Raw genomic sequence first — 132,824 nt, forward strand, 5'->3', positions numbered from 1 at the left:
CAATCACACAGACTAGGCATCCTGTCACACCAACAGAAGGGCTCCGGTGCAATCCCAGTGGCCTATGGAAGACTATACTGCAAGCCCTCTCTTTCCCAGAACTGCATAAGGCTCATGCATGGCGCAGTGGGGTTGCACAGGAGAGAAGTCAACAGTGCAATGTTCATTCTCTTTGCTTTTGCACCAGTGCCACCAGTCTTCTCGTTAATACATAGCAGCCGTGCCACATGACTGTTGGTGACAGGGGAAGGGGAAATGGACAGCAAGCCACTTGGATGCTCTAAGTGGTGTGTGTGTCCTTGTGACCTTGACTCTCCTATCAGGCCATCTCTCACTCACATTATGGCTGAAGATGCAGCTGGGTAGCCCAACAATAACTGGGGCACTTGGAGAGGATACCTAGGAGCACTCGTCAACAGCAGGCGGCTTGAGGACAAGAGTGGTCGAGGGGTGGAGGTGAAGAGGTAGCCTAGTGAGCACAAGGGCATAAAGAGGCCCAGGGAGGTGAGAGAGCTATCCAGCCTTGCAACCAAAGAGGTATAGTTTGGGCAGGGCCTGAGGAGGAAAGAGGTTAGTCTTATAGGCAGAGGTGGTCTGCTGCCTGCGAAGCTTGAGCCAGTGGCTTCACTTGAAGATGTCTGGCAGGCAGGCAGCCCTCCTCCTAGAGCCTGAGCAGGGGCTCAGTAGATGAGAGGAGGAAAGGGAGTTTTGTGAAATGACAGAACTCAGTCTAAATCGCAGAAGGGAGCTCTGAAGGAACAGGACCATTGGACAATATGCTGGGTCCTGATGGAAGGTGGATTGCTCCCCATTTCCAGATGACGTGGTTCCCCTCTGGGCCCCAGGAACAGTATCTGGCCCTGTATTTGATTTTAAAAATAATCATACTTTGCTTGTCTGTCTTGTTTGTGACTATGGACTTCTCTGGGTTTTTCAATGCAGAACTGGCCCTTCTCTGGGAACAGACAGCAGTCTATTTAAAAATCCTCAAAACTCAGGGGATTGAGAAGAAGTTTTGACACACAAAAGAGATGAAGAGGCTTGTTTGCTTTTTCATACTTATTAAAATATATAACAGAAACCATGAGAACATACCAGCACATGCCTCCTCAAGGTGGACATATCTGTGAAGGTTCTCTCGCAAGCCCTGCATTTATATGGTTTTTCTCCAGTGTGAATACGCTGGTGGCGCCTGAGGGCTCCTTGCTGAGTAAATGTCTTTCCACACTGCTCACAGAAATAAGGAGGTGTCTCTAATACAAAAACAAAAACCCACCGACTCACAAATGTTGGAGAGTACATCCAGAACCTCCAACTTCTGAAGCTCTATAATTAGCACTGCAAACATAGGGTTTTTTATTTAATATTTTTATAATGAAGATGAACAATTTAAACAGGTTATGCTTACTGTATATATTTAATATGCATACTTGATTTATTTTCATGCTTCTGAGATATTTATTTGTATAAATGTATTAGTTTTGTTTCTTTTCATCATGGAAATAAACCATCCCCTTTTACAACTTAACATATCTAAGAATAAATTACTAAAACCTGAACTGCTTTTACACCGGTGTGCTGAGTTTACTTCTAATCCACCCTGGGAAATGTAGTTTTGTGAGAGTCCTCAGAAGGCCATGCCACTTAAGCCAGTTTAAGCCTCTAGCATACATGTGGCTGAATTCTCAGATTCTTTGTTAACAGGGACTACACAAGTCAATGAAAGTGTGGGCAGTTATTTATGTTCCATGCGATGACCCCATGATATCCACTTCCAAGACAAAATACATAAAGAAGTAACTAAGTATGTTCCCCACAGTAAGTTTCTAGAGTCTACATTATGTGGGATTCTGCAGCCGTAGGAGCAGCACAGCACCACCAGGGTGAGGTAAACAGGGTGGGAAGGATGCAGGATACATCAGCAGCTCCAACCCTAGGAAAAGGAGATGGAGCCAAAGAGATGGGAAGATTGGACAGAATAGAGGTGGGAGTGGAGGCATCAGGAACCACAGCAGCCAGGAACAATTCCCTCCCAGTTCCAGCCTCAGCTGCAGTCGAAGCAGCACACTAAACAGTCCTAGCATCTGACTGGATGCACAGCAGCACCCATGGCAACCGGGAGAGCTTCATTACTCAGCCAGCCATCCTGTCTTTATTCCACATGGCTTGAAGGCACAGCTTGTTAAGGTAGGGCATTTCTATTTCCTCGTGTAAGGACCACACTATACGTTATGCAAGTGTTCTTCATTGCAAGGCCCAGGCGCCAGTGGTGGCTCCCATTGGCCCTAAGTGACCCTCTCTGACTGTTTATTAGGCCTGTGAAAAGCTTCAGCTGAAGCCAAATATTCTGCATAGTTGAGATCATACACACTGCACCATAGTGGTGGGGCTCCTTTAAAGGAAACAGAGCCATCTCAAGCCCCGGTACCATCTTGGAAGGTGTGCATCGATTACTGGGAAGTATAGTTCTTCCTAGTGCTTTCCCCCCAGAGAGATCTGTGGGGAAAACTCTGGAAAGACTATACTTCTTAGTGCTCCATGCACACTTTCTAAGATGATGCTGGGGCTTGACAGAGCTCCATTTCCCTTAAACGACACCACCACTGGGAAAGCGTAGCACTCACAGAGGTCAGCCCAGTGGGAAACGGCTCTCACACTGAGTTGTTTTGGGGTGTGTGTTTTTTGGCCAAAGTGACTGCTGCTTGAAAATAGTGAAGATCACTGTGTTGTAACAGACTTTTCTTTCAAAAATGCAGCCATCGAGGGGATCCAGGTCAAGACAGGGGTGGTGGGTGGGCAGCAGTGCTCTAATTTTTCTCATCTATGTGCGGAATGTGTTTTGTTCTGGGCAGCAGTATCAAGGCAGTGTGCGCGCACATGCATTCTGAATGAGGCATTCCTGATTCAACCTGAGCAGGATCTGAAATTAACTGAGTGGACATCAAAAAAACTTGTGAGTGTGAGCACACCTTAGAGAGAACACTGGAGGGGGTGGGGTGGGGGCTTTACCCCGTCACTGTCCTAATCCCTGATCCTCCCTGTGGCTGCTACTCGACAAGGTAAAAGCTCCTGCTGACACCAAGATTTTGGTGAAAGAGGGGCATGGGCTTGGAAACTAAGGTTAGTCAAAATTTGTGGAATCTTAGAAATAAGGTTCAACATTCAGGCTGGAGCACACTTGCATGTGTATCTATGCATTATACTTGTATAGGTCTTATGCATATAAGTGAAAATTATTTTGAGTGTATTTAACTAATGCAAACTTCTCAGTAGCCATTTTTGTTTCATATTTAAATATGCACACTAGCTATATTGCTTCTTTATTTTAAGAAAAGATTGGATATGAGCTTAAAATTAATGCAGAGCATCTGCACGCTAGTACTTGATTGTTCCCTTCACCCCCTGCCACAGCCCCCTTTACCTCAGAGGTCTCTCCACCCTCACCTGAGTTGCACTCCTGCTGCTCCTCCTCCATCCCATTGCTTCCATCTCCCTCACCCCTCTTGGTCGCAGCTGCAGCATTGTGGTGCCTATTGGCCAAGCTGCAGCCCCTTATCCCCAGAGACCTCCCCATTCTCACCCGAGTCCCACTCCTACCCCTTCCCACAGGAGCAGCAGCAGTGGTTGACCAGGCCCTTCCTCACTGTCACCACCACCACGGCCTCTCGGTCCCTTCAGGCTGCTGACAGGCCCGGGCCCGTCCCTTTCCTGCTTGTCTCCCTCCACCAATGGCCTCAGTAGACCCAAACAGCAGCAGTGGTTGACTGGGCTATTCCTTGCTGCTGCCACTGCCACCATGGCCACTCATTCCCCTCTGGCTGCTTATAGGCTCAAGCCCATCCCTTGCCCTTCCTTCTTTCTCCCCCTCCCCGCTTCTCTCTCTTCCACTCGCTCTTCCCATCTTTCTTCCCCTCCCTTCTTTTTTCTTTAACAGATCTTGTTCATCTTGATTCCTCATCTAATTCACACAACAGCAGCCTCCTTTTCCTGAAGGGGCTCTTTCCTCTCTCACGACCCCTCTCTTCACAGACCCCTGCCTACTATCCATATATATATATCAGTTGCATTCCAACTGACCTTAACCAACACAGGCTCCCCCTCCCTATCTGCATATGGAATCCCCACTGCCCAATCACCACGGTGTTTCTGCTTGTGAACTCTCGTGAGAGCTGCCACACATGGGATTAGCCACAGGTATGCCTTCGAGAATTATAGATAGATAGATTTCCCCTTATAGCAGGGCTAGGCAAACTTGAAAGCAGGGGGCGGGGGCGCAGCACCAGAAAGCCAGAAAAACATGGAGGGAAGGAAAGCCCATAAGATGCTGAATAAGTTGATGATAACTTTATTCTATAAGGCCTGAGGCATTTCAAGTGTATGCTCTTCTTCAGAGGCAAATATGTTCTTATTGTCTTACTGGAAATTATATCCTGCACCATCCAGTGCCCATCCAGGCACTGCAAGACCTAGATTTGCTTAGCTAAGCAAAGTGGTTGGGTCATATACCCTCAACATCATGCCCTAGATCTTTATTCGGCTAACACACTGCTTTGCCTGGACCCAACTGCCCATGCCCCCCATCCCACTCTCTGCCAAAATGGAAGGTAAAAGTATTTATTACCTGCATGGACATTACTGTGTTGGGCTAATGAGGCTCTCAGTCCAAATGTTTTCCCACACACATCACACTTATATGGTTTAGCTCCCATGTGGCAGCGTTTGTGGCATTTTAAGTATTCATTGGTAGCAAAATGTTTCTCACACACATCACATTTAAAGAGACGCTCTCCTGTAAAGGAAACAAATGAACAATGTTTCATGACCCATCACAGATTGCCTCTCAAAATCTAGGGTTTTTCTCCATTCTTGGGCTTCAAAATAAATAATGGTCAGCATAACAGGCATCAATGTGCATTGCCCTTGGAATGGATTTAAACACCTACCTGTATGTGTCCTCTTGTGACCGTTAAGTTTGCCTTTATCTGCAAAACACGCCCCACAGTCCTCACAAATATATGGCTTCTCGCCTGTATGGGACCTGCATTCAGAGGCATATGAGAATACTGAGAAAGCATGTGGCCACCAACAATTTACACCGTTTCCTACTAAGTGAATGTCATCAGCTGGTTTTCTAAGACTATGTTCCCCGGGCAAGAGACAGGCCTAGTTCATACCTTGTTCAAATCTAGGTTTAATTTAGATTGCAAGCATTAGTGCAATTGTGTGAACCCATGCCACAGTGGTTTATGGCCAGTGATTAATTTAAGATTCCTGCCTTGGCATGAGTTTACACAATCACATTAATGTCAGTAACCTATATTAAATCTAGATTCAAATGATTGTGTGAACCAGGCCATTGAGTTTGCAGGAATGCAAAGATTCACATTTACGTTCCTGCCTTAGCCTGAGGATTTGGATTAGAATAAATTATCTTCAGGCTCTTTCAGACTATGATTCTGTGGAGGAAGAATTCATTAAAGCAGAGTGCAAGAAACACACAAGCCCAAACAAGTAGTTCTCCATACACACACAAAAAACCATTTCCGTTTCTGTATTCTTGTGAAGTGGAACTATTTATTTTATTATTTATTATTTTATTTAAAATATTTCTATATACCATCCAAAACTTGTATCTCTGGGCGGTTTACAATTAAAATCATTTAAAACATTAAATCAATTAATTAAAATCATTTAAAAGATTAAAAATATTTAAAATCCAATATTAAAATTATTTAAAACTATAAACCTAATTAAAGCCTAATAAATGTGTCTTCAGTGCCTTTTTAACTGCTTTGGAAACTTCTACTGAAAAGCGGTATATAAGTAATAGTAGTAGTTGTTTAACTGCTCTTGGCAACAGCCAACAGTGGCAACAGAGAACCAGGAGAAGTGCTGCCCCAATATAGGTAATATTCGTAGTAGGTATGCAAGTGTTCTGAACACTTTGAAACTTCCAGAAACACCCAACCTATCTTTCCCCAGGGTTCCACATACACACCCCATCCCAACTCAAAGTATTCTGGGGCAAAATGAAATATGAACTTTTTTCTCATCAGACCTAGCTTACCTCACTACTTTTAGTACATGACAAGTATCATCCTCTATAATAAAGAGCTAAAGTGTGATCCCGTGTCCCTGCCCGTGTCTTTCTTGGCTGTTCTGGGCATGCGCGGAGCGCATGCCCAGAACGTCCGAGAAAGATACGGCCGCAGGCACCAGGCAGCCATGTTGGCTCCCAAAGCGAAAGGAGGAGAAGCGGGGACTGGGGAGGGCGGAGGCGGCAGCACTGGGACCGGCCCTGCCGCTGAAGCGGCCGTATGGAGCCTGGCGGCCATGAGGGAGAAGGGAGGAGGAGAAACGGGGACCGGGGAGGGCGGAGGCGGCAGCGGCGGGACCGTTGGACGGACGGGGTGAGGAGGCGGTGGGGGAAACAGGAAAGCTTCGCTTTGGCCTAAAGCGTTCTCAAGTGGGCTGCATTCAAGAAAGTATTGGGCGGGGCGGGAGGGGATGAACATATATATCTATGTACTTTGCAAACCACCCTGAAGACCCGACAAGCCAGGATTTGGGAACAGCGTCTAGGCGGGTGGCGTGGGAAGCACCAGCTGCTCTTCTCGAGCAACAACATTCGCCCCTCCCTTATTGGCCCCGTTCCTTTACTGTTTTACCCACAAGTCCCGCCCGCTTTCTTGAGCCCTCCCCATCTTGGGCCGGCTGCCTAGCCTGTCTTCTTCCGCGTTCGCTTTTTCGCTAGGGTAGAGCCTTGGTGGCCGCCGTACTGAAGCCGGGGCTGGGTGGGGCCACTGTAGACCCGGGCCGCCGCACGGGCGGGGCCGTGGCAATGGGGAATCTGTTCGGGCGAAAGGGGCGGAGCCAAGTCACCGAGCAGGACAAGGCTGTGCTGGTGAGAGCCACGGGTGGGCCGGTAAGAAGAAAATTAAAAAATGCAGGGGGGGGCAAGGGCAGGGGGAGGGGCAAGAGGGAGGGGGACAGGGAGGAGGGAAAGGGCAAGAGGGAGTGGGGCGGGGGGAGGGGGAAGAGAGAGTGGGGGAGGGGTAAGGGCAAGAGGGAGTGGGTCAGGGGGGAGGGCAAGGGCAAGAGGGAGTGGGGCAGGGGGAGGGGCAAGGGCAAGAGGGAGTGGGGCAGGGGGAGGGGCAAGGGCAAGAGGGAGTGGGGCAGGGGGAGGGGCAAGGGCAAGAGGGAGTGGGGCAGGGGGGAGGGGCAAGTGGGACTGGGACAGGAGGGTGAGAGGGAGGGGAGGGTGAGAGAGGGGGGTGGGAGGGGGAGGGAGGGCAAGAGATTGGGGTGGGAGGGAGGGGAAGAGAGGCAAGAGTGTGGGGCCAGAGGTGGTGGTGGGCCCAGCCGGGTGGAGGAGAGGGGAAAAACATAACCCAACTAGCGCCCGTTATTTTAACGGGCTTAAAAATACTAGTGTATAACATAAACTTATACTTTTTGGTATATCTGAACAGAAATGCCTTCTTTTTGAGAAGATAGTGGCTGACATCTAGACTAATCCTGTGCTGATCTGCCAGGGTTTTTTCTATTGCATGAAGAGTGATTTTGGACTGTCCTCCCCTTCCTCAGCAGTTGCCTGTTCCTCCCAAAACGATGTCTCTACGGGTCCCCGGGGGCTAGTTTTAGGAGACCCAGGTGGCTGGAGGGGGGCAGGGGGAGGATAACTGACAATTGCCCCTCCCTTCTTGCACAGTAGAAAACCCTGTTTGACAAGCTGCTGCATGCTAAAATGCCTTGCTTTTTGCCCATTGGCAAACCAGGAGAATTTTATAAACATGAAATGAAATTTGAAATCAAAATAATTGTTTTTGTTATCTGGACAAACTGTAGACATCAGCATCATCACAGAAATAGAAGAAACTCATTTTTTAGAGAAAAGGCTCAGGAAGTGGAGATCTCTATAATGTAATTAAAGAGAAGCAATAGATCTGGGCATTTAACAGTTATAACAACACTGAACTTCTTCAAGAGTACATAATCGTTTTACAAAGATAGACTGCTCTAAGAGTATTGTTTGCTTCTTGAAGTTCATGGAGTGTTATTGTCTCACTAAATTTAGATACTCCTTCCTTCCCTGAAGTCCCTTGTGCAGCAAAATTTCATCAGCAGAACTATGGAGAATTTATGCCGATGTGGAAGAACCACCATCCTTATTTTGTTGAATTTCTTCCCATTTTTAGTGATCGAGTTCAAGGAGAAGAAAGCCAAACAAACTACACTGTACAGCACATGTTTAGAGCCTTGGTTCAATCAAGGTAATCTAAAGCTCAGCCATTTCTCAGCCAAGAGATCCAGGAGTCTGTGCCTCTCCATGTAAGGGCCCTTGAATTCCAGTTTACACCATGAGCAAGATGCAGCTTGGGGATTCTAGAAATTGCACCATGTGAAATCAGCACAAAATGCCTAGCACAGTAGATTTTGAGGGCTAACAGCTCTCCAGCTGGTTGTCATTTAGATTTACAGTTCACTTAAGGCTGAAAGATGAATAAATAATAATAATGAACTTTGTTAGCTGCCCCATAACAAATTGTTCTCTAGGAGGCTCACAACACAACATTAAAACATCCAATAAGATGTGAATGAAGTTGTGCAATTGTTTGCTGCCACCCAGGAAGAACTGGAACCCAGCTACAAGGCCAACCCTATTCATTGTAGCTCAAGGCTCAGTATATGTATCCGTTTAGGCCTGCTGGGCATGATCTTATTCAGATCTTAACTGGCCCTCTCCACCCCCAGCACAGTACCTCCAGCGACTGTTGCTGGTGTCTGTCTTATGTTTCTTTTTAGATTGTGAGCCCTTTGGGGACAGGGATCCATCTTATTTATTTATTATTTCTCTGTGTAAACCGCCCTGAGCCATTTTTGGAAGGGCGGTGTAGAAATCGAATAAATAATAATAATAATAAATAATAATAATTTAGTGAGGGCTAGTGAGAGATCATGGGTGGGGATATTTGAATGCTTTCCCCCTGAAGTTGTCATGGTGCCAAAGTACATTAGCAGTGTCTAACAATTTAAAAATAAAATACTAGAACAAAATAAACCCTAACCCTGTTATGACTCCAATTCTGCTGAGAATTGGTGGCTACACCCCTCAGAAAAGTGCAGTTTCACACAAACAGATGGTTGCACACATTTTTTCCTTCATTTTTGCCATGCGGTTACTCAGTATGCACGGCCAGTATCCACCACATAGGAGTACCCCAAATAGTAGATGATGCCTGCAGAACTTGTTAAGAAGGAGAGGTTTAAAAAAAGACGATGCAGGCTGACCTGGTGTGAATCTTGAGCTGCGATGGCTGAGCAAATCGGGAGCAGCAAATGCCACACTGGTAGGGCTTCTCTCCCGTGTGTGTCCTCATGTGAAAGACAAGCGCTGTTCTAGAACTCAGTATCTTCCCGCAGACAGAACACAGGGGGCGCTTCACTCGTCCTTCGTGTTTCCGCAAGTAGTGCGTCCTCACATCCCTCTTTCGTTTAAAGGTGGCATTACAGAGGGTGCAGGCAAACTGCCGATCTTCTGTATGCACACAGGACCTGTGCTCTTTCCAGCTGTTGTAACTAGCAAAAGACTTGCTGCAAACGTCACACTGATAAACTTTACCAGGCAAGGAGTGATGGATATCTTTGCAGTGATCAACATATTTTTTCCGTGATGTGAACTTCTCAGCACATGTGTTACATGATATAACATAGGCCAATTTCTTAGTGATCTTGTTTTTGTTTACTTCTCTTACTCTGTAGTCTACTTCGGATTCATTTTCTTCTGCATTTTGATCATTTGAATAATTTTCATTGTCATCAGAAGAGAGCACCTCATTATCTTTGCTGCCATCTTCACAATCCCTTTCCTTTTCTCCTTTAATACTGCCTTCTGCTTTTCTCCTCGTAATACCAGTTTCATCACACTGTTCCTGCCTTTCTTCTTTGTTGTCAGGCTCTGCTTCCATAGCAGAACTCCTGGATTCCCTCTCAAGCTCCCTTGTTTTTTCACCCACCATTTCTTTTTTCAAGTCAGTATTTGGTTCTTCATAACATGTATTATTATTCACGTCACTTTCCCTGTCCGTAATATCTGCTCTTTCTGCTGGTGGCACTATCATCCAGTAACCTGACATGAGTTTCCCATCTTGTTTGGATTCATGCATTTTTCTGTTGGGAAAGAGCACCACCACATATAGATCAGTGTGAATAAACTTAGGGCCAAATTCTGATGCCACTACATCTAAAAACACTTAAAAACTACAGAGATCAAGGATCTGATCTTTCAACCAGAGGGAACACTGCTTTCAACTAAGACCTGGGAAGGCTTCTGATGATGATCTAATCCCCCTGAGCTAATAAAGAATAACTTCGCATGGTGGACTCCCATTCTGGCCTCGCTGTTTACCTTTATTGATAAGCATGGGAAAGACTGAGGGTTAGAACTTATTGTTCCCATCTTCAAAAAAAAGTAGGAGGGATGATCCAGCAAATGATACATGACCCATCAGCCTGCTCAACTCAATCAGCAAGCTCTACGCAAAACACCTGTATTGGAAACTAAGAGACTGGCTGGAACTAGAAAGCCTTTTAGCGGAGGAGCAGGCCGGATTCAGGGAGGGACGATCCACCACTGACCAGTGCCTAGTACCCAGCACCTAGCTGAGAAATACTCCCATAACACATTCTCCCTGTATGCTGCCTTCATAGCCCTCAAGTCTGCATTTGACTCCATCTTGTGAGCCAAATTGTGGGAAAAACTGGAAACCTCTTTGTTCAACTGGAGCCTGCTATCTCTCATCCATATCCTTCATGATGACACATCCCTGAAAGTCAGATGCAACCTCCAATGCAGATTTATGCAGATGATGTGGCAGGTCTCATGCTTCAAATACCTGGGGGTGGTTTTCATGCCTCTGGCACCAGGAAAGCCTACGGCAACTATGTTGCCCAAAACACCCAGAGGAGCACTGCTACCGTCATCTTAAAATTCTTCCGGTCAAAAGGAGGCTAATACATGCCAGCAGCCTTCAAACTATCTATCTATATAATTCTCCTGGGTGTGCCTTGGAATGTGCATCCTAACGCCCAGCTGACTGGCTGGGCAATGGACACGCCTGATTGGCTGAGGAGCACCCAGAAGGATTGGTTGCCACGGTAGCAGCCCAGCTGTGGAGGCCAGAGGTGGCGGACTGTGGAGGCAAGTTCCAGGAGGACTTGCTCTGGAGGCAAGTCCCAGGAGGGGGGGCAGAAAGGGGGGGCAGAAGTGGCGGTGGGGGGGAGAGGCAGCTGGGCCCAGAAGCAGAGACTGGGGCAGAAGGGGGGGAGAGGTAACCGCTGCCCCCAAATAACGCACAGATGCTCTGTGTGGGGTCGGCTAGTTTGAAGCTAAGTTGCTGGTGCAACTTCTCTATGGAGCCCAGTTGGGCCCCTTCTCCAACATCGCCCCTCTGGAGCTCGACCAGTCCAAATTCCTAAGAATTCAGGAATTCTTACTCAATTTTTGGCTAAGACTATCCTTCTTCCCAATGGACCTGGCCGCCCCCCGCCCACCACCACCAACGTTGGGGGATAGATACCAATCCACCTGGAAATGAACCCTGCTGGTGAAACTATCACCACTTGGGCTCTTCCCCTCCCACCAACTACTTTCCCTGGGTTATAAGCAGGCCAGGGGACTTCTTAAACAATGCATAAGGGACACAGAGCACCAAACTGACCTAGGCAGGGTCCCAAACCTCCCTATCTCTGAAAGCCTAAAGTACATAGTGGCACCTGATGCCTATCTAACACAGCTAGAGGCCCCTAACTAAGAAGAGCTTCACCTTAGCTCACTGCAGTGCCATCCCTTTGGCTGAGTTAGATGGAAAATAAAAGAAGATCCCCTTCCTGGAACATCTGTGCCCCTGTGACGCCTGACACAGCTCATACCTGCACTGTTGTCCCTGCTACCCAGTTATACAATTTTCATTTTATCATATTTTAATCAAATTTTAATTCTAATCTTAACTACTTTAAAATTTTTCATATATTTCACTTTTATGCTCACAGTCTCTTTCTTAACCTCTATGTATTTACTTTATCATATTTTAATTAATTTTATAACATTCCATAGATTTTAGTTCAGCAATAAGATTTTAGCTTTTACAGTGACTGTCTCACAAGCATAGACTATTTTTAACACTAAAGTTGTAATGTTTTATTTTATGCTGGTCAGAGACCAAAACAAGATTTTAATTTGAAGAAATCACACTATTAGGACTAACTGAAAGACTGGTGTGTGTGTGTGTGTGTGTGTGTGTAAATAAAAAGAAGACACTGCTAAATAATCAAGTTCTATTTGGATAAGCTGAGATGGATTGATACAGTACCAAGCACACCCCAGAAGAGTGGATTGTGCATCTATGAATCCTAGTCCTGACTGTGTATGAACACAGTAGCCAATACCAGCCTCACTGCAGTGAGGGGTGGAACCAAAATGGAAGCCACTGAATAAGCCCTATTCGTATGGAGAGAATATTAGTACTAGCTATTGGAGTGAATCTGCCTCCCAGTGCTCTGAAATGCGTAAATAAAGACTGTACCTCACATGAGTATTGAAGGCAGACCTCTGAGCAAAACTTGCTGGGCAACATTCACACTTATAAGGCTTCTCTCCTGTGTGTGTTCGAATGTGAACTGTCAGGCCACATTTGGAGCTGATCACCTTGTCACAGTAGGGACACCTTTGAGGATTCCGTTTCTTTTCATGCACCCTCCGGATGTGATCATTGATGTCCTTCTGGCGCTTAAACTTTTTGTCACACAGCACACAAGGGAAGCGCCGCTCATTGTTGTGAACAGTGAGCCTGTGCTGTCTTAGATTTTGGCCATTGGAAAAGAGCTGGTCACATATACTGCAACTATATTTAATGACCAAATTTATGCCATGCCCTAGTTCCATGTGTGACTGGTACTGCTTTGCAAAATGGAAGGAAAGATTACACTTCTCACATGCGTATATCTGTGGCAAAACTTTGGATATGCTGCGTGGTGATTTTCTAAGTTTGACTTCACCAAGCACCAAACTATTTTCATCCTCTTTCTGGCCAGGAAGTACCTTACTTATTACAATGTCAGCTTCTTTTGTGTCCACCTGATTTAATAAAGCAGCACTGGTCTTATTTTCTTCCTGGCAGACCATGTCTGTATCGTGAGTGTCATATATGTTCACATTATTATGTCTGGCTGATGTTACCTTCTCATCTATAGAATTAGCAGGAACAAGTTCATGTTTATAATGATGTCCAGAATTATCCTCATCATCATCATAGGTAGCTGACAGTTTGGGATGTTTCTTTCTGTCCCAAAGCTTTCTCTTCATAGGTGTTGCCAAAATTTGGGACAAATCACTCTGCTCCATTTCTTCTATTTGCTCTGCTTGATTCCATGGGGACTTACCACTTTCATGTCTTGTCAAGTGGACACTTAAATCCATGGCTTTCATTTCTTTAAACACATCAAGCAGATCCCTACATTCAAGTCTTTCAGCTACCTCCTCCATCCGGTGCAGTTTGTCCACTTCAATTTCTACTTCTGTTGTGTAGATAAACTTTAGGAAGGAGACAAATTCTTCAGTGTGAACATCTGGGAGAGTCACCTTGCAATTCTTGGCATTCAGCATCTCGTCTTCAAGGAACAGGCTTCTAAAGTAATTGCTGGAAGCTGCTAATACAGCTTTATGAACAAAAAAATTTGCCTGGATTCCTAGCTGGTCTGTATGTATTGTCACATCACAGAAGTGACCAAACTGATAGAGAGAATGTAATGCTCTCAGAAGGTTAGAAGCAGCAACGTTAGATTTCATTAAAATTTTCTTTTTCTCCATCCTATCAGACAGAAGAAAGTACATTAGAGAACTCCCATCAACCAGCATGTTACCTACATTCAAATCAATTGTAATGCAGAAAACCACATATATGCTAATAACTGGGGACTTATATTGTTGAGTTTCCTAAATCTAAAAATAACTTGCTTACAATCAGCAATCCCACAGACAGATGTAGAGCAGGATTTTGACAGATCTGACTTCATTTTCCAGCTTAGTTGGAAGATCAGAAAGTTAATCCCTGGGGCTGCTAGTTTTTATTTTTAAACTTGTGCAAAATTTAGAAGGCACCTAACAACCATGAGAAACATGGAAACAGGAAAAGGCAGACATAAACATAACTAAAATCCACACAGTTAATGGGGTGGGGAAGAGAAATTGAATGATTGAAACTTAACAGAATTCTTTATTTTATCATTTGTGAACTTTTTATGTGAAAGTGTCATGTGAGAACAGCCAGTGTCAACATACTGCTTGGGAGTTAACAGGATCAGAGTTTATCCTTTTACTTAGCTAAAAATGACTAAACTGACAGGCTAAAATAGCATCAGTTGCCCAGTTTATCCATTCAGTAGGATGATACTAAGTCACCTTAAGTGGCACAGCAGGGAAATGCTTGACTAACAAGCAGAAAGTTGCCGGTTCAAATCCCTTTTGGCACTATATCGGGCAGCAGCAATATAGGAAGATGCTGAAAGGCATCATCTCATACTGCATGGGAGAAGGCAATGGTAAACCCCTCCTGTATTCTACCAAAGAAAACCACATCTGTGGGCGCCAGGAGTTGAAATCAACTTGACGGCACACTTAGGATGTTACTGCTTTATCTGGCCAGTACCACTTAGGTAGGAGTTTGTACAATTCAGTGCTGCTCCATGAAAAAACTCTACTCACCTATAAAAAAACCCAGTATGCTAGGGAGAAGGCTAGGCTAGAATCTCACTCTCTGATATGCTAGCTTTCTATATGCAACAAGTACTGGAGGGCATGGAAGCATCCAAACATGCTACGTGTGGTGTGAAGTGATACAACCCTGAAAAAACCCAATTGCAGATTCTGCTGCAGGTATAAACCGACCCAGACCTTCATGATCCGAGCAGGCCGGACCCTGTATAAACTGGATCAATTGCAAGTATTCTTCATTCCTTCCTGGAGAGAGTACCTGGAAAGTATCCTCCCTGCAAGGAAAAGCTAAAAGTGTTTGGAGCTTTTTAATTGGTGGGAGGGAGTAGGGCTAAGAAGAGATATGAGGGAAGTCTATAAAGTAAGTCTTAAATGAGAGGAAAAAAGTTATCCCTATCTCATAACGTTAGAACTAAAACTCAGAGTCACTCAGTGAAATTTATCACACACAGACAAAAACAATCTGCACCTCCACATGACGAAAAGTTACTTTATAGAACTCACTTTGCCATAAGATGCAGTGACGGTCTCTGGCTTAGAAGGCTTTAAAGGGGAAATGAGACCAATGTATGGTGATGTCTACCAACTGCCTCAATGGAGCCTCCCTATGCAGGAGCAGGGTACTTCTGAAAGGCTCTCTGTTCAGAGGCTGAGTACCCCTAAACGCCAATTCCTGGGAGGGGCGAGTGAGTGAGTGCCTCTCTCTCTGTCTCCAGTCTCCTGCCTGGTTGGCCCTTATGGGGTGGGGAGGGGTGGGGTGGACGGGGGAGACAAGGATGCTAGACTAGATGCACCCACCTTGGTTTGATCCGACAGGACTACCCCAAGAGGTTCCCGTGGCTGGCAACGGAGCGAGGAAAGGCGCAGAGGAGCAAGAGAAGAGAGCCGCGCTGCGGAGCGGGGGCGGGAGGGGCAGCGGATCCCGGTCTCGGCACTCGCCGGGCACCGCAGGCTTGCAGGCCTCTCTCTCCCTTCAGGCCAGGTCCTTCTCCGGGCTCACCTGCTCCCGCCCCTCCCCTCCCCTCGCATCTTACCCCCCCCCCCCCGCCACACAAACACGCACACAAACGAAAGGGCTAAAATGATCCGTAGCGGCCGCCGGCTGCAAGCAAGGCAGACTCCTAGGTGGTCTGTGCGATATTCAGAAGCGCAGACATGAGCGGCGGGGGTGCGAGGAAACGGAAGAGGCTGGGAGGGCATGTGACCCAATAGCCGCCTGCTGGGACCCCGTAGCTGTAGAGCTAGAAAGGCCGTTTCTTATGTCTATGGTGCTGGGGGTTGATGGCGCTTTCCTGGTCTAGGGTACCTAAGGTGCCTGAGCGGCCCGCCATCTTTCTTGAGGGAAAGGACGCCGGAGACTGCAGTCGGGAAAGGATTTAGGAGCCGTTTTTAACGCAGGCGTGAAAGCCTCCCCCCCCCCGCCCCGCCTGTTTCGTGTACTGTCGCCATCTGCTGGGCGGAGAACTTGTGTGGTGTGGATTATTCTGCATGCTGGTGTTAAGGGCTTCAGGGAAATCTTGGATTCTGAGGAAGAGACGGTGGACACTAAATATTAAATATATTAAAACAAACTGTCTATTGTTGATTTGAAACACACTACAATTAGTGCACAAAGCAGTTTAGAGCAAAAATCCATGGTGCGCTGACTACATGAGTTTATTTGCTGCTGTTGCAACGCGTTTTACTCTTTGGGGTTTTTTTGCCAATACTAAAAACAGTAAACATTTTGAAACAGGTAATAAAACAGCGCTAGATCAACATATGCCACTAAACCACTGTAGTGACAAGCCAGGCAGATGTTAAGAGGATTCACCATGTTTTCTCCAAAAGTCTGGCAGAAAAGAGGAAGGGCACGATCTAGTCACAACAAAATACGGAAGTCCCATTGATTTCAATAGGTGTTATTTAAGCACGTACTTAAGTTGCTTCAAGTAGCCATTTCATAGGGCAAGAAGAAGCTTTGTGGAAATTTTTACCAGGAAAACTGTGTGTGTGGAAAGTTGACCTCCCCTTCCCCACGTATTGTGGTCTGAGCCAGAATTGAAGGCCTGTAGCATTTTGGCGGGGCGGGGGGGGGGAGTGATGTCAGCTGGAAATGCACATCTCAAAAGCACATTGAGTGTTCAAATTATGAGGAACATGAAAGGGGGGCTTTAATGAAATGCTCAAGCCCCACACTTTGATTCCCACCTATTTTTAGTCTAATTATAACTCTCCACAGCCTTCTAAAAACTAGTTAAACTATCTGTTGGGGAAGAAGCTTTGTTGAAGAATTAAATTCTCTAGTGCTTGTAGTGCCTTGCAATTGATGTCCCTGCCTCACCTCAATGGCAGAGCACTGGTTTGGGTGGAATACTGGCCTAGCTGACTCAATAAAAGGCAGCTCCTCCCTGTGTGGCTTATATAAACTGCATTCTGCAGCCGATGAAAGGGCTGAGGTTCATCTTGTGCTCCTCCTCAATGCCTGGAGTTTTTTCTTGTCAGTTCTGCCCCACCAATTAATTAGAGAAGATATTTAATCATCTCAGCTACAAACTTTAATTGATTAATCACACCAGTTACAGGTTGCAGCCCAGTTAAAGAGTGAGGAAATGCAGATTTTCCACATTTCATTAATTAATTCATTCTTTTGTTTCAGAGTCATTTATTCTACTTTTTTATTCATAACTCTCACAGTGTCACTTCTGGCATCTGAGGAAGCAAGCTATAACCGACAAAAGTTGATGCTGTATTAAACTAGATAGTCTCAAAGCTACTACTGGACTGAGAATTTAAATAAATACTAGCTGACCTGATGCAGAGCATCTGCACCCCTAGTTCTTCCTATCTCCCCCCCTCTTTATTTTGTGTCCCCTCCCCCTTCAGCCCCATTTTGTGCTCCCTCGGTGGCTGGCTGGGCCTCTGCTTCTCCTCCCTCGCTGCTCGGTCGTTCTCCTGGCCAGCAGTTTCTTTCTGCCCGTCCCCATCGTGAATCGGCAGCTTGCTTGTAAACTCTCGCGAGAGCTGCGATGCATGGGATTAGCGATGGGTACGTTTAGGAGAATTATATATATGTAGATAACCTAGGACTAACCTGTCTGTTCTATCATTCTGAACTGGATTGGCAATAGGTAACTAATAATAATAACGTAAAATATATCTACCTATTGTAATTTGGAAGATGTTGTTATGATAATGAATTGTTTAATCCAGGCCTACAAATAAGTATATAAAAGTGTGTATCAAAGTATAACTCAAAAGTTTAATGGAATATAATGGAATATAAAGCTAGCAGGTTATTCAGAGTTGAGAAGCCTCTCAGTAACAGAGGCCAAAGTCAAGAGCGGGAGGCCCCCTCTCAAGAATGTGGGTTGAGAGGCCCACCAGAGATAACAGGTACCAGAAGTGGTCAAACATACTGCACTAGCTAAATTCCTCAGTCAGCAGAAAGAGGGTCTTGCTGGTACGAAGAGATACCATAGGGATTAAAGTTGTCATAAAAGCCAGGTAGTACAGTAACTCATCTTCTCAGGCTCTATATGACACCTCTGAAATATGTAAGTTTGATAACTAATAACATGTATTAATCGCTTTATTGATATGCTTGTATGTTTGAGACCTATAAAAACTACCCAATTGTATAGCTCGGCGTGCAGTATCATCCAGATGCTCTCTGATGATACTCGTGCCTTTCATGACATGAAACAAAAGCTTTTTTGAGCAATGCACCCTTGTTGTTTGACTCCATTCAGTTTGGACAGCAAGTATATTGGTGAGAATTGAGCCTAATCCTCTTTGGTTCTGGCAAGACGCCCCATTCTCTATCCAGGCGATAGAAGGATGAAAGCCAGTGGCTGAATCAAACAGGAAGGCTAGATTCTAGAGGGTTTTTCCCCGCAACAGTTACACATTGATATGGAAAAATACAAAAGATTTTTACTATAGTGCAAAATTCAAGAAACATTTTTTGTAGCTCAACAGTAGTTCCTACATCAGGAAATTCGTCAACAAAAGACTGCTCATTTTCTATCACATAATATCTATTTGTCATGGAGACTGGACATTAAAATCCCTGTACAAGTCTTTGAAAACTTCTGGGGAGGAGTGTCTCTGAAAACTACATGAATAGAGCTCACTTCTCAGAGACTGAGAGTTCCCAGGGAATTGTCTAAGGGCCCATGACATAGCTACCTTGCTGAAGTTAAGTAGGCCTAGATTTGGTCAGTGCCTGGATGGGTGATTACCTGCAAAACCCTTACATAGTATAATATTCCTTTGTTTAGTGGGTTCCAAGGGAGTACTGCATGTTTTGTTATCCTTGGTCAGCATCAGCCAGAGAGGGGGACTCTTAAAACAATATCTCTTTATTGAAACTAAACACAGACATGTAGGTACTACATACTACTAAAGGTAAAGTGTGCCATCAAGTCAATATCGACCCCTGGTGCCCACAGAGCCCTGTGGTTTTCTTTGGTGGAATCCAGGAGGGGTTTACCATTGCCTCCTCCCACACAGAATGAGATGATGCCTTTTAGCATCTTCCTGTATCGCTGCTGCCCAATATAGGTGTTTCCCATAGTCTAGGAAACATACCAGTAGGGATTTGAACTGGTAACCTTCTGCTTGTTAGTCAAGCATTTCCCTGCTGCGCCACTTAAGATGACTACTTACAGTTATATAACTTACAGTTATATAAAACAGAAAGGAGGCTACTTCTAACCATTCCCACAGCATAGCAAGAGGGAACCTGGGTAACTGTGTTCTAGTCCTCTTAAAGGTACATAACACCTATGCCACATATACCATCGTGAATTCCATAGTAGACGAAAGATGGGGGTTATTCTGCTGGTTTTCTCACCCTGGTTTTTATGATGGATAAAAATGATCACATATCCTTCTTGCATATTATATGCCAGATAGTACAGTGTCTTCCACACTGTCTTCCACACTGTCTCTAACATCTATCATGTTATTGTCAACTTTATGTGTAAAAGTAAATGCATCCTCCCAACAGCCAAACTATCCAGATCTTAGCATGTGACCAGAATAATTCTGGCCTCTGTATTTTCCCTTGTATAGTAGTCTGTGGACCAATGGCTATCATGATGTTGTATCATTTGGCACACATATCCTTGGCTGCTGGAATATATGTAATGCTTCACTAAACTTTTCATTCTTTTGGATGCAGTCTTCATACTAAGAAGAACATAATAGACCCTTGCTGGATCAGACCAAAGGTCCACCGACCTGCATCCTGCAGTGGCACAGCTTTAGGGGTGTTCACAGACCATTTGGCACAGTTCGGTCTGAATTCAGACCAAACCAGGAGTATGCAAACTGGTTCAATCAAACCGATTGGCTGGGTTGGTCAGTTTGATGAACCAGCTCAAACTGGTTCAAAGCAGTTCATGATCGAACCAGCTCGAACCATCTCGGTTTGTGATTGAACTGGTTTTTCACAACTGTACACAGCATCTGCTTTGTGTGCAGAAGGTCCCAGGTTCAATCCCTGGCATCTCCAGGTAAGGCTGGGAAAGACTGTTGCCTGAAACTTTGGAGAACTACTGGCAGTCAGAGTAGATAGTACTGAGCTAGATGGACCAGTGGTCTGACTTGGTATAAGGCAGCTTCCTATATTTCTCACAGTGGTCAGCTAGGCACTCCTAGGAAGCCCAAAGGCAGGACGTGAAGGCAGTAGGCCTCTCTTCCTGTTTGCTCTTCAAGATCTGTCAGTGCTTAAATAACTGGGGCGGGGGGAGGCAGAGTGGGACCAGCCCCCTTATTTATTGTGATTGCCCTTTTAGCTACTGTTTTTAGAAGGCTACTGGGGCTTGATTTGGTTAAAATTGGAGAGGCTTCTGGATTTCATGCAAGGCCCTGTACCTTTCCCCCATAATTCAAGCACTGCTGGTATTTAGTGGCATACCATCTCTGAATACAGAGGCTCCATACAGCCATAAGAGTCATTGATAGACCTAGTAATTGATATATCTCCACATCTTCATCCAATATATTGCAGTCCTATGGGAGTCCCCGAGCAATGTGGAAGGAATTAGACCCCTTGGAAGTATTGTTAACCCTCTCCCATCTCTTCACATATGCACATATGAAATTAGTGGGATTTGCTTCTAAATAAATGTATTGAGAAGCAGGGGTTGTGCCAGTCAGTAGGAAAGAATAAACTGTCTGAAGAAAAATGCACTGAGAAGATGACAGACTTCAGCATTTCATTTTAATGGGCTGGAATGCAAGTGATCCTTGCTTCCACTGTATGTGAAATACAAGGCTAAGAAACACATCTGGAGATAAATGGCATAATAAATTATGTATATTTTTATTATGCGACATCAGTACTGTTCAATTTTATTTGGTTTCTTCTAGGATTGGTATATTTCCAAAGGGTACTTTCTCTTGTTCAACATGCAGGATGTGCAGTGGGTCTATTTTAGATGCAATAACAAAAGAAAACGCATAGGCTATGCTATCACTTGCAGCGCAGAATGAGGCTTTATAGTACCTGACATCAACTGGTTGCATTCCATAGGGTCAGAAGCAATTGCTCCCAGAGAAGAGGAAGGTAGGAGAAAGGGTTCCCTTCCTGAAAATTGCTCCTTGCACCTACTGAGGTGCTCATTGGAGAGGAGGGGGGGAAATGAACTCCTTATCCCTGAGCTTAACCGGATAATAGCTCTTCAGTCCTGTAGTACTTTACTTAAAAGTATTTACCTACCCAAGAAGCCCAGCCTTTCATCCCCACGGAGCGGGAAAGGAGCTTGCCTAGGGAGCAAGAGGCTGCTGGTTCGAATCCCCACTGGTATGTTTCCCAGACTATGGCAGCAGTGCTACAGGAAGATGCTGAAAGGCATCATCTCATACTGCACAGGAGAGGGCAATGGTAAACCCCTCCTGGATTCTACCAAAGAAAACCACATGGTTCTGTGGTTGCCAGGAGTCGACACCGACTTGATGGGCACAGCTTTCAACTGAGCAAAGATTCACCTTTCAAAGTCATGATTCTTTTATATTTATCAGGGGGAGAACAACTGACCCTCTCCAACCCCAACACAGCATCCTTCCAGTGGCTGTCACTGCTGTCTACGTTTCTTTTTAGATTGTGAGCCATTTGGGACAGGGAAACATCTTTATTATTTTTCTATGTAAACCACTTTGCAAACTTTTGTTGAAAAATGGTTTATAATTAGTAGTGCATGGGCAATGGGGGCCAGCTTGAGGCAACAGTATATTGGGACAACCCTCTCCCTGTTGGAAGTGAAGGATTATGCGCTGTCTCTTGTCTCAAAGACAGTGGAGGACAGACTAGTGAGTCAGAGGGCTAGAGTGTCAAGACATTGGTCATCCCTTCTCTACTGCTCTGAGACTATCCCTTTGGAATGTAGATTGCTAATCTCAGGGACACTTCCTCCTTCCTCTCTCTCTCTTCTCTTCCTGTTCCTTCTACCTTGCAACATGCAAGCTCCTCTCCCCTGCACCATGTGTGCAGAGATGCAGAATCCATCTGGATCCAGCTAGCTAGCTAGATTAGCAATCCTAACTCCTCACTTTCCTGTCTAGAATGGAGTTCCTTAATAAATGCCTTTTATATTGATTTGAAACTATGAACTGGCTCCAAGTTGCTTTACTCTCAGCATACACGCATGCCAAACTAAATTCCGCTGTGTTGTGCCTCTGTGCACTCTGCTATAATGAAAAAGGGTTTCTCTACCAGAGAGAATTCCCAACACTCCCCACCACCACCCCACACACATCATCCCTGACTAGGGGAACATTGTGACTCTTCTAGATAATGCAGCTGTACTCTAAAGAGGGAAGCAGTCCAGAGTCAAACATGTCTGTCCTTTACCATTCTCAGAACTGAGCAAAAGTACTACTTGTATTAGCTTCTTCATGCATATACCCAGGACAAAAAAGATACTAGCACCACCATCTATGTCTGTGTGTGTGTGTATGTGTGTGTGTGTGTGTATGTGTAGGGAGAGAGAGAGAGAGAGAGAGAGAGAGAGAGAGAGAGAGAGGGTGCACCATCCATGTACATGGCGCTTGTGAGAGGGCAAGTTCTTCCTGCCCCAAGGGATTTACAGTCTAGATAATGACACGTGGGAAACAGAGGAAAGGGAAGGAAATAAAGGCAGGAATAAACCTGGGAAGAATATCCCAATGTGCCAGTTACTCATACTTCACCTTAGTTAGAGTAAGGAATGATCTGAGGATTATGCCAAAGGCTTCATGGAAAACTTGGGTTTTGAGGAGGGATTTGTAGGAAGAAAGAGAGGAGGCAGAGAGGTGTTTTGGGAGACGTTACATGCGTAAGAGGCAGCTGAGGAGAAACGGCAAATAAGACTTCCAGTTGGTTGAAAGTGGTGGAGCCAGAGGGGCACCTAGGTAATTTTGGAGCCTGGACCTAAAAGCCTTTGGAGCCCCTGCCCCCCGCTTTGGAGGGGGGGGCCCACACATACTGCAATACACATGGGTTCTTGAGGGCAGAAACAGCAACCCACAAGAATCTAAGAAAATAAAACAGGTATATTTATGCAAATATGCATTAGCAGAAACATTTTAACATGCCACTTCACATATTCCCATCCCACATATTTCTTTCCCCACTCTAAAGCAGAAGTCACACTCTGCTGCCTGGCACAACAGCAGACCAGCGCCACCCAGGACAGCATGAGGAGGATTTGGAGGCCCCTAGGGGACGTGGAGGCCCTGGACTTCGGCCCAGAAGTCCTGGGGTAAGATCGCCTCTGGGTGGAGCTAGAGAAGCACAGACAGGAGTGTAACAAGATATATGAGACATGAGAGGTAAGGAGGGCAAGGCTACGGAGGGCTTTGGAGTACCAGGAGCCTGTGGACAGGAAGTCAGTGAAGGGATTTAAGGAGGTTTATGTTTGTGTGATATGCTGTGTTGGGCCAACACAGAGGTGTTCTCTGAAGCAATCCTTGCATGTAGGAAGGCTAGTATATTCATATGTGTTCCAGAGAATGTCTTCATTGAGATCATCTGGAGAGGTCCATCTGCAGTTGCCACCAGTTCATTTGCTGGCTACTTAGGGATGGACCTTCTCTGTTGCCGCCCTAAGGCTCTGGAATGTGCTCCCTGCTGAAATAAGAGCCTCCCCAGGTGCCATCTCTGACAGCCTTTTAAAAGTCCCTAAAGTTGCATTTATTCACCCAAGCTTTTTAACTAGAATTGGGCTTGTAAACTTATTAAATTAAATTAAACAAATTAATTTTTATTTTTATTTGTTTTATGTTGGTGTAAACCACCCAGAGATGTAAGTTTGGGGTGTTGTACAAATATAACAAATAAAATTAAATCCCTGAGTTCTAAATGGAAATGAATTGTTGAAGGAATGCCAGGAGTTGAAGGATCACTAAAAGAACAGACCAGGGAAAGGTAAGTGTTACCAGTATAAGGGGTGGTGAAGGGGAACAGTTATTAACCCATATGAACACAATACATACTGACAGATCAACAGTTAGTATATTTATAGATTACAACAATATCATCATTAAGGCAGCTGATAAGTCTTCCAGAGAACTCTTCTGCTGGCCAAGTGAAGAGTGGAAGTTAAGAGTAATCTGGACTCACAGTGCCTTAAAAGGACTGTGCAAATACAATGTTCCATTCACTCAACACTCTATGTTTATATCCTTTTCCTGGGATGGAGCACTACATCTTGAGCCATTTTTCTTCTCCCAAGTAATAGCAACTAACTAGTCCTATTTGGAAGAAATATTCATCTCTTTGGAAAGGTTTCCATACAGGAAACTCTTGGAACCTTCTGGAAGTTGCTGGAAATAGCGGGAACTAATTTCCTATTATCATCATGACCATTTGGGTTTTTATCAGTCAATTAGAGCCATAGCTATAACTTACTTTTCTTTATTTCTGATAATTAGTTACACAACACTAGGTAGAAGCTGTCTTATCTTTGAGTGAGGTTAGGACAAAGCTGCATGTGAAACAGAAACTTTATTTTAAAAAAATAGTAGCTGTGTGATGTGCGATCTGAATTAGCACTACAATGTGGGCTGGGTTAACCATTTCCAGCTGCACCCCAGAGTCTTAATGTAAATAGCACCTCCTATGCTGCTATTTATACTGGGAGGGAAATTGCCAGTGACACTAATGGCAGTTTCTCTCCTAGGACAGATAAAAGGTTGTATGTGTGTACGTGTGCTATTTTAGTTAGGACTATGGCACAATCAGAAAGGGTTGACCCCCATGCCAGAGTCCCAATCTGAATTGGGCCCCTGTGGTTGCTAGTTTTTGTTTTCTAGAAAATGTGGAAACACAATGATGCCTTTAGTGTCATGGGCAGCCTGGCCCCGAGTTTCTTTCATGATATGGCTCCTTTCATTAAAAAGCTAAAACTGATTTCTGTTTCTGCAAGCAGGCTACAGTATGAGTGAGCCCTTTCAGATCCTTTCAGCATTTTGAATTTCAGAAGAGGAAACTTCTCCAAAATGAGGAGTATGGTGAAAAGAAAGCTGAAAGAGAAAATCAGGAGAGTCACTTCGCTCCAGAGTGCATGGAGTTTACTCAAAACCACAATACTAGAAGCCCAGTTAGATTGTATACCCAAAAGGAGTCACTTCGCTCCAGAGTGCATGGAGTTTACTCAAAACCACAATACTAGAAGCCCAGTTAGATTGAATACCCAAAAGGAGGAAAGGTACTACTAAGTCCAGGAGGATGCCAGCATGGCTAACAGGTACCGTCAAAGAAGCCATAAAAGGGAAGAAGACTTCCTTCTGAAATTGGAAGGCCTGTCCAAATGAAGAGAACAGAAAGGAACACAAACTCTGGCAAAAGAAATGCAAGGTGACAATAAGGGAGACAAAAAGAGAGTTTGAGCAACATTTAGCCAAAAGTATCAAGGGGAATAACAAAAACTTATTTAAATACACCAGAAGCAGGAAACCTGCCAGGGAGGCGGTTGGACCATTAGACAACGAAAGGGATTAGTAAGGAGGATATGGAGGTTGCAGAGAAGCTAAATGAGTTCTTTGCGTCTGTCTTCACGGCAGAGGATACTGAGCATACTGTATACCTGTTTCTGAGCCAGGCTTTTTAAGGATGGAGGCTAAAGAACTGAGCCAGATAGAAGTGACAAGAGATGATGTTCTAAACTGTCTCGAAAAACTGAAAGCTAACAAATCACCAGGGCCGGATGGCATCCATCCAAGAGTCCTCAAAGAACTCAAATGTGAAATTACCAACGTCCTTGCTAAAATATATAACTTATCTCTGCAATCAGGCTGTGTACTGCAGGACTGGAAAGTAGCAAATGTCACACTGGTTTTCAAAAAGGGATCCGGGGCAATCCAGGAAATTACAGGCCAGTTAGCTTAACGTCTGTTCCAGGCAAATTGATGGAAAGCATCCTCAAGGATAAAATTGTAAAGCACATAGAAGAACAGGCCCTGCTGGGCGTGAACCAGCATGGCTTCCGCAAAGGTAAATCTTGCCTCACCAACCTTTTGGACTTCTTTGAGAGTGTCAACAAGTGTGTGGATCAAGGTGATCCAGTTGACATAGTATACCTGGACTTCCAAAAAGCTTTTGACAAAGTTCCTCATCAAAGACTCCTGAGGAAACTTAGCGGTCATGGGATAAGGGGACAAGTACATGTGTGGATTGCTAACTGGTTGAAAGACAGGAAACAGAGGGTAGGTATAAATTGAGAGCTTTTACAATGGAGGGAAGTAAGAAGTGGGGTCCCCCAGGGATCTGTACTGGGACCTGTGCTTTTTAATTTATTCATCAATGATCTAGAAGCAGGGGTAAGCAGCGAGGTGGCCAAATTTGCAGATGATACCAAACTCTTTCGGGTAGTGAAATCCAAAATGGATTGTGAGGAGATACAAAAGGATCTCTCCAAACTGGGGGTGGGTGGGCGACAAGGTGGCAAATGCAGTTCAATGTTGGCAAGTGTAAGGTGATGCACATTGGGACGAAAAACCCCAACTTCAATGAGATCTGAGCTGTAGGTGGCTGACTAGGAGAGGGATCTTGGGGTCATGGTGGACAGCTCGTTGAAAGTGTCAACTCAATGTGCAGCAGCTCTGAAAAAGGCCAATTCCATGCTAGGGATCATTAGGAAGGGGAGTGAAAATAAAACGGCTAATATTATAATGCCCTTATACAAAACTATGGTGTGACCACACTTGGAGTACTGCGTACAATTCTGGTCACCACATCTAAAGAAGGACATTTAACTGGAAAAGGTGCAGAAGAGGGCAACCAAGATTATCAGGGGCCTAGAGCACCTTTCTTATGAGGCAAGGCTACAACATCTGGGGCTTTTTAGTTTAGAAAAAAGATGACTGTAGGGAGACATGATAGAGGTCTATAAAATCATGCATGGTGTGGAGAAAGTGGATAGAGAGAAATTCTTCTCCCTCTCCCATAACACTAGAACCAGGGGTCATCCCGTGAAATTGATTGCCGGGAAATCTAGGACCAACAAACAGAAGTACTTTTTCACACAATGCATAATCCACTTGTGGAATTCTGTGCCACAAGATGTGGTGACAGCCAACAACCTGGATGGCTTTAAGAAGGGTTTGGATAACTTCATGGAGGAGAGGTCTATCAACGGCTACTAGTCAGAGGGCTGTGGGCCACCTCCAGCCTCAAAGGCAGGAATCCTCTGAGTACCAGTTGCAGGGGAGTAACAGCAGGAGAGAGGGCATGCCTTCAACTCCTGCCTGTGGCTTCCAGTGGCATCTGGTGGGCCACTGTGTGAAACAAGATGTTGGACTAGATTGGCTTCCTTGGGCCTGATCCGGCAGGGCTGTTCTTATGTTCTTATCCACTTTCCCATCATTTAAGAGGGAGACAAAGTTTCCCAGGGATTATTTAAGAGGGAGACAAACAGGGAGACCCTGTTTCTAAACATTCCCTTCTGTCTGAGAGCTTTTTGCATGAAAAGGTGATCTGTTGGAAAGTCTTAGCCTTACCCACGTCATCACCAGTAGACGCCTGCTGCTGAAGTCCCTAGGGAAACAGGAATTGGTGTATCTGAACTGGGATCAGGGCTCCCAACATTAAAAAAATATATATTAAGAAGCCATGGTGGTGGTGTGTATTGGGGGGGGGATCTCATTTTGACCTATCTAAATTGGAAGTTCCCAGCCTTGGGTTCTCAGATGTTGGACTTCAACTAAGCCACTGTGGCTGGGGAATGATGGGGATTGTATGCCAACAACATTTTGGGACCCAAGGTTGAGAACTCCTGATCTAAATCACTCCTCAAAGCTCTTAGCCCTGCTGGGGGGAAATACAGGAAAACATAGGTATGTATATCCCACCCTATGGGATAGATATCAGCTTCGTGGGGCAAATTAATTTAGGATGGCAGTGGAGGGGAGAAGGGTTGCACACCTCTTTCTCTAGCACCACTGCTCCAATTAAAAACGGAAGCTTTCCCCACCTGCTGTCTTACAGTTAACCAAAAGAAGAAGAAGAAGAAGAAGAAGAAGAAGAAGAAGAAGTCACAATCCAACAATGTTTGTTTTGGCCCTATTGGCTTCTTTGGGCTATTTTTCATAATGATGAAATAGTAGTATTCATGCAAGCTGTCAAAATATCTGCATCCTGATAATATGAGATGATGCTGAGATTTACGTTAAGGATGTTTGTTTTGCAGCAGGAGGGCTTCAAAAAATGGAGAACCTATTCCTGCTCATTTACAAAATGGCAACTGGGCATCACATACACTCCTTTCAAACGGATCAAGGACAAAAGAAATGCTCAGAAATTAAAGACCACAATGATGCAGACAGAGGAGATGCGATATGTACTATAAATTACATCTAAGGGGAAAAAACAACAGCTGTTAAATAATTTGCCATGAATATGTTTAGTTAAAATATAAGGCTTAGTCTGTTTTAATGAAAATTCAGGGACCATTCCCAAGTGAGCAGCCAAAGCGATGGCATGCAGTATTTCTCGCTGGCAATAGCCCATAAAACATTCATGCTTATGTAACAGTATTAGGGTTCTTTTTCTTTGCAAAGTGAAGTTGCTATTTATTTAGTTTGATTTACGGAATGTGCCTAACCCACACGTTAGTGATACAGAAACATATTTTATATGGAAACACATTTAACCAAAATTACAAATGGGACTTGTCTGTGGCAACACAACCTTCTCTGTTTACATTGCCCATCAAACACAGGCAACTGGGGGGGGAAACCTCGGATTGCAACCACCTCAGGAAGTTAGTAAGCAGGTAGACCCCAATTCAGACCCCTGTGTGTAGCTCGCAGTGTATAACAGCTAGTACAGGGAGGCCAGCCTGAAACTCTTCATCTGCTTTTGGACTACAGCTCCCCATCACTCTCAGTCGTGATTTATTGCAGTGGGGAATGATGGGAGTTGTAGTCCAGCAACAGATGGAGAGCCTCAGGTTGGCCATCCCTGAGCTCATGGCTCTGGAAGGGGGTATACAGCCCCATTTGCTAGAAGGTGTGTCCAGCCAGTACAACGATGTTGGATGAGTATCCTGATGCAGATGTGGATGTGCATTCAGATGTAAATCCACATCTGCTTTGCAAATATGAATGTATAGCAGAATCTGCTTCCACACATGGATATCGCTTTCTGGAAAGAGGTGGTACTCTTTTTCTTCAAGGAGGAAAAATAGTTACTTCCAGAGGGGAGAGTGTTACTATCATGCAGAAATATGATCTTAACTAATCTGCTATTAGAGAGTTCCAGGGTAAGGTAGTTGCTCAACTGTTGTATGTATCACAGTCCTGTGTTTACAAGGACTTTTGGCCCCCGGAGGTGATCCAGTCAAAGTTTTCGACAGCTATCTTCGGGTATCATGCTGTGTCCCCAGTGCTGCTCTCTGTATGGAGTCGGGATCAACCTCATTAGGCATGAGGCCAAGCCTGTTAAATAAGATCAATTTCTGGCTCAAACTAACGCTTTGCCCTATGGGACCGGCCCCTTTAACCCGTCCCTGGTTGACAGCTTCCATTCAGGATAGTTTTAGAGAAGAAACTCTGAAGTTGCAGACTCCCCTCCCCCCCAGCCCTGCTGTCTCTAGGCTATTCTAAGGCAAAGTAGACCACAATACAACACTTTTGGAACATGGATTTGCAATGGGACAGGCGTCTTGGCTCCTGTTGTTTGGAGGTTGGAAACCTTAGTAAAGATTTTCCTCAGCAAGATATCTTTCCAATCTTGTAACATCGAAATACCAGAGAGCTTTCATCTTAGCCCTGCTTAAAGTGCTACCGTGAGCTATAGTGGAGGGGTGATACCTCTAAGTTCCTTATGCAGATCAGATTTGTCCCAGCCAAATGGGGGAAGTTGAAACTGTGGACTATATGATATTAAATTGCAAGTTTTATAGAGACATTCTTTAAAAAAATAAATAAATCCCAATTTTAAAGAAAGTTCCAGGCAGGTCAGATAAATTTTATCCCTCTCTTCTTCTTTCAGACTCCAACATGGACATTACTCTTAATGTTGCAAAATTTTGCTCCAGGGTTTGCTCCATTAGGAGTCAGATGGTTAAATCTGTAATTTGATTCCCTGGGGAAGTGTTGGTCTCTGAGTATTGATTTAGTGTAGCCATAATACTGTAAATGGATGTGATGTACGCTATAAGCTGTATTCGTTTTTCTGTAACTCTGACTTTCCCCCTTGTTTCTGTTTGTTTTCTGGTCTCGAACCATAATACACGTAATCTGAATCTGAATCTCAACTAAAAATATGTTCACATCAGTTTCATTCCATGTTTGAACTCATGATGCCTGTGATTACAGCAGGGGCAGGGAATTTACTCCATATATCTTGTGGAGCAAACTTCCTCCTCTATGCCTCTACTTGTCTATTACATAGTTACAGTCTTAATTTTTGGTTACTATGTACTTAGCGAATCAGAAAAAGAATGAATTTAAAGCAGCTATATCAAGAAACTTCAGTAATAATGAGATAAATGAAGAAAAAACAGGGGTACAGAAATCCAGGTATCCAGAAGTCATTCTTGCCTATAACAGACACCTCTCCTACATCAGTTAACTCCCATAGCCTCACTGTACCTTCAACACTGAGGGTACTGGTACTCAGAGGATGCCTCTGAGTACCAGTTTAAGGGGAGTAACAGCAGGAGAGAGGGCATGTCCTCAACCCCTGCCTGTAGGCTTCCAGCGGCATCTGGTGGGCCACTGTGTGAAACAGGATGCTGGACTTGATGGTCCTTGGGCCTGATCCAGCAAGGATGTTCCTATGTTCTTAACACAACTTGGCTTACTGCATGCTCAAGTGGAGGAAGAAGTGGCCTAGCAAGAGAGGCAAGGACCTGGTTATCACCTTCTCCTTTTACTGGTTTAGTCATCCCTCCTAGCCCCTTTAGATCGCAGCAGCAGCAGCTATTAGATAGGGCCACAGAGCTTAGTGATAATATGACATCCTTCTTCTTCCAGACAACCCCACCGACCTTGACATTGAGTCTTTTGGTAGTTTATTCCAAAATGATTGCTGATTCTTATGGGCGATTTTGCAGGTGATCTAGATGATGTTTTGCATGCCTCATAAATTCCTTGCACAATCTGCCTGCCAATCTGTGAAATGCCAGTGTCTTTTTATTACTACATTTATTGTAACTTGATTGCAGTAGAGGAAAACCTTGCATGTGGAGGAAAAGGTATAGATGGCCCGTAGTGCAAGGTACAGAGGAATGGTTATCTGTGTGGGTTATGGTGTATAGGAGGGTTCACTCCCAAGGGTACGCAGCCACACAACTCTCACTTCTGCACCTGAGTGCACTTTTCTTCTGGTTCTTGCTTTGTGCTTTCTTAAAAAACAAAACTGAGGCTAGTTTGAGCAATATTACAATATCCCATCCCCCTTGTTTGTTTAATTCATTTCAATTGTCATTTTTCACAGTTGCACTTTTCCCAACATGTTTCTTCTTTTTCTCTTCTTTTGCTTTTTTCAGCCTTGCCTCTCCTCAGCATCTCTTTCCTCCCTCCCTGCCTCCCTCCTTCCCTCCCTCCCAATGATTATTGCTACTCTTGATTCAGTGTTGCAGGAAACGAAGAACCACTCTAAATCACATCAAAGGGGCATTAGTAACAGTTTGATTGTTCCCATCTTGCTGCAATTACACAGGGATTTAAATGGCAGAAGTCAAGCCTCAAAAGTCTAAAGACCCTGATAGCAGAAAATATGCGTGCTTACTTAGGGATAAATCTCACTAAATTCAGTGGGATTTACACTCAGGAAAATGTGCATAGGATTACAGCCAAGTCACTTTTGACAATCAGTCAGGAGGAAAGGGGAATGATCTGATTTTGATTTTATAACGCTTTTGGCTTACCAACTTCTGCAGCATTCCATCTCCCTCCACTCTTGCCAAGACCCCAGTAGTGCTTGGAATGGAATAAACCATGTTTGAATATGGTTTTTGGTGTGTCCGTGATCTCTTAATAAATTATTTCCTGAAAAATTCCACTTGATGAATTACTTCCTGTGATTTCAGGAAGTAATTCATCAAGTGGAATTTTTCAGGAAATAATTTATTAAGAGATCACGGACACACCAAAAACCATATTCAAACATGGTTTATTCCATTCCAAGCACTACTGGGGTCTTGGCAAGAGTGGAGGGAGATGGAATGCTGCAGAAGTTGGTAAGCCAAAAGCGTTATAAACCAGAAGTGCAGAACAATAAATGTTAATTAAAAAAAACAAAAACCTTCACTGGAAGGGACAGATGAGGGACCCCAATCCACAGTCTTCTCCAATGCTCCACCTCGGTATGGGCAGAAAATGGTGGGATGAGCTACTGCAGAAACTGCTGGGAATATAACTTAGTTTTCCTTGCTCAAGTCTACAGAAGCTTGTGCATAAAGACCTCTTTCTGGAAATAGGCCACATCCCCCACTTTATGTGGCTTCTGGAAAATCTCACAGGCTCCTAAGTTTTGCAATTTCCCTCCAAAGGTCATATTTGTGCAGTTTCCAGTTTTAACACTAGATGTCAGTAAAACCTTTCTAAATGTTTGTGGTATTGAAAGCATGCAGCCTGACCTGACTGGATTCACACTGTGAGGAGCCGTGTTAAAATGTGTATTTGTCAATTCCTTCCATTCCTGGACTTAGAAAAAGGTACATATGGCTGTACCTGTTATGCTGCAGTTAGAAGCATAGGAGATCTGCCGGGGGGGGGGGAAGTTAACTAATGAATGATGGAGTGGGGGGGGGGCTTCATTGAGCACCTCCCATATTGGGTATATGGAAACCAGAGATGGGACTGCCAGATCCTGAGAGAGAGGGAAGTTTCTACTATCGGTCTGAATAGAAGCCTTCTGAAAATGTGTGTGTGTGTGTGTGTGTGTGTGTGTGTGTGTAATGTCTCGATGCTGCTGTTGCTGCAGTGCTAAATTCCTTTTGTTTTTCTAGGATAGTGGCTCAAGGTTTATTGTAATGTGCATCTGACTGAATACATTTTGAGCAGTGCAAAAAACTCTGTGGGGTGGGAATGCAAGATTTTTGTTTTTGCAGTTGGCCTATGGAGGTCAATAAGGAGCTAAGTTGTTTCTTTAAAAGTAATGGAAAATAAAGATGAGTATGAATTCTTTTCCATCTTTGTAACTTTATACAGAAAGTCTATTAGAGCCTTCTCTTGCCCTCTCCCAGTCTTTCCTAGGCAGCTCCATTTCTCTTGTTTCCTTTCTCACCTCTTTCTCATTTCCCCCTTCCTTCTCTTCCTTCCTCTGTTTTATTTATTCCAATTTCCCCTGGCATTTTCCTTCCTTCTAGAAAATGCTGCGGTGAGGGGGTGCTCATGGAGTGGGGTGCTGCACTGGCTGCTTAGGAAACCAAGCATAGAATGGACCTTGTAGTGGCTTCAATAAATGTTTCCGTCATCACCAGTTGTTGCACCATTTGAAACCCAGAGGAAGTCAAAGCTCTCTCTTAAACAACACATCACTTGTGGCTGTTTTCTTTGTGCTGTTAAAGCAAAAGAGGCTTGAATATCAGGTGGCAACTGTGACTAGAAGCCCCTTTTGGCATGAAGAGCCATTGTGGTGTAGCAGTTAGTACGTGGGTTTTAGTCTGGGGATATCGAGGTTAAAATCCTGACTCAGCCACAACTTACTTGGTGACCTAAGGCTCATTACTTTCTCTCAGACTAACCCACCTCACAGGGTTGTTGTAAGGCTAAAATAAGCAGCAGGGGACTATACACACTGCCCCAAACTCTTCAGAGGAGGGGATGGAGAGAGATAAGTGTATAATTAATAGAGAACATGGCTTTGTTTCTCAGAGGTGGTTCTTCCAAAAGTTGCCCATGACTTTGTGAACTCTGTGTTTGGAGTAAACTGCTGGAGACCATTTAGAAGCTTTAGCTGGAGCAGAATGCAGATTCTATTATCAGGTTTGATCTAAAATTAGGGTTCCCTATCAGGGAGCAGATTAAATGGATGCTTGGTAGTCTGCATCAGGTTCAAGCATGCAAGTTAGAGCTATTTAAGGAGCTCAAATGAATCTATGTTCACTTGGACTTTATTATTCTTTATTCGCACAGTCAGACAGATGTTATTGACTGGTTTGTTTTCTCCAGACATCGAGTCCTTCCCAAGGATCTGGGATGCCTGAATTTTATTGTCAGTTGTTATAGATATCGTCTCAGAATATAGGCTGTTCCCAGTAAAGCTGCTTTTTGTAATTGGCTGATGGTGATTTCTGTGGCCCCTATGGTGTTGAGGCGCTCTTCAAGGTCTTTTGGAACTGCACCCAGGGCGCCAATGACCACTGGGATTATTTTGGTCTTCTTCTGCCACAGCCTTTCTATTTCAATTTGTAGATCTTTGTATTTGGTGATTTTTTTCTATTTCTTTTTCTTCTATTCTGCTATCCCCTGGTATTGCTATGTCGACTATTTTGACTTGTTTTTCTTTCTTCTCGACTACAGTGATATCTGGTGTATTGTGTGGCAGATGTTTGTCTGTTTGTCGTCAGAAGTCTCATAATATTTTTACATCTTCATTTTCTACCACGTTTTCAATTTTGTGGTCTCACCAATCTTTGGCTACAGGTAGCTTGCATTTTTTGCAGATGCAGTGGAGGATCGGCTCTGCCACTCAGTTGGCAGAAGCCATTTGCATGGCCAGCAAATGGCCTCCAGGCATGTGTGGAGGCCAGCTGAGTGGCAGAGTGATCCTCCACCGCACTGCTGCTCCAAACAGCTTGCAGGTGCAGTGAGAAGAGAGGTAAGCACCTAATAATTTACAGTTAAAGGTGCCTCCCGCCGCCCCGCCCCCTGGTGGCACCCACGCCATCCACTGCTGGTTCTGACATCTATAGAACAGACTCTTGCTTGGTGCCCACAGTAACCATTATCTGGGATATATAATAAAGCTCAGCAGTGCTTAGTTTTCAGAAAATTAGGGGTGTGCAAAACATTTCGACATTGTGACCCGAAGCGGGCTGTTTGGAGTGTTTCTAGCTCAAAACAAAACACCCTCTAAATAAAGGGCCTGTTTTGAGCTCGGAACAAAACCACGCTGTTTCGATTGGAAATGTTTCAAGCTCCACTTTGGAGGCTGGTTTTCTCCTTGCTGACTGGTTTTCTGGCACAGGCTTCTGATTGGCTTGCGATCCTATGCGGGTTTGGGGAAAAGGTTAAAATTTTGTTTAAAATCTCCTGCTTGCCCATTTCTTTTGTAGGATGAGTGGTAGGTAGCAACCATCATGCCCTACCACCCAACCCACTTTGGTGTCCCTAGGAGCTACGCATGGGGAACAATGGGGTGTTTCAAGTTTCCCCATTATTCCCTATGGCCAAAACACTTGAAGTGTTTTGAGGTGTGTTCTGTCAAAACAACTGGGTCACCTGCTATTTTGATGAAATGTTTCAACCATCTGCATTTTGTTTCAAGCTCGAAACAGAACGTAAAATCTGTTTCTTGCACTGCCCTACAGAAAATGCCCTCCACTGTCTTAGTGTGATCAGAGGTGCTCTTACCCCTGGACTTTGGGGCCGAAGTCCAAGGCCTCCACAGCCCCTGCCCCCTGCAAATCCTTTTTAGTCTGTCCCAGGTGGTGTGGTCACCCAGCAGAGCATGATGATTCTTAATTTGGGGGGGGGGGCTTCAAAGGCCTTTAGGTCCAGGCTCCAAAATTTCCTAGGTGTACTTCTGAGGGAGATACTGAAATATCCCCTGAGGTGCTAGGCACTGAGGATCTGTTTCATTGCCTCTTCCAGTGCCACTTATTCAGGAGGAATAAACTTCTCTCTCTTTTTCTCAAAGAGCAGAAAATATTTATTTATTTATTTATCATATTTATGTATCGCCTGATATGTGTATCTCTTGGCAGTATACACAATTTAAAACACTTTGATTGAACAATCTTTGTAGGAAGTATATAAATGTTGTGGGAACAAACATAAAACAGAGTAAACACAATTAAAAACAATCTCACAGAATAAAAACTTAATTTCATGGGATAAAAACCATTAAACAGTTTTTAAACATTCAGTCAAAAGCCTGAGAAAACAGGTGTGTCTCAAGGATCTTCCTAAAAGCCAACAGAGATGGAGATGCTCTTATTTTGACAAGGAGCATATTACACATTCCTGGGGCAGGCACAGAGATGGCCTGGTCCAAAGTCGCCACCTAACAGGCCAGCGGCTACCGTAACTGGACCTTTCCATATGATCTTAATAGGTGACAGGGCTCATGACAAAGAAGGTGCTCTTTTAAGTACCCTAGACCCAAGCCATTGAAGGCTTTTCAGGTAATAACCAGCTCTTTGTATTTCACTCTGAAACATATTGGTAGCCAGTACAATTCTTTTAAAATTGTACCACTGTTTTAAGGTCATTTACCTCCAGAAATGGGTGTAGCTGACAAATCAGTTGAAGCTGATAAAAAACGTCCCTGGCCACTGCCTCAACTGAGAAACCAAAGAGAGTTTTGTATCTAGGAGCAATCCCAAGCTACATACCTGAACTTTCAGGGGGAGTGTAACCCCATCTAGAACAGGCAGATCTAAACCATCTCTTGGGTTCTGACCCCCCACAGTCAGTAAAGATAAAGTGTGCCGTTGAGTCTGTGTCGAATCCTGGAGACCACAGAGCCCTGTGGTTGTCTTTGGTAGAATATAGGAGAGTACCTCCATCTTATTTGGATTCAACTTCAGTTTGTAATCCCTCATCCAGCCCATTACCACCTCCAGGCAGGCCTTTAGGGAAATTATGCAATTTCCTGATGAGGTCAATATGGAAAGATAGATCTGGGCCCCATCAGCATATTGACAACACCACCACCAAATCTGATTATTTCTCCCAGCAGTTTCATTTAGATGTTAAAGAGCATTGGAGACACTATGGAGCCTTGTGGAACTCCATACTTTAGTTCATGGTTTGCAGAGCAGCAGTCTCCAAGTGACACTATCTGGAATCTACCAGAGAGGTAGGAATGGGACCAGTGCCACCCAATCCCACCTTCCTCAGGCGACCCCGAAGGATGCCATGGTCAATGGTATCAAAAGCTGCCGAGAAATCCAAAAGGATCAGTGGAGTCACACTCCCTCTGTCAATAGCCAACTGGAGATCATCCATCAGGCTGACCAAGGCAGTCTCAACCCCATAACCTGCTCGAAAGCCAGTTTAAAATGAGTCTCAATAATCTGTACCATCCAAAACTGCCTGGAGCTGAGAGGCCACCACCCACTCAATCACTTTGCCCAACCATGGAAGATTGGAAATGGGTCTGTTAAATTAGCTAACTGTGAAGGATCCCTTGGAGATTTCTTCAAATAAGGTCTAATAGTAAGCTCCTTAAGAGAAGGTGGCATCCTGCCCTCCCTCAAAAAAAGCATTTCTAATATGTACCAGACTCTCTTTGATAATAAAATTACCAGATGAAATAAGCAGAGTTGGGTAAGGGTCAAGAGAACAGGTTGTAGGATGTACAATCTGAAGCAGTTCACAGGAGTCAAAAACAGAAAGTAATCCAATCTAATCCTATAAGAGGAGTTGCTGGGCACCTCCACAGTAGCTCTGCAGTAACTGTTGAATCCAGTTCGGCCTGAATATGAGAGACTGAATCCACACCAAAAAATCATTGAAGACCTTACAGTGAGTGACTGATGGTTTCAAGTTCAAATTCAAGGGGGAGGGAGCACATACTAGCCCCCTCATATCCCTAGACCACTGGATGGTAATTTGCAGAAGCAATGGGGGTAGAAAATGGGTAGTACCTCTTTACCACCCCGCACTCCCAGAGCATAGATCTTCAAGAGTCCTCTGTGTTGTGATCTGTCAGATTCACGCTGAATCTTCCTCCACTTGCACTCTAGTTGTCTACCTCTATGCTTCACCTCCCGTAGTTCTCCTGAATACCATAGGGCTGATTTTGAAGCAGGTTGGCGAGGTTGCTTAGGAGCCATTGTGTCTACTGCTCTAGTGAGTTCATTATTCCATGTTTGCACTACAGTATCAACAGTCACTAGCATAGCCAACTCTAAACCCTTCCAAGGCTTCCTGGAATCCTATTGGATACAATAACCTTCTCAAGTGGACCAACCTAATAGGTCCTTCACCACTGCAGAGGTGGGCTGTGGATGCAAGTCCTACCTTAACCAGATGGTGGCCCGTCCATGACAATGGGGAGATGACAGGAGTCCCCACTCATGGATCATCACCCTGATCAGAGCAAAAGACCAAATTGAGTGTGACCAGCATCATGTGCCAGTCTAGAGACCAACTGTGATAGCCCACAGTCATCATAGCTGCTATGAACTCCTGAGCTGCTCCCGACAACCTGGTCCCAAAATGAACACTGCAGTCCCTCACCACCAACAGCCTGGACAACTCCAATGCCAATTCCACAACTAAATCTGTAAGTTCAGTTAGGGACTCTGTGGGCAGCAGGGTGATTAGCACACCAACAGAAGTCCCAGTCTATCCTTGGTCTCTAGACCTAGTTACCCTGACAGAGATCCTGGTTTAAAGGAGACGGTATTCTTATAGACCACATTGACACCACCTCCCCACCACCAAACTGGACCACTAGCCTCTCCCAACCAGGTCTATGTAATGCATATTCATTCATTCATAATGAATAAATATGCATTCATTCATAATCATTCATTTATTCATAATCAAGTCATGGGTGAGCTCAGATTTATTTTGGGCCAACCTGGCATTACAGACTAGAGTAATAAGGTGAGTTTCTGTGGGTTGTAAGCACTGCTCTCCAAGATCAAAGAGGTGGTAGCCTGCTGGAAGGAAGAACAGCAATTGAATTTCTGGATTCCCTTCCCCTGTAATGGCCTGCTGACCTACCAGCACCATATCTGCATCAATTCCCCACCGCAACTGGAATAGCTGCCCCAGAGTCATCCCCCAAGTCTCTGTCTCTGGACAACCCAAGACATATACCTCTACAAGGCCCAACCAATTACTAGGCAACAATAATACTAGAGTCAGCAGGAGTTGACTACAGGAGTCCAGAACAATACATATGGTGGCAGCCCTCAGTCCAGCTCTGAAAAGCCACCCCCAAAGGCCAGCCAGCTCCCCTATATAAGGGCCAAATGTTCTTCTTTTGGCCCTTATAAAGAAAGCCCAACAGGTGTGGCTCTCATTCACCCTATCAGGCAATCTGGGTTTAGGTGAAAGATGTTACAGCAATTAAAGTGAGCGAAACATCAGATAGCAGCCCAAAGGGGAAAGTGCACAGAAGCCATAGCCAGAGTCCCTCTCCCAATCCAGAAGGGGGTGGGTGGGGGAAGCCAGATGAAACAAATTCCTATCACACAACATCTCTTACAGACAGCTTCTAAGCAGCCCCCATAATTACTCCCCTTTATAAGAGCCCAAAGTCTCTGGCTGTGGCTTCTGTGCACTTTGCCCTTTTGGCTGCTATCTGGTGTTTTCCTCACTTTGATTGCTGTAACACCTTGCACCTGAGCACACTTTGCAAAGCAGATTGCAGAGCAGACCAGAGGAGTGAGTGAAGCACGTTAATCTCAAGGAAATCATCACAGCAATCACCTAACTATATGCAGGGGGGAGCACTGCCATTGTCAATTTCTCGCCACAACACTAACTCACAAACAAAACAAACCGTAACTCAAGGAAGGAAATCACCCAAGTTCTGGCTTTGTCAGTCGGAGATCCAGCAAAACCCAATAGTTACAGCAGCAATAGCACAGCATATTATACTCAGTGCTGAAAAAACCACCAAATCAAACCTTCCTTGATTTCCTTCCTCCTCTCCTGTTGTATCTGCTTCAAGAGAGGCACACTATAAGGGCTCTCTCTGCCTCCCAGTGCTTTTGAATATATTTTGAAATTCCCCTCAAAAGTGTTCCTCTCTCCCTTCTCCCTCCACCTCAGCCAAAGGGGGCACAGTTGCCCATGACAATACTTGATTTGTATGATAACAAGCCAACCAAGAAGCATGGAGATCACAAGCCAATTGGAAGTGAGTCCCAGAAAACCAATCAGCAAGGAGAAATGGGCCTCCAAAATGGCGTTCAAATCATTGAAATGTTTATTTATTTGTTCAATTTTTATACCGCCCTTCCAAAACTGGCTCAGGGCAGTCTACAAATAAAACAAAGACAGTTAAAATCAATCAACAATTAAGCAATATAAAATACCATAAAACAATTAAACAATAAAACAGTTTAAAACCCTGAAAAACAGATACATTAAAAACGCTTTATAACAATTTAAAAACCCTGGAAGGCCAGGCCGAACAGATAGGTCTTAAGGGCTCTCCTAAAAATCAATAAAGAGTTTGAATTACAGATTTCTGCAGGGAGCGCATTCCACAGCCCAGGAGCAGCTACAGAGAAGGCCTGTCTCTGAGTCACCGCCAGACATACTGGTGGTAACTGGAGACAGACCTCCTCAGATGACCTTAATGTGTGGTGGAGATCATGCAGAAGAAGGCACTCTCTAAGGTAACCTGGACCTAAGCTGTTCAGGGCTTTAAAGGTAATAACCAGCACTTTGTATTTTGCCCGGAAACATATCGGTAGCCAGTGCAATTGTTTCAAAACAGGCATAATATGGTCTCTCCGAGTTGCCCCGGAGACCAGTCTGGCTGCTGCATTTTGAACTAAATGAAATTTCCAAACTATGTACAAAGGCAGCTCCACATAGAGCACATTGCAATAGTCAAGCCTGGAGGCTACCAGCTGGTGCACCACTGTTTTGACGTCATTTTCTTCAAGGAATGGATGCAGATGTTGAATCAGCCAAAGCTGATAGAAAGCACTCCTGGCCATGGCCTCCATCTGAGATATCAGGGTGAGGCCTGGGGCCAGTATTATTATTATTTATTATTATTTACATTTATATCCCACTCTTCCTCCAAAGAGCCCAGAGCAGTGTACTACATACTTAGGTTTCTCCTCACAACAACCCTGTGAAGTAGGTTAGGCTGAGAGAGAAATGAGTGGCCCAGAGTCACCCAGCTAGTATCATGGCTGAATGGGGATTTGAACTCAGGTCTCCCTGGTCCTAGTCTAGCACTCTAGCCACTATACCACGCTGCGTACCTGCTCTTTCCGGGAGAGTGTAACCCCATCCAGCACAGGGAGATCTAACTCACCCCTCAGATTCTGAGCCCCTACAATGAGCACCTCCATCCTGCTTGGATTCAGCTTCAATTTGTTATTCCTCATCCAGCCCATTACTGCCTGAAGACAGGCATTTAGGGAATGAACACCATTTCCTGATGATACAGGTGAAAAGGAGAAGTAGATTTGGGTGTCATCAGCATACTGATAACACCCAGCACCAAAACTCCTGATGATCTCACCCAGCCTCAGAGCACTGGTGACAGAATGGAGCCCTGAGAGACTCCATATAACAGCTCTAGTTTTGAGGAGCAACTGTCACCAAGCTCCACCATCTAGAATCTACCCAAAAGATAGGAGCGGAACCAGTGCAAAGGAGTGCCTCCTATCCCCAGTTCCCCCAGGCGACCCAGAAGGATACCATGGTCGATGGTATTGAATGCTGCTGAGAGATCCAAGAGAATCAACAGAGTCACACTCCCTCTGTCGATTCCCTGGTAAAGGTAACATCAGGCCGACCAAGGCCATCAGACCATAACCCGTTCTAAAGCCAGTTTGAAATGGGTCTAGATAATCAGTTTCCTCCAAAACTGCCTGGAGCTGGTCAGCTACCACCCTCTTGATCACCTTGCCCAACCAAGGGAGATTAGAGATTGGCCTATAGCTATCCATCGCTGAAGGATCCAGGGAAGGCTTCTTAAGAAGAGGTCTAACTATTGCCTCCTTCAAACAAGGGGGCACCCTACCCTCCCTCAGCAATGCATTTATGATATTAACTAGGCCATCTCCAACAATCTCCCTGCTAGATCGAAGCAGCCAAGTCAGGCAAGGGTCCAGAGAACAAGTGGTAGGCCGCACCACCTTAAGCAGTTTAAAGGGTGTTTTGTTTCTCTCCTGAGACACTTAAAAAATTTCAAGTCAAAATGAGTCCATGTGTCGATGTCGAAACGTTTTGCACATGCCTAGTCTTGATGCAAATGTCATTGATTGCCATTTGGGTTTATTTGTTCGGTTAAGTGATTTTTCTTTTGGACGGAGTTATTTGAATGTGAAATGGTTTTTGTCTGTTTATCCACCCTTGATGTATTTGTTTGCAATCTGATTTTAACTTCATATAGGGCTGGTCTGGATGATGTGATTAAAAGCCCTTGTGGTTAAAAGGAGGACATGCTGAGTGTAAAATACACCTATTGTGATGTCTTTTGCAATGTCCCAATGCCCTCCTGGCCCATCCCTATACCATGTGGAGGCAGGCGTGTAACGATTATCGGGCAAGGGGAGACAGTTGTCTGGGGGCCCCACAGCTTAGGGGGCACCCGAGAGACATGTCACGTGCCTCCCCCACCCAGGGCTGGCCCCAGCTTCCTCGATTAAGTGTATTTTAAAAAAATGTTTTTTAAAAAATTCCACCTTTGTTCTGGAGGACCGTATTTCCTGCCTGCTGCTGCCTCCGCCCACCCTCCACCCTTTTGCCTACTTCTGTGGCCGACGGGGCTCCTCCTCTTTCCCCACCCATTGGCTGCTGCTGGTGCAGAGAAACGCGCATGCTCAGCTGCTGCTGCTGCCTAGCGCGTGCTGCCGAGGAAGGAAGAGGAGGTCGCCGCTGGAAGTGGAGGTCCCCCACTCTCCTTTCCCCTCCCTGGCCACCCACATGGTCCTTGCTTTCCTCCCCCGGCCGCATGGTCCCCGAGTCCTCGCTTCTCCCCGCCTGCCCGTCCGCATGGCTGCCTCTCCACGGCCGCAGTTCCTGGCCGGGCCGGCTTTCCTCCTCCTGGCCCATGCTTTGCCCGCCCGCCTGGTCCCCGCTTTGTGCCGCCCGCCTGTCCGCCCGCTCCCCGCTTTGTGCCACCCGCCCGCTCCCCGCTTTGTGCCGCCTGTCCGCCCAGTCCCCGCTTTGTGCCGCCCGCCCGCCCAGTCCCCGCTTTGTGCCACCCGCCCGCTCCCCGCTTTGTGCTGCCTGTCCGCCCAGTCCCTGCTTTGTGCTGCCCGCCCGCCCGCTCCCTGCTTTGTGCCGCCTGTCCGCCCAGTCCCCGCTTTGTGCCACCCACCCGCCCGCTCCCCGCTTTGTGCCGCCTGTCTGCCCAGTCTCCGCTTTGTGCCGCCCGCCCGCCCAGTCTCCGCTTCGTGCCACCCGTCCGCCCAGTCCCCGCTTTGTGCCGCCTGTCCGCCCGCCCCCCGCTTTGTGCCACCCGCCCGCCCAGTCCCCACTTTGTGCCACCCGCCCGCCCGCTCCCCGCTTTGTGCCGCCCGTCCGCCCAGTCCCCGCTTTGTGCCACCCGCCCGCCCGCTCCCCGCTTTGTGCCACCCGCCCGCCCAGTCCCCGCTTTGTGCCACCCGCCCACCCAGTCCCCACTTTGTGCCACCCGCCCGCCCGCTCCCCGCTTTGTGCCGCCCGTCCGCCCAGTCCCCGCTTTGTGCCACCCGCCCGCCCGCTCCCCGCTTTGTGCCACCCGCCCGCCCAGTCCCCGCTTTGTGCCACCCGCCCGCCCAGTCCCCGCTTTGTGCCACCCACCCGCTCCCCGCTTTGTGCCGCCCGTCTGCCCAGTCCCCGCTTTGTGCCGCCCGCCCGCCCAGTCCCCGCTTTGTGCCACCCGCCCGCCCAGTCCCCGCTTTGTGCCACCCGCCCGCTCCCCGCTTTGTGCCGCCTGTCTGCCCAGTCCCCGCTTTGTGCCGCCCGCCCGCCCAGTCCCCGCTTTGTGCCGCCCGCCCGCCCAGTCCCCGCTTTGTGCCACCCGCCCGCCCGCTCCCCGCTTTGTGCTGCCCGCCCAGTCCCCGCTTTGTGCCGCCTGTCCGCCCAGTCTCCGCTTTGTGCCGCCCGCCCGCCCGCTCCCCGCTTTGTGCCGCCCGCCCGCCCACCCCCCGCTTTGTGCCGCCTGTCCGCCTGGTCCCCGCTTTGTGCCACCCGCCCGCCCGGTCCCCGCTTTGTGCCACCCGCCCACTCCCCGCTTTGTGCCGCCTGTCCTCCTGGTCCCCGCTTTGTGCCACCCGCCCGCCCGCTCCCCGCTTTGTGCTGCCTGTCCGCCCAGTCCCCGCTTTGTGCTGCCTGTCCGCCCAGTCCCCGCTTTGTGCCGCCTGTCCACCCACCCCCCGCTTTGTGCCGCCTGTCCGCCTGGTCCTCGCTTTGTGCCGCCTGTCCGCCCACCCCCCGCTTTGTGCTGCCTGTCCGCCCAGTCCCCGCTTTGTGCCACCCGCCCGCCCACCCCCCGCTTTGTGCCGCCTGTCCGCCTGGTCCCCGCTTTGTGCCACCCGCCCGCCCGGTCCCCGCTTTGTGCCACCCGCCCACCCCCCGCTTTGTGCCGCCTGTCCGCCTGGTCCCCGCTTTGTGCCACCCGCCCGCCCGCTCCCCGCTTTGTGCCACCCGCCCACTCCCCGCTTTGTGCTGCCTGTCCGCCCAGTCCCCGCTTTGTGCCGCCTGTCCGCCCAGTCCCCGCTTTGTGGTAGGTGGTGATGGCAGGTGGGGGGGGCCATTTTAAAATCTTGTCTCTGGGCCCCCTCCAACCTTGTTACGCCCCTGTGTGGAGGTGCTGTTTGTCTGAATGACAGTTCTACACATGCTCCAAATATAGTCAGCATTCACCAACTGCTAGCGTTCCATTCTGGCCAAACTTCACCATTGGCAAATTTGCAGTTGGCAGGGCATTAAAGTCTATGGGAAACAGAGGGTTAGGGGAACCATGACTGCAAAAAGACCTAAAAATAAAAGGAAAAAAAATACCCAAACAATTGCTAAAAAAAAAAATCACAAAAAAAAAATCCTGTAATATTGCCAAGAGTCACTAAGAAGAATGAGCAGATCGAACTTCTGGACATTTTTTGAACCCCCACCCCCAAATCACTCAAAGGCATTTTAAATTGGCAAGGGACAGAAAGGTCAGCAAGGGTCACCAAGAGGAATGAACAGATCCAACCTCTGAATCCCTCCAAATTGCTGAATTTTGCTGAATCACTACAAAACCTCACCAGCCGCAGATATTCAGGTTGTGGTTGACAATTTTTAAGGTTGTGGTTGACCTGTCACAATTTCCTATTTGCATATACTCAAAACCACGGTTGGGAAACCTGTGGTTGGCAAGGGATGACGGTACTACTTTACTGGCCAATAGTTCCTTTTTTTCTTTTTTCTTTTGCTTAGCTTGTGCTTAATGTGCACACTTTTGATGTAGCCTATGCTCAAAACAAAAACAACTGAACAAGCTTTACAAGGATATATAACATCTAAGAATACAGCAGCACACAATGTTCTGACCTTCAGGCTCTCATGGCTGCATGCATGTGTTGCCTCCTCCTGATGTTGATGTATGTTTCTGTTTGTCATAAAGAGAAAGGGGAGTGAAGAGAATATCTCATTTCTGCTGCAGGCCAAACTCCCTCCACCTGCTTTTCCAGTTTCTCACGCTGACCTGAAAGGGCTTTTGTACATAGAATGTCTGTTGCATATTTAGGTGAGGAAGCATTAATACCACCACAAGCTCCCGGGGGATTATCGGAAGGTAATTTTGTACTTTAGAAGTTTGATATGACTTCCACTCCAGATTTATATCCAGGAAATTGTGCCTTCCCTCCCTGAAGTCAGAATTAGGATGATATACAGAATTGCCCTTTCAAGTCTAGCTTTGTAAAATTATCATTGATTGATTGATTGATTGATTGATTAAGTGCTATCAAGTCGGTGTCAACTCTTAGCAACCACATAGATAGATTCTCTCCGGGATGATCTGTCTTTAACTTGGCCTTTAGGGTCTCTCAGTGGTGCATTCATTGCTGTCGTAATGGAGTCCATCCACTTTGCTGCTAGTCGTCCTCTTCTTCTCTTTTCTTCAGCTTTCCCCTGCATTATGGACTTCTCAAGGGACTGGATCGTCGCATAATGTGTCTGAAGTATGATAGTTTCAGCCTGGTCATTTGTGCCTAGAGTGAAAATTCTAGATTGATTTGTTCTATGATCCATTTGTTTGTTTTCCTGGCTGCCCATGGTATCATGATTAATAAAATTATCATTATCATAGCCTTATAACCACTTAAATACAGCAAAGACCATGGTGAGAATACAGGGTACTTTGGAAGAAAAGGCACCCATTTTTCTTGATGTGAAAACTGAGATTTTGGGAAACCAAATGTTGGGCCAGTTCAGATAATAACACCTTTGCCCACATGATTAGGAAGGGGACGTGCTGAAGTCCTCCGCAGATGGCCCAATGCCCTCCCAGCAGATCCTTTCATCGTGTGTGGGGACTGCTCATCAGTTGGCCCCTTTACATGTTCTCCTGTGTAAAGGGGTCATTTAGATGAACAGCTCCCTCTTGCAAGAAAGGGATGTAGACTTGCGATAATGGGATGGGACTTGCATTTTGAGCAGTATGTAAATGTGTTACATGAATGAATGAATGAATGTGTTGGAAAAGTGTTGGGATGTCTGCAGAAGATGTCACACAATGATTGTCCTAACAACAAATATATATATATATATATATATATATATATATATATATATATATATATATATATACACACACACACACACACACATATATATATACACATATATATACACACACACACCACTTTTCAACAAAAGTTTCCAAAGCAGTTTACATAGAGAAATAATAAATAAATAAGATGGATCCCTGTCCCCAAAGGGCTCACAATCTAAAAAGAAACATCAGATAGACACCAGCAACAGTCACTGGAGGTACTGTGCTGGGGGTGGATAGGGCCAGTTACTCTCCCCCTGCTCAATAAAGAGAATCGCCACATTAAAAAGGTGCCTCTTTGCCCAGTTAGCAGGGGTACAATAGTTTCTTTCTCTTCCTTTCTTCCTTTCTTCCTTTCTTATTATTATTTATTGAATTTATATACCATATAGTATAAAAATCTCTAGGCGGTGTACAGAATTAAAACATACAGTATTTAAAATTAATAAAAAGATAAAAATTATAGACAAAAACCATGTTAAAAACACAATAAAATTTGGATGGTAGCATCTGAACTGTCCCCAAGTCTTTCTAATGAATGAAAACAATGTTTCTGACCCACAGTACAATACACAGTACAAAATTATTTTGACCCTCCAGTACAAGGGCTGCCCCAAACTTGGCTGGTAGCTGAGGTGGAGTGCCAACTGTTCCTACCCCTCCTGCTAGCCATGCTAAAGACCACCCACTTCCTTACCTGGCAGCAGAACTGTTCCTCCTTCTCTGCCTCCAGTTCTCTCTGGATTTTAAAAAAGGAATTGGGAGGCAGAGTGGAAGAGGAAGTGTGGAAAAGAGAAGTGGTAGAGCTCTCCCAGGGGCTAGCATCTCCACGGTGCCTCTCCTCCCCAATTTCCCCTTCTTCCCTGTCACACTCTTCCTTTTTAAATCCAGGGAACATGGGAGCAGGAGAAGGACTAGCAGCAGCAGAGAATAGAGGCAGGTAGAGGCAGACAGCAGTGGTCAACAATAGTGGCCCCTGCCGTCTGTTAATCCGCCACCTTAGTCCTCATCATTGATGGGTCAGCCCTGCACAAAGACAACACTATTCGGGCAAGCTGCTTTTTCATCACAGTGCAACAAAACTTTCCATTGGTGTTTTCAAAAGGAAGTTTCCTTCTGGACACAGCCTTTGTTTAAAAGTGTTGTTTGGATGTTTTGTGGTTTCTATAGTATTTACTGGGCGATACAGCCAAGCTGTCACATATCCTCCTTCCCTCAGGCTATGTGTACCTGTATGTAGTGGTCTGGCACATCTCCAGATAGAACAATAAACATAGCAAAGTCATTGTGGACATGTCAGGCAATGGCTGCGTATGAATCACATGCTTGCCTGATGCGAAGAAAGGATTAGGCCAACGGCAGCACTTTCATGAGTGCAAAGTCGATTGCAAGGTTTATTGCAAGGTCAGTGAAGATTGTTGGGACACCAGCTAAGCCACAAGATGCCCATCATTCTGCTGCTGCCATGTTTGCCCCTCATTGGGCCTGATCTGACCCTTGTAAGCTTTGCAGGGAGCACCTCTCTTCACATTCCTTGCTAAGCTTACAAGAAACATGAGGAGAGGGCAGGAGGCTGCTGGAACTTCCCTCTTCCCTGCCCTCTGCACCACTTTCAAAGCTTGCAAGAGTTGGTTCTGAGAGGGTGCTGCTAGTCCTCATGAGGTGCATGGGGCAAGGCAGCATTTGGCAACTTGTCTCGGGTGCCACAGCACCTTGGGCCACCCCTGGAACAGGCCCTTTTAAAATGAATTGTCTTTCTTTAAGCATTTCTATGCCGTTTTCCCAACAAGTGTTCAGAGCAGAAACTGCAGGTCTAAATATCTATAAATTATGATAGTTAAATGGAGCCTCCAGGTTCAGAGGTCCTGTTCACCAAATACCCGTTGCTGGGGAGCAAACAGCCCTGTGGAGAGAGCTGTTGCCTTCATGGACCTGTATGGCACTAGCACACTCTGAAGGCTGCCACTTTTGTCAGTAGCCCTTCAGGGGCGTAACTATAACAGGACAAGGGGAGATAGTTGTCTGGGGGCCCACTGCCCACTGCCCACTAGGGGCATTGGGAGTAGAGACAGCTAGTCAGGGTCTCCCTACCTGTCCCTACTCTATGACCCCTGAACTGACTCTGCAGCACTTCCTGTGCTGAGTCACAATCCTTCCTTTCCTCCTAGAGAGCAGATGGAAACATCTCTCTCTCTCTCTCCTTACCTATCCACTATGTAGTCCTTTAGATTAGAGATAGGTCTTTCCTATCTAAGTGTATTTAACCAATAAATATTTAGTGTTTAGTCATACAAGGATCTCCATGTGTTTTCTCTAAACAGCTGCAATATCCAAACCATCCTCTGCTACCTACTCTGTAACTGGAGTGTGTGCTCATTCCTTAGTGCTCTGCTGTTTTACCTATTGTGGGTAAAAATCAACAATCTCTAACAGGGTTATGGGCCCAGCAGGAGCAACAGGCTTCTAGGCACAAGCAGAGTTTATTTCATTTTTCATTTTTTCATTTTGAAAGTGCAGCTGAGTTAGTTAGGAACTGCAGCATGGATCCTGTGACCACAGCCTACTCAGGAATGGCTCCTTCTTTTCCCAAACTGGATGGCAATAACTACGAAACCTGGGCCCTCAAGATGAAAGCGATCTTCATGACAAAAGGAATCTTTGAAGTGCTCACGGAGGGACGGCCAGCCCAAGATGAAGCTGCTCAAGCCTCGTGGGACAAGAAAAACCAACATGCATATGGCCTTTTAATTTTGAGTATAAGCGATGATTTATTGATCTATGTGGGGGATACTGATTTAGCCTCAGAAGCGTGGGATAGACTGAAAAAGCCAAGTCTCTGCAAAGACTCTGGCCAAGTCTCTGCAAACGCAGCTCTTCTCCTGTATAAAAGGCTATGTGAAAGCAAACTGCAGGAAGGGGGAGACTTTGAAGCCCACATAGCAAATATCTTAGAAATTAACAGGCTTTTGAAGAGTAACCAATGTGAATTGAATGAAACTATTCTAATTGGGGCAATCCTACAATCCCTGCCTAAAAGTTTTGAACCCCTAATTGTCACTCTTGAACTGTCTCACTGTGAACTGAAGGTTGATTCTGTCATGTCCAGTCTGAGAAATTTTAATATAAAGTTGCAGCAGGAGAAATTTGAAAGTGATGGCACTCTGGCACATTTCAGCAGGCAAAGTAATTCCAGCATTAGCAAGCGAAGTAGCCTCAGTGACTCATCAGCATATAATTCAAAGAGCGGGGAAACTCAGAGGGCACAGACCTGGTCACCATGGCAGTGAAGTAAACACAGGGATGAGTCATTGCGACAAACAAAGAGGGGAGGAGGCGAAGCAGGGACAAGGTGGCTTATCTGAAAGGGAGAGCAATGCCAAAAGCTACATTACCTTAAAAGAGCCAACAAAGGGCCACACTTTCATCCTGGACTCAGGTGCATCCCAGAATATAATCTGTGATCCCAGCCTATTTATCAAACTCGATAAAAGCCATAGATCTGTTGTGATCTTAGCAGATTCAAGGAAGCTAAGCGTGGCTGGCAAGGGGACAGCAAAGATACTTTGTGGCTCTGCTACTGAAGCTTATGAGGTTAAGATAACTGATGCACTTTTCGTGCCAGAGATGCAAGTCAACTTGATGTCAATTGGGCATTGGGAGTAGAGACAGTGAGTCAGGGTCTCCCTATCTGTCCCTACTCTATGACCCCTGAACTGACTCTGCAGCACTTCTTGTGCTGAGTCACAATCCTTCCTTTCCTCCTAGAGAGCAGATGGAAACATCTCTCTCTCTCTCCTTACCTATCCACTATGTAGTCCTTTAGATTAGAGATAGGTCTTTCCTATCTAAGTGTATTTAACCAATAAATATTTAGTGTTTAGTCATACAAGGATCTCCATGTGTTTTCTCTAAATAGCTGCAATATCCCAACCATCTTCTGCTTCCTACTCTGTAACTGGAGTGTGTGCTCATTCCTTAGTGCTCTGCTGTTTTACCTATTGTGGGTAAAAATCAACAACCTCTAACAAAAACTAGATTCAATGTGAACTAGATTTTCACTGTATTTCTAATGGGGATGTGAGTGTGAGTGCACTATATATTGTGAAGTGTGTTTGTGTGTATATATCAGCGAGGGGCCCATTTCAAAATCTTGTCTCTGGGCCCCCTCCAACCTTGCTACGCTCCTGGTTTCTGGACTACATATAAGGGCAGCCCCACATAAAGAGCATTACATAATCCAGTCTGGAGGTTATCAGCAGATGTACCACTGTTTTGAGGTCGTTCACCTCAAGAAACGGACGCAGCTAGCATATCATCCAAAGCTGATAGAAGGCACTTCTGGCCACTGCCTCAACGTGGGAGACCAGGGAGAGGCTTGGATCAAGAAGCACCCCTAGACTGCGTACCTGTTCCTTCTGGGGGAGTGTGACCCCATCCAGAACAGGCAGATCAACATTGTCTCTCGAGTTTTCACCCTGCACAATGAGTACCTCCGTCTTATCTGGATTCAGTCTCAGTTTGTTATCCCTCATCCAGCCCATCATTGACTCCAGGCAGGCATTTAGGGAGGTTATGCCCTCTCCTGATGATGCTGACATGGAGAAATAGATTTGGGTGCCATCAGCATACTGATAGCACCCTGCACCAATAAGCATTATGACAAAGTGTTACTGTCAGAAATTGTGGGCTTCCTGGATGATCTGGCTGGAAGATCTGGCTGGCTGCTGTTGATTACAGGATGCTGAGTCAAATGGACCTTTGGTCTAATCCGCCAAGACCACCTTTCTTGTGATATAATCCTCAGTTTTGCCTAGAACAGAGAATGTGTCACAAATGAATCCAAACTTATATGGGTACATTAGAAGCTGCCTTATATCAAGCCCGGCCATTGGTTCATCTAGATCAGTACTGTCTGCACTGAACGGCTTTTGCTCTCAAGGGCTTCAGACAGAGGTCTTTCCCAGACTGAGCTAGAGATGCTGAGGACTGAATCTGGGTTTGGACCTTCTGCTTGCAAAGCAGATGCTCTTGTCACTGAACTATCACCCCCTACCATTAGAATTCCAAGATAAAATGTAACTGCTACTATTTATGTAGCATTTTGAAATGACAAAGCACTTGGCAACCTTTTGGTCATCCTCCCAACAACCATGTGAGGTTGGTCACCATTTTGTTTTTTTCAAAGGGGAACTGAAGTTAAATTTCCCAGCTATCCTGGCTTGATGGCTAGCTTGCAGCCAAAGCAGTGAGTCAAGCATCAGAGATCGTGAGGGAGTGAGGGACCTCCCTCTCTTTGTCCATTCCACTGCCTTTGGAGTAGCAATGAATAACTGGGTGGGAGGCAAACCCAGAAAAGAACTTAAATCATCTTATTGGGATGAAAATCAAAGCCAGACAAGTACATTTGGAGTTGCAGTGCTCACCTCATTTCTGAGGCAAGCATTACGACCTGTTGAAACTTGTATTTCCAAGCCAGGGATATAAAAGATTCAGAGACATTGTTAGTTACAAACTCTTCCCATGCGATTTCCCATTTCATGTGTTACTGGAGCAGTCAGCACTGTTAAGGTAATGTAAGCGCACATCCAAAGACGCTTCAAGTTAATACCTCTCTTGTACTTGTAAGTCTGATCGCTATGCAACTTAATGGAAAGAACTTGTCGGCCGTGTAGGATATTAACACTTGTTCAGGAAGGATGACAATGCTTATGTCAAAGTGTTACTGTCAAAAAGAGAAACATTTGGGTGTCGTTTTGATGAATGTATATGTATCTAAGCTACTTTGATTGAAAAGAAAAGCTGATATGAAATCCACTGCCATTTTTTCACTTAATTTATTCTCCTAGAACATGGATCATGTAGAAAAGAATCATGCGTCATCAGAGGAAGTATCTAAAGCACTCTATAATTAAAGTTTTGCAATCTCATTAGTAATTGTTTCTGGAATCCTTTAACCTCCTTGCACACACCCTTAAACATTCTTAAAATCAAGAGAGACATGTTTTGTGGGAATGGGTACACAGTGTGTCTGCTCATATTGCTTCACTCTGTGAAATATAGGGCTCTTATTACTGTCTTTTGTTGTTCCTTTTTTTATAATAGACCACCTTCAGACATATCGCCAAACTGGAGGTGAGCAAGGGAGAGGTTTGATTTCTTGGTTGTCCGAATGCGTGAAACCACAGTTTAGTCACAAAAGTGACCTGAGATTTCACTCCCCAAAGCATGAATTGAACCTTCGGTTTGTAGTGAGTTTTGCTGCTGTTACCTCAGGTTTGGAGGCACCATCATGTCATCTGAATCCTGCCACCACCATAAACCATAGAGAGGGTGGCTCAGACTAGCCAAGAAATGTGTCAGCTCTAAGCCTGCCATGCTTCTTTTGCTGGCCACCTCTCTGAGCACTCCCCGCCACCGCCGCCGCTGGCTCTGCATTCCTCCAGTTGGTGTGCAGCAACAGGGATGCCATGTTGCAACGCCCCAAGCTTCAAAGCATGCAAAAGGGAAAAGCTGCAGGGGTGTGTGTGGATGCCTGCTTTCTGTTGCGTCTCACATCCTCCCCTTTGGCAATCTGCAGAGAAAGGGGATGGGATGATGAGACGGGGCACCTCGTGGAGAAGTCTCCACAAATGGTAATGAATAAGTACTTGCACAAGCACGTATAGTCCCAGTGGCACCATGAACCGGGCAACCTGGTTGTTTCCTGACAAAGATAGCACATGCCAGGGAAGTAGTACCCGGAGTCTGGGTTGAAAGGCAGCCCCTAGGATTCTTGAGTGGCTCTGCTCTATTTTTTTGTACAAATTAGTAGGGGGAGGGGCCCCCAGCCCCTTCCCCTTTGGTGCAAGTGCACACTCTGTGGCATTACTCATGAGAAGAACTGTCTTGGAGGTATGCCGTGATGTTGATCCAAGGGCTGAATCAATAATGTATGATGACGTTCCTTCTCCCAAGGACTGCTCTCTCATGAGAGGGGCAGGCCATAGAGACTTTCGCTGCCCAGCCCCATTGCTAGATCCATGCAAGCTGTGGGGAAGGTTACCACACCAACAGCTTCCCAGGAGTGCCATTGCTCACTCTGCCCATCTGGTCGTCCCATGTGCATGTTGATTTTTGCCAAGTACAGCCACCAGGCTTGCCAGGGATCACTGAAATTAGGGACACCCCTCTCCTGCGATTCCCCGCAGCAGCCAATCTGCATATGCTGCAACACTGGTTGTAGCCTGATAATTTTGAATGTGTACTACGAGCTGTCACCGATCTTGCCAGACTGAGCGCACAGGGAAATTGCTGGACACATGGAGCAGCCCAGACTCCTTGGGAGTCTGTAGGTGTTGAGTGTGGAGCGGGGGGGCAAGGAGTATTAGTTCCATTTTTAAAACCAGGGTTTCTTAACCTTGGGCCCCCAGATGTTGTTGGCCTACAACTCCCATAATCCCTGGCTATTGGCCACTGTGGATGAGGATGATGGGAGTTGTAGTCCAAAAACATCTGGGGGCCCAAGGTTAAGAAACCCTGGTTTAAACAGATCTACTGGGGCCCTCACATCAGTGGGGCCCCCTATGGTTGGATGCTCTAGCTCATGAGTGTGCAGTCCTATGGAGAACCCAAGCTTATGAAGCCTCTGATCCTCCGCAGTGGACTGACCCTCTCATGACAGGGCTAATCCCCAGCTGGCAAGCCAACATGGGGGCAGGAGAGTGTTGAGGATTCCTGACTGCTTTGAGTGGGTCTTCCATCACAACAGCATCCTTTGTCACAGTGGACCATATACTCCAGGATCTTTTGCCCACCCTGATATACATATTCCCTAGGAAGGCACAATGGCCCCTTCTTGGAGTATCAGAATAACAGTGCCCTCCTCTCCCCCCGCTTCCAGTAATCATGCTTTTGTGAGACTGTTTTGGCCGTGGGGCTCTTGCAAGGGCAGCAGCGCAAGTGGTTTAAATGCCCTTGCCTTGCTGAGGGCAAGCAGTCCGTGCTGAAAAGGCATGATCACGCTGGGCATGCCCCCTTGAAGATCGTGGCAATTGGCTGCCACCCTGTTGACGTACGGATGCCTTGCCAGCAGTCTGGCCACATGAGTGCTCTGGAGCATGCTGGGATGCAGCCTTGGTGGACTGGGAAGAGTGAGGGGCTCTTTTGCCCTGAAACTGGAGGTTGCCTGGCCCGCATTGGGAGGTGGCCTGTGGGATGAGTCCCGGTTTCAGGTTTAACCTCAGGTTCGTCAGCCTGCAGTTTGGTGTTATTTGCTAAGGTGGGCATAGTACTGGTAGCCAAAACTGCAAAGCAAAGGACTAACTGGAGCTCTGGCCTTCTCTAAATAAATTTTACTGGCATACAAGCTATATATCTATATCTATATCTTCTTGTTCATTTTATTATGGGAAACCTTGTTTTATTATAAAGATCACATTTATTTGGGGTATTATTTCACCTTATTTTGTTAAGCCCCATTCATTTGTAAGTATAGTTCAGTACAGTGGGGGACTTTTCCTTTTCTTTTTAAAACTGCATTTAAAGTTTAAAAGGAGTGGCAGGAGCTCCTTTTTGCTGCTGCCTCCTGATGACCACCACGTTTTCCCAAAATGCCTAGGACACTGCATAGGGATGTTAACAAATTCCCTTCTTGCCAAGATTTGCAACAAAATGCATGATTTTGGACTCTTCTCATTTGTCAGTGGATTGAATTTTAGAAAATGGTTGAGATGTCAGCAGATCATATGCATTCTGGTTGTTTGTATTAAAAACCACATCTCTCTCTCTCTCTCTCTCTCTCTCTCTCTATCTATCTATCTATCTATCTATCTGATTTGTATGCCACCACAAACTTCAACAACATAAGAAGTTAAAACACAAAAATAAAAAACCTTACAGCAATTTAAAACCACAATTAAATTAACAAGTTTGGGTGAAAAGGTAAGTCTTTAAGGATTTTTAAAAAGTGGGCAGAGATGGGGAGGCGCTCATCTCAGCAGGGAGTGCCTTCCAGTGTCTTGGGGCAGCAACAGAGAAGCTCCTCGTGTGGCCCCCAGATGAGCTGGTGGCAGCTGCAGACAGACCTCTCTGGATGATCTCAATGGACGGTGGGGTTCATGGCGAAGAAGACATTCTCTTAAATTTGATTATGTGCTTTTCACTGTATTATCACATCTGCAGTTTGGATAGAAAACACATGAAAATACATGGGAAAATGTATTATTTTTTGTGACAGAAAACAAACATCTCTGGGTTTTATAGAAAGAGAGTAGAATGAAAATTAAAGTAAATTGTGCAAAGTTTGAATAGGATCGGGGGAAAGAGTAATTTGATGATCCCTAATAGTGCATCATTCCAGAGCATTTTGGGGGAAATGTGAAGCACTAATTCTGAGGCTTATTAGCATGCTGCCAGATATGCATTGACCTAACCCTTATTCATACAATCAATTAATCCTTATTAATGAATTCATTTCATATTTGTATTCACCACGGGGGGGGGGAGGGGAGGTTCACTGTATTTAAAAAGAAAAAAACCTGTAATTTTAAAAAGAAAAAGGTTTGCTTTTTCATTCATTAAAAAAAATAAAATTTACACCCCCAAGATATATCAATGATCACTGTTCTCTCCCATGACGATGAAACAGCTGACAATATTCAGCTTTTGTATCTCATGAACCAAAAGGACTGGAACTTTCTGGGGAAATGATATGTGGAATTTTACCACTGTTAGATTCTTTTCAGTTCATAGACCATCTGCTTTTAGCAAATGTAATATACAGTGGCAAAACATGCCACTAACAAATAGGTTTGTTGGGTGGATTGCTTATACTCTGAAGAATCTATAAGTTATAGAGTCAGAAGATGACAAAGGCAATTCAGCTAACAAAAGCAAAATCATTGACACACATGTATGCTCACAAAATACTGAAGTGGTGACTGCAGGTTGAATGCCTTGAACTAGCTGTAATTAATCATGGTGTCTACATTGATCACACTGGAATCTGCATATGAAACCATATGTTAAGTTTTTCTCTTATAAAAGCAAGAATGGAAAGACACCACATTGTGTTTTATCAAACACAATCAGAATGTGAAGTGATGTGTTTAAATGATGGGAAGGTACATTTAGGTTAAATATTGGAGAGAACTTTTAAACAAAAATGAAACTCCCACTGCCACTGTCTTCTTCTACTCCCATGCTTTCTTGAGTCTCGCAAAAGATAAAAAAGCATTTCATGAAATTATGAGCCCCATTTTAAAAAATATAATGCTCAACTCAAATTTCTTAGAGTTGCAATGTTGTTGTTTTTAAAATTACATTTCTATTCAAAATAAACTTAAAATTGTATATAGACTTAAGTTGGCTTTTTGTAAAGGCTTCCTCCTTTCCTATCAAAACATTATTTTTTCTGGGTTGGATCTAAACAACCATGAGCAGAAGGAAAACAGTCGCTAGTGCTGTTCCACAGATGCTAGCGGAAGAATCTGCAGTACTGCTGTAGGTTCTATAGGAGTTCCCATGTTTTTGCTTCTACAAGAGGTTGTGCAAGTTCTCATGCAAGCAGAATAACATCTTTGGATTTAATGTCACTATTCTCATGCTGCATTCTAATGCAAGGTGTAAAACAGTTCTTCCCTGAGCAAAGGTTGCCTTGTGAAAGGGCACCAACCATATGAGTGCAGCTTCTCAGTTGAAATTAATAAGAACATAAGAACAGCCCTGCTAGATAAGGCCCAAGGCCCATCTAGTCCAGCATCCTGTTTCACACAGTGGCCCACCAGATGCCACTGGAAGCCACAGACAGGAGTTGAGGGTGTGCCCTCTCACCTGCCATTTCTCCCCTGCAACTGGTACTCAGAGGCATCCTGCCTTTGAGGCTGGAGGTGGCCCACAGCCCTCCGACTAGTAGCCATTGATAGACCTCTCCTCCATGAAGTCATCCAAACCCCTCTTAAAGCCATCCAGGTTGTTGGCTGTCACCACATCCTGTGGCAGAGAGTTCCACAAGTGGATCACACGTTGTGTGAAAAAGTACTTCCGTTTGTTGGTCCTAGACCTCCTGGCAATAAATTTCATGGAGTGACCCCTAGTTCTAGTGTTGTGTGAGAGGGAAAAGAATTTCTCTCCACTTTCTCCACACCATGCATGATTTTATAGACCTCTATCATGTCTCCCCGCAGTAGTCTTTTTTCTAAACTAAAAAGCCCCAGGTGTTGTGGTCTTGCCTAATAAGAAAGGTGCTCTAGGCCCCTGATCATCTTGGTTGCCCTCTTCTGTACCTTCTCCAGTTCAACAATGTCCTTTTTAAGATGTGGTGACCAGAATTGTACGCAGTACTCCAAGTGTGGTCGCACCATAGTTTTGTATAAGGGCGTTATAATGTTAGCCACTTTATTTCCAATCCCCTTTCTAATGATCCCTAGCATGGAATTGGCCTTTTTCACAGCTACCGCACATTGAATCGACACTTTCAACGAGCTGTCCACCACAACCCCAAGATCCCTCTCCTGGTCCGTCACCGACAGCTCGGATCCCATCAGCATATACTTGAAGTTGGGGTTTTTTGTCCCAATGTGCATCACTTTACACTTGCTAACATTGAACCACATTTGCCATTTTGTCACCCACTCCCCCAGTTTGGAGAGATCCTTTTGGAGCAGCTCACAATCTGTTTTGGATTTTACTACCCGGAAGAGTTTGGTATCATCTGCAAATTTGGCCACCTCGCTGCTTACCCCTGCTTCTAGATCATCAGTTGAAGATCCCTGGGGGACCCCACTTCTTACTTCCCTCCATTGTGAAAACTCTCCATTGATACCTACTCTCTGTTTCCTGTCTTTCAACCAGTTAGCAATCCACACATGTACTTGTCCCCTTATCCCATGACCGCTAAGTTTCCTCAGGAGTCTTTGATGAGGAACTTTGTCAAAAGCTTTTTGGAAGTCCAGGTAGACTATGTCAGCTGGATCACCTTGATCCACACACTTGTTGACACTCTCAAAGAAGTCCAAAAGGTTGGTGAGGCAAGATTTACCTTTGTGGAAGCCATGCTGGCTCACTCCCAGAAGGGCCTGTTCTTCTAGGTGCTTTACAATTTTATCCTTGAGGATGCTTTCCATCAATTTGCCTGGAACGGATGTTAGGTTAACCGGCCTGTAATTTCCTGGATCGCCCCTGGATCCCTTCTTGAAAATCGGTGTTACATTTGCTACTCTCCAGTCCTCTGGTACAGAGCCCGATTTCAGGGATAAGTTAAATATTTTAGCAAGGAGGTCGGCAATTTCACATTTGAGTTCTTTGAGGACTCTTGGATGGATGCCATCTGGCCCTGGTGATTTGTTAGCTTTCAGTTTTTCCAGACAGTTTAGAACATCAACCCTTGTCACTTCTATCTGACTCAGCTCTCTAGCCTCCATCCCTAAAAAGCCTGATTCAGGAACAGGTATATGCTCAGTATCCTCTGCCGTGAAGACAGATGCAAAGAACTCATTCAGCTTCTCTGCAACCTCCATATCGTCCTTAATAATCCCTTTCACTCCCTCATTGTCTAATGGTCCAACTGCCTCCCTGGCAGGTTTCCTGCATCTGATGTACTTAAAGAAGTTTTTGTTATTCCCCTTTATACTTTTGACTAAATGTTCCTCAAACTCTCTTTTTGCCTCCCTTATTGTCACCTTGCATTTCTTTTGCCAGAGTTTGTGTTCCTTTCTGTTCTCTTCATTTGGACAGGCCTTCCAATTTCAGAAGGAAGTCGTCTTCCCTTTTATGGCTTCTTTGACGCTACCTGTTAGCCATGCATCCTCCTGGACTTAGTGGTACCTTTCCTCCTTTTGGGTATACAATCTAACTGGGCTTCTAGTATTGTGGTTTTGAGTAAACTCCATGCACTCTGGAGCGAAGCGACTCTCCTGATTTCCCCCCTCAGCTTTCTTTTCACCATACTCCTCATTTTGGAGAAGTTTCCTCTTCTGAAATTTAAAATGTCTGTGTTAGACATCCTTGGTGTTTCTCTCCCCACATGTATGCTGAATTTTATGGCACTGTGGTCACTGTTCCCTAAAGGGTTGATGACACTGACGTCACGCACCAGGTCCTGGGTGTCACTCAGAATTAGATCCAAGGTCACCTTCGCTCTGGTTGGTTCCATGACCAACTGTTCTAGGGCACAGTCATTTAGCGTATCTAGAAATTTGACCTCTTTGTCCTGACTTGAATGTGAATTTACCCAGTCTATGTGTGGGTAATTGAAATCACCCATAATGTACCTCCATTTTCATTAACTCCCCCAAATTATCTTGTTGGATAACAAATTCCCCGTATAAAAGATGCAGTTTGGAAGTGCTGAAAGAGGGGTGTATACTATGTATGGCAAGCATAGATGTGACATAGATGTTTTTCATAGTTAACAGGAATGTCTCTCATTTCCTGTTTTTGTACTTCTTTGCTAACATCCAAAATGGAGGTTTGTGCACCTGCCTCATACCCATTATTTATTGCAGTCTAGATATATTGTGTGTCCCATGGGGAAGGTGACGCCCAGGAAGCATCTTAGTCAGTATGGACTCGTGTCTACACTGTGTACCTAATTATGAATGGCATCAAAATGTATATGTTGATTAATGAAAAGTTAATTTGGAAAAACCGTATAAATATTCTTTGCTGGTATACAGATGACTAACGAAGTTTTCAGGTTCTTGTTATTCAGATCACCAGCAAATAAATAAATGATGCTGCAAGTGGGGATCTTTGACTACAGCAGATACTAAGCAAACATTTCCATTCCTAATTATGCTGTCGCTTTGGCATGCCAACACACCAGCAGAAGCATTAAAGTATTACATCTCTTTAGACTAGCAGGGTTTGTGAGGTGAATTGCTTATTATTATCATATATTATTTATCAAGAAATCAAATGCGTGAGGTGCTTTTCAAACAGATTACAAGTTACCTATTCCCTGCTCTGAACAATGTACAGGCAATGCTAATATTTTTAAATTGCCATCACCCTCAATTAGTCAAAGGTCACCAGTTTGACACCCTCTGTAAGTCAGTAATATTTTCATTTTCAGTCCTTAGTACTCAAATAACTATCCTTTGGTCCCAAGCCACAAATCAGTGACTCTGTATTACTTTCCCTTGTGCAGAAAATAAGATGTAGCTTGGCCCTTTGATTCTTACTTGTGAAAAATCAAAAATTATACCGAAGCCTCTTGAGCCGTAAAGATATAAGGTTTCAGTGAAGCTGGAAACACTCAATATTGTTGAGTTTCAGTTTTAGATAGTCATCTGCCTTGACCTGGGTTTACACTGGGATGTGCTGAATATGCTCACAAGAGTAAACAATAGAACTCAAACAAGCTTTCTAGAGGTGGATCTTGGCAAGCGGCTGAGTTTCACTACAGTTCACAGCCGAAAGTGTGGGAGTAGCTTGTGTTCTGGGATGAAAATGTTCGCCTGGGACAAACTGTAGTTGTCAAAAATAAACACTGTGTTACTAACTAATTGATCTACATGTTTTAGCCTGGCAACTTTGTCCCTTGTGAAAAAATGGGTAAAAACCACCTAGACGCTAGAATAGTTAATCAGGACTGATGTGCTTAGTAGATAAAGCATGATCTTTTCTTAAATGTCTCCTATTTCTCCTCAATATTGTTCCATTAAGGTTTTCACCATGTACACTCGTGGCTCATCCCTCCCAGCTGTGCCAGTGGCTGGTACCCAACCTGTCATCTTCTGCATGTAAACCTTTTCGCCAGCCTGAAATGGTGGCAAGAGAGCTTTCCCTTTATCATAGTACAATGGTTGCTGCTGTTGAAGTGGATGTAAGCGTGCTGATACTCCAGTAGTCAGTGTAGGGTACATCAATACTTTTGATGTAGCTGGTAATGTGCTGAGTACAAGTCGCCCCATCAACAGCTGAGCTGGTGCAAAAGAAAGGCCCATGATTGGCATATTCCTTTTAAAAAGTAAAGCCAAATGAGGATCTGTACCATCCTGCATTATCTCCCTAAGCATATGCTTGACAGTCTGAACCATATGCTCCGCCAGCCTATTTGATTGAGGATAATTGGGGCTTGGCTGAGTCAGGATGATGCCCCGCTCCTCAAACTGTTTCATCACTCCGCTTGAAAAAGGCACATGATCTGAAATAATCTCCTTTGGGATACCATGATGGGCAAATATGGCTTTCATTGGTGCCACAACTGTAGAGGCTGATTTATCAGAGAGATGGAGAACTTCAGGATATTTAGAGTAGTAATCTCTTATTAGAAGGTAGGAATGGCCCTTTAGCTCAAATACATCTGCTGCCACCTTTAACCAAGGAAAATCAGGAATCTCATGAGGTATCAAAGGCTCCCTATGATTATTGGGCTGCAGTGTCTGATATTGTGGGCAATTCCTCATCCACTGTTCTATGTGGACGTTCATATTTGGCCAGCACATGAGGGAACGGGCTTTAGCTTTTGTTTGCTAAGCCTCTTGATGTGAGAAAGTGAAATAATTTCAACATCTTCTCTTGTGCACTTTGTGGAATAATAATCTTTGAGCCAATCCTTTATAAGTTATTTTCTATCCTAATTTGATCTTTCAAGGGTCAATACACTCTGAGCTCGGGCTTAATTTGTTTCCACTTCCATGGCCAGCCATTGAAATGCTGAACCTTAAGGCCTTGAAGAATTGGGTCAACATTAGTACAGCCTTGCAGCTGATGGAGTAACTGGTCACCAATAGGATCAGTCTCTTTAAGTCGATAAACAACCTTCTCATCTAGATCTATATGATCAGACAAGTTGGATAGAGCTGCTCTCGACAATGTGTCTGCTATAAACATATCCCTGCCCTTAGCATAAACAATAGGTATGTCATTTTTTGAAGTTGCAATAGCATCCATTGTAGTCTAGCTGGAGCTTGTCCAATGGGTTTAACAAATATGGCTTCCAAGGGTTTATGGTCTGACTGAACAAGAACTGGTGCACCAAACACATATCAATAAAACTTTCTCATAGCAAAGACAATAGCCAAGAGCTCCTTCTCAATTTGTGCATAATTCTTTTCAGCCATGGTCAGGGCCTTCGAGGCGTATGCAATGGGCTGGTCTTTCTGAAACAAACATGCACCTAAACCATTTTTGGATGCATCTGCCTGAACATATAATTGTTCCTTAGGATCAAAAAATCAAAGCACTGGGGCCATTGCAATCACTGACTTCAGGTTATCAAAGGCTTGTTGATGAACTGAGTCCCATTGCCAAATAACATCCTTTCGTAAAAGGGCTCTTAAGGGAGCTGTCAGAGACGATGCATTAGGAATATAATGAGAAAGACATTGTATCATCCCCAAAAGTCTCTGAACACCCTTCTTATCTACTGGTGAAGGCATTTGTCTTATTGCTTGTACTTTGTCATCATCAGGCTACACACCATCTTTTGATAAAACATGTCCCATGTACTTGACTTTATCAACCAAATACTGAACTTTAGTTGGATTGTCAGTCAGTCAGTCAGTCTTTATTATGGTCTTTGACCAATATCAAAACATCTAAAACAAATGTAAAATTTAAACACAGCCATATTGATAACATATCTGTACACTGGATCTAACCGTTAGCGAGCAGAGCATGTCAAACTTGTATTGCAGAACATCAGAATTTTACAGCTGATTGTGTGATAGACGGATTCACATCTGCTAACAAATATTTGACATAGAATTAATCCAATTGTCCTGGCAGGTTATGTAAAACAGGGTCAATGAACTTTTGCCTAAGACCTATATAAAAGGACACACCACAGGAGCACATGTGCAACTGACTCAATCTCCTCAGAGTTACAGGGGCAATATCTCTGCTCATTTGGAATTCTGCTATATCTGCCAGTCAGTAGTTTTGAGAGGAGGGCATTCATTTGGGCCCTCAAGAAGGCCCATCTATGTTTAGGGGAAGGTGAGGAGGTATAGATAGTCTGCTAGGTGAGTTCTCATCCGTAGTTGGATTGAACTTTATACCTCTTTGGCGTGCTCTTGTCAAAACATGTTTCAGAACTGCATAATGTTCTGCCTTTGTTGAAGCCGCTATTATCATGTCATCTGCTATAATATGTACCCCCAATATATCACCAAAACACTCAAAGTTTTTCTGCTGGAAAACTTCACTTGCTGATTTAATTCCAAAGGGGTAGCCTATTAAAATGGTAATGACTCCATGGAGTATTGAATGTGCACAGTTCAGAAGACTCTTTATTAAGCTGGACCTGCCAGTCACCATCTTTTTCAGCTAAAATTGTAAAAAAAAACCCAACCCCCCCCCCCAAAAACAAAAAACAACAACAACCCTCTTTCCCACCAAATTCCTCTGCACATCTTCTATAGCTGGGATAGAAAAATGTTGCCTTTTAATAGCCTTGTTCAAATCTCTAGGATCAAGACAAAGGCAAAGTGAGCCATCCTTTTTTTTAAAGTTATGACAAGGCTACTGACCCATGCTGTTGAATTTGTAACCTTGGAAATAACACTCATCTTATCCAGATGATCTAAAGTATCTTTAAGTTTGGACACTATAGTATATGGAATCTTCCGACATCCATGAATCACTGGCAGTACCTGAGGATTTACATAAACATGGGAACTGACCAAGCCTCTCAAAAACATCACAGTATGTCTTCAACAGGTCATCATTCCTTAGTGGCCACTACAGGAGTCACCATGCACTTTCCTTACAAGATCAAGTGCAATGCAGGCTTGCCTGCCTAATAAAAGGTGGTTCATCTCCCGTGATATAAAACGTTAAAGTAGTGTCATGAGAACTAGCCTTGCAATGTGCTGTAATTGCACCTGTAGACTTGATCCTGGCTCCCCCAAAGGCCACCAGGATCACATCCACTGGTACTCTCTGCATACTTGATGGTAAAGAGGATATTTTCAGGTATGGTATTTGTCTTGGCTCCAGTATCAAGTTTACATGACACAGTCACATCTGCTGTGTTAATAGCAGTGAACCATGGTGAATCCCCTGTAGTTTGGGGTGCTGATACCATCCCCACAAACAGGGAATTTAAACATTTTTCTTGCTGAGATCACCATGTACATATCTTTGCAAAACGATTTAGCCCATCACATTTGTAGCACGTAGCTCCAAAAGCTGGACAGCCCCTAGGCGTATGCATGCCTCCACACCTGTTGCAAGAATAATGCAGCATTGAAAACCTGTCTTTTAAAGCTGTTTGCTTTACTGAAGGCTTTCCTGCCTTCTGCTATAAAGGGGCTTGCATTTCCTTCTGGCTCGCTACATGAATGGGGATCGGAGTCTCAGTGGCCATCGCAAGTGCTTGTGCATGAGCAAGGGCTTGAGCTCTGCACATATCTATAGCTTAAGAGAGTTTAAGGTGTGAATGCCCTAACAATTTTCCCTTCAGTTTGCAATCAGGAATACTGGAAACAATCTTATCTCTTATCATCAGGTCTTCTGAGGCTCCAAACTCACAATTTTGCGCTTTGCTTCTCAGCAAGGTAACAGAACTATCAATTCCCTCTGCTTCAACACATTTGATCTGCCAGAACTGATAAACTTCAAACAGTTTTTCTTTGGCTCACAATGAGGCGGTTCCCATGATCCGCGGGAACTGCCAGATGGGGTTGAGTGGGGAGAGAGGGTTTAGCCTGCTCTCCCTGCAGATGATCCTGCATTCTGGCCTGGGCAGCCGGATTGGCCACTCAAACGACTGCCGGCTCCGTCACAGAGCCAGCGGGGTCTTGGGAGTTCAGGGTCCACACAGCCTCCTGGAAGTTCCAGCATGCTCTACACAAGTGCGCAGAGCATGCCAGAGGCACACCTGAGCCGGGAGGCTGCTTTTTAGCCTCCTGGTCAGGGGGTCTCCTCGTGAGTTGCCACGCCGCGGCAGCACACGATCCGCTAACCTGGGCTAAGGGGAGGGGTACTTAGGGCGGTTTGCTGCCGGGAGCTGCTTGGCTCCCATGGCAGGACACGACTGCCAAAAAGCGGGCTAGGCTCCCTTAGCCCACTTTTTGGCGTTTGTGAGATCCGCCTCAAAGAGTTCTAAAAGCTCTCAAGACTTCTTCCAAGGTCTTCCTGGCAGAATCTACATAAACATTCTGCATGTTGTTATATATTTCCTAGGCCTTTGCACCAATACAATGCAGAACTGCAATCCTATACTCTTCTGGTTTATCCTCGGAATTAGTCAAAATCAGATACAGATGAAACTTTTGTTCTCATCTTCTCCAATTCCCCCCCACGTTGCTAGACAAACATAACTCAGAAGAGGGCTTAAAAGCTCCCATTATGAGCATGTTTCTCCAAGTCTAGGCCTACCGTGCCCAATACTTCAAGCTTGCTAAAGGTGCAGGCCCACTTCTGACACCATGGAGTATCTTCCCTTAGGTAAGGTTGTTGGGCATCAGAGGCGCTCTAACCCCTGGACCTTGGGGACCTGGCCCATGGCCTCCAAGGTCCGGGGGGGGGGCTCCAATGGAGCAGGGGAGCCTCCAGGGGCCTCCTGCCACTGCCATGCCAGGCTGAACTGCCCAAAGTTACCTTACTTTAGCCACCAATGTGCATGGCTGGGGGGCAGGGGATGAGGTGAACAGGCCTACCCCAGTACTGTGGCAGTGGATGGAGTGACCGCGGGGCCTGCCTGCCTGGCTCAGTGATCCTTGCAAACTGCGAGGCATTCCAGCATGGCTGCTCAGGAAGAAGTGCCTCGCAGTTCGCAAGGACTGCTAGGCCAGGCAGGCAGGCCGGCCCAGTGGCCGCTCCGCCTGCCCCACCGCCATGGGGTGGGGGGAGGCCTGCTCAGCTCACCCCCCCCACCCCCTGGCCATGCTTATGGGCAGCTAAAGTAAGGTAACTTTTGGCAGTTTGCCAACATGCAGGGGGGGCCTCATGGCAGGGGCAGTCCAGGCACGGGTTAGGCACCAGTTAGGTGCGCCACTGTTCGGCATACTCACAGCCAGTCACTTTTTGGGCCTGACCTTGGGCCTGAAGGAGCAGGAGACAAAGGAGGTTTCAAAGCCTTCTTTATTCAGACAAGACTACAACAAACTCTGGGCAGCTTGCGCTTAGAAAACAGAAAGCTAAGCCACACCCAACCAAACACAACTTAATCTTAAAGAGATAGGACATATATACTACAGTTTTATCAGTTCGGTTGGTTTTGCTCCCCTTCTTACAGAAATGTCTGTTACCTTGTTAGCTAGTACTAATAAATAGGTAAGTAAGTAAGTAAGTAAATAAATAAGTTGTAGAAACATCTTTACAAATAAACTAAAGTTATTTAGCAACTGAAGTTAAGCCTCTTGTTTAATTCATTACAAATCAAGGAATCATGCTGCAAGGTGGTTTTGTTCTATTCCTCTCCTAATGCGAATGTTGGATTAATGCCCCAGTTCACAGATCCTTCATGCAGCAGTTGACTGAATACACAACTCCACTTGAGAATCTATCCTTGCATGTTCCCCTTGCAGAACAAGTAACTGGTTTTGATGGGAGAAAGGTACACAATATAGCAGGGGTCCCCAACCTTATTTTAAGGGGAACCTGGCAAGGATTCCTCTTTACAAGTAAAGGGCCAAATGGATGGGGGTGGGAAGGAAAAAGGTAGTTTTGTAGTTTTTTACCTTTAAAAACAAGCTGGGGATGGGACGGTGATGGGGAAAGCAGAGGCAACCATGCTGGGGATGGTGTGGGGGGGAGGGCTCCTTCCACTCCCCCCCACTGGCCTCCCAAAGGACAGGCTGGTTACGGTGCAGCCCTTTTTAGACCTCTGGCATGCACGGCCACCATTACAATGACCTCCGTGTGTGTGCAGAGGCCATTTGCATCACCTTCAAAATGGCCATCGTGAGCAGGCAGAGGACTGAAAAGCCCCAAACCGGTCCTAAAAAGACCGGGGGGAGTGGGGACCATTGGAGATCCTCCATGGCTGCGGCAGCACCTCCTGGAGGCCACCAGACCAGGCAGTAATTTTTGTTTTTTAAAAAAATTTTCAACACCCCCTCCCTTCAAGTTGGGCTTGAACCCAGCTTGAACTACTTACATGCATATTGATTTTTAATTATTAATATTATTTAAATAAACTCTTTAAAAATCATTAAAAATCATCAGGTGGACTGACCTCCTTGAACATCCACACGTTTAATGCTATCATCATGTAGGAACACCATGTGAAATTCCCATTGTTGCCTATGCAGAAATTATCCAATGGGGCTCTTGTCCAATTCTTGCACACAGGCCCCTTCAGAGTTTGCTACACCACTGTACACAGCAGCCCCATCATGGTGTGTAGCAGCTCTGTAGGGACATGCATCAGGCTGTGTATCAGGCCACTATTTCTAGCTTTCTTAAGTTCTTTATTCTGTAGGAGCAACATATTGCTGTTATCCTGATGTACTGATTAATTAAGTCACTAGTTTTGAATCCAGTACAGGAGCTGATTCCAGCTTTTGGTTCTGGAACACATTTCATACTGTTTTCTAGCCTTAAAAACCCCCACACAACTTCAAATAACAATACAAAGAGAGAGCCAGTTTTTGTGCCTTGAAATGGAGCTTAAATCTGCATGCGTCTTGTAGGTACAGTCTATGGTGATGTAATTGAGAAAAACTGTCTCACTGAAAATGTCGGAACATAAATGATGGTCTGGGTTGGAACAACTGGGAGGGGAGGAGTCATATGAATAACGCTACAGGTAGAGTCCTGGGAAAGTCCACAGAGTGCTTTTCTTGTGTCTCTTGGAGGAAAGGGGATTTCTGCCTGCAGTTATCAAGTGAGAAGACATGTTTACTTGAAGGAGAGAACAGCCCAGAACCAAAACAAATGCAAAACATTATTGAACTCAGGCAGCAACGTCTGAAATAGAGGACTAGCTTCAACAGGATGAATGCTGGTGGTGAGTTTCTCAGACTTTCATTGAAAAAATTCAGTTTATGTGACGGCTTGACAAATCAATAGAGATATTTGTATGTGTAGGTTTGCCTTCTGTTGGGTTATTTTCAGGAATCTTGGTTTTGCTCCAGCAATGCAAAGTGACTGACTAGGAGCTGAGTGAAGCCATTTGTTTAGGGGAAGGATATACTGCATGTAAGTAAATGCTGACAGTCCTCTTTTCCTCTTTCGTCCCCTTACATTTGCCTGGATGGTTTCATTTAGGCACTCTCTTTTGAGTAAAGTACATTAAGTGTGGCAGCTCAGTATGCCTGGAAGAGAACCTGTTTCCAGAGAGCCTTTCTTTGGATGCAAAGTTCTGATTTTTTGATGGCAGAGTGTAGTTCTTTATTGTTATCTGGGGGGGAAGGGAATGGGAGGGATGCAACTTAAATTATGGTGAAGAGAACAGCAGAATGGGGAGGGGGGATTCCAGCAAAGCAATAGAGGCAGGCTAGGGTTGGTGCAGTGGGGAAATGACTTGATTAGCAAGCCAGAGGTTGCTGGTTCGAATGCCCGCTGGTATGTTTTCCAGACTATGGGGAACACCTATATTGGGCAGCAGCGATACAGGAAGATGCTGAAAGGCATCATCATTTCATACTGCATGGGAGATGGCAATGGCAAACCCCTCCTGTATTCTACCAAAGACAACCACAGGGCTCTATGGGCACAAGGAGTCAACACCAGCTCGGCGGCACACTTTATCTTTACCTAGGATTGTCTGTAGAATTTCTCCCCTGCCTCATTTTGGTGTGGAGCCCTGATCTCTTCCTGATGCTATTTAAAGCCAGGACAGTGATAACTAAAAAGATGTCGTATAACCCAAGACTCAATTCAAGATAAGGTCACGTTGTGATTATTACAAATCCATAACTGGATGAGGAGGGTTGCCAAGATGTTTCCCTCTGAGCATTCCTGTCCACTGCCACACTTCCCCTGATCTCCAGAGGATGTGGGATAGATAAAGAAGCAAGGGGGAGAGGGGCTGTAGCTCAGTAGCAAAGCACAGTCGTTGCACCACGATTTCAATCCCTGGTCTCATGGCCAGTGCTGCAGATCGAAGGCAGAGGCCCAAGGGCCCAGGCCTGAGGCACACCTGGGACAGCTGATCACCCATGTCAGGGCCATGAGCAGAAGTCCAGGGCCTCCACAACCCCTGGGTGTGCCCCCAAATCGTCTTTAGTCTGTCATGAGTGGTATGGTTTGTGCCCTCAAAAACCGAACTGTTAAAAAATGATGCTTAACTTGCGGCCGGGGGCGGGTGGGCGGGGGCTTCCAAAGGCTTCCAAAATTACCTAGGTGCACCTCTGGCCATGAGTCAGTTATTGCTGCTGCTGCTTTTCTTGTTGGGCACCTTCCACTGGCCAATGGGAGTATCCCCCTGAAAAGGGAATGCTGCCATTGACCAATCAATTGCAATGGAGAAACAGTGGGAGAAGCCACTGAGCAAGTCTTAAGTCATATGGTAATTCCTAGTCTTCCCCATCAGCCAATGGGCTTTCTCAAAGGCGCCTGCATCAGACCCCACAAGAAAGTCTCTTGCCTGGTGGGAGTAAGGCGATGTTGCCATTGAAGGCCTCAGTTCTGGTTCCTCTTTGTTTCCATCCTTGGAGAGCAGGAGAGGAGATGGAGTCACCACTGGAAGGTCTCAGCTGTGGCTCCTCTTTAATCTTGCTCTCCAAGGGTGGGGAGAGGAGAGAACCTGGAGCTTCTGCTGCCCATCTACTAAGCAAGCCCTTGAGACGGCTGTCAAGAGGTGGAGGCCCATGGTCTGGCCTTGCCACGGGGCCCAGTAGACGCTGACATTGGCCCTGCCTGGCAGCTTCAAGTAATGTTGGCTCCAGAAAGCTCAAACTCCAGAGAGCCTCTGCCAGCCAGTGTAGATAATACTAAGCTAGATGGACAAGTGGCCTGACTCAGTAGAAAGCAGCAGCTTTATGTGCTCAAAAATGAAGATGACTAGATTGCAACTAGCTTGTGACTCATGCCAAAGTTGACTGATTGAGTCATAGTTCATTTTTAAGACTGTCGAGCAATAGCTGCAGTGAACAGATCTCCTCTCCAGACATGGCCTCTACAAAGTGCTTTCCAGAATGCTGAGTGAATATGGCTGAGTGAACATATTTCTTGTTTATTTTATCATATATTTTTTTAAGTGTACATGCTGCTGTTCAGCCTGAGGGCCCTTAAAGCAACATATAGTCATACAAAAATATAAAACAACTAATATAATAAAATTAACAAAAAAGACCAGTGACAACACAACAGAAACATCAAAACACAATCAACAAAAGGGCCATAACATCAATTTTGTGGGAGCATCTTAAACTACATAAACACGGAGGTCTTTACTAACCTTTGAACTTTTAAAAGGGGAGGGCCTAGGTGTGCTTCAGAGGGCAAGCGTTCCAAAGGCTGAGTGCCATGACTGGGAAGGCCCTGTCTTGTGTATGGTCATGGGATATAGACCAGAGTCTCTCCAGCAGATATCAAGGAATGGGCAGGACCATGCAGGAGTAGGCAATCCTTTCATACTTCAGACACAGACTGTTCAGGGTGTCAAGGTGATGACCAGTAGGGATGTGCATGGAACTGAGCAGGGGTGGTTCGAAGGGGTGGGGGGTCAGACTTTAAGGGTGGGGGGTGCACTTATGTACCTCACTGCTGCCCCTTCCCCTCTTCGGCCGGAAGTGGCCAGAAGTACCTAGTGTGTGTATGTTGTGATCGCGCACGCAACTCCAGGTACTTCCAGAAGGGGCGGCAGGGAGGTATGCTGCTGCCCTGAAGGATTTTACAGGTACCAAACGCCGGCAGGGGAAGGGGTAAATGCAACTGCCCCCACCCTTAAAGTCCGATCTCCCCCACCGGTCGGTTCGAACCGGCCAGTGTTCAAACTTGTTCAGAGGCCTATAAAAGGGCCTCTGAACAGGTCTGTGCACATCCCTAATAACCAGCACCTTGAACTGGATTCTGAAATGTACTGGGAGGCAATGTAGATCAAAACGTAACGGAATTGTATGCTCCAAACAATGGTTTTCTGTCTGCAATTTGTCAGCAGCATTCTGCCCTAGTGGCAGTTTCCAAACACTCTTGAAAGGCAATGCCACATAAAGTGCATTGCAACAGTCTAAACTAGTATGTGTCCAAGACAATGGACAGATCTGCCTTTTCCAGGAAAGGCCACAACTGGCACAGCAGCCGAACACTGAAGTTATTGATGGCACAGACTGAACTCTGAATCCCTTGACTGTTCTCTCCCAGGGGCTCCATGTAGACAGATAGTAGCACAAGAAACAAACCTGAGCCTTGCAAAACCCAGCAGAACCTCATTCACCTTGCATGAGGTGAAGCACAATTTCTCAATGTCCTCTTCTCCAGCCTCCCAGACAAGTAAGAGGAGAACCTGTGGAATGTGGGGGTCTCCAAGTCCCAATTTCAACAAATAACACAGGAAGAGACCGTGATCAATGGTGCTGAGCATCACTGAGGAGGCTAAGAAAAACACACCTCTATTAAGGTTAACCACCAGCATGTCCAGCAGTTTCTATTTCCAAACTGGAGCCTGAAGATAGACTACAAGGAGTCCTGGTATTCAGCTTCATCCAAGAGAGTTTGGAGTTTGGAGCTAGACAGCCACTGCTTACAACAGGGGTTCTCAACCTTGGATCCTCAGATGTTGTTGGACTACAATTCCCTTCATCCCCAACAAGAATTGGCTGTTGTGGTTAGGGATTATGGAACTTGTAGTCCAATAACATCTGGGGACCCAAGATTGGGACCCCCTGGCCTACACTATCACCTTGCCCAGATGTGGAGGTTAAAGCCTGGCCTGGGATTTCTTAGATCCAAGGGATTCTTCAGGGGGGTCCTTCAGGGCCTTACCACAGCCTTTCCACAGGAGGGCCTTTCCACAGCCTCCTTCAAATGACTGGCTACTACTCCTTCTCTCCAAAAGGAATTTGCCACAGCCCAGAGTGAATTAGCAATCTTTCCTGTAATGTGTAATCAAGCAGGTGGGGCAAGGCAACTCAGGAACCCTGTTCACTAGGTTCAGGAAGCAAGGGTTCCCTGAGAGGCATTCTCAAAGGCAGCCTCCTCGGTTAAGAAGCTCTCCACCAGCATCCAATTGGATCACCTCTGAGTGATCCATTGGGGAAAAGGTGATTGTTGTAAGACATCTCTAGTTTTAAAAAGTCAGGGCTAAAATGGCAGAAAGATGGGATCTTTCAACAGTATTCACATATTATTCTGTTGGTAGACACTATGCCTTTGCATTGTTATATGACCAAAGCTCCTGAGATGGGACAGGCTGTACATCAAAACAAATAAAATAAATACAATTTAAAAACAACAACCCTATGTCTTCTGGGACATGTCAGTAGACCCTAGGAATGTGTCTCTGAAGCTGTTGGGAGAGATCATAGGGTGAAGGATTCCATTGCCATCACGATGCTCATGAAGTCCAGTTCTGTACAACTTACCCACCTGACTAAGTTCAAGAAGTCTTAGTGCTTACTTGGCACTATTTCATACATTATTTAGAGGCAAACTGAAGCTTGCCACTGCATGCACATTCAATACGGTGTTGCAGCCCACTAGGACTCCATGATGAATGTTTCTGTATGATATATGTTTGCTTGCAAATGTCTTTGTTGCCTTTGCCCTTCACATTTTTAAGTGTGTGCACTTAAAACATTTTAGGTGTACATGTAAATAAATAATTAAAAAACATTATTTATTTTGTTACTTATTAAATTTGTAGACTGCCCCTAACTTGCATCTCTGGGAGGTTTAAGAAAATGAAAACCTTAAAATAATTTAAAACCACAATCAAGTTAAAAAGCTTGGGTGAAAAAAGAGACTTTAAGGGATTTTTAAAAGTTGTCAGAGATGGGGAGGCTCTTATTTCAGTAGGGAGCACATTGAAGTGTCTTGGGGCAACAGCAAAGGAGGCCCGTCCCTGAGTAGCCAGCAGATGAGACAGTGGCAACTGCAGACGAACCTCTCCAGATGATCTCAATAGATGGTGGGGTTCATGGTAAAGAAGACGTTCTCTTAAATACCCAGGGGCCAAGCCGTTCAGGGTTTTATGTATCATGTCTATGCCCTAAGTGTCTGGCACTGGCTGGGGGCAGGATACAGGTGAGGTGATTGAAAGAAGATGGGTTGGCAGACCCTGTGACCTGGAGGAACAGAGATGCCTGCCATTGATGGAATGCAGTCTCTTCTGGAGTCTCAGGCTCACAGCTGTATCCAGGTGCTCTGGTATTCATTATTGTACTTGGAGCATTAGCCAGGAGTGACATTCACCAATGCCATCTGGAGACTATGATCCTTTCTATCACATCCAGACATAATAATTATTGTCCATATCTTTGTAGCTTTAAGGTTAGACTGCTATGATGCATTCTACATGGGGCTACCCTGTCAGGGAATTCAAATAGTTACAGAATGCAATGTTCTACTTCTTAGCAGGAATGGAACACACATGGAACACACACCAAACACATGGAACAAATGATGGTGGTAATACATCTGAACTGGCTTCCTATTGTCTTCCAAGGATAATTCAAGGTGCTGTTTTTAACCTGAACTGCTAGGATGCAGCATAACTAGAAATGTGAAGACCTGGGGAAAATCCCCCAGAAAAAAAACAGGATTGTTGTTGTTGTTGTTTTGGTGGGGGGGGGGGATAGTTCCCCGCCCCACAGATTTTTTCCAAGCCTTCACATCTCTAAGCTTAATTAAGATATTGCTTGTTCCCTTACATTCTGTCATGATTCCCAGTATCAAATATTGATTGATTGGTTGGTTGGCTGATTGATTGATTAAGTGTAATCAAGTTGGTGTTGACTCTTAGCAACCACAAAGATAGATTTCCTCCAGGATGATCTGTCTTCAACTTGGCTTTTAAGGTCTCTCAGTGGTGCATTCATTGCTGTCATAATCGAGTCATAAGAACATAAGAATAGCCCTGCTGGATCAGGCCCAAGGCCCATCTAGTACAGCATCCTGTTTCACACCGTGGTCCACCAGATGCTGCTGGAAGCCACAGGCAGGAGTTGAGGGCATGCTGCTGGCTGTCCTCATCTTCTCTTCCTTCAACTTTCCCCAGCATTATGGACTTCTCAAGGAAGCTGGGTTTTCGCATAATGTGTCCAAAGTATGATAGTTTGAGCCTGGTCATTTGTGTCTCGAGTGAAAATTCTGGATTGATTTGTTCTAGGATCCATTTGTTTCTTTTCCTGGCTGTCCATGCTATCGTCAAAAGTCTTCTCCAGCACCAAAGTTCAGAAGTGTCAATACTTTTTCTATCTTGCTTCTTCAGATTACAGCTTTTGCATCCATAGAGTGTCATGAGGAAAACCATTGTCCGAACGATACTAATCTTCGTAGGTATAGACCTGTCACAGCATCTAAATATCCTTTCCAAAGCCTTCACTGCAACCCTACTAAGTGCTAGTCTGTGGCGTATTTCTTGATTGCTGGATCCTTTACTGTTGACGGTTGTTCCTAAAAGGCAGAAGCCATCCACCACTTCAGTGTCTTCATTATCAGTTCTGAGGCTGGTTGCTGTACCCATTGTCATTAGTTCAGTCTTCTTTACATTTAGTCGTAGTCCCACTTTTTCACTGTGCTCTTTGACTTTCATTGACTAAGATCTTATATCAATTATAAGATCTTAGTAATACTGTTTATTAGGCCTATGCATTTGCAGATATTGGAAATGGCCACTTTGGAGGATATCAGAGATAATTCTGCTCCAAAATTGGGAACCCTATTTCAGATTGGAATTATTCTAAATGATTTTGGATTTCTTAAAGGAAATATGATACCGAAAATGATACTGAAATTCAGAAGGGTCTAAAGAACCCCAAACTGAAATATATGGTTTTGGATCAGATTGGAGTAGGATTTGTGATCGTGCACAAGCCTATTGCTTATGAGCCAAGTCAAAATATTATATTTGTGCAGAGAGATGTTCTCACTGACCAGACAACAACTGTAGACCTCTGTTCATGGGAGATCTACCAAAAGTTCAAATCTGAGATTATTGAGCACAGATCTTTTACATGACTTTTTGTACTCAGTGATCTGTCTCTTACAAATTACGCAAGTTCCTTGTCTGTTCGGAAAGGTGCGCATGTGTCTCTTTTAAAAACTGAAGCAGTGGCCTGAATTTACACTCGACATGAGGCTGGATCCAAATATGCATTCCTGCATGCAGAAAACATCTTCTGCTTATAGAGGGGCCAATCTGGAACCTTTTGCAAGAAAAGAAAAGCTGAAGCTTTCAAGGCTCTTCACCTTGCACAGCCTTAAGCAGAAGCAGGAGCTTAAGAGTCTACCTTCTATAGCATTGTGTGCGCTCATACATACGCTTTTGCACAAGCATTTGGGAACCTGTGCTACTGGCTATTTTCCTTTCACTTGTGGTTCTTTGGATCCAACCCATGGTGTGTGGGTGTATGTTCTACAGCAGTATGGACATCTAAGTGCAAAAGGTTATATAAGAATCATCCCTTAAAACCATTATAAAACATTTTTATTTCAATTAGACTTTAGCAGTTGGTTGATTCTCATCTGATTGGGTTGGTGTTTTTAGCATATGTTTCTATTTTAACTTGTTTTTAATTCATCTGTTTTCTATACCAGTAAAGTTGGTAAAGTTGTGCCGTCCAGTCGGTGTCGACTTTTGGTGACCACAGAGCCATGTGGTTTTCTTTGGTAGAATCCAGGAAGCGTTTACCATTGCCATCTCCCACATAGTATGAGATGATGTCTTGCAGCATCTTCCTATATCGCTGCTGCCCAATATAGGAGTTTCCCATAGTCTGGAAAACATACCAGCAGGGATTCAAACCAGCAACCAATTGCTCACTAGGCATGTTATTTCCCCGCTGCGCCATTAGGTGACTTCTATACCAGTACCCATGATTTATTCCTTTTGTTTTCATTTGGACATTTTGAAGAAGATGTACCCCCATTTTGGGAGGGAGGGATTTAAAATCCGACATATTTGTACCAGCAGCACAGGAAACCTTCTGCAGTGAGGGTGAATGAAAATCTATTAAAATTATTTTCCCCAGTTGATGGTATGTACCAGAGTTTGGGGAAACTGAAACTCTTGATGCATAACTGCAACCAGTGCTAGCCACACACTCAATGGGAAGTCAGGTGAAAATCCACTAAAGCTAAAGATGCATGTTCCAGAACTGTGGGAGGGTAAACCCCCTCCAAACTAAAATTGTTGGGGGTTTTGGTAAAAACAACAACAACTCATTACTACCTTTAGGCAAGCTATAGTTATGCTAAGTTTGATTTTCCTTGTTTCTTCAAAGAAAATATATCTTCCTCTGGGGAAAAAACCCAGCTATTCTTATTGATCGGTTATGCCCTGATCAAGTTTTCCCCTTATCCATTATTTTATTGTTATCAAAAGAACGCAAACTTACATCAAAATAAACATGAATGAAAATCTTTCTCACCCCATTACAGCCCCCCTCCCAACAATATTAAGTCATTTCCCCCCCCAATGCCTCTCTGTCCAGGACATTCATCTTCAACCTTTTCTCCCAACCACATTATACTGTAGTGTTTAACTGATCCAGTTAAATGTGCCTCCAGCCTGTGCCTCCCCAAACAGCTGTTCAATGCTACTATCAACAGTTTTCTGACACAGCTCTGGCAGCTGGATCAAGGGGGGAACTGCATGCATAGCACCCATTGGTATGTATAGATCCTCATCCGATGCTGGGGGTCTCACTGATTAATTCATCTAATTGATTTCTGGAATGAAGAAAAAAAAATTTTCATGTTATAGCAGCCTAACCAAATTATTCTGTTCTTTTCTTTTTAAAGCAAGACCATCCTTTGTCAAGTTCCAGATTACAGCACCTCAAAATTTTCTTCGCCTCACGCCCTGCAAAGAGTTCTTTCCTTTTATGGTGAATATTTGCACATTCTAGGGCACATGGATAAAAACAGATTCCATGATCAAATGTGCTTAGATATTTACAGATATACAAAAATAGCCTTGGTTGGATTTTATGAAAGTCTGCAATGACCTTGGGTGGGGGGAAGCCAGTCTTTGATCATTGCTTGTGATTTCAGATGCTAATCTTGTATCCTAAATTTTTTTACTGTGAAAAAAGAAATCCTACTAATTTTGATGGGACTTAGGCCAAAGTAAATATGCATAGGATGGGGGGAGGAGTTTTCTGGAGATTGAAGCATGGGTCAGGGGGAAAGGGCTGCACCTCTCCTTCCCTCATGCCACGGTCCCAGTCTGGACCTGAACCTATTCACGCACACATACTGGTCGTAACATGTTTCAGTCTGAGCCTCATTCACAAAGATCAAAGGGAAGAACGAAATATTACATACCGATAAGTGTTTTAAATCCTGAGAGCTGCTTCATGTAATCAGATGCTCTTTTGGAAGATGGTAATTTGGAGCAGAGAAATGGAGAGGAAGGGCAGGAGTACTTAAGCTTACCCTTCCCCACAGCATCCCTGCTGTAGCTCCTTCCTCGGCTGTTTCTCCTTACTGTGTTCCAGGCACATTGATGGGCAATGTAGGGCAGATTTGCTGGTTGCATGCACTCCACGCTCCCCGTCTTGATTGGGGCCTCAAAGACCAAGGAAATGTGTGGGTGCATGGAGGGCAAATTGTGAACACAAGTGGTGACATTGCACAATGTCATGACTGATCATGTGGCACAACAGTCAAGGCATCAGCTTTAGGTACCGATTTCCCAGTTTTGTGGAGCTTGAGCCAAAATGAGATAGCCTTAACTCCGGTCTTAAACTGGCAGCTTTTTAGACCATCAGATTTGCAATCGGATCACAGCAATGGAGCTGGGGGGGGAGGGGAGAGGGCAATATCTTTACAAATAAAAACAAAACAAAACTCCAAGTAGTTTTAAGTAAAACGAATGAAGACTATTTTCTATTTCTCTTAAGATGGTGACTTATACCTAGGATTCCCTTCCATGTACAGATCCAGATATATTTGTATCTATCAGCACATGGATTACAAAGGGATGTTGTTTATATTTTGATTGGCTGCCATATTGAATCAACAACAATGGCAATTAGCAGACATGGGGAAAATATGAAACAGTGGAACATAGGGAATGTTTCACATAATATTTTGCTGTTTTCTAAACAGTAGTATTGTTAATAGAAAATGGAACATCACCAGATTTTAGCACAACAGTGCTTTGAATAGCAAGTTGATAGAATCTCAGAGTCCTTCCAGAGACAGCAATAAGTTGTGCCAGGGGTGTAGCTATAATTGAGTGGATGGGTTTAAAGAACCCAGGCCCCTGAGCTCCTGAGGGCCCCCCCCTCCACCCCCTCTATCTTCTTCATTCTCTCCCTCACTCCAAGGGGCCGCTGGAGAGAGGGGTGGACACAGGCCACCCTCTCCCCTAGCTATGCCCCGAAGTTGTGCTGTTCCAAGTGTGCATTTACTCCTCTTCCACACACTCCTGCAGGCTTCTGTCATCCTTCCCAGCATGAATTTACACTCTGTTCAGATGCCAAGCATCCCCAAGTGATTTTTGCAGTGCTGCCTGCCGGTCAAGTCTTGCTTTTCGAGAAGAATCGATTACTACTTTTCTGGCAAATGGTGGTTCTTCTCAGAAAGCAAGAGCTGACTGGCAAGTGGAACAGAAAATCATGCTAAGACCCTGCTCTTTATCTGAACAGAGCATAAGCTAGTGCTGGGAAGGATGACAGAAGCCTGAGGGTGTGTGGAGGGTGAGTAAAGTCACACTTGGAACAGTACAGGAACAGGGCAACTTATTGCTGTCTGGAAGGACCCTTACTATCACCCTGCATGAACTGTGAATGAGTACACACTCCCATGGCTGTGCATGGCAGAGGGAAGAACAGTAATGATGGGCAAGACACGCTTCAGGGAAACTTGTTCACCATTTCTTATCTTCTTATGGAGGAACTATTGATTTCCAAAGTTCCTCAGAACAGTCATTAAAAATCGCTGGCCTAGAAGACAGCTTCAGGGGAGCTAATGCAGCTCCATTGTTCTATTTTGGTGAGCATACGGTAGTGAGTTGGACAGAAGAGCGGCATTAGGTGAAGGCTAATTGATCTTATCGTTCATGCTCTGATGAGCACAATACGGTGTAATAGCTGGCTCGAAGCCAAGATACATGCCCACTCCCAGAAAAGTCAACAAAACCACTTTAAAATATAGCATTTTCATCCTTCCTCTCCAAACAACAATACCCATAAGAATGAAGGAAGGCAACGCACCAATAATTGCTTTTAAGTAACTTGTACAAGTGCTGTAATTTGACGCAGTGTGCTATTTGTTTGTCTGCTTAGCGAGGTGTTGATGAAATCCATTTTTAAATCGGTTTCATCTTTCAGGGTGGTTTGTTTTCATGAGAGGAAGCTGGACATTCTCTGGTATGAGGATACGATGCACACCTTACCAAACTATCTCTTGGGCCCAATCTATCAGGAATTGTAGGACCCTCTGAAATCCTGTATAGGTCCCACATAGAAATGGTAGAAGGTCTCTTCAGTGTTTGAGCTGCTTCTGTTCCTTTCTGTGAACCTTGCCCAACAGTGTTTCCTAGATGTATTCCTTGTGATTTCGATCCTGGTTACATGCTGCATAGATAACATGAAAAGTAGCCATGAGTAAGCCAGACTCTATTTGATAAGACCTTTGAAAGCTCCTCAAGAGTGAGGCAGAAAAACCTGGAAAGGGTGTGGAGTCCAGTGGCAACCAGTGAGGCAAGGTGGTGACTAGTTCTCTTTGCAAAAATGCTAGAGGCCAGAGCATGGTGATTAGGGAGGGAGGAAGAGGAATTCTCACCTTCCTTTTAGGTGCTAGGAGGAGGGAGTGGTGGCAGCCAGGGTCAGCAAAATGCAGTTTCTGACTGAGTCATTGCCCAGGTGCAGGCACAAGCTGCTACCATCAGCAGGAATGAATACCCAGTGCACAACTGTGTGTTTGCATGGCGCTGGCTATGAGCTAGAGATGGCTCCTCTGCTGCCATCTCTAGGCACCTAAAAGCAAGGGCAGGAATGGGAGGAGAGAGTGGGGAGGAGGGAGCAGGGAGGTGGGTGGGTGGGTGAGGTATGTTGGTATGAATGGGGGCATTTCAGGGTAGACTGGATCCTATCGTGCTCCCAGGGACATCACTGGGGGCATGACAGGGTCTGAAATAGTCTCTGAAATGGATTTTTTTTAAAAAAAAATGAGCTATTTTCTGCGTTATAGAGGGGGAGGGAATAGTTCATTTTTATAAGCACAGTTCTGAGCCTGATTGAGAGATGGTTCACCCTTCCCTAGTTAGTATATAAGAACAGCCTATGGTGGATCACCAAGTGTTCTCATTAGGTTTAGAATCTGTCCAGTACTCTGCTTTGAACAGTAACCAACTTGAAACTGTAAGTGAACACCAACATACACAAGACAAAAACCACTTGCACAAAGTACAAAACTGTTTAATTTCCATAAGCCTATCGAAATGAAATATGTTTCTCTTTTACTCCGCAGATCATTGATAATTAAGCCAAAGAGTGGTGAAACCAACATCACAAATGTGCTACAGTTATTATCCTTCCACCCGTGTGTGGCTTTTTCTGCTGTTTCAAGGGTATGTTGACATGCATGGGGATAGCAATAGTGCAGCAAAACCATTTATGGAAGAAAATGTATCATGTTTTCCAGAGCTAGAGACTGGGTGTTGTTTCTTTATTATTTAGGCTATTTATATGCTGTAACAAAAATGATTTATATGCAGTAACAAAAATTCACAAAGCGGTTTACTTTGCAAAAGAAATGAGAAGGCTTCCCTGTCTCAAAGGACTTACAATCTAAAAAGGAACACAAGGGAGAGACATCAGCCACAGCCATCAATGCGGAGGGAGTGAATGTTGTGCTGGGGACAATTGCCTCCCCCTGCTAAATATGACAGTCACCACTTTGGAATGTGTCCCTTTGTCAAGTTAGCAAAGGGCATGAGGAAGTTTCCTAGTATGAAACGATTCAGTCCATTTTCTGGGACTGGGACATATTTAACCTCCACAAGGGGGAATGTAGACCAGATTTCTTAAATATGTATATAGAGTTTCTAGGAATCAAGATAGGGTTTCAGAGAAAGAGCAATGGCTAATATTCAGTCTAACGGTGCATGGCCTTCTGGGCCATATTTTCAGGAGGCTTCAGAGGGAAGGGGAGAATGGCTAAAATCACCCTCCCCCATAGCACCTGTGCTGTATTAGCCTGGATGTCTGCCCATATGTTTCCCCTTAGGACACCTATTTTTTCATCACAATGGTAACAGCCCATCTTATCCCAGTACTGTTAGAAACCTTATTCAGACATGTACAGGTTTTTAGGTTAATGAATGAATGTACATAAGTTCATTTTAAAAGCAAACCTGGGTACTGACTCCCTTGACTGCAGAGTTTATTACATCTGAAGAGTGCATATAAAAAACTTATCAGAGTAAAAAAAAATTGAGGCAGACAGAGCGGACTGCCAGCAGTTGATCTTTGCCGCCCAACAAAAAAACCACTCTTATTTTTGATGTTATCCAATTTATGGGAAGGGGAATATCCAGAACCGAACCTCGAATTCCAGCAGCTGTATGAGAAGACAATTTTTCCAGACTATATGGCTCGGATGAATGGCCCTCCCCGCCAATGTTGGTCAATCTGGAGGAATGTCCAGTTTGGCCGCTGGTCTCATGCTCTGATATAGTATCTCTGGTAAATCAGTTTAAAGCGGGTAAGACTCCTGGGCCAGACTATATCTTGGTGGAGTGTATTAGGAACAACTTGGAGTGGTGGGCCCCAATATTGGCAGCCCTCTTTTCGCACATCGATTGGACAGCCCTGATTCCCAAAGATTGGGAGTCGGCGATTATAGTTCCAATTTATAAGAAAGGTCAAAGGGGCCAACCAGGGAACTTCCGCCCTATCAGCCTTCTAAGTTTTATAGGCAAATCATATGCCAGGCATCTTCTTGTTCATTTCATGGAGTGGCTTGATAACAACCAGATTCTTGCCGAGGAACAAAATGGCTTTAGGGCTGGAAGGTAGATTATAGACTTGATAGTTGTGTTACAACATCTGGCAGAAAAATATTCGGGGAAGGCCCCAGACGCATTATATACAGCATTTGTGGACTTAAAGTTCGCATTTGATTCGGTCCTGAGAGGTAGGCTATGGGAGAAACTTGGTATTTGAACTTCATGATGATACTTCATTAAGGGTCTGGCTTAACAACAGAGGCCAGGTGACTAGGCCAATTATCATGAGACAGGGGGGTTCGGCAAGGGTGCATTTTGGCCCCTATGTCTTTTAATTTTTATATTAATTCCCTAGTCACCCACATGAAGAAACTAGAGTTCCATCCGCCTAAATTAGCTGGCAGACACATCAATGTTTTACTTTATGCGGACAATGCCGCATTAGTTTCAAGAACTCAAATTGGTCTCAAAAGAGCGTTACGGGAGTTGGCAGATTATTGTACCACCCAGGAGCTATCCATAAATTATGACAAAACCAAAATTATGGTTTTCTTAAACAGACCTTGAAATTGTACTTGGTCCTTAAATGGTCATAAATTGGAGCAAGTGAGGCAATTTAAATAGTTAGGATGGGTCCCGCAAGCAAACAAGAGTTTTGCTGCCCATAGGGATTATGTAAGTCTCAGCGCCCAAAGAGTTGCCACGGCAATCCATTCTTTGTATACCAGAAAACGTGCCCAATCAGTTCAGGTGGCCCTTGAACTTTTCAAGGCCAAAGTTTTGGCCCTACTTATGGTGGATGCGCAGATGGACGCCTACACTAACTTTCGGAGGATGGAAATTGTTCAAACTAAATTCCTCAGGGGTATACTGAGGGTCGCCCAGTCTGTTCCCAACGCATGCCTCAGATTGGAAGTGGGCTGGCCTACTGTTGAGGCCAGAATTTGGAAGGCCTTGTTCAGTTTTTGGCCCAAGTTGTTTTTCTGCCCTGATGGGCTTGACCCGCTAGTCCTAGAAGATTCTTTTATAAGACCCAATGGAAATGGGTCATTGACAATAGATTGAGCAGGTTGGGTTTTTCATTTTTGGTGATAAGACAGATGGGCCTCGAGAAGGCCTCAGATGCCATAAACCAAAATATAATGGACATTGCCAGGCAGGAGGATGCTAGTAAAATAAGATCTGGGGTTTTTAAGGGGGCCCAAATTGATAGACGGCTCCCAGCTAGATACTTGATAAAGCTATCCTTTGTTGAACATCGTAGAGCAATGACTGCGGCCAGACTCAATGCCCTTCCTTCTGCTGTCCCGGAAGGGCGATTCCAGAAAATCCCCTCTCTCCAGAGATTGTACCCGTGTCATGCAGGAGAGGTTAAATCTACTGAACACGTTTTGTTGCATTGTTGTTTTTATAAGAGCTAAGAGAATAATTAATTTCTCCCCTTTTAAGAGATCGCAGATTGACCTCAGGCCAGGAGAAAGTGGAGTTTTTACTTGCAGACTTAGATGATTTCATCTCTGCAAGAGTTGCCAAGTTTCTTTGTATTGCAAGTAAACTTCGCAGAAGATATGTTGAGAGGCTAGATGCAAGCATGGCATATTAGAAGGGTGAACAAATTTTATCTATTGAAAACTTTCTTATGTATGATACTCTTATTGTATTGTTCCTATTGCAGTTTCTTTTGATGCCACTGATGTGATGTATAGTTTTTTGTGTGGTTTTGTTGTATTGAGAGGCCGTTGGCTATAATAAAGTAAATGAATGAATGAATAGACTGCAGAGTAGAGCAAGACATGTACTACTGTAAGTGTGTTGAACATGTGTGAATAATTGTACATGTATGCAGATCTGAACATGTGTATGCTGTACACAGATTGTACATGTGGTGAACATAACATGTGAATAGGGCTATGGTCTAGGGGTATTAAATACAGCTAGCAGCCTGGGACCCAACCTCATCAAGCTGGCTTAGCATGTATTTCTTTCACCCATTTCTAAGCATACTTAAATTCTGTACATTTCATAGCTGTGCATACCTAGGATGCAGGGGCTATTTAATTTATAATAATAGCCACTCTTGGTATGTGGAAACTGTGAATTGACCAGAGATATAGCTTCTTCTGAGCCATAATCATCTAAGGCCTGGGGTAGCTGGAAGAAGTCCCTTTATGATCTGCCTAGGAACTTTATAGTTTCTTTGTTTTAACTGCTCGAAAACACCACACTTTCAAATAGGTTACCTGCTTTTTCAAGTAAAAGTTCTACCTTGATGAAAGGGCAACTTTTGATGTAAAAACAGAAATGGATGAATATTCATCCCAGCTCTTTTGGGTAAGAAATGGGTATCAGGAGGCTGCTTTCCTGCCCTCATACTCACAGCCCTTCTGGGTTTTTCTCTCAGCTTAGAGACATTTGAAAGGTGAGAGCTACTCCCTCTAGTAGTCCTTCCCCTTTACTGAATTTGTGCAAGCCTTAAGGATTAGATTAACCTACACTTTTTAGCATTCTTAATGAGTGACAGCTATTGCTCATTAAAACTCTCAGCAGTGCTTGAATAATAGGAGAGGGCCTGCCCCATTTCCTTTTGTACTATTGTTTTTAGATGGCTCTGCCATGATCTGTCTAGCTTGCAGGTTCATTAAGGGTCCCTTAAGGGTCCCATCATCTGAGCACTGTCTCCCTGAGCACAATCCTAAGCATACTTGCAAAAAAGTAGATTAAGGAAGGGGTGCTAGTCTCCACACTGGGCCATTTTGGAAGAGTGGCCAACAGCCTTTTTCAGACTTCAAAGCATGTTGAATGAATGTGGAGGGTGGAGTAGCAGCATTGCTGAGAAAACCTCAACTCCTGGCCCATTTGGGTTTGTCTCGGAGTCTGATTTGAGCCTACATATGTACACGTGTACACATGTAGGCTCATTTCTGATGCTCAAGTGAGTGTGCATATGTTGGAGTGGAGCCTATTGCCGAGTAATTACGTATCCTGACCTCTACAAATAATTGAACAGGAAGCAACTTTAACTGAGAAACAGAAGTTTGATATTTATTACTAACTAAAACATAGGCTATGGAAAAAAAACAACAATAAATTGACTAAAAGTCTTTTATGCAGAGAGAGGGAGAACCTCTCAGTTTGAATTCAAGGCAGTAAGCAAGAAACAGACAAACAAACGTGACTTCATCCCCGAGCCAGTACATAAAGACATTCACATAGAAAAGCATGCCCCATACAAAGAACTGAGACAATGAGCCCTTTCTCGTGATCCAAGAGAAAGGGCTGGAAGGAGCAGGGGAAGAAGCCTCAAAAAGCTCACCTCTCAGACGATCCTCTCTGTTGGTCTGGGAATAGAGATCACATGCCCAGATATGCAGCTGCTGTCTCTGACAGTGCAGAGGGTCGGGGTGCTGGGAGGCATCATCCCACTCCCCAAAGCTCCCATAATGCACCACACGAGTGCACAGTGCATTGTGGGGATTCCCCTCACAATGGCCAGGAGCCCCGTGGTCTCCCAGCTCCGGCTGCAAGCAGCTGGGGCTCGTAGGCGGTCAGAAAAATGGGGTTAAGAGAGCGCTCTCTTAACTTCATCTAAGAGGCCGGCTGGCTTGACAGATTTGCTGCCAAGGCACCACCGGGATCGGGCACAATCTTGGTAGTTCTCATGCACGGGCAAGACCAGGCCTGGCTCCGTTAGCCTGGTTTTGCCTGCGTGTGAGAACAGTCTCAATGTTTATGGCAAAATCCCAACAATCTCCTGCTTCTCATGGTCTCATTCTTGAATTTTGAGTCCCACAATTTGTTTTATAGTATGATCTTTTCTTTTCCTGATTGCAGCAAATTTCCTGATTGCAAAAGGAAAACAAATAATAAACTAACAGTCTCTTATGCAGAGAGAGGGAGAACCTCTCAGTTTCAATTCAAGGCAGCAAGTAAGGAGCAAATAAACCGTGATAAACCCAAGCCAGTACATCAAGACATTCACATAGAGAAGCATGCCCCATACAAAGAGATGAGACAATGTCTATGGCAAAACCCCAACAGAGCCTGTTGCCATGATGCCACCCTGTCAGTTAGAACACCTGTCAAGAGCTTCTACAGAGAGCCCTCAATGCTCACAGCCCATGAATGTCCACAGGTAGGGGTAGAACCCGCCATTGTGGTGCTACTCCCTCTATGTATGTTCCTTATTCACATCTTGGATGTCTTGAAGTAGCTACTACTGCCGCTTCAAGGGAGAAGAGAAAGACAAAAGACACAAGACACGACAAGGCTGGAGTGTGAGGTATAATTTACCTAGATCCAGTGCTGAATTTACCCAGAATCAGCAGAGACTTGCTGTTTCCCAACTGCACCATTATTAATGAAGAAACTAAACTTACTATTGCAAAATGTAAACAGTTGTGTTGTCTTTAGAGGGCTGTTTCCTGGCAAGTATTTTGCTAATCTGACCAGAGTTTCACCCCTCTGCCATGTGTCAGAGCAGGAAATAAAGCCAGAAAAAAAGTTTTTTGTCTGATATAATGAAGGAAATTATTCATAGTTCCACTCAAATTAAAAGGATGAGTTAGGCAACGCCTAACTCATCATTTTAATTTCAATGGGCTACTTTGGATAATTCTCCTCATCACATCAGCCTACATGTTTAATTTGTTGTTCTCACTTCCCTATTTTCTATAAGATATGCTTTTATAGAAGAAAGCATAGTGCTTCGGGGGCACTTTGCACATGCTCAGAAACACACCTTATACTGATATTTAAAAACTTCTGTCAGAAGAGGACATTCTTCACTTGCTTAGGAGAACCTTTTTCTAAGGGCTTTAAAAAAAAAATCCTTCTTCTGGAACTCCATCTGAGATAATAAATTTTTTAGAAATGAAAGGTGTCAACCCATATTAACTCAGATTGATGACCTATATGAAAATGAAAAGCATCAGAATTTAGAGTACACACATGCCTGGCAAAAAGGAGGAATTCAAATACTTTTAGAAATTCTGCATTTTTTCAGTATAGATATAGGAGAGCTAGTTTTGTGGTAGCAAGCATGAATTGTCCCCTTTGTAAGCAGGCTTGGGGATGGGGCCACTTTGGGAAGAGCATCTGCCTGGTTGCATGCAGAAGGTTCCAGGTTCCTTCCTTCCCTGGCATCTCCAAGATAGGGCTGAGAGGGACTCCTGCTTGTAACCTTTGAGAAGCTGCTGCCAGTCTATAGAGACAATACTGAGCTAGATGGACCAATGGTCTGACTCAGTATATGGCAGCTTCCTACATTCCTAAATAAGCGTGATGCAATAGCTGCATATGTATTCTTAAAGCAAATTGCCTTGACTGATTTTTTTTAGAAACTAGCTAGTCATGAGATCCATGTGGTGTGTAGCCTTCGCTGGGCAGCAAGGTCATGGCTCTGGCTAATGGTAACCATTGGTCAAGATGGGTAGCCACCCCATGACTTGGGCTCTGGAAAGATCCATCAGGTACGGGCTGTTTCCAGCAACCTATGCTGCTCTTGAACTCTACCAGTGCTTACAGTGTTATGAATATGCTTTCCCTTACACTGAGTGCATACTTATGTGGTCTACCATATTCCAGTCACAGTCATGGTAGACATGTCATGTCAGTGCAAGAAGCTCCAGTCAATCTCTCCTGGACGGCTACGTTTGCCATCTACAAATAAATTGGAACTGCTGCAGAAAAAGTCTTTAGTGTTCCTGTAGCACAGTTCCAGATGTCAAAAATTTAATTTCTGATCAAAACCACCCCACCACATGGGCTTAACTTGTGCCCATGTGCTCAGAGTGTAGAAGTGGGACAGAAAGAAACAGATGATTTATTCTGGAGAAAGGGAGGGGTTATGCTCTTGGCCCATATTTAACCAAATTATTTCATACATGCTCTCCAAGAAATTCAGGCATCTTGCAGGATGTTTTTCTTTTTACTGTGCTCTAAAATTATTCTCTGTTGATCATTAAATCCTGACAAATGGAGCCCTGTGAACATTCAGGGGGATGGGAACCCTTCTTCCTCTTGCCATTGTTTCCCTACCCCAGAAAGTGCCTGCCCTTTGCTGCCAGAGATCTTCCCTGCTGGAATGAGCAGAGCAAACATGCACAACGCCCCCTGCTATGATTGTGAGAACCCGGGGGATGGACAGTGGGGGCATCCTCTCTAATAAAACGCTTGGTGTCCGTCGCAGGCCCAGAACAGGGCAAGGGAGACAAGCTCGCCGGCACCCGGCAGCCATCTTGGGCGGCCAGAAGCGGCCGCCCCGAAGAAGCCGGAGAGGAGGTGGCGGGAAAGTGACCCAGGCGGCGGCAGAGCCGCCGCCTCAGCCAAAATAGATGGAGGCCGGGGCCGGAGCGGAGGCCATGTAACTTTAAAAAAAAAATTTACTCCCGCGGCCGACGCCGCCGACCGCCCACCCTCCCTCCCAGCTGCCGAGCCCCCCGTCCCTTGCGCCCAAAGCGGCAGTTCGGCAAGAGGCTTTGCACAGAGAGGAGCTCTGCTTGCGAGCTCCTCTCTGCCTCTTAAATTGAGAGCTGTCTACGGCCGACAGCAGTCGGCCAGGGTAAGGGGGACTCGGCAGCTGGGAGGGAGGGTGGGCGGTCGGTGGCGTCGGCCACGGGAGTAAATTTTTTTTAAAAAGTTACATGGCCTCCGCTCCGCCCCCGGTCTCCATCTCCCCGGCCTGGCGGGGGCAAGTGCCTGGGCCGATTTGGCCCTTAAAGGTGGGGGGGGGGAACGGCGGAGGGAGGGGGAATGGCGGCGGGGGGGCCAGGAGCGCCGTTACTAGCGCCCGTTATTCAACGGGCCAAAATTCACTTGTTCTAAAATAATTATGTAGAAGAGTAACCCTCTCGGGGCCAAAGTCCAGGGCCTCCACACGCCCTGGGGGCCCTCCAGTCCTCTTTATTATTTATTTATTATTATTTATTCAATTTCTATACCGCCCTTCCAAAAATGGCTCAGGGTGGTTTACACAGAGAAATAATAAATAAATGGATCCCTGTCCCCAAAGGGCTCACAATCTAAAAAGAAACACAAGCTAGACACCAGCAACAGTCACTGGAAGTACTGTGCTGGGTGTGGATAGGGCCAGTTACTATACTAAATAAAGAGAATCACCACGTTAAAAGGTGCCTCTTTGCCAAGTTAGCAGGGGTAGTCTGTCCTGGATGGTGTGGTCGCCGCTGGTCTACCCTGTGCTGGGCAGCCAAGTGTGATTTTGACCTTTGCTGAGTGCTTTAGGGATGGGAGGAGTGGAGGGGAAAAAAATGTGGGATGGGAATATGTTAAGTTGCATGTTAAAATGTTTCTGCTAATGCATATTTGCATAAAAATATACCTGTTTTATATTCTTACATCCTTGTGAGTTCAGTTGTTGTTTGTGCCCCCAAAAGCCCATGTGTTAAAAATACTATGTTTGTCACTGGGTGTGTGTGTGTGTGGGGGGGTGATGCTTAACTTGTGGCGGGTGGGCTCCAGCTGTGGGGGAATCCCTCTAAAGGCTTTTAGATCTAGGCTCCAAAATTACCTAGGTGCACCTCTAGACTGAGCATGGAGGGGGGGAATGAAAATTAGCAACAAAGATAGGAGTCCCTGCGCTAACTTGGGTCTTACTTCATATGCAAATTTTATTTTTGTCTGTTTTCTGAGGAGGGGGGTTGTGGGGAGCAGCACTGCCCCTCAGCTCAATTTCATCCAGCTCTAAAGTTTCAAGAGTTCACGGCTGGTGGGATATCTGCCTTTGCTTCTATGACTTCCACAGATTTTGGGGTACATTCTTAAATGCCAGCAAGCACTGGACATAGTCCAACTTCTCCTATCTTATTATTATTGTTTACACAGTCAGACAGGTGTTATTGATTGGTTTGTTTTATCCAGACATCGAGTCCTTCCCAAGGACCTGGGATGGCTGAATTTTATTATCGGTGTTGTTGCTGTTGTTACAGATATCGTCACAGAATATAGGCTGTTCCCAGTAAAGTTGCTTTTTGTAATTGGCCGATGGTGATTTCTGTGGCCCCTATGGTGTTGAGGTGCTCTTCAAGTTGTTTTGGAATTGCACCTAGGGTGCCAATTACCACTGGGATTATTTTGGTCTTCTTCTGCCACAGCCTTTCAATTTCAATTTGTAGATCTTTGTATTTTATGATTTCTTCTATTTCTTTTTCTTCTATTCTACTGTCCCCTGGTATAGCTATGTCGATTATTTTAACTTGTTTTTCTTTCTTCTCGACTACAGTGATATCTGCTGTATTGTGTAGCAGGTGTTTGTCTGTTTGTAGTCGGAAGTCCCATAATATTATTGCATCTTCATTTTCTACAAATTTTTCAAGTTTATAGTCCCACCAATTTTTGGCTACAGGTAGCTTGTAATTTTTGCAGATGTTCCAGTGAACCATCCCTGCTACCTTGTCATGCCTTTGTTTGTAGTCAGTCTGTGCGATCTTTTTGCAACAGCTGATTAGGTGGTCCACTGTTTCATCTGCTTCTTTACAAAGGCAGCACTTGCTGTTTGCTGTGGATTTTTCTACGTTTGCTCTTATTGCATTTGTTCTTAGTGCCTGTTCTTGTGCAGCCAGTATTAAACCCTCTGTTTCTTTCTTCAAGTTGCCATTCTTAAGCCATTGCCAGGTCTTGGTGATGTCTGATTTTCCACTTATATTGTGCAAATATTGACCATGCAGGGGCTTATTTTTCCATTTTTCTGCTCATTCTTGACTTGATCTTTCTTGTAGGCCTGCTTTGTTTCATTGGTGTTGAATAGTTTCTTGTTATTGACCATTTTAAGTGCATCTTCTTCACTGTCCTTTATATATTCTTCAAGGCCTCTTTTCTCCTCCTCTACTTTTTGATGGGCTTGCAGCATTCCTCTTCCACCTGAGCTGCGAGGGAGGTATAGCATGCCCGCAAGCACTGGACATAGTCCAACTTCTCCTATATTATTATTTATTTACACACACAGGTGTTATTGCCTGGGTTTTTTTATCCAGACAAAGAGTCCTTCCCAAGGACCTGGGATGCCAGAATTTTATTATCAATGTTGTTGCTGTTATTATAGATATCGTCGCAGAATATAGGCTGTTCCCAGTAAAGTTGCTTTTTGTAATTGGCCGATGGTGATTTCTGTGGCCCCTATGGTGTTGAGGTGCTCTTCAAGTTGTTTTGGAATTGCACCTAGGGTGCCAATTACCACTGGGATTATTTTGGTCTTCTTCTGCCACAGCCTTTCAATTTCAATTTGTAGACCTTTGTATTTTGTGATTTTTTCTATTTCTTTTTCTTCTATTCTGCTATGCCCTGGTATAGCTATGTCGATTATTTTAACTTGTTTTTCTTTCTTCTCGACTACAGTTATATCTGGTGTATTGTGTGGCAGATGTTTGTCTGTTTGTAGTCAGAAGTCCCATAATATTTTTGCATCTTCATTTTCTACAACTTTTTTCAATTTTATGGTCCCACCAATCTTTGGCTACAGGTAGCTTATATTTTTTGCAGATGTTCCAGTGTACCATCCCTGCTACCTTGTCATGCCTTTGTTTGTAGTCAGTCTGTGCGATCTTTTTGCAACAGCTGATTAGGCGATCCACTGTTTCATCTGCTTCTTTACAAAGGCAGCACTTGCTGTTTGTGGTTGATTTTTCTACGTTTGCTCTTATTGCATTTGTTGTTGTTGTTGTTGTTATTTATATTTTATATCCCACTCTTCCTCCAAGGAGCCCAGAGTGGTGTACTACATGCTTAAGTCTTTCTTCACAACAACCCTGTGAAGTAGGTTAGGCTGAGAGAGAAGTGACTGGCCCAGAGTCACCCAGCAAGTCTCATGGCTGAATGGGGATTTGAACTTGGGTCTTCCCGGTCCAAGTCCAGCACTCTAACTACTACACCATGCTGGCTCATTCTGGCTCACTCCTATAGCCATCAAACAGCATTAACAAGTGTTGTTGGCCGCAGATGTTTAATATGAAAGGTGTATAATGTTTCTTTTTTTTCTTTTTTGTATTAACAATTTTTGTCTTTGTGTAATATATACCAGACGAAGAGTGCGGCTGCAGCTGCACAGCAGATGGACTGAGATGGATTGAAATGGACCACATTTAACGATTCATATATTTCATTTCCAGAAAGTGCATCCTGGGTCATAACGTTGATAGCAGCCCAGACTATCGGGCTGCATCATCCCTCCCTGGATTTGGGAACCTCACCCAAGGATACAACAGATATCTCCGACCAAACTTTGGTGGTATGTCACTATCAGGACATTTTACAGTCAAATGGACTCACTAAACAGGCATTCAACTTTGCATGAAGGAAATAATTTACTGGTCTTCACAGTCTATAATTAATGTGTACTCCTTGCCTTTTAATTAGTTTTTAGATGGACCCTTGGTCTAACCTATTCCTGTTGTATTTTTATTCACTTCAGCAAGGCTGCCCTAAGCTCTATATCAGAAATAACTGAGTGCAGTTCCTTTGGTGATGTGTATTTCCATAGGCCATAGCCAAGGAGATTTTGACATGAAGGACTGTACCATATTACCTTACTCAATGTTTAAAATTTTTTCATTTATTTTATTTTTTACATTTTATATCCCGCTCTTCCTCCAAGGAGCCCAGAGCAGTGTACTACATACTTAGGTTTCTCCTCACAACAACCCTGTGAAGTAGGTTAGGCTGAGAGAGAAGTGACTGGCCCAGAGTCACCCAGCAAGTCACCCAGCTGAATGGGGATTTGAACTCGGGTATCCCCAGTCCTAGTCCAGCACTCTAACCACTACACCACGCTGGCTCAGCCCTCTGTTAGAATAATACAATTGTTGCAGGCCTAATGGCTAATAAAGGGGAGCATCGATACTCAGATGAGTTCAGTCAAATTAGGATGGCTTCATATAACAATTTCCAAGCATTTTCCCAATCTGAGAGCAGATTCTCAAATTGCATTGTCCATAGCAGGCTGCCCACCCTAAAAAATGTGTAGGAAATGTGAATGTGCTCCACTATGATCTGAGCTCATGGTCAGAATATCTTAACTACACAACCACCATCAGAGCAAACATTCAAGAAAACTGTTATCCAAGGGTTGCGCGCACACAGAGTCTGTCCTGGGCATAAATGGGAATTATCCTTCACTTTACCTTTCAGCCAGCTAGAATTAGAGGTATATGTGTGTTCTGACCTTGTTGCTGGCTGACCAGATGCCCAGATTAAAAACCAGTCCACATTCTGAAATTCATACTTCGAGGATTGGGATTGGCCCACAGTTTGAACTCTTGTTGAACTATTCACAAGGCCAATAACACAGGCCCAACCAACTCTGCACTGATGGCACTTGTGAACTCAGGTTGAAAAATGACCCTCAAATAAGTTATGTTAATCCATACATTTGGTGATTAAGAGGGATGAAATACTGCGAGCTACGGGGCATATCCGATATTTGGCATTTCCCCACAAAACCCAACGCAAAAAGTGGATTTTTTTACCTCGGACATAAATTGGGTTAATTTCCAATGTCCAATGAACAACCCGAATTGTGTATGGAGTGCTTTCTGATACTTTATAGGGACTTTGACATAAGTCTGGATGATATGTAAATGCACACCTGCCCTTCCAAAGTAAAATTGCATATTGGCAAAGGCCTCAGATGGAAAATATTTTAAACACCTAGGTTTAAATGGAGTATATGCAGGTGGAGTATATATAGGCACTCACTTTGTAGAGCCTCTGTTTGTTTGTTTTTTAATCATGGCACTGCAGACCCTCTTAAACGTGTATAAATAATGGTGTGAAGAAAATCTGAAGTTCCACACGTACATCGGTAGATATGCAACTCACCACACACAGAAGCTTCCACATGATGGAAATTAAAGCAGCCACCACATGCTGCTTTGTCATATGAATTGTTGTCATGCACATTTTGCTGGTTTGCAAAAGTGAAACAAAACAATACTTTTCATACAGATGTTTCAGACTCTTTAAACTGTTGCCTATTATAAGCTGATTTTTTGATTATGGAGCAATAGCAAACGTTGCTCCAGTTAACAATGGTAGGACTCAAACAGGATGTATCAGAGAAAACAGGTAACATAATGTTACGAACCACATGTTGTCCTGTTTAGTGCCTTAGCCACTAACAATAAATGAGGCCAGAGTTGTGCCTAGTAGGTATGTGCCAAGAGAGTGGGTAGGGAGAACAATTTGGTTAGGTTAAAAAAAATGCAGCTGGTTGGCAAGAATATGTTACACTGGAGGACTCCTGCTTTGGGGCCTGTCCCTACCTTCATGCATGCTTGTTCCTCATTGCTTAACCTGTACAATGCATTGTAAAAGGTACCATACATTTCCTGGACTTTCTCATCCTGGTTATCATTTATTTATTATTTATTTAACACATTTTTATACCACCCCAAATGCAAGTTCTCTGGGCGGTTTACAACAAAACAATAAAAACAACCAATAAAAAATGAAAACAATTCAACAATTAAAATTTAAAACATTAAAACTCTCAAAACACATTTAAAAGCCTGGGTGAACAAATGCATCTTGACTGCCTTTTAAAAAGTTGTAAGAGATGGGGAGGCTCTTATTTCAGCAGGAAGTGTGTTCCAAAGCCTCAGGGCAGCAATGGAGAAGGCCTGTCCCTGAGTAGCCACCAGATGAGCTGGTTGCAACTGTAGACGAACCTCTCCAGATGATCTCAATGGGTGATGTAGTCCATAGCAAAGAAGACATTATCTCATTCAACTTGCACCTGGTTTGCGATAGCCTTGTGATTCAGAAATTTTTTAAAGTAACCAAGCTACCAATCTAGTAATAGCAAACAATATATTTTAAATGTGGTTGCAACAAAATATTATTATTCAAGAGAGGATGCCTTTCTCCTTGGAGATCCTAGTTCTTCAGCATCACTCTCTTGTTCACAGGTCCCAAAGGATCTTGCTCTCCCATTAGTACACCATTCTATTCCATTTTTCAAGTTAATGCTTGTGTCTTAGGTCAGCCAAATTATTCAAATTACTATACATTTTTACATCCATAAAATCAATGGTGGTTGACCCTGTAAAAATAACCTTGATGGTGCCTGCCTGGGTGCAATGGTTTTGTATAGAAGGCTAAGAAATGCCCTTTTAATCCACACATATGTAACAGTGCCTTCATGTTTGCTTCTGTCAATTTGACTTTCTTTCAATGTTTCTAGGAAAGCCTGTGATGGTAGCCATGAGCCTTGATGTTGCAAGTATTTCCAGTATTTCTGAGAGTGATATGGTAAGCAACTCAGCCCTGTCCTGTATACAAGAAAAAGTCCATGTAGGGTTGCCAACACTGAGAGCTTCAAAGTATTTCTGTGCCTTTAAGACTGATATCCCATAGGAATCCTTGGTTTTTACCTTTTCATAAGGTTAAACATAGACTATCCATGAGTAGTGGAGATGGCATTTGGGTGTGTGGGGCTGGCTATGGAGTGCCACCAAGAATATCTCAAAGCACTCTTCAGATGCTCTGTTACACTCTGTTGCCCCAGAGGACAAGGCTAGATCTGATGGTCTCTTAAGTCACTGGAGGGTAAATTTTGGCTGAACATTAGAAGGATTTTTAAATGGTAAAAGCAGAATATCAGAGGTGTGATGGATTCCCCCTTGCTGGAGGACTTCAACCAGTAGCTGAACAACCATTTGCTGGGGATGTTTTAGCTCTGGATTTTCTATATTGGTCAGGGAGTTGGACTAGATGTCTTTAAAACACCTCAACTTGATGATTCTATGATTTCCTTTTGGAGAAAGTGTTTGCTTCATGCTCAGTGTCTGAGAACAGTATGGTGTGTGTGTGTGTGTGTGTTTGAAAAATCAGCAACATCAAATTACTTATTAAACCTGGAATGACATTCCAGAGATTGTTAATATTCAGAGTTGACATTACAGTTGCAATGTAATTTAATTAGTTAGATGCTGGTTAAAAGCACAGGAGCAATCTTCTGGATCAGGAATTGACAGGGCTAAGTCTAGGCATCACGGGTATCTTTTGAAAAAAAGCAAGGCATCTCTGAGGTGAGAATGGCATATAGACTGAAGTTATCCAAAGCCATTGGTCTACACAAATAAATTGCCATACTTTTCACCATTTTTTATTTAAATGCTATGCTCTATAGAAAGCTGGAGTCCTAATGGGGAAATCTTTGATAGGCTGACACAATCTTTCATGAAGCTAACTTTCCAGGTATCCCAAAGCTATTAATCAACAAATATTCCCTTTATACAGTAGTGTTCTCATCACTATACCACTTACATTTTCCAGGTCTCTCGCAGAACATTATAGAGATGTACTCTCTCTGGCTAGATAAATAATTGAAATACAAATGACCCAGGGGTTTTCACCTTCATTGTGGTGATTAATAATTCACTGCTTTAAAATGCATAATGGTGCATCATCTCAATCATTTAGGTGAAGACGTTTTCCCTCTAACAGCATGAGAATAAAACCTGAAAGGTAACAATGATATATATGAAATCTGGACCACTTTCTTGTTAACAGCTTTCATTGCAAAGCCTGTTACAGTATATGCAGTCAATACAAAAGGAGTTCTTTCATCCAGCTTTGAAAAGGGGTGAAACATGATATTTTGAATGGGCAGAACAATGCATTGCACTTTATCCAGCATGCCTATCTAAGGACAAGGCCAATGTTCAAACAAGGCAGATGAGGTATTCTTCAACAGTGTCATATCTACAGGGGCGTGAATGTATGCAATATTAGCTATGGCATGCTAGAGAATTACATACTGATTACAAGTAGCAGCCTAAATGTATGTCTGAGAGTGAATTCAGAGGTCACCTAGTCCAAGTCAACTAATTGACAGGATGCACAAAACATTCCTAATAGATTAACCCATAACATGATAAAATAATCCAAATGGACTGGTTTGGGGCCATTTTATTACACTGCAAGGCTTAAGTTTTGCCAGTAGTGGCAATATCTATAGAACAAAGGGGGAATTCAATAAATACATGCTCCGAATCATCCTTTGCAGTCAAAAGTGGTGTAGGTAAATTTTCCTTCTACAGAAAACAGAGTCCTGAATGTATTCTTGTGGCTTGCCTTCTTTCTTAGGATTATACAGCTACAATATATTTGCGGCAACGCTGGACAGATCCCCGCCTAGTTTTTCAGGGGAACAAAAGTTTTACTCTGGATGCTCGGCTAGTGAAATACCTCTGGGTGCCTGACACATATATTGTGGAGTCTAAAAGGTCTTTCTTACATGAAGTCACAGTTGAAAATCGGTTGATACGATTGTTCTCCAATGGTACTGTCTTGTACGCTTTGCGGTAAGTTGTAGCACTACTTTTTGTTGAAGTGAAAAATAACACAGTAACAGAAAGGTTATAGGTAGATGCAGTCTTACAGCCTTCAGGAATCTTGGGTCCAATAGACACCCATGATTTATATTATTTTTTCCCAGGTCCATATTTTATTATTGTGTTCATTGTTCCTCATTTACATTCCCTACATTCATCACAGTTATTAGATGCTATTGGCAGTGCCCCAGTGGAGAACCTTGGCACTGGGAGACCTACTGAGTGAAAGCCAGACAAATATCAAAGAACCTGACTAGAGAGATTGCTAGTTTAGATGAAACACATTAGGGAGAAAATAGAGTGTATGAGGTATGAAAATGTATTTCATAAATAAATACGTAACTACTGCATTTCTGAAGACCTCTAGAAGTAATTTGTTTGCATAAGGAAGTGCATGCCATATAAGAGTAGTACTATTGATACAAATGGTTTCTTCTTGTGTCCACTGTTAAATATAATACCTTACCCAGGACACTAATTTCCTCCTATTGCAGCCCTACAACCACTTATTTAATTTGGTTGGCTGGTTCCCAGAGTACAATTCAAGAGAAGCTCTGTGGTGAGCACAATAACTATTTTAATTTTATCTTCTCATTACAAAAGAATCGATGATGTACACACACACCCATTCTTGGTGTGCTGTTTAGATATAGATCCATGGAGGCATTGCTTCTTCTGCCAAAGACTTTACATAGAGTAAGAGCCCCTTTCCACATATTGCTTGAGGCCATGGTGTTATGAACAGCTGCTTCATTTTGACAAATCCAAAACATGCAGCACAATTCTGTCCATTTTTACTTGGAAGTTAATCCTAGTTTAATTCAAAGAAACTTACTTGTACATAACTGAGCCTGGGATTGCATTCTCAGATATTATTTTCAGCACTACCCCTGCTAACTGAGCAAAGAGACACCTTCTAAAGTGGCGATTCTCTTATATTTAGCAGGGGGAGAGCAACTGGCCCTATCCAGCACCAGTATAGCACCCCTCCAGTGGCTTTTGCTGGTATCTGCATTATGTTTCTTTTAGACTGTGAGCCCTTTGAGGGCAGGGGACCATTTTATTTACGTATTTTTCTTTGTAAACTGCTTTGTGAATTTTGGTTGAAGAATTGTATATAAATATTTGTTGTAGTAGAAGTTGTGTGTAGTATAGTGTGCTAACAAAGCCTTATGAAACAAGAAGTCAGCAGTTTGAACCTCCACACATGTGCATAGGCCATTTGCATGAACACACAATTGTGTGGTCACTAAATGGCCCATACGCATGTGCGGAGGCAAAAAAAAAAAAAAAGGCCACCGCACACACAAACAGGACCAAAACAGCCCTGGGAGATTCGAGGGAAGCCAGTAGCAGGAGGGGGAGCAGTCACAGCCCCCCCCCCCCCCGCCACTACAGCATCCCTCGAGGCTGCCACAGCCACCAGCAACAGTAAGTACTTGGGGTTTATTTTACAGTTCTAATGCTAAGGGAAGCCTCTCACCTGCCTTGAACCAGGCCAGAGCTGGCTTGAGCAGTTTTGATCAATCTCGAACTGAACTAGACACAGTTTGGTCTGAGGTTGAGCCTTTGAGACAAGCCAGTTTGAGTGTGAACCAGCTCAATTTCGAGCTGATTCACACAGCCCTAGCAACTGGGGGAGGCTGGGGCAGGGAGAGTGGAGTGGAAGATGGAGGACACCTTCAATGCTTGGTAAAATCTCCCACCACCACTACCCAACATCCCACATGGCCAAGCAGGCACATGCTGTGCCACTCACCTGGCTGATCCCCAAGCCCGTCAGAGTAGTCATTATTAGGTTAGAGGGACCAATGGTCGGAATTCATAAAAGGCAGCTTTCTATGTTCATAGTTTGAGCAGGAAGCTTTGCTGTACTTCTTTAGATATTGATAATTGCTCTTAAGGATGGCTCAGTATCTGCAGTTACATTATTGAGATGCAGTAATAGGTCTGAGGATGCAAGGTCCTGTTCTTCCCTACTGCTCAATTACTTTTCAGTTTTACACACATAGGAGGACTAAATTGTGCATCCAACCAGCATCAGCCCTTCCATGAGGCGATGTGAGGCAGTAACCTCAGGCAGCAGGTTACTGGGGTGCCAGCAAGGCAGCAAGATGTCCTCCTGCCCTCTACTTTAAAAGAGAGAGAGAAAGAGGGGAGAGGGAGGTGTACGAGAGGAGGGGGGAAGGGCAGCATTTGCTATCTATCCTTCCTCATCCACACAGAAGCTTTGAGCTGCCACTGAATTCAGCCTCTCTGTATTCAATCCATAGGGGAGATTCTCAGATAATCCCAAGGAAAAACAACAGAGAAAATTCTCAGATGGTTTTTCCACATCCCAACCCTGCTAGAGGACCCTAGATAATTTATATTACATGGGCTTATATCATACATAATTCCCTAGGTAAAACCTTTCAGATTCATGCTTGAAAAACTATAAACTGAAGGAATGCCCAGATAGCAGCCTCAACTGTGTTAACAATGCACACAATTTGCTGACTATGAATTGCTATGAAAAATCAGACACTTCAAAAGACATGCCTTCATGGTGCTTTCTCTTTCTACAGAATTACCACCACTGTTGCATGTAACATGGACCTGTCAAAATATCCTCTAGATACGCAGACATGTAAACTGCAGATGGAAAGCTGTAAGTATCACATTCTATAGGAAGTTGAAAATATTTGCCTGACTGGTCTTGAATTTGTTTATTCATATTTAGATGAACAGTTCAGACATCTCATATCTGCCTTTGACATTCTGAAATTTCCATCTGCCCTTTCAAATACAGGAACCTTTCAAAAGAGAAATAGCTGAACTTAATTGCAATATATATGAACACTATTCCATAATTTCTGAACAAATTATGGAATTAGAAATAGTCTGGTAGGGAAATTAGCAATATATTTTCCAAATCAGTGGAATGTGGGAGGGGAATCCATGGGTGGAGAACATTTCTCTTTGTGTCCCATGTAGAGCTTAGGGCACTTTGCCCTTGTGGATGTGAATAATGTAGGATTCACTTTCCGTTCTTTCATGTCTTAGCAGACATAGGCCACATTCACACGTAACATGGAACTTCAGTGGAAGGGGCCAGAGGTTCTGTGAGCGTTGCATGCAAATGCGAGCAATTGGAGTTTGGTGCAGTGACGAACTTGAGGTTTCAGATTGGGAACTCCAGTCTCAACCCTGAGACAACCCAAGGTTGGATGCAGCCTGCGGTACATCTAAATGCGGAACTGCATACGCTTCAACTGGAGTTGAGGGAGGAAACTCTTCCCTAAGCTCCAGCGATGATTGGTTGTGCAGGCTATCCTTCAGGCAAGAATGAGGCCTGCACAGCTAGTTCCCCTTCCTCTCTGCAGTCTCGACTGCAGAGAGGACACTCTCCGTTACGTCCAAGTTTGAATAGGAGAGTGGGGGAAGGGGGAGCGTGTTGTGTGCGAATGCAGCCACTAACTAAATTACATTAACATGTGTGAACATGTGACACCCCACTAGAGGTGGAGAAGCTCATATGGCTTTCATGAAACCCAGACCTTGGGTCCCTCTAGTCCAACACTGTCTGCTTTGATTAGCAGTGACACTCTAGGCTCTCAGGCAGAGGCCTTTCATTCTCCTGAGATTGTTTTAACTGTTATGCCAGGGGACTGAAACTGGGATCTTCTCCATACAAAGCTGGATCTCTGCTCCCTGGTCCCTCTCCAAGTCTTATTTTCACCTCCTCCTGGCCTTTAGGGAGGAAGCCAGAGCCCCTGGTTAGAGAGTGGGATCGTCTGCTACATCTAAGATTGCCACCTGGCCATTTTTAGACCAGAGTGATAGGTCCTTATATCTTATGCCATAACAGCTTTCCACAGTGACAGATTCCAGAGGGGTAGCCATGTAATGGTAAACATCAAGGGCTTGCTTTGACAATTTATTAAGAGTAGGTCATACTCACTCTAACAAGTGAATCTTTACTCTTTTGAATGGCTCTTGTTTTCATGAGCGCTCTACAGAGTAATATTAGACAGCAATGTCTTGAATTGCTGGGCCTTCTGGCCTCAGTTTAGTGTGTGTGTGTGTGTGTGTGTGTGTGTGTGTGTGTGTGTTGTCTTTTTAAGGATCCAATTAGGTTGAGAAAGGAAATAATGTTCAATCTTGCACACCTTTTTACAAAACTTCTTAGAGTTAAGACAGACAGGCAGACATTCTAAATTTGGTAGAAGTGGTTTAGACAGTATCTCTTCCTTTATCCAAATGAGTACTAGATCCTTTTAAAGTAACATATATAGCAACTGGGGATAGCACTTCCTGCATCAGATGGGCTTTGTCTCAAGAAAGCTTATGTCACAATACATGTGTTAGTCTTTAAGATGCCACCAGACTCTTAGTTATATTTATTAGCAGAGTCCCAATAGGCAAATGATCAGCAGATATTTCCCTTTCCTCCCCTCCCCGCTTTCCTTCCAATGAGGCAACAGCCTTGGCCACCCAGAGACATAAATTTGGGCGGGGTATAAATTTGATAGATAAATAAATAATAGCAACCTTTAGTTTTGACCTTCCAGCAGTCAGCCTAGGATCAGTCGCTCAAACTTCAGAATGCACCCCTAGATTATGTGATGGGTTGTTCAGCTATGAATGATGACCGACGTTTGTTCTAAAGTGGAGTAGAAGTGGTTTCAACACACACTTGCTACGTTGTGAGGCATTTGTTTTCAGGGCAGTGAATGCCTGTCAAAAACACACCCATCACACTTTTGGATGAATGTTGTCATCACCCTAAGACAATTTTGGGAACATGTGTAAGATTGTACAAAAGAGTACAATCCTCCCCTTCCTTGACTAGAATGGGATCCTTTGAAAAACATGAGACTGTCATGCTGTATGTACAGCCAGTAAGGCAAATTTGCTCCTAACTATGTAAGCATTTGAACTCAGTTGTTCTCTTTGTTCTGTCACTTATTAACAAAACAAAACAATTCAGTGAATACGTTTTAATCCATTTGCCAGCTGGACAAGCCTCTCCCCTGCACAAGCTAGTAGTGCAGTTTCATTTGCCGTGTGGCCCGTTTTACTCTATGAACAATGCCATTATTCTGCAAAAAGAGCCCCAGGTGGCGCAGTGGTAAAACTGCCGCCCTGTAACCAGAAGGTTACAAGTTCGATCCTGACCAGGGGCTCAAGGTTGACTCAGCCTTCCATCCTTCCGAGGTCGGTAAAATGAGTACCCAGAATGTTGGGGGGCAATATGCTAAATCATTGTAAACCGCTTAGAGAGCTTCCAGCTATAGAGTGGTATATAAATGTAAGTGCTATGGCTATCTAAACAGCCATAGGTTTCCTAATGCATTGGCAACAAATTCATTCAAATAATCTGTGTCTGTATGTTTTCTATAAAGCAGAGAAAGTCCATTTTTACCAAGTCTGAGAGTACATTGATTAAGACTGCAATCCTATGCAGTAGAGTAAAATCCATTAAATTCAATGAGACTTTCTTCCAAGTAAATATGCATAGGATTACTCTATGGCCAAATTCAGACGTAACACGAAACTGGAGTTAAACGGGGCAAAAGTTGGAACTCCATTATGTTCAAATGCGTGAAATCGCAGTTTCTAGCCAAAAGTGACCTGTGGTTTGCCTCGCCAAACTCCAATTTGAACCTTTGGTTTGCACAAAGGTTTACTGCCGAGACCTCTGGTTTGGCCGCTGAAGCATTACGTCTGATCCCGGACACTGCCATGACCAAGGTTTCATGCCGATTTTCAAACTGCAATTATAGAGACGGCAGTACAGACCTGCCCAGGAATGTGGACACTCTATGGCGGCAGCACTTCTCACTGACTGCCTCCCTGAGCAGCAGCCCTGCCCCTCTTGTCACCTATCCAGCTATGGAGTTGCCAGGCAACAGGCAAGCCACCATATCCCATCCCAAGCTTGTCAGCCTGTTGAGCGGCACAGTCACCTGGGCATTCCCTCTCCCCACTCTGTCTCTTGCTCCCCACCACCTGGCAAGCAGGAGGGAAAGGGGATGGAATGACAGGATGAGCACTAAGTGCTTTGCTCCCTGAGAATGAAGCATCAGCGATGTATGTTGAGAAGCACAAACACTCCAGGTGGCAACATAAGCACAGCACCCTATCACAGCAGCAGGAGGGGAACAAATGGCTGGTGGGGCGTTGCCCAGTGTCAGGTTTAAAAGGCAGCCCCAACCAGGGATTCTTGAGCTGCCAAGTTCAACTTTTTTCATAGAAAGGTTGGGGAATGGGGGGCAAGCCCTTTCCCCTTCAGGGTTTGCAGTCTCTAGGCTTATTCATGAGTAGGGCTGGACACCAGGTTTAGCATTGCTCCAGTGAGAGGAGCGATTCAACATATGTGATGATGATGGATGACGACCCAGGGTGGACTGCACTTGCTCGAGAGAGTGCCAGGCCATGGGGACACCCCCTCACAACTCATGAGAAGAACTGTCAGAGAGCAGGGTTAGAGAATTGCTGAGCAAAATCTCTAATGATGTGTGATGACAAAACAACCTCTTATCCCATGGACTGCTCTCTCACAAGAGAGTCAGGACATTGGGGCTCTATACTGAGCCAGGTAGCTGTATAGAGGAAAGCTGTGGGGACAGGTACCCTGGTAACTGCTCTTTCTGTCTTGGTGACTGCTGACAGGTAGCTGTCAAAATGTGCCCCTGCCAGCCCATCCACCTATGTGGGCATATGAACCCTTGGTTGTACCCCAAAATGGCAACCCCACTCTCCTAGGGCCAATGGAAACTAGGGCTCCCCTCTCCTGCGATTCCCCAAACCAGCATCTGCATGCAGGACAACTCTGGATTGAACCTGGGAATTTTGAATAGGAGTAAAGATCTGTATCTACAACCAGTCTCGCCCCCCACCCCAGTCCGCGCACGCAGCCAGACTCTGACACATGGCGCATCAGAATCTCCTTGGGGTGCATGCAAGACTTCACAGGGAAGGGGGTTTCTTTTGCAGCGCTTCTGATCTATCTTTTACCATGTAGAGTTGGGGCCCAACACTAGCAGGGCCCTGTTGTTGGGTTAGTTTAACTCGTAAGCATACAGTCCAACGGGAGACCTAGGGGTTACAGCCAGGTCCTCCCCAGTAGACTGGCCCTCTCAGGAGAGGGATAGCCCACTGGCAGGAGTACAGTTTGGTCTGCATGGACTGCTTTGACAGGGTGATCCTTTGCAAGAGCATCCTAGGTCATGGCGGAACAGACCCCCCAGGATCTTTTGCCCTCCCTCCTATACATACCCCATCCAACAAAGTCTGAATGTTCTCTTCCCTTTCCTGAGTAACAGGGAGATAGTGCCCCAAATATCCCCCTCACCATGAAATCATGCTTGTGCTGGACTATTTTGGTGCAGGGCTTTTAGGAGGATGGCAGTGCCATCGCTGTCTGAAGAAGCACTGGCATGGCATGGCATTTAAAGATATTTAATTGCCCTTTCCATGCCGAGGGCGGGTGGATGGCTCAGAAAATGCACAATCGCACCCAGCATGCTCCCTTCAAGATTGTGCCCAATTGTGGCTGCTCGGCTGACATGTTGACACTTTGCTCACAGTCTGGCCGTGAAGCTTGCTGGATTGGCCTTGGTGGCGGAGCAGCAGGGAGGGGCTCCCCTCTCCTGGAACCAGAGGTTGCCAGTTTCAATTTTGGAGCTGTTGGACGAATGTGTGCATTGCGATTTACAGTTTAAAATTGAAACTGCAGGTCCACCAACCTCCAGTTATGTGTTACATCTGAATTTGGCCTATGTGTCTACACTGCCTATGAAACTAATGAGAATGGAATCAAAGAATGCATGGGAAAATGTAATGCAAGATTTCCTATATGAGCCTGGTCTCTTTTATCACAGGATAAATGTTGATATTTCCAGGGTAGGGTGTTCAGGACAAGGCACCCTTCCTTTTTTCCTGATTTTCCTGATTATGTGAACTTGCTGTCAGCAGGCGTAACACATAGTGGCTGACATTCTGACCATGCTGTGCTTGTGCAGCGAAAGGATGCATGCTGGCAGCAGCTATGTTCCTACTGCAACGGCATGGACAGTTGCACATGGGGTGTGTGTGTGTGTGTGTGTGTGTGTGTGTGTGTGTGTGTGTGTGTGTGTAATTGGCTACATAGCATTGTGATGTCATCCTATCCAACATGTGATTCCTGGTTAACTGGCATCACTTGGGAAGGAAGGAATTAGAGCTAAAAATAGCTGCCGAAGCATTGACAAAGGAGTAAAATGGAGAAAAGAGTGTCTGCAAAAATTGTGGACAGCCACAAAAAAAGGTAGGGATTTGAATGGGAAGAGTATCTGCCCCCAGAACCACTGCATTCAAGGCAAAAAACAAATGTGGAAAAACATTTGACTGAGCACTGCATTGAATTGCAGCCTCTGTTACTCCTGAAGAGGCTCAAATTAATCCCTCCCCGCCCCCCACTTTGAATTCTATGAAATTATTTGAGGAACCAGAATCTAAGGAAATATCTGAATACATGTGAGGACTGAATATCTTAAGGACTTGACTCGTTGCTTCTCTTTGTTGTCAATTCAAGTAATGTCTGAAATCTCATTATTGTAAGATCGTGGTTTTATTTGCCAGCTATTTGAAGTTGGGGTTCCTATGGAAGTGCCTATTATTTTCACATTAAAATCATATTAGTTTACCATGATTAACTTTATTACAATGAACAGCAACAGAAAAAATAATGATTAGCCTCTTGTTTTAAAATGTAGCTGGGTTTACCCTTTAAAAAAGCAGCAATTGGACCCTATGTCATGCTCCCATGCCATATAATCCTTGCAAATTACATGCACATTGCCAACTAGAGATGTCATTAGGATAAATGCCTGGAATTAATTATATTTGAATATATGCCAGATGAATGAACAATATATGCCAGATGAATGAACAACCATCAGTCATTTATTATAAAGTTTCCCTAAAGTAACCACAATTATCACAGTTACAAACTGGGCAAAAGAAACTTTGAAAAAGTAATATCTGGAGGTTTTGTACCTGGGGAATCAACACATCTTGCAATATCTGATGCAAGATTTAGGCTGTAATCTGAAACACACTAATTTGGAGGCATACCACTGAAAATAATGGGATTTAGCACCTTAAGTGGCACAGCAGGGAAATGCTTGACTATCGAGCAGAAGGTTGCCGGTTCGAATCCCTGCTGGTACTACATTGGGCAGCAGCAATATAGGAAGATGCTGAAAGGCATCATCTCATACTGCGTGGGAGGAGGCAATGGTAAACCCCTCCTGTATTCTACCAAAGAAAACCACAGGGCTCTGTGGGCACCAGGAGTCGAAATCAACTTGACGGCACACTTTACCTTTACCTTACTTTAGAGTTAGCATGCATAGGATCAAGCTGGCAGTCTCTTGTGCCTAGCAGAAAACACAGTTTTGTCTGTTGTGAAGACAAACTGGTGATTTATTTATTTGTTTTAATTGAATAGCATATATTTTACTAAATAGCCAGGCAACTATTGTTGGCTTGTTTATTTAAAACATCTAATTTTAAGAGGCTTGTGTAACTCTTTGAATTTGCAATCGCTTCCTTTCATGAAAAAGCTTGCTCACAGATTCTGAGTATACATCTGTGTGCTGACTGAAACAGCAATCTCTGCTGAACGGGATCTTATCCAAACTGTTTTACTGCCAACATGGGGTTGTATGACAAAAACAATAATGTTAAATGGACCCATTAACCATCCATATAAGGCCTAGAATTTCACTTCAGTTCATTTTCACACAGACGCTTGTCCAGAGCAGTGTTAAAAGTTAAGGCAGGCCTTCTGGGTTAATATTTCCGGCACTTCTTCTTTCTTCTGAGGGCTTGAAAACAACTGGGATCATAGGAAAGAATTTGTCTATAGCTGATGCTATAGGAAAAGATGGAAAGTATATAAAAATGGCAAGGGATCCATCCAGCAGGCTTGAAAAAGAGGTATGAGGCCTGGATGGGAAAGAAGCAAGGCCATTACTACCTAGGAGCCTAGGCTCAATGAAAGTAATAGAAAAGCTTGATACTTCATAGGGCCGAGGATGAAAAGAGGGCACTATAGCCAGAATTAGCTGCAGGTTTCATGGTGTCCCTGGCCCCTCCATGGGCCTCCTCCTACCTGCATAGACTCTGAGTAGTTTGTTTTGCCCCCCACATGAAGGCTATGGGCACAGAGGAGTTCTTAGGGCTCACTAGTGAGCCCTGGACAGCTGCCCAATGATGCTTATAGGAGTAGGGATGTGCACGACCTGTTTCTGCTTCCACGGAGATTCCCACTTTTTGGCCCTGTTGTCTAGATACCCACAGAAACTCGGCGGAGTATTTATTTATTTACTCATGCCACCTTTGCCAAAGGGTGTGTGTGGCTTATACGGCACAGTAAAATATCCACACACAAAATAACAATCTGTAAAATGTACTGCAAAATGCAAAAGCAGCATAAAAACTTCCACAGGCGAAAACAATGCTAGAATCATGCTAAGAGCACAGTCATCAAAGAAACCAAGCAAAGATGTGCCCATTGGTAAAAAGCGACCTCAGCTTCCAAAGGCTTACTCGCATAGCCAGTTTATATCTAAAGGTGACCACAGAGGCAGTAAGATGTATTTCCAGTAGGAGGGTATTCCACACAGTGACTGAGAATGCCTGTTCATGTGTCCCCACCAAATGAGACTCCGCTGGCAGAAGAATTTGCAAGAGGTCCCTCTCACCGTTCTTAAAGGGCAGGCAGATCAGATGCATAGCATCTAGGTTTGGTCTCCTCTCGTTATTAGGCTAGTTTCAAATCTGCTGTTTTGGGATAAGGTGCTCAAGAGGGTAAAGGCAAGCCAACTCTAAGTGCTGCTGGATGAAATTGGATATCTAGACCTCTGCCTCTGCCCTGGCTTTGGGATGGAAACTGCCTTTGTCATCCTGGTCGACAGTCTACACCAGGAACTGGACATGGGGACTGTCTCCCTGTTGTTTCTGCTGGACCTCCCAGCAGCTTTTGATACTATTGACCAAGATACCCTTCTGGACTGCCTGGCCAGGGTGGGTCTGGATGGTATGGTAGTTCCAGTCCTACCTAGAGGGCAGATTCCAGAAGGCGGTAATGGGGGGTGGGGGGTGGGGGCTGCTGTTCAGTAGGAGAGCCAATCCAGAGTTAAATGAATTACTTGTTCTGAATTGGGTAGTACATGCCCTGAAAGATCAGGTTTGCAGCTTGGGGATGTTCCTGGACCTGGCTCAGCTCTTAGGTAACTAGATGGCGGCTGTGTGTCCAGAAGTGCTTATGCACAATTATGCACAAGTGCTTGTGTACCAACACTGACCACTATCCCCGCTTGCCTTGATCGCATTGAGCCTGGATTATTGCAATGCACTCCTATGCAGGGCTGCTCTTGAAAAGTGTCTAGAAATGGCAGCTAGTCCAGGATGCTCCAGCTTTTCTCCAGAGCCCAGTATACAGGTCATGTCACCCCTATACTTGGTCATCTTCATTGGCTCTGTTTCTGGGTACAACTCAAGGTGCTGATTGTTACCCTTAAAGCCCCAAACAGGTTAGGGCCAGGGTACCTTAAGGACCACCTTCTCCTGTATCCACCTGTCTGAACACAGACAGATCCTTGTTCTGGGTCCCTCCTTTTTCAGAGGCCTTTTTGTTATGGCACCAGCTTATGGGGCTCCTCCTCCTTCAAGTCTTGACAGGCCCCTACCCTGGCATCATTTCACAGGCAGGTGAAGCCTTTTTTGTGTCAATCATTGAAACAATATCTCAGTGTGAATATCTATGCTGCTGTCTCTCCTCTTTATGTACTGTGCTACATTTTGCTTTTTGTAGGCATTCATACTCTGTTGTTTTTTTGCTGTTTAATTGCTTTATTTCTGTATTTTGTCTTCAGTACTTGTGGTACTTCAGTACCTGTGGTAGAAAGATTCAGTTTAAAAATTGAATAAATAAATCTAAAAAATCCTTACCTTAAGATGCCTCTCAGGGTTTAAGGAATTGCGCACAAGAGAATGCAGATCCAAATTAACATACAAGCATGGATGCTGTCTCTTGTTGCTTTCATCAGGGGATATGCATCTGGCTGTACATTCTCATGCTGAGACCCCAGCTACCTTGCAAGAGTTTGCACATACAGCAATTGATAATTCCACCCCACAGTGGAAAGTAAAGCAGATGGAATCATGCCAAACTGGGTTTGGAATAATTGTTGTGGAATTGCAGTATTTACAGTAGAAATCAAACCTACCACAGCATCCAGATGTGGCTGGTCAGTGGAAGAGGCAGGGGCAAAACATTCGACTCTTTATTAACAAGGATGTTCAATTACTTCATTCTGCTTTTTAATGTTATCTGTAGGGGGATATGATGAAAATGACGTACTGTTCACATGGCTGAGAGGAAATGATTCAGTCCATGGCCTTGAAAACCTACGCCTCTCTCAGTATACAGTGCAGCATTATTACACCCTTTTAACAACATCACATCAGGAAACGGGTAAAGTAAAACATCAGAAGTGAAGAGTACATAGCTGATAGGAGAGTACATATCTGCCACATCTGATTATTCTAAAAAGCATGACGTCACATCATTGCAGCCCTTCAGACAGAGCTTTCCCCCTACCTGGGGGTTTTACAAACAGGGCTCTCCCCTCAAATCCACTCCTGATTGGAGTGTGCCAGTCCATATATTCGCTGGATTTAACCCAACCTCCCTGTGGGCTATCAGGGACCAGGACAGACAGGGTTTTGTTTTTCACCGAAGGGAGGCTGCGAATTCTGGCTTAGCCCGAGTTATGTCCGGGGTAAAAAAATCCTCTATTTCCAGTAGCTTTTGAAAAAAACCTCCAGGGCTTCTGGCTTCTCCGAAGGTGTTGATGGAGGTGCTGATGGCTATGTGAATGTTCCATCTAATCCCTCAAATTAAAATGCCTCGAATCTGCTGCGAAGCAGATTCACTCTTCAGATACCCCAGAGGCATAGAGCTATGTGTGAAAAACCTCCTGGAGAGGCTAGGAATTAAACTGGAGTTCTTCTGCATGAAAGTAGATGTTCTGCCACTGAGCTATGGCTGCTCGCCTTGGAAAGACCCTCCTCATTCTGCATAAGAAGCAGATGCACTACCACTTAAGCTATAGACCCTCCCCTTAGGAAGCCCATCCGCATGCTCCACAGGTAGAAACACCAAATTTGGGCTCATCTTCTCCCCTGTATCTCTTGTTGTACAGCAATGGAATAAACACTGGCTCAAGTTGGTGTACTGTAGATGCTTTCTTTTCATGGCACATGTTTTATCTCTCTGACTAGGCAATTATCCAAGACTGATATTGCAGTTTGAGCTCAAGAGAAATATACTTTATTTCATTCTGGAGACGTACGTGCCATCCACTCTGCTTGTTGTTCTGTCTTGGGTTTCTTTCTGGATCACCCTTGATTCCGTTCCTGCAAGAACGTGTATCGGTGAGCTATTATCTCAAGTAGGCATTATTATAGGCATATAAAAGATGAGAGAGCGTGCGAAATTGTATGATTTATATAGAGTACAAACTGTGTTGACTGTAATAAGTAGAATTTTGTTCTACCAGCATTTCTAGAGCTGAAATGAATAACCACAGATTTGGAAGCAGGTAATTTTCCAATTTCACAACTCAAATTTGTAATGAGAAATACGGAATACATGAATTGAATTAACAAGTTGAATATGAAATATTGAACTCAAAATTGGAATGTTTTAGATGCGTTGGTATTTATTGATTTGATTTTGGCAGGCTTCAAATATGAGATTTCTTGAGATTTCTGTCAACTGTCAATTAATAATTCGCATTTCACATTAGCTACCAAATGCTGTCAGATACTACCATTATATGTGGTCTATTAGATGTTTTCAAACTGCAAATAACATTATCTGTCAAGATCAAATACCGTCAACATTCCATATAATTACATGTCAATCATAAAAGACAGTCAAATATGATATATCAAATGGTTTCAAACTGTTTTCCAAGGACGCAGAAGAAGATCAGCAATGGAAGACAAACCATTTTTGAAAGACATCTTGCCCACATATAGATCTGTCTGTGCAATGCATAGTAATAGGGGAATATCGGATATATTCTAGTTCAGTTCATACTGAAGACAATGAAGCCTAAGAGTGTCCCATGGATCTGAATGTGTACACTAGAACATATCCCAGAATCTCTTGCATCATACAACATTCCTTGGCACATAAGTTGATGTGGAAAGTGTTTCCTAAAGACCAGATATTTGAAAACCACTATGATATACTACTGTTATGTAATCTATCAAATACTGTTAAAAACGAAATACACTTCAAATATCAAAGAGCATCTGAATAATATTTGATAGCAACCTGTGCCAAGAAGAGTTTTGGGGAGCAAACTAATTTCTACTCTAACACATTTCATCGTGCGAACAGCAAGTTTGATCCAACCAGACACCCAATTTAGCTTTAAGGATTATTATTGCCATGCAAAAACACACTAGATAAAGTATTATGCTTGCTTTTCAGAACAAAAGGCACACGCCTTCAGGTAATCAAACAGTATAGTTGCATAGGTGGCACCTGAGCTGCAGAGAGAGGGCAGCAAGGCCCCACCCCGGACAGTCACTCCCCTTTCCCCCCAGTATTGGAGTGTGTTGAAGGAAAGACACTTTTTACATACTCCGGATGTTTTTCTTTATTATCATCAACACACAACACACACAGAGAGAGCAGTTTTGCATTTCAGTGTATGTTTAGGATGGAATCATTAACATGCAAAACATTGTTGTTTCTCTTCCAGAAATCTAACATTTGGGATAAAACTTGTTCCCTCCCAAATATCCTTCTTCCCTTCTGTGTCTCCTCTTCACATTTTTCTGGTGCCACCACTGACACAGCAACCCAGGGCTGCACACACATAGCCCTGTCAGAAAACTGGCAGTGATGCCAATGAAATCTGGTTGTGTGTTTCTCCTCCTGAGGAATTCATTGGGGGCAATCCAACTTTTCACAGGTGACTGTAGAGAACAATCTAATTTGGAAGAAGTTCTCTCTAATGAACTGATGTAGAGTACTAGTTATGAGAATAAGCTATGATCCAGAAGGTATAAACTGTTTGGTTGATCTTAAGCAAGCCAGAATTTCTTAACCTCAGCACCACCCCTCACTGCCACCACATACCATAGAGTTAATAACACAGACTGAGTATAGACACCTTAAGTGGTGCATTGGGGAAATGCTTGACTAACAGGCAGAAGGTTGCCAGTTCAAATCCCCGCTGGTACTATATCGGGCAGCAGCGATATAGGAAGATGCTGAAAGGCATCATCTCATACTGCATGGGAGGAGGCAATGGTAAACCCCTCCTGCATTCTACCAAAGAAAACTACAGGGCTTTGTGGGAGCCAGGAGTTGAAATCAACTTGACAGCACACTTTACCTTACTTCATAGAGTGGTTGTAAGAATTACTTTGAGTGCTTAAGAAAACAACTATATAAACATCATTAAGTATTATTATTATTACTATTTTGATATTAGAATGCTTTCCATCAGATTCCTATATGAACAGATCTACATAAGAGAGAGTCCTAACTGAAATCTGCATAGTTTTCAATGGCAGTATATCAGAACATGTCTGCTGTTTGTGACCCTTAGCTTATGAGAGGATATTTGATCACAGGTTTGCCATCCTTATGGAAACCTAGGAGGAAACAAGAGACAAAATATTCTTCTGTCTTCCAGTAAAATGTTTTCCACTTTACTTTCCAGGAGTAACAACTGTTCTGTCGATGACAACTCTGATGATGGGCTCACGAACCTCAGTAACAAAAACCAATGGCTTCATAAAGGCCATTGATGTTTACCTTGGCATCTGCTTCAGCTTTATATTTGGCGCTTTGGTGGAATATGCAGTTGCTCACTATATCTCATCTCAAAAATGTGCAGCTAAGAAGCCCCAAAAGGTAAAAACAAACTCTCACACAGATTTGTTTTTAAGGAGTGATTGTGCACGTATATTGTAGAGTTTTCTTTTTAACATGAAAGTGGGGTATAAGTAAATAAATAAATATAATGAACTCAAGGATTAGCCTTGCTACTGAGGCCACCATCAAAGTGAACCAAGCACCTCTATTAGCCCATTTATCAAAAGCACCTCACAGATATCAGAGCTGAAATTTTAAAATAGTTTTCAAAATCCTCCTCGCAAGCCACCTGCTGAGGCAGTTTCTGTTTCAAATATAAACATCCGTTTCAGCCCCAGCGTTAGTATCTCAGAATAGTTTTCTGGCTTAAAATGCATTTCATTGAAGGCATGAAAACGTTATTTGAGATATGTGCAAAGCTGTGTCAGAATTAGGGGTGTGCAAGCTGGCTCAGTTCGAGCCAGGCTCAATATCAAACTGGCTCGGCTTGACAGGTTCAGGGTCAGACCAGACTGGCCTCTGCTGGTCCGAGTTCAAACCGAACTGGACTGAGGTTCAAACCAAACCGTTTTGAAGCTCTTCTGGTAAAGGGGAATCCGGTGAGGATTCCCCTTTATCAGAAAAGGGGCAGGGGGGCTTCCCTAAGAGTAGAGCAGGTGGGAGGGGAGTCACTTACTACTAACAAGTCCCAGTGGCGGTGGCGGTATCTCCAGTCAATTAAAAGATTGAAGTCTTTGTTTTGCAGTAATTTATGGAAAATTAAACAGAACATGAAAAACATGGTTTATAAAGTCACATAGGTGCATTTAACACACCTTGACATACCCTCAACTGCAGTTCTATTGTGACACTAGCCAAGTTCTTTCTGAGGCAGTAAACCTATGTCTCAGTTGGACTACTTCAGTCTATAGGTGGGCCCTCATATGATGGAATTGTTCCTCACCAAAACAGATAGATAGAATAGGAAAAAATAAGCAAGTCAAGGATCAGGAGTGTGGCTACAATTGAACAAGGGGGTGAAACAAATATCCCTGGGCCCTCGAGGGAGCAGGGCCCACAGACTGGGTGACAGCTTGTTCTTTGCTTTCCTCTTTGTGCCTCTCTGAAGAAGAAGGCATCTTTACTTTTTGTCCCAGGGCCCACTCCAACCTTGCTATGCAAGGAGGTCTAGAAGTTCTTTCTGACATCTAGAGGCTGTTCTGACAAGAGCCTGGCCTGTGCTAGGCTGCTTATGTGGAGAGCCGGGATCTGTGAGGATTGCGCCCGCCCAGCCTAACCTCCCTCCTAAGCCTGGCTCTTAGCTGAGGTTAAAGGAGTGAGTGCTCCCTCAACCTGGCTGCCAGGATTGTGTGTCTCCTCAGGCTGCACAGCCTGAGGAGACATAGAGACGGGCACCTAGAGAGTGACCATCTGATGGGGGATCCCATCAATGCACTGTGCTCATGACGCAGTGCATTGTGGGATATCCGGAGGCTGGGATACATCATCCCAGCCTCCGGAGTGCCATGCTACATGGCACAGTGCAGATTGTCTGGGAGTGCGATCAATGCTCCCAGCAGCATTTCTTTGATCGTCTGGGGTGGTGGTGAGTTGGAGCAGCCTCCACCCCCACCCGCCTGCACCCCCCCCCCCAGTTATATGAATGGCCCCCTAGTTTTCTATGTGGAGGGAATTTTGTATATGAAAAAGTATTCAGTCAGGTGAGCCTCCTGAAGTGGTGTAGCCCGGATTCAGGTTTAGCTCCAGAGGGAGAACTAGGTTGCTATACTCTGAAGGAGTTAAAATATATCTGTCTGATGTAGGCACTAGGATAACAGGAGAAACGTGTAAAGATGGGGAAACCTGGACTCAGGAACAGATAACTAGTGAAAGAACTTGTGTGCTTCCATCAAAGTATATCTGATGATATCAGTTTCCTCTGTGGAGGCAAGCAGTCCATTAAAGCATAGGACTGACCAGGGAAAGAGGGATGAATCCTCTCTCTAATGCAACCTACGCAATGTGTGCCTGAAGTCAGGGACAGAGTTTGCCTTCTCAGGGAAGAGGCAAGTGCACTACCAGAAGTCAAAATAAGACCATCAAAGAAATGGGTATGTCACTAATTTTGAATAATAATATATTGTTGCACCTATTAAGAAATAATATCTGAAGTAGTTTCAGAATCACACAGCCTGGTCTTAAAAGTGTGTAAATATTCACACTCTGGCTGGTGATTTCCAGAAACTTAGCAAAGTAACTACAATCCATGGACTAATGGAGTAACTAATGAATGATGGTACAGTTTCCATCAGTAATGGTTAAAAGGTAACTTTTTTGAGGGGAAAATCATGAATCTTGGGGTCAGGAGTTCCCAAATATGTTGTAAACCATCCAAGTATATGTTCACTGAGTGCCTAGACAGGATATTAATTTTTGGCCCCTCAGGCTCTTGTATTAGTGAACCAGTATTTGACTACTGCTAAAATATGCAGGGGTGTTTTAATCCCAGAACCAATGCATGTTAGTAGAGTCAGCTCAAACGTTTGCCTTCTGCAGTTGTATTTTGGTGAATCATTTACTAAATAGTCATACATTTACATCATCTATCAGTAATATTCGCATTTTCTAGGGTTCATCAAATGATGTTACCAGAGAAATTGAAGATGTCAGCCTCACCAACATTCTTAACACTTCCATCACCAGTTACAATCAAAAGATAAACTTTGCTGCCATTGATAACGTCACGTATGGTGGTTTACCCATGAACTCAAAGGATAAAATTCGATTTATCGTGAAGAACAAAATGCACAAAGTCATTGGCTATTTCACAATTCGCAATCCAAGCAACATTGATCATTATTCAAAACTGCTGTTTCCTTTGTTTTTTATGGTAGTCAATATGTTTTACTGGGCTTATTACTTGTATGTTTAGAAAAGCAAAAAGTTCTACACAGAATGGAAATTAAGCCTGGGCCATAACAATGTACTCAGGAGTTCAGCTGACATGAATAATATCATGGTTGTTGAGTATGCCAGGTGATTCCCTTTGACTTGGAAATGATGGTCTATTCATTAGTATGTGGTGACTTTGGGAAAAGGCTCATAGGCTTTAAATAATGAATATGTGTCTCACTAAACTGGAATTTAGGATCTCTCTGAATTACACTAGCTACTTTCTCATTGTCTTTATATTGCTCACATTAATACAAAACAAAAGCCAGTTGGGTGCCCATGGGAATTATATACTTGTCCCACAATTCACATGGAAAACAATAAAGGTTTTGAGTAGGGTGGTTGCCCTATGTTTATTTGAAAAATACATGACCCATTTCTAGGGTGGGGATGGCAGGTTGGTGGGGGAGATAGACCGGGTTGAACTTACCTTCCTCCCAGTTGATGACAAAGTATTGGGTGGTGCGTGGCTTGCGCACCCACATGATCTGCGCTGCTCAGAGCAGGGCAGATATCTGGAGGCTGGGAAAATGAGCCCTGGCCTCCAAGAATTCCAAGATGCATTGCGCAAGCACCAGGGTGCATTGAGGGATTCCCCATCAAGCCGGATGCTCTAGGCCAGTGTTTCTCAAGGTTTTTGGAGTCATGGACCGGTACATTCTTTGTGCACAGTTTCCCAGACCAGCAGTTAGTAAAGGAGTCGCCAGCACTCCACAAAACAATTTCGAGCCAATGGAGGCTGCCATCAGTGGGCAGACGCGTAATTAGGGTAGGGCAGGCAGGGCACGTGCCCTAGGCACCAGGTGAAGGGGTGCAAAAGTGCCTGCCATGCCCCGCCTGTGCCCCCAGATTGAATCGGCGGGCGCTGCTGGGCGGGCCTGCTGCTCACCCATGGCTGCCGCCACAGCGGGCCAGCATCTCCGGTCCCCCCCCCCCCACTCACGCAGGTGCAGCAGCCAGCGCGCTCACGACTTACTCACGAGTCATGAGATCTCCAGTCTGGGAGGGCTGCCCGTGGCTGGAGCAGCTTGTTGGTTGTTTCAGTGGGCACTCATTGGCTGGCTGTGGGCCCTGTGCTAGCCAGTTCAATGAATCAACACTGCGCCCCGCACATGCTCCTTGAACAACCACGTGGGTCAGGTCTTGTAGAGAGGGAGAGCAGCAACTGCTGTGCTGGCCTGACTCTGGCACTGGCGCTGTGCCTGCTCGGTAGACTGCAGCAGTAGACAGTAGTACTACTTGCTTCCTCATGTGTGCCTAACCCATTTACAAGTAAGTAAACTATTGCTCTCCAAAATGATCTCTGCCTCTCGATCGTGTCGTGTGTGCTTCTGTTCCGGATCCCACCCACCCCCATATAAAGACTAAGAATCCTTGGAGGGTGGGGGTCTGGGCTGGGGTGTGCTGCTTGAATTGGGGTCTAGGGAGTGGGTGCATCACACAAATTTATGCCTTTAATCTGGTTGCCTCCCTCCAAATGGAAACTGAAGTGGGGAGGAGTTTCTTCTTTTTCTGCAGGGCTCCAGCAAGCAAGCCCTCCCTGCCTTGGGTGGGTGTGTTTTGGTGCTCCTTAGGGCAGGCTGTATTAGAATCCACTTTAAGTCCTCGTTCTGCATCTTCTGGGTGCAGAGCCCTGTGTGTGTGTGTTTTCCCTCCACCATGTTGCTTCCCCCAGCACCTTCCTTAGTAAGAGAGGCGCTGCTTCCTTAGCCCTGTGTTTGTTTGTTCTCCCCCGCCCCACACCTGCAGCAAAGCGTGGCTTCCTCACCCCAAAGTTTTGGCTGCACACAGTGATTTCCTTGGGAGCTGAGGGGAAGAAGGGAACCTGGGGGGCCCAATCCCAAGCAGCTCTTGGGGCAGCCGTGCATGGAAGAGAGTGGCAGCAGCAGGTAGGCTCCCCACCCTGAGCGGTGCTAATGATAAGGCAAGGGAAATGATAAGGCAAGGTTTCCGATTTCTGTGCTGCCAACACACAGCAGAGAAAGATGAACTCACAACTCTTTCCTGCTCTCTCTGCTGTTGTCCTAAACAATAATCTTAGGATACTTAAGCTTTTTTGTAACTTTCCTGTGTTGTTAGATATGCTTCTAAGCATACAATGGGTTGAAGAGACAAAGCTGTTCCACCTAAAAGCTATGTAAATCTATTTCTTTGCCCTTGATTTGGGAAGCCCTTCAACTAGAGCAGGGGTTCCCAACCAGTGGCACTCCAGATGTTGCTGCACTACAACTCCCATCATCCCCAGCTACAGTTTTTGTGGCTGGGATGATGGGAGTTGTAGTTCAGCAATGTCTGGAGTACCACAGGTTGGGAACCCCTGAACTATGGTAAAGTTATCTGAAAGATGGGTGTCAGATTGGAGGGGGGGCGCAATTTCAGTGCTTGCCCTAGGCGCTATTTTACCCTAGATATGCCTCTGCCACTGAGGGCTTTCCAGAGCTCCTTTCTAGGCAGGCAGCCCTCACTGCTAGGATAACGCTCATTTTGCTTCCTCCGAGGGACACTCAGTGCAGTGGGGGGCAGGGAGAGAAACCCAAGTCACACACTTGAATAATGCATAATAATTCACACACACACCCCAACTATTTCCAAAGCAGTCAAGTCTTTTCAAAAAATGCCAAGTTCATATATATACATACACACCCCGATCTAGAAATGAGCTCCGGAGAGCTCTGGAAGCAGCGGCCCCCACTGGCTTGAAATTGTTTTTTTAGGAAGGAGGTTTAATTCCTCATGGACCAGCACGGACCAGCACTCAACTCCTCACAGACTGACACCGGTCCACGAACCAGCGGTTGAGAAACACTGCTCTAGGTGACCAGGGGTGTGCTCTGACCTAGGTGTGTTTTTTGAACCAGCACACAATCCCGGACATGGGGTAAAGGGTGCCCTTTAACGCAGGTAGAAGCCTGGGTAAAAAACTTGGGCTAGTGGAGGCAGAAGTCCAGGATCAGGCATGATCCTTCCCTAACCTGGGTTGAGCTGCTTGTGTGAATAGTCTCATTGAATTTGTAATGCTTCAAAGTATTTTTGTGGGCTTGTAACAACATTTTGAGGTACATTCCATTTGGTGTCTTGTGGGCTAGAAACATGGCACTAGAGACATTTCCTGGTTTTGAAAGAGATTTTATAAGTATGATCTTTCTCCTTTTACATTATTATTTTTTATAAAGAATACTACACTGTCAAAGTTATTATGAAGAACACTGTATTGAATTTTTCCTTTGGGAAGAGTCTTGAAAAGAGTCATAGTCAGAGAAGAATTCCAAGACATGGTTTCAAAATGACACCAATAAAGACATGTACTATTGAGTGATGTTTATACATAAGTGACTATAGCACTTCTGCATTACCATCTTCCTATACAATTCCATAATATAACCGATGAGATCTGAGAACTTCACTCTTTGCTGCATATTGTACATACAATGTAGGCCTGTCAATTGGTGAAAATTTTCAAAGAAGTAACCTTGTTTCAAATGGATTAGTTGATTAACTAATATCAAAATACTGGTAATATGTATAGTATAGTAAATAATTCCCTGATTCCCTCAGTGTAAAATAATAGATCATATATTGCTTCAGGTCAAAGGTTTACATAGATTCACAGAAGGTTTCCATGTTTACTTAGTGGAGGTGACCTCGCTTGCCTTAGCAGTCTGCTGCCTCTGTAAAACTTCACGGCAGGTCCTAAGTATGCTGCATGGCAAGTTCATCTAGCAAGTGCTTATCATGTGATTGATTAAAGTCACTCAAGCCTCTTGCTCTATAAAGTGAGCACAACATATGAAGCATTATGGATTTTTCTTTAATAACTTTTTATTGAACCATTTCCCCACAGTACTTTGTGAAGGATCAGAGCCATATATTCATAAATCATACATTTTATAAAGTGCAGCATTTCAAAACAAAACAGCAGAATAACAATGGAAGGTGAATAAGCACAAATTCTAATAATGAATTGTGGACTTGTACATCTTGGCATTTAAAAATATATTCTCTAAAATGTAATAAAGTGAATGAGTTTGGTTTGGGTTTTTTTTAAGCAACAAAAAGGTCATGTGCCCTGTGTGTTATTTTTTTAAAATTGCAGCTAAAATGAAATGCCTTTCCTCTGTTCTGAAAAGCAATGATCCAGAGTAAACCTCTTTGTATCTTACAGAAAAGGTATTATTACTTTCCTCAGGTATCATATTATGGTCCAACTTTTGGCCCAGACTTACTGTAAATGGTTGAAAGAATCACTCATCAAATCAGGCCAAGGAAGAAGACATGTAACTATGTATTTGTTATTGTATATACGGTACAATGGTTACATTGTACACTTCTGGCCACATGCATGTTAATGGCAATGGAGTCTTTTGAAGCCACCATCTTTGATGTTGATGTGCATACATGGTGTTGCTGACATGCATTGTATCTAAGTATGCAAATTAGTTTTGCCCATGATGTCTCAATGCACCCTTTCTCTTAATCTAACTAGATCAGAAAGCCAGATAAAGGCAAGCAAGACTGGTAGAAATTTGGAGGATGGAAAGAGTTTTGAAAGGAGTCAGCATCTGTGATAAATTCCAGTAGTACTCATGAATATTACTGCTGTGGGGCACATTCCATGACTGAAGGAACTCCCATTTATACACGCTCTGATGCTTAGTTATAATTAGAAAGATTAAACCCAGATGGAGAGGGGGGCAAGTGGCTACCTCCAGCCTCAAAGGCAGGATGCCTCTGAGTACCAGTTGCCGGGGAGTAACAGCAGGAGAGAGCGCATGCCCTCAACTCCTGCCCAGAGATGCACCTAGGTAATTTTGGAGCCTGGACCTAAAGGCCGTTGGAGGCCCCCCTCCCCTGCAAATTAAGCATCATCATGCTCTGCCAGGCAATCACATCACCTGGGACAGTCTAAAGAGGATTTGGTGGCCCCCAGGGGCTGTGGAGGCCCTGGACCGGCCCCAAAGTCCAGGGGTAAGAGCATCTCTGCTCCTGCCTGTAGGCTTCCAGCAGCATCTGGTGGGCCACTGTGTGAAACAGGATGCTGGACTAGCTGGGCCTTGGGCCTGACCCAGCAGGGCTGTTCTAAGTGGGGGGAGGTAGCCCACTCTGGGGAGGGTGGGTACACGGTCCTTGAAACTTGGAAGGTACTCATCAGGGAAGAGGAGCTGATACCGCAAAGTATGACTCCTCAACATCCCACACCCTGACCCCCTAAGCACCTCAAGGTATGCGGAGCACCCAAACATCCATGGACACAGAGTGTCACCCCTCCCCTGCATCCTACAATATGTGGGAACTGTATATTGTCTTGACAAGCCTCCCTCAGCTCAGTGTCCCCACCATTGTGTCTTACACCATTTCTGAACAATACAGAATTGCTTCAAGAAACTTTCATGGCAGATCTTTCCTGTTAGTTCTGCTGGGTCTTCTTTGCTTATCTTTCCATGTTGCCTTTCTGATACTTTTTGCCCACATCATCCAGAGCTAGCAGCAGCAGGCTTATACTTCTGGTCCACAGTGTTTTAATGTTCATGGACATGAAAGAGCTCAGTCCAAACGTTGTATTATTACTCTACATGTGGTTTATATTATTGTTTCAAAACATAGTGGCATAGATAAATGTTTCCATCTGTTTGCATGAAACTCATGTATTTTTCATAGAGGAAAAGGCTGCACAAACAGACCCTTACTGAGCTGGTAGCAGAATCATCAGCCTCTTCCTTACAGAATTAAGCATGGCAGCATGAAGAGAACCACAAACCTATATTTTATATAAAGCAGATGCACTTTGACAAGGTAAAATCAACACTAAGCTGTTCACTGGTTAAGTTCTACCAGCTGATCCACCTACCTACCTACCTACCTACCTACCTACCTACCTACCTACCTATCTCACCATCATCACTGCTAAACAGGACCGCCACATAACTAGCAACATTCTTAGGAATAACTGACATAGAGAGTTGACCTTGTTTCTCTCCTCTTATGAGGGTTGTGTAATAACTAACAGTTGTATAATGAAGTTATAGTTGTGTTCTCCTTTTATAGTATACCATACATAGCAGTACCAATTCATTTTGCTTCTTAACAAGCAAGAAGTATGAAGGATAGCCTGAGGGTCCATCTATACCAGTGCCCCTTTGCTGCAGCTTTTATCATTTTGTTTTGTCTCTCTTTGTCCCTTCATATTCCAAGATTGTTCTGAGCAGGGAACAGATTTCTTGCACATACACATATCTGCCTCTCAGGATTTTATTTTATTTTACGAATTACTTAGCTGTCAGTCAGTCTCCCCTGCCAGGTGGGTGACTCACACTTACAGTCTTTGTCTGAAGCATCCAAAGCTGTAAGCATGTTTGAGGGCACTTCTGTGAGCACGAGGTTCAGGCACAGGAGCCTCCCACTCACTGAATCACCCTCCAATATGCTTACAGCCTTCATCACTTCAGACAAAGTCTATAAGCATGAGGCACCTGCCTGGTAGTGGAGAGTGACAGACAGCCTAGCGGGACTTCCACCTCTTTATCAGAGGCTGTACTCGAGACAAAGGCTGTTCCTTCGTCTGAGGAAAGCTAATTATTCACACGTTGAACATATGTGCAGCAGTATACATTCTATCTGTATGCTGCATTTCAGGGGGCCTGTGCACAGACTCACTTTTAAAATGAACACAAGTACGTCATTCACACAAAAACAAGCACTTGTGTACAGACACTTGAACTCATGTACAATGTAATGTCTGAATGAGGCTACAGTTCAGGCCAGTGATTTCACTGGCTGTCAAGGGGACAGTCACAACTGTCAAGGGGAGGAAGAAAAGAAGTTCCAAATGAAAATAAGAAAATAGTAGTATGGTCAGTTCTTGATCATTTACTATGCTGTACTGTGTGGCATTCTCCAACACACAAAAACATGGACCACACTTGAATGCAACTGAAGCAGAGGGCTTCATCTAAGTTGGGGCAAGACCTCAGAAAAACAGGGAAGAGGTATTGGGTGGGTGGGTGGGATGGATGAAAAGAAGGGTGGTACTACTGAAAGGAGCAGGACATTTGATAGAAGTCACAGAGCAGGGAGCAGCCAGGTTCCTATGTATGGTTCAGCTTTTCACAATCTTAAGGCTGGCCTGGTAGCCACTGAAAAATGTGTATGAAAAATGAAGCAGCATTGGTAAGACCAATCTGCCCATTCCTTTCCATTCACATCATTCTGTATAAATACTGACTATTGAAAGAATAAAGGAATCTGGCTTCGTCTTTTCTACTCAGTGATAGAAATGATTGCTTTGTGTAAGTCAGCATGTTATAGGGCAGAAACAAAATGGAGCTAAAGGGAATGTCTGCATTCTGCTTTTACATATGGCCTATTAGGCTGCTGTTTTCAGGGATGGGTTAACTAATAAGTTGCAATGGAAATTTTCACCACATTTTCTGTGTAGATCGAAACAAGTCTCCAGTTATCATTAAAATATCCCAAAGATGCAGTATCCCAATAATGTAAAATCTAAATTTGTGCACTCCCATGGGCTAGAATTACATTATTTGAAATGAAACTTCTCATGCATATCTTGACTATGAAGACATTTTATATAAATTGGACAAAGCTAAAGACCCCATTGGCTAATATCACGGCTGCCAACGAAAATGGCTTTATATATATTAAAACTCTTTGTGCACTACCCTATTTAAGTGCTCTTGGATTTAAAAAATCCTTTTTTAGCTCCTATGACTGTGAGCATGGCAGGATGCTTAAAGGGGGCAAAGGGTCACTTAAGAGACATTATTTATTTAAGGAAGGAGTTTATTATACAGAAGTAAATGTATCAGAATTATTAATATTTCAAAAACTGCTCGAAGAAACTCTGAGTTCATGGAAAAGCACATAATACAAATCAAATAAACGAACAATTATTTGTTTTTAAAAGTACGTCCTATTCAACATATTTTGCTGATGCTAACAAGATACATACTTGTCAACAGGGTTACAGACTCTTCTGAGGAAAAAACAGATTATGCATCCTTCTTTCCCCCCAGCCTTTCACCAAGGAACTCAGGGCAGTATATACAGCATCCTCCCATTTTATATTTGCAATCCCCCTGTGAGGGAGAGTGACTGGTTCAAAGGGTTAGGACTGAGGGGGGATTTGGATCTGGCTTCCCAGTCCCATCTAACAGTTATCACTACACCCACTGGCTCTCCCAAGTTTGGTAACCCACCTAGAGAGATGGTTGCTTCTTTCATGGGGGTCATGTGACATTAGCAGCCTAATAAACCTATCCAGCAGTAAGGGCTTCACAGTTACGGAGCACACATTGCGCAAGTTCCAAGCTCAGTTTTACTCAACAGGTGCTCCTGCAGACTTCTGCACTTCACCTGTTTCAGCTGCAGGTTGCAGAGCCACGAGATGCAAGAGCACAGACAGGTGGGCCTGGCAGGTTTTCCTCCCAGTGGTGGCGGTGGGAAGTTAGCAGTTAGCTAACTTTACTCAGTCAGCAGCTACCCCATAAAAAGGCACCTTTTAAAGTGGTGAATCTCTTCTATTTAGCATGGGGAGGGCAACTGGCCCTATCCAACCCCAGCACAACATTCCTTCAGTGGCTGGTGGTGGTGTTATCTTGCATTTCTCTTTTTAGACCGTGAGCCCTTTGGGGACAGGGGAGCATCTTATTATTTATCTTTCTGTGTAAACCACTATGCAACCTTCTGTTGAAAAGCGGGATATATATGATTGTAGTCATAGAGAACAGCAAGCGAGTGGAAGACCACGCATGCACCGCTAAGCCAGCCTCCAAAAAGGCTGGCTCGGTAGCTAGCTGGCTGCCCTGCCTTGAGTCAAGAGGTGAAGTTGCTGGCCTGGCTGGAGAGAGCAGGCTAGGTGAGCCATGGGGGAGGAGGACAGTGTGTGTGGCAAACCCACCCAGGAGATTAATTTACTGTTCAGAAGCAGGGGCCTTGAGAACGCCGCACCTAGACAGCAGACTGAGCAGACATACAGCTCACCTGATCATCAGCTTCACAGTGGTGAGTTGTATTTATTCTCAAATTATCCAATTTTTATCAAAATATGCTAGGGGTGTGCACAAAACTGGATTGCCTGGTTCTCGAACCCAACCGGCCATGTTTGGTTTTGGCACCCCGAACAACCCCTCCGACTTGGCTCGAATTCAAGCCAGTTCGGTCAAGTTTGAGGGCGAGCCCTTGAGCAGGACCAGTTCGATGTCAAACTGGTTCAAGGTTGAGCCAGTTCACACATCCCTAAAATATGCATATATTATACCAATAAATATATTATATATATTATATATGCATAAAATTTGCATATATTTATTGGTATTATATATGCAAATTTTATTCATATATAATACCAATAAATATATGCAAATTTTATGCAAAGTGGAAACTTTCTGGAGACTTTTTGTTGGAGATGGAGTTCCAGCGACATCGACCTTTTGTACTGACTATTTCAATGACCACTAGGGGCATTGGGAGTAGAGGTAGTTGGTGAGGGTCTCTTTACCTGTACCTGCTTGCCTCTAATCTAGTGTTCCCTCAGGGAACAGGGATTCCCAGATGTTGTTGATTACAACTTCCAGAATCCACAGCCAAAGGCTACTGCAGCTGGGAATGCTGGGAATTGTAGTGAACAACACCTGGGTGTCCATGTTAGAGGGAATAGTGCTCTAATCCAGGGTTTCTTAACCTTGGGCCCCCAGATGTTGTTGGACTACAACTCCCAGAATCCCCAGACATGGCCTTTGTGGCTGGGGATTCTGGGAGTTGTAGTCCAACTACATCTGGGGGCCCAAGGTTAAGCAACCCTGCTCTAATCTATGACCCCCTGCTTTTGACTCCTCAGGTACTTCCTGAGTTGAGTCAGACCTCTTCATTTCCTCCTAGAGAGAAGAAGGAAACCTTTCTCATGTTCCTTACTTATGCATTATGTAGCTATTAGATAGGTCTTTCCTATCTCAATGTATTTCATCAATAAACTAGTTAAGTAATTTAGACTCTACAGTGATCTCCATGTGTGCTCCTTAAACAGCTGCAGCAACCTTACTCTACACTCTGTAACTGGAGTGGACGCTTTCCCTGGCACTCTGCTAGAATACTTTGCAATTTTTCCCAAAGGGAAGGGTAAATAATCATAAACCCCCAACACTGTTTTGGTGAAAGGCATCCTCTGTTTCCACTTTTTTGGTGATGGTTATTGACTTTTTTCACCATCTGGTCCTGGCCACCCTAATGATGTAGGGGGGATCTTGACACAACAGTCCCATCTCCTTTGTCATTAATAGCTACACCCTGAGCATTCTAAAGAGGATGCAAATTCCTTACAGGCATAAAGTCTGAAAGGCAGAGGCTAAAACTCACTATATTGTATTATACAAACCAGAGTACATATCTGTATGTTATGTGTGCCCATCTCGTTATTTATTAATAGTTTATTCAATTTATATACTGCCTGACTCCAAAGGCTCTAGGCGGTTCACAAATATACACACAATAAAGACAAAATAAAACAAACTGTTAAAGCAATTTAAAACATTCAAAGATCACTTGAATGCTATTCATGTGAACATTATCCATCTGGAAGAGGAGTATTTGTAATGGAAATCACCATTCTGGTCAATATGGGTTTTGCATTCACCCTATATACCTGATTGAGGCAAGAGCCCCTTTAGTTTATAATGTTCTCCCCTTTTATCCTCACAACAATGCTGTAAGGTAGGTTGGGTTGAGGGCTTATGTCTGGCTGAAGGTCACCCAGTAGGTTCCATGTAGTTAAGCGTGGATGTGTTTCTATATCTCCCCTGTCAAAACCCAACACTCTGTCCACTATCCAACACTGGCTTTCTTAAAGCTTTGGGCATGAAAACACCCTAGTGTCAGGTGTCAGAGGGTGTAACTGCATAAGGTCATCACTGACCTAGTGTGCTTGAAAGCCATACACAGTCTGGTACTTTGTCTTCCCAAATAGGAATTACTCCACAGCTGGAATTCCTTGTGGCAATTCTCTTTAGAGGGGAAACAACTAGTATTTCCATTGCAAGTTATCAGTAACAATGGCGCTTCCCCACCAGAACATGTGCAGTGGTGTCATTCAGTGAATTGTTTCGGAAATTGCATTTTTATTAATTTCCTGCCTTTCAGTCATGTCTCATAGTATTATGTTAAGCTCTGGACTCTGTTGCATTATTCTACATTGCATGGTAATGCTTGGCATATGACTAATGCCATTGTATTATGACAAAAATGCCTTTGAAGTATATTAAATTAGAGTCAGGTGTTGCTGACTGCAGAGGTGCAGCCTGAGACAAAATCTCTACGTCAGGACTTTGTGGGCCCACCTTGATAGCCACATCCCATAACCATGCCCACCTTAACAGTTACTCCCCCCTACTTAGATATATGCAATATCTGGGGGCTTCTGTTACAAGGATCATTTCCTAACCCTACAGAGCTGGAATGAACCTCATGTAGTTATTCGCCCAGAAGAGCAGTCTGGATTGTCAACCACAAAGCGTGAAGGATACTTCTTGTAAGAGAAGACAGGAAGAACAGTAATAAAATCAACTGTAGTCCTGATATTAACTTATGTAACAAACTGCTGGTATAGCAGAAGCAGCATATTCTTTCCATTTAGAAAGCAAAGGGCTCTGATTCCCTGCTGAGACACTGGAGGGGGAAAAGCACCAGAGCACTGTCACGTTGCATCCTGCCCCATCCCTGCAGCAGTACGCCACTGGACTTCAGCTTATAAATCATGCCAGGGCAAGAAAACCGAAAGCAAGGTAGGAAGAGGAAGAAGACTCCGCTGTAAACCAAACATCCCGTTCTCATTTAGATACAAAGCTATTGAAGTCAGGCTCCAGATTGGAGCTTGCTGCTTTCTCAGTGACTTCTTGCTCAGTATTGTCAACCTCCTTCAAGATACCAGCCCTTGAAGGCCAAGTGGAACTATGCTAAATGGAGAAGAGTTTTTCCAAGGAGATCTGTAAAAATAAAAGTAACACGACAAATAAAATATAGTCCAAGGCATGGCCTGAAGGCATATTGCTGAAATTAAGCAAATTGTGTCTTGGTTTGGTGAACGCCTGGATGGGAGTCCACCTGGAAACACGGGCATATGCAGGGAGTGGGGTTTTTTTGCTGGTGGAGGGGGGGGGGAAGGCCAACAATTCTCTTCTCCCCCCCAGCAGTAGCACAATGAGGTCAGTGAGGGGCATGTGTTCAAGTAATGATTATGAGGGGGGCCCACAATTTTTTTTCATGGCACCACCATTAGGCGCTATGAATTTTTTCAACATTTTATTTGTAGATGGCAGCTAGTTCTGCCTCTGCTCTCTGGGATTATGCCCCTTTCAATTCAATGGAAACTGAATCCGGGGGGGGGGGGGGGCAATTGCCTCCCCTTGTGCCCCACCCCCAACACTCATGCCTGGAAACTCTGCATATGCTGTTTTGAGTCCTTCATGGAAGAAAGACAAACTATAGTGAAATAAACTTGTGATGTAAAAAGTTGGTTTAGATCCTGTGGGGCATGAGCAGCAGGAAGTTCACACATGAAATTCCCTGTCGACACAGCATAACAGCCCTCTGCAAAATCAAGGATCCATTCTTCAGTGTCAGGCACCCTGTTTTATAGCGGCTTCCCTTGTAAATACCAAGCAATCTTATGTTTGTTTAACTAAGCTTTATTCAGAAACATTTATCCACTTTTTATTTATCCATTTCCTCCCTCCTCCTTCCCCTCCTTTTCCTTTCTGACGCCACCCCCACAGTCTCTACAGGATCCCCACTCGGACAAACATCTAATTAATGAAACAGAAAGGATTGTTAGATAGAATACATCCCCTGCTAACTGAGCAAAGAGGCACCTTTTAAAAGTGGTCATCCTCTTTGAGGCGCTTCACCCTGCAGACAAGCAGCCGCTCGTAGCTGGGCGGCCGGATCGGCCACCCACACAACTGCTGGCTCAGTCATGGAGCCGGCGAGGACTGCGGGAATCGGGGGCCGTGTGGCACCCGGAAGTCCCAGGATGCCTCACACAAGTGCGTGGGGCATCCTGTTTGCAGCCTCCCAGCCAGAGGTCTACTCATGTGTCACTGAGTACCGCAGCGACACACGAGCAACTAAATGAGGTTAACGGAGCGCTCGGTCCATTAACCTCATTTAAGGAGAGGGTGGTTTAGGCGGACTAGCCACCTTGGGAGCATCGGGCTTGCCTGTGAGCCCGGTGGTTCCCACAACCACTGGAAAGCAGGCTAAGCTCCCTTAGCCCGCTTTCCAGTGATCATGGGAATAGGTTCTTTATTTAGTAGGGGGAGAGCCAGGAGTGGAGCCACCATTGTGCGTAAGGGTTCAAAGAACTCGGGCCACCAATGGAAAGGGCCTCCGAAGCCCGCAGGGGTGTGTGGCTTGGGCTTTGGAAGAGCCCCAAGCAAACTTCCCCCACCCATATCCAGGCTCCAGAGAGCACCGAACGAGCTCTCCCCTATCCTTTCCAGGCAGCGTTTGCTGCTTGACAGTCTTTATTTCCCTTTCTCTCCCTCCAGCGAGGGAGAGAAAGGGAAATAGATCCTATCAGGCAGCAAGCACTGTCCGAAATGACAGGGGAGAGCTCGCTTGGGCAAAAAGCACCTTGTATTTGTGTAAGTGGCACTTAGGAGCCAACCCATTGTTTTTAAATAAAGCAATACATTAAAATCTAATGGAATGAACAGTCTTGTTACACTTAAAAAAATAAAAAAAGGCAGCCAACCACGTGAAGCATGGGGGAAGGATGTTTGAATCAATGATAATTATGTTTGTCATTTGAAACTCCAAGGCATGGGAAACTGGGAAACTGGGCTTGCTTTGTTTGGGGAGAATACTGTCTGACATGATGCATAGCCTACCATTGCCTTAATGGACCGTTGCAGGGCTATTCAGAAGCTGCAGATGTAGAAGCCATGTTTCTGCAGGTTTCCCCATTGTTACAAATAGGGGAACCTGTGGAAATGGACTTCCACACATTCATTGCTTCTAAACAGTAGCAGAGCTTGCTTTGAGGTCCATAGTAGCTCTGGGGTGGACCATTAGAGCTACAGTAGACTGCGTATCATTTCAGCCAGAAGGCCTCAGCATGAGACAGGCTATGAGAAGAACTGCAGGAAACCAGTGTTGCAGAGTCTGTTCTGTCTTAACAGTCAGAAGAACACATGCCAGTAGAAGTTTAACAGAGCTTTATTTAGTGCATAAGGCACTTTTCTTGGTTACAGCTTTACTAAGTAGAGGTCTGTACAAAACATGCTAATTCACCCTTCCCAGGGGCAGGAAGAAGAGTAAGAGGAACACCCTGAAACCCCAACCAACAATATAACAATGGGTGGATACAAGGAAATGCCTTTCCCTTCACTATAAGGGCCCCTCTGGCCTTATTGCAGATTGCACCCAAACGATTCAATAGCTGAATTAAGACAACACCAAACAGCAACAAAATATAGCTGAGGTCGGCGTTTCTTACTGTCTGAATGCAGGATTTATTTGCAACCTCAGTTCCATTAGTGCCTCAAAACCTCAATTTGAACCCTTGGTTTCAAGTTAGTTAGCTTGCTGCAATCATGGATCTGCTGGCCCCATTGTGTCATTTGTCATAAAGAGGGAGGCTCAGAGCAGCTCCAAAATGTGTCAGCTTTAGGCTGCCTGCATCTCTTGCTGGATGTTTCTTGGAGCAAAAGCTCCACCTTTCATTGTCTAGCATCTCTTCATCTCACCCCTCCCTTTACTGCTTGGCAATAGACATGCCACATTCATAGATCTTCCACATTTAAAGCCACAAAACCAAAAGTGGTCATAAAGGTACGGGGAGGAAGGGTCATTGGACACATAAAAGCTAAGAAACCCCCTAAAAAAATTCTACCACAACCCTGAACACACAACAGAAAAGGATCCCCCCTAGCAGAATGAAGGCATAAGAAGCGTTTTTCATATTTATCTGGGTTCTATTTTTTAAACAGGTTTTTTTTTTTTTTGGTGGGTGGTGGGAGGTTGGCCAAGCCACCTCTTCTTGTCTCTAAAAGTTCAGATTGGGTTGATTTTTCTTTGCTCTGCCTACTGGATGCTGAGAAGATACGAGTGAATCCGAGTGTAATGTGCATGCCCCTGCTCACATTGTAGCCAATGGTTGCTGAGCAAGTGATGCAATGACACCATGCCAGTAGACTGGCAATGCAAGCAGCACTGTGAATGCTGGGATTGAGCCTGGCAGGACTAGGAAGAGGAAGGGACTGTAGCCAGCAGGCAAAGGTTAAAAAAACCCCTTAGTTACTGGATCACGTGTGATGCAGTTCTCAGCTTCAGCGCTTGACCTCAGGTACGCCTATCTGCAGCTTGGCATTATATCTGAATTGAGCCAATATATTCTAACTAAGTTGTAATGCTTGCATATCCCAACAATCAGGGCCTAATGGGGTGAAGGCAGTGCCCCAGGCCTTGCACACAAAGGGTGCCCCATCCAAATTACGGTTCAATATTTGAAATGATCAGGTCACTCCTTTTTATTCAAGTAGCAAAACGAATCTGTTCAAATATAACCAGGGTCAAGAATTATTTCAGTCGCGGGGGCTATTACCTTCATATGGAATGCAGTGGCTGACATACTGCACAATGCCACACACATGGTGGAACATAATGTCACGCACAAGGCGGTTGCAATGCTACATACAAGGGTTATGTCTGCACATGCTTCTTTTCATGTGCAATGTCACAGATTATGATGTGAAAAGCTGGTTCTGTCTTAAACCCTTCTCAGGTTGTATTCCTGATTAGTTATCATGGGAATGCTAACACCTCAAAGAGCATGTGCAAATTCACACAATTCAAAC

At 44.5% G+C, this 132,824-nt stretch overlaps 2 protein-coding genes across 6 annotated transcripts in view; one reads left to right on the forward strand and one right to left on the reverse strand.

The window, feature by feature from the left end:
• LOC128340096 (GDNF-inducible zinc finger protein 1-like) overlaps nucleotides 1-15,801 on the reverse strand; it is an 18,822-nt gene extending 3,021 nt beyond the window's left edge. The window contains exons 1-6 of one of the 2 annotated variants that reach the window (XM_053284856.1): nucleotides 15,569-15,801; nucleotides 12,585-13,868; nucleotides 9,292-10,170; nucleotides 4,944-5,038; nucleotides 4,622-4,789; nucleotides 1,096-1,253 (exon numbers count right to left, since the gene is read on the reverse strand). In XM_053284856.1, the coding sequence (XP_053140831.1) occupies nucleotides 1,096-1,253; nucleotides 4,622-4,789; nucleotides 4,944-5,038; nucleotides 9,292-10,170; nucleotides 12,585-13,867 (2,583 nt within the window). In that variant the 5' untranslated portion in view covers nucleotide 13,868; nucleotides 15,569-15,801. Of the gene's footprint in view, nucleotides 1-1,095; nucleotides 1,254-4,621; nucleotides 4,790-4,943; nucleotides 5,039-9,291; nucleotides 10,171-12,584; nucleotides 13,869-15,274; nucleotides 15,502-15,568 lie in introns of those variants that run through there. The other variant, XM_053284855.1, reaches the window with a different exon arrangement.
• Nucleotides 15,802-65,937: 50,136 nt separating this feature from the next.
• Nucleotides 65,938-119,130, forward strand: GABRP (gamma-aminobutyric acid type A receptor subunit pi). Of its 4 annotated transcripts, none has more exons than XM_053292616.1 (12): nucleotides 65,938-66,185; nucleotides 68,540-68,691; nucleotides 77,592-77,677; nucleotides 81,270-81,369; nucleotides 92,868-92,986; nucleotides 95,939-96,006; nucleotides 97,846-98,063; nucleotides 100,661-100,743; nucleotides 110,467-110,604; nucleotides 111,414-111,566; nucleotides 113,879-114,072; nucleotides 116,642-119,130. In XM_053292616.1, the coding sequence occupies exons 4-12, from the start codon at nucleotides 81,314-81,316 to the stop codon at nucleotides 116,942-116,944; spliced, it is 1,332 nt and encodes a 443-aa protein (XP_053148591.1). In that variant the 5' UTR covers nucleotides 65,938-66,185; nucleotides 68,540-68,691; nucleotides 77,592-77,677; nucleotides 81,270-81,313; the 3' UTR covers nucleotides 116,945-119,130. The 4 variants fall into 4 exon arrangements, with proteins under 4 accessions (XP_053148591.1, XP_053148604.1, XP_053148601.1 ...); XM_053292629.1 differs by lacking the exon at nucleotides 65,938-66,185 and adding an exon at nucleotides 66,938-67,013 and having other exon boundaries at nucleotides 68,545-68,691; XM_053292626.1 differs by lacking the exon at nucleotides 65,938-66,185 and adding an exon at nucleotides 66,973-67,013.
• The last annotated feature ends 13,694 nt before the right edge of the window (nucleotides 119,131-132,824 follow it).

This window comes from Hemicordylus capensis, chromosome 1 (assembly GCF_027244095.1).
Source record: "Hemicordylus capensis ecotype Gifberg chromosome 1, rHemCap1.1.pri, whole genome shotgun sequence".
NCBI classification, from domain to species: Eukaryota; Metazoa; Chordata; class Lepidosauria; order Squamata; family Cordylidae; genus Hemicordylus; species Hemicordylus capensis.

Excerpts from the sequence above, each read along its gene's own strand:
- GABRP (XM_053292616.1), top strand. The coding sequence starts at position 81,314 with ATGTGCTACAGTTATTATCCTTCCACCCGTGTGTGGCTTTTTCTGCTG. Across the intron at positions 92,987-95,938 it reads TCTCCGACCAAACTTTGGTG|GAAAGCCTGTGATGGTAGCC; the intron begins GTATGTCACTAT and ends CAATGTTTCTAG. Across the intron at positions 114,073-116,641 it reads CAGCTAAGAAGCCCCAAAAG|GGTTCATCAAATGATGTTAC; the intron begins GTAAAAACAAAC and ends CGCATTTTCTAG.